The sequence below is a fragment of the Amblyomma americanum genome, chromosome 8 (assembly GCF_052857255.1).
Source record: "Amblyomma americanum isolate KBUSLIRL-KWMA chromosome 8, ASM5285725v1, whole genome shotgun sequence".
Classification (NCBI taxonomy): domain Eukaryota; kingdom Metazoa; phylum Arthropoda; class Arachnida; order Ixodida; family Ixodidae; genus Amblyomma; species Amblyomma americanum.
The window spans coordinates 10,919,444-11,063,622 of record NC_135504.1 but is presented as its reverse complement, the minus strand read 5'-3'; the positions used below and the strand labels follow the sequence as shown (position 1 = coordinate 11,063,622).

Below are 144,179 nucleotides of genomic sequence, written 5' to 3'. Positions count from 1 at the left end.
ATGAGAATCTTGGCAACTCAGATTGAACAAGGTGTGGCAGGAAAGCCTCAGTGCACAAGCCAACGTTTTGACAAGGGGACTTGTCTTCGTCAAATGAAGTGCGATTATCATCTGCAGGGGTTATATGTGCCTTCCACTCCGAGGAGGAAATTTTGTGCAGGGCAATTATCATTACGTTCCGATAAGGGGCCACGTCATTGATTACTCCTACGACGCTGCCCAGAGCACCGAGCCTGTTTGTCTGTCAAGCTCTGGCTGGTGCAATCATTTGCTGCTGGACTATGTGTACAGTGTGTGACACAAATTAATGAACGTTCAGTGCTGTGATGTCAAGCAAGAGCCGCTGGGAACCACTGGAGATCTGCTAAAGGCTATTTTTATCATCAATGTTTCATTTAATTTGCTACAACCTGCTTGTAATGCATTAGAATCAACTAACAGTAGGCAACGCAGTTTCATTTTCATAAACACGCAAAAATGCATCTTTAGGCTATTTATTTAAAATTTTTTGGCATGTACTGCAGCAATCCCCACCGGGGGTATAGCAGGTTGGGATACAGATAAGGGAACACAACGTTAATAACACAGGGAATGAACACATGAAAAAGTTAGATACTTTAACATTATTGTAAAGTAAGCGTAAACAACACATCTTTAAATACTAGAAACAAATGTCGACATAAATTATTTTGAAACATGGTCATTGGTTAGGAGATTCCATTGAATTACTGTTCGTAGAACGAACGAATACTTAAAACAGATATTATGCATTATGAATGGGGTTATTGTGCGTCTGTCAGCAGAGCGAGAAATACCTGGATCGCAAAGCAAAAAGGATTGCTCAGCATGTTGCCTCGCTTGCTGTTGCCATGCCCACTTTATTTAGCTGGCTAATTCTGCCTTTCATCAGTGGTCCGGTCTAGTTCTAAACGCAGCCTTGGCATTGCATGCAAGCTGAGCCCCTGCTCAAGCCTAGTTGCCACCTGCACATGTAGGGCTGCTTTGCTTTACTCCAAATAATAGGAGAAGGTTAAAGAGTTGCTTTCACACATGTTGAGAGAACTCAGAACTGTGAAAGTCGGTTCTACTGGTTAGGCACTACATGATGGTAAAAAACTCTGTGTTATTTAGCTCGGCTAAAATAACTAATACCCAACGTAGGCGCCTTGTTCACAACCATTGTGGGAACAAGGCTTCAGTGCGAGAGCCGAAACATCAGTTCCCTTCAACCGTGGTTCCCCATTTTGTTTGCGCGTTCTTCGTTTCGTAGAGATTTTCCTTTAAGAATGTAATCAGGGCCGTATGTAGAACATTGCATTTCAAATTGAGCATACGTCTATGTAAATGCCTGTTTAGAAAAAATAATTCAGGCCATATCTCATTCTCTTGCAAATGCTCGTTTGGTGCAACTCATCACATCGTGATACCAGCACTTAAGACTGGTCATTACTAGAGCCTTTGGGCTCTGGTTTAGTCATCATCTTCATCATCAGCCTGACTAAGCCCACTGCAAGGAAAATGCCTCTCTCTTGCCTCTCCAATTAATCCTCTCTTTTGCCAGCTCCGCCCTCCTTATGCCCGCAAACTTCTTAATCTCATCCGCACATCCAACTTTCTGCCGCCCCCTGCTACGCTTGCCATCTCTTGGAATCCACTCCGTTACCCTTAAGGACCAGCGGCTATCCTGTCTTCGCAGTACATGCCCTGCCCAAGCCCATTTCTTCCTCTTGGTTTCAATTAAGATGTGATTAACCCGCGTTTGTTCCCTCACCCAGTCTGCCCGCTTCTGGTCGCCTAACTTTGCAAATTTAATTTTTCTTCCCATAGCTTGTTGCATTGTCCCAGCTAACGCCTGCAAAGACTTTTCAGTTTTTTAGGGGCAGTATAAACACAACATGCACTCCAGCTTTTTGGCCAGTTTTTTTTAGGCGATGCAAAACGTTATGGATATGCAGTATTGCCACTATCGTCTTCCTTGCAGTTGTAAGTCAGCGCCTGTATCCTGTCCTGTCCCGTCGTGTTTGGGCTGTCTCATCCCAAATGAGCAACCAACATGCACAACCTGCTGTCCTGGCAGTCACCAAGGGTTGGTGAAAGATTTCTAGCTTTCACAATTGCTCAAACATACATATAGGTTCGCGTTCCATGCTTAATTCCATACGCAGAGTAAAGAAAGAGCGATGACCATTCTATCTTACTATTCCTCTTGGTACAATTTGATTCAATGGCTCTTTCTTGATATGTTGGTATTTCTCTGGCACGAAAAGGCAACCGCTGGAACACAACCTTATATTGATAAATTATCACGCCATCTCGTTTGAACTCGTAACATCATGAGCGAAAAGGACTCCATGATACCGTTTGAAAGTGAATGGCGGGGCAGCGTGGCCTCAAAGATGGGCGTAAAAAATTCCATTGACGCAACGCAGTTTGCTTGCAAAAAAGGCCGGCGATGGCGCTATTTGTATTTCTTTGTTAGTCTGTAAAGAAACCGTGTTCTGTTAATGTAGCACCTTTGTATTCTGGGATCGGTAACCAATCAATATAGACCAACTTTAATTTGTCGTCAGTGTTCCTTTAAGAGAAGACGCTTATTTGTGTGCGTATATGTGTGTGTGTGCGCGCGCGTGTGTGTGTACGTGAGTGTGCGTATGTTTCTGTGCACGCGCGTGCATGTGTGTGTGTGTGTGTGTGTGCGTGGATATTATTATACTCAGGGAACTTCATTGACATTAAGCACAGGAACACAAAGCCACCGAGAAAACTATTTATTACTACTTTCAAGAGCCGGAACATTTAGCTCGTTAATGTGCATCATGACTACGCGACATGACCTTATTACCTCAATAATCATGGCCTCCTGTATAACTAAAAACAGCATTACCGTTTGCATGCGTGAGATAAATGCTGTGAATGCACTATTTATTTATTTTTATTTATTTATACATGTACCTACATTCGCCCGCAGAGGCATTACAGTAGGGGGGGGGGGGGGGGCGGGGTGTACCAATGTATTGTTCATACATTAGCGCCAAGGAAACAAATGTATAAACAAGTAAAACAATAATACAGGATAATGCAAGCACTCCGTAGGACATCGCAAGAGCATGCGACAAAATATCAGCGTAAATGAACACTGTGAATTGATTGAATCGAAATAAAGCTTTAAAAAATTCAGCACCATGCAGAAGACTGAAGTTATAGACAGATTACAAAAGAAGCGTGGCACTTAGAACACAAAGCACTCTCACTAAGTTCGAGCTTGTATGTACACAAACGTTTGCTGCCTTCGAAGAAAAGTCACTTTGCTGTTCCCTCTGCCTCCAAGACCCCCATTCAGCTATTAAAGACAAGCCTGCCTTTTTCTTGGAAAAATTACCCAGCTCTAATTACCTGATGCACACACCCCCTCGCTTCAGGTAAGGAAAAACATCGCATATTACAAATGGGAAACTTAATGACTGCATTATATTTCTGACGCAGAACTCTTGCTAAGTAAACTTTGCGCATCGTCGCCCAGCTAACAGCGTTTCCAGCTTCAAACTTGCTCGCATAGCCTGAAGACTCTACGAAGAAGGTGGCTTTCTTTTGTTTCTGCTTGTCGCGGAAAAGTAAAAAAAAATCCAATTATGTCACGCAATATCAATGCTAAAAGTGTTCGGTGCAACCTTTTTTGGCTTAAGTACACAGAAACATGGCGACACTGCCGCCGCCATCAGAACACGCTGTCCTTTCGAGTCGCATCACGAGTGTCATAGTGGGCTTAATGCGGACGTTTAAAAGTCGATTGGCAAGCACCTGCTACGGCCTCTTTGTCGATGAAGGCCATTAAGGGGAAAAAGTTTGTCCTCTAACTTGTCGCGCCTTTCCGCGAGTTTAAGAGCTCCAGGCTACCGCACAATGCGTGCGCGCGGGTCTAGTCGATTTCGCCATTTCGGTTTGACCTTTGCCCTAAACAAAACGAGGTTTCTTCAAAGACGGTGACTTATAGCGTTTCAACACCGTTAAAGAAGAAGAACAAGCAAGAAGACTCTGATAAAAGTCCCCACTGAGTTTTCTCCGAGGTTCTTATGAAGCTTTGATTGCAAAGAAACGGCATTGCGTCGACATGTATCGACAGACAAACCCGTGACTGTCGAGAGCTCAGCGTACAGGCCGGTCCATTTTTAAAGCGAAAGGTTTACTGGCCGCGAACTTGCGATTTCGCCGTGGCGGTGCTCCGAGGAGGCACATGACGTCACAACGCGCGCCTCGCCGCGGATATTTCTCTTTCTTTCGCTCTCTAGTCACAACTGCGCATGCGCCACTAGTAGCACCAAGCCACAGGTGTTCCGCCGCCGCGCAGCGCCGCGCTTTTCCTCAAAATCCAACTTTCAACTTTCAGTTTTTTTAGAACGGGACAAGGTATGTTTAGAATGTTGTGTCTGTCGAAGGAGTTTGAAGGCGGGGAGGCCCTCAGGCTATAAAAGGAACGTGACTGAAAAAAAAACAAGAAAGAAATCTTTTTGAATGCGGCACTGTCCATCGAAACTTTCCAATTACGACTGGCGTTTATTGGCCAACTATAACGAGTTTGGATTAAGTTTTTGGGTGTTGGACAGCACACAAATTTCGCTTCTTCGAGCTTCTGCCTTCAGATTTTGGCGAAAAAAAGTGTCGAAAACAGGAAAGCAAAGCAAGCTCGCTTCCTAAGAGAAGAGCCTTTCAAAATGAGATGTGCGTACTGAACAGCAGACGTCGGTTCATGGAGTTGGGCCAAGCAGACTTAGCTTTGTGGCGGGGACGAAAACAAAACCGCAAGTTTGGTTAAGACCGCGCACCTAAGCTAGAGAGTTGAATGTATGAAATCTGATGCGGATGTGTGTGTGCACAAGAGTAAAAAAAGAGCATGCAGAGAGATAACCATGACGAGCGGCGGGCTAGAAATATGAGGAAAACAACATAGGCCCTTAATTCTTCAACTAAAACTGTTCATTTTTATTTATTTATGTATTTATACATAATACAATAGCGCCGTTAGGCATTACAGTAGCGAGTGATATATTACGAAGCAAGATATAATCATAAATGTAGCAAGTACCACAATGCCTCTTCACAATACACGACTGCATGGCTGCAGTACACTATTTTTCAACTCAAAACTCGGCGAACACAGGACAGCCATTGACCTTACAGGCTGCTTTAAAAGAAATAATAAAAGAAAGGGAACTGCAAGGGAAATAAAGCCCTATATACCCAACAATGCTAGACAAAATCATTTTTTTTATTCAAGACATTAATAGATCATTGTCTCTGAGGGCGTGACGTGGGGACGTGAATTAAACAGGAATGTGTTTATGAATGCAATTTTTTGTATATTGTAAGATTTCGTCATGACAATCAATATATCCCCTTATCTCTCGTCGGTGGGGTTGCATTTTTTTTGCTGTTAACGTTATAGCTATCGTCAAAAACATTTACCTTTTTTTTTGTTGCAGTCTTAACTGCTCGATACGAGCGATTGAGAAACTTTGAAAGAAAGATTTTGCTACTCATCTAAAGAGTAGACCATTGCCTGAATTGTTTTCATAGCACCACCTTAAAGTATCCCAATATTCAAAGATTTCACACGCGCCCACACACACACTCACAGACACACGCACCCACGTACACCCCTACCGCTCCCTTCAAAAGTTACTAGCATACTCAGCCTTAATGACGTCATCGGATGTTAGTAAATGTTGTGTGGGGTTTAACTTCTCAAAACTGTACATGGGCTGCCAGCGGCATTGGATAGGGAAGTCTTACTTATTAATTTTCACCACATAGAATTCTTTAATGTGTTCCGAATTCGCTCAGCACGATACACAGATATCCACAGATGACAACCAGTCGGCGATTTAGTTTTCTTTATGTCGACTCCCACCGAAAGAATGGCAGAGCAAACGGAGGCTGCTGCAGAAGAGGAGCTTTAGAAACGAAAACGTGATCTCCGAGTCCACAGCCGAAAACCTAGGCACGTGGCGGAAAGCGCATTCGCGAAGAAGTGGCCTCTGGCTCGCATTTCATATGTTTGTGCGGTTGGCGTCGGCCTTCCCAGAATAGTCGCTCGCAGCACGGAAGTGTGTGGTTTGCTAGGCTTTGTTTTGCGCTTTGTTCGATCAGTAAGTTCACGTTTCAAGAAGTGCACGGAATACATGTTAGTGCAGAAACCGGTGAATCAAACAATCGTGAGAGACACCCTGTTGGAGAAAAATGAAGAAAAAAAAAGTGGATCGTATGCAAATCAGCATCGCAAACAACAGGAAAGCAATAGAATTTGCCACGATTGACTCACACTGCAAAGTACAAAACGCGCATAGGAAAGAGGGAAGTACTAAAATGCAGGTATGCGCATGAGAATAAACACGCAGCAGCAGTAAGTACGAAAACAGTACTAGCGAACACATAAACAACCGACTGCTAAGATTGGTAGTGTAAGGAACTCATGTTGAGCAGTGTCAGACAAAGCAACAGCTTTTGATCGTGCCGCCAAATATGCTTTTCGAACAAAAAGAGATTCCGCGCTGTGCACTTGCAAGAACCACCGGAAACAACGCGGGCGAGGGTCTGTAACACGCTAGTTCCGCTCGACTCTGACGAAACAGTGGGCTTAGCTTGGCTCCGTTTGGCTTGGCAAGCGCCCCTCCGCCCGGGCCGGTCGCCCCTTGCGCGTTCCAGAAAGGCGGAAATTCGCTTACAGAGGCGGAATTTCCTGCCACGTGTCAGAGCCTAAAGTGCTGGACGATAGATGCGCTCAAGCGTATTTCGTCGGAATGCGGCAATAATAAAAATAAAAGAGAACGGGTCTCCTTTGTTTCGATTATTGAATCCCGCGATTTCACGATAGCTCAGAGCGGCTCGGGTAGAGGTGCGCCGCCAGTGGTTCATGGGTTACTATAGTGCGCAGATGAGCCTCCAACGTCAGCCAAGCGGACGTCAGAAGTGAGTGGTAGAACGGAAGACTAAAGCTTCTCGAAAAATCAATATTTTCCGAGGCAATCGCATTCGGAAAGAGGATTAGAATGCATGAGCAAGTGCGGGCAAAGCGGAGGTTGCGAAAGATTCCTATTTGGGGCGGCGTTGGGTTTTTACGATGGACCTTTTTGGAAGTCTCGCGGGTACTTTGACAGCTGGCGTTTGCGTTTTTCGCACCCGCCAACATTTTTGTTGCATTTCGCACAAGAGAATCTCCTCGAATTGAACTCTATTTCGGCTAAAGTTGCAATAACGCTGTTTGCTGAAGCAAAGCAGCACATTGAAGAAAGCAAGTCTGTACTTTCAAATGAGCTTTCACAATGGAAAAGCTCGTTTATTGGATCACCCGCTAGTGATCACCGCAAGGAAAGGGTGAAGGGAAAAGTAAATCGTGAAAGATATCTCTAGGAATTCATCAAATAGCGCACGCGTCTTCAGAGCTTGTCTTCATTTAATGGAGTGAACACAATTCACTCACACATTAGAAATATTTGGAGAACACTTCACTAAAGGAAACCCACGGAGAGAGATAGACAGGAGCGCTGACTCTATTGGTAAGAGGGGATCAAATGTATGTCTCTGTGAGTCATCTTTGGCCTGCAGCCGTTCGCTATTACTGGTCAAATGTTTAGGGGAATCCTCCAATGTGGAGCAGATTTGTAATAAGGGAGTTATTACTCATTGGCATCCACCCAAGCACAGCCATACGGCTACAAAAGAAAGCTATACAGCTTTCTCAGAAACTGCGCAGTTAAAGAAAAATTCGTCCTTGTCCGAGGTCCTGGTCCGGGGGCCAGGACGAATTTTTCTTTAACTGCGAAGTTTCTGAGAAAGCTGTATAGCTTTCTTTTGTAGCCGTATGGCTGCGCTTGGATCGATGCCAATGAGTAATTACTCCATTATTACGTTCGCTGTTACTCTATGAATATGTTCCATCTACAGTGCCAACTAGCCCGACCATAAACACTTTAGAAGGGGTCAATTCTGCTACATCGGAGAAAGTTTGACAGTGCACATAATAGGTGGCGCTCAGATCGGCTAGGGTGCCTCGACGGCAGCTCGAGCGGACATCTAGGCACCCTATAGTATCGGCTGTATTGACACTGGTAGAACACGCCCACCTCGGCTCCGCTCCGGCGGTGCCAGAGTCTGGGCTTCCGGACACTTCCTTTCCGTGATTAGACACCTTTAGCATACCGTGTCACCGTTACCTGCACCGGAGTACCGGGAGTCCGAGCGCAGCCAATGCGCATGTGCAAATCGCCTTGACGTCGCCAGATGGCGCCAGGTACCCGGCAGCTGCGCGTACGTCTGCAGCATCGGGGCCAATCAGCGCGTGCTCAGCGGCGGTGGGCGGGCTCCCGGTACTCCCGTAATGGTCACGCTGAAACGGTACACGATAAGCTAAAGGTGTCGATCATGCAAGAGTGCGTCGCTCCTGGTATGCGCCGCGGTCGCCGTCTGCGTGGTGGCGCTGCGCTAGCACGTCACCGCGTCTGCTGATCCGCTTATCCCGACAGCATTTCGTTTCGCGGCAGTGTCGATAGGCTACGCGTCGATGAGGCAGTTTCTAATAGGACAGGGAAAGGGGGAAAGCGTGCGCCAAACTAAAGCCCCTTTACGCCAAACCGCGTCGGCGGCGGTGGGAGCGACTACTGCGCCACGCTGAGCTCTGGAAAAGAGCTCAGATAGGTGTTCGTGCAGCAAAATCGCGCATTCAGAATACACTGCGGCAGTCCAGAGTCGGCGCTTCTGTCTATCTGAGTGCGCAGGTAAAACTAAAATAAAAACATTGAAAACGTTTCTCTGAGCCATGGAGTGAAGAGGTCTGTGCGATAGCTTTAGCTAGTTTGATCTATCCCCACAACAGCCTTACATATGCCTTTTTTATCTCTGTTTACTGCTCTGTCCGAATACAGAATTTATGTGATAGACTTTGTGCGACACCGCACGTTGATTCCGCACTGCTCTTTCATACCAAAAGTCAGTAAAATCTATGCGCATTAACGTGGTAGTTGGGAGGCGTTTCATTCCAACAAGGAAAAACTGCCCTGCTGTTACTGGAGTCCCTGGCGGAGAAGTGACAGTGAAAGCTCTGCATAACGAGCACTACTTTAACTTTATCGAAAAATGGATGGATGAATTGAGGCGTCGCCTGTCTGTCGGAGCGGTGGCAGACGCCACCTTGCCGGAGTTAACTTATGTTGTCGACTGTTTTTCAGCAGCGAGCTAATTTTGGCGTCATTTTTATTATTTATGCCCTATACGGCGGCTCGGTGGTTATGGCGCTCGGCTTCTAACCCGCAAGACATGGGTTCAATTCCGGCCGCGACGGTCGAATTTAGGTGGTCGAAATTTTCGATGCCCTTTACTACGGCGCGCCCCTCATAGCCTCAGTTGCCTTGGGACGTTAAACCGCGATAAACCAAACCATTTTTATAACTTCTATTTATTACGGCCGATTTGATTAAGCAATACGAACTAAGCTGTATTGAGATACTGGTTATCTTCTCAGTCTTTCTGCTTATTTTTCGTCAGTTCCATTGTCGCATTTAGCTGATTTTCACGGCTGCATAATTTCATTTTCCATTTACATAAACCCCTCAGCTTCAGGAAGTCCGACCTTTTCAATCCTCAAGTATCCGTCGAATAGTTTTGCATTCCGTTTAAATAGCCTCAATCGTTTCTGGTTCTTTTCTACGAACGTAACATACGTTGTCCTGCTGTGCATGTTCCTGTTTAGATGCTCTTCTTGTTAAGCAACCTGATCGGGCCTCAAATAGCAACGCACTCCCCAGAGTGCTTTCGTAGAACTCTTATCTAGTTTTTTCCTTTGCCAGCTCCACTCAAGCGAGTGTGTTGCTTTCATTCTGTCCACTCATTTAGATTTAGCTGTACCAGTTTCTTTTACCTTCTTTTAGAGATTCATAGCGCTTCCGCTTTGGCTCCCTTTGATTGTCTGTTTTGTGTACTGCATGTCTACGTTTTTCCTGTACATGTGAATAAGTACTCTCTTTACCCACCCTCTATCTTCGATCCTTCTAAACATTTTCATAAACAGTATTTTACTCTGTGCTTGTCTCACCTGAGTACCCCTCTATCCCGTACCTCCTTCTGCAGGTTGGTTCATACTTTTTGTACAGGCTCCCACAGATAGGTGGTCCACCGACCTCTAACTCCTTCATAGACCTGACTGAGTATCCCCGTACACACACAGTACATAGTTAGCAAAAATAAACACAATAAGTTATCACCTCTTTCAATATTTCGCGGAATATTTATTAATTGTTAAGATACAATAAAGCTTCGTGTTTTATTACTGCGGGATTATTTCTACCTTTTGCCTTGAGAAGCCCTTTATGCTTAAAGAGAGACAACGAAAAATCCGCCCATTCATGGTTAATTGGTAAAAAATGATTCTCTTGCTCTGTATACGCTTTGATGGATGAGAAAATTGAGTCTAAAAATTTCCCCTATTGATTCCAACTTCTGGTAGAAAACACTGGTTGCCTCTGTTTTGAAGTGAATGGCGCTGTAGCCTAGCCTCTGAGATCCGGGATGAAAAAATATGAGTCGACGCACGCTGTTTAATTGCGATATTGGCCCGTGATGGCGCCACCGTTCGTTTTGCGTTTGTTTTTTTTCTTTCCACTCTTACGAAATCTGTATATTGGGTGAAAACTGTCTTTCTTACTGTGCATGATGCATAGAATGCGATGTACACATTACACATGAACATGGAATAAATCACACGTCAAAATCAGACCACGATGTCTTGCACTGTCACTTGTTTCGTGTTCGTGCCATAAATTGTACCAACACGTCGTAAATATGATGTGATATCCCTCTTGCTCTGCTTCCTGGGCGTACGTATCTCATCTGGGGAAAGCCGTACGATGTATAGAATTTGCTTCGGAGCGAAGTTCACTTCTTTCTGGAAGAGATTTTGTTATAAGCCAAATATGGGGGAACAAAAACATGAACGGCTGTTTTGCACTGGGCCTCTATTATCAAAGAGGAGCACTCATTAGTGCAGTTGCTTTTTTTATGACTGCAGCTCGCTCTTTATCCTAGTTCAAAGCCTTACATCCCCTTAAGGGCGCCGCTATGATGGCTGCATTATTACATTCTTTAAAATAACCAGGAACCTTCTCCAGTCATCTCGTCACGCTCCGCCGCCTCGAGCGTAATCAGGCGTCCCATTCACCGGCCTGGTTCATTGTCCCTTAAAGGCTGGAGTGCGGAATTTCATTTGCGGCCAGAAGGAAGGCAGACAAAATCCGGGCTTTCGAAAGCCTCGCCGGGAGTAATTTTCTCAAGCGGCGCTGTACAGTCCCGGCTAAATGGGGCAAGCTGTAGTCTCGCAAAACACGGCCGCTTGCCACGGGACGGTGCGAGAGCGGCAGAGGTTGTTTCAAGCGAAACCTCTCACCCAACGCACGGTTAGGCTTAGCAGAAAAAGAGAAGATTACCAAAACAAAACAAGCAAAGCGAATGCAGGGGAAGATGTGGACAAGGACTGGAAGCAAATTAGTGCGGCTGCCAGGGGCTGAGAGACAGCGGTTGAGAGTTCGGGGCCGAGGTTCGCAGAACGGTTGAATTGAGCCCGCAGCGGCCGCGTGCCGGTGTTTGCCGCGATTAGACGGATTCAGTGGCTCTGCCATCATCGGCCGTACGCACTCATCTTACTCATAGGCCTAACAGAAGCAGCCGTAGACCAATTAGGTCGATGAGCGGAGCGGCGCGTCGACGGTTTGCTGAAGACCCGTCGAGACTGCGTTACTGGCTGCCGTGCGGGCGGTTTCTACGTTGCGTCATACTCTCCTGACATCGAAACTAGGTGAAAAGCTATGCCCGAGATCCCGTTATAATGGGATTTACTGCTTTCTGGAACAATGGGAATGCAATGCACGCCTCGCAATGCTTGCAAACGGTTCGTGTAGCAATTATTTCGACATAGGAGTATATCTGGTGATCGTCAGCCGATATAATTGCTGTGGGTTTTCTGCGTGCGTGCGTTTGTGTGTGTCTGTGTGTGCGTGCATGCGTAGGTGTGCGTGCATGCGTCCTCAAGAGTGGCATTGAAGCGGGTGCCGCCAGAGGTGTAGTCCTGAGCAGTCATTGCACGTCTTGATTTAACACTGTACATCTATGGAAATAATATAAAATGCTTTGTTCAACCAGCAGGGGTCACGGAGTTTGAAAATATATATATATATATATATATATATATATATATATATATATATATATATATATATATATATATATATATATATATATATATATGTGTGTGTGTGTGTGCGTGTGTGCGTGCGTGTGTGTGTGTGTGTGTGTGCGTGTGTGCGTGTGTGTGTGTGTGCGTGTGTGTGTGTGTGTAATTTCCAAAATACGGCGAACGATGTAACATCGAAAACCTGACAAAAGAAAACTGGCACAACACAAATTATCACGATAGGAAGAACCACTAAATACGAAAGGCGCTTGCTACAGGGCCGTTTAATCGAGAGCATTGACAGGACACAGAGGCAAGGTACAGAAATATTCTCATTGATCAGTCACAAAAAAAGGCATTGACTCGGGAAACTCCTTAACCTGTTCATTTTCGCCTCGAAACACGTGTTACTAGAGACACTTAATCGTAGAAATTCTCGCAACTGAAACTTATAACCAGTTAGGCGAAACAGTAGTTCGCACTGTGTTTATAATGTGCGTTCATAATGTAAGATGGGCGTAGCCTATCAGATCCCTCTGCCCTGCCGAAGAATATTCCCCACTTAGGATGTCTCGCACTGCCAGCCAAACTGCTAATTTATGTTTTCCCTTTTGCTTATGAACCCGGTTTGCCTTAACGTAAAGAATTCTTGTTAAGCTTATCAATATTTTTAAGGTCTTGTTAATGGAACGTTTTCTGAATTCACATTCTTCGTAATTTTCAACGTTCGTTGCGTAGTGTAACACACAACAATTTCAGTCGTTGTCGCGGTTAGGTTTCAATCCGAATTTTAGAAAGGTGCAGGATTGTCCCTTTTTAATTAATGCCGTCTTTTCTACCTAAATGAAAACCAATAAAGTCGGCAGGGAGAGGTAGGTATCACGCAAATTGAACGGCACGAAAAACTATGCAAATTTTCTTCCGCAGGAGTGGAAACTGCACCCGTGGGTGAAATTCTATCATCCTAATGCTAATGAATTCGAACATCTGCACGCGAGCTTCCATTGTGTTTGCATACGTGTTGATTTATTTATCTATTAGCGTTCGAACCTACAGGGCACTAATGCTGTACCTCGGCTATAAGAAGGAACGGAAAGAAGGGTTAAGCAATTCAAGATTACATATCCTTATAAAAAAACATGTTAACTCTGCCCTTCTGCCTGCTTGTGCAAAATGCTCCCGGAGGTTTGTCACAGCGGCGCCAGAGGTCTCCTATCCCATCATTTTCCCACATACCGGTTCAGCTTCATCTTTTCTTGATGTTGTACTTGCAGCATGCCTCAGTTTTCCCGCCTTAGATTCGTTGCACGCCTCCAAAGTGTGTCTCAGCATCGCCACGGGCGAAGAACTTCAACGAGGAAGAGCACGTGCTTCTAGTAGCCTCAGCCGCAGCCAGGTCTAATGACGGGACTTTGAACACAGCGCCACAAGCCACACTGGGAGAAACGGGTGAGGAGGGTCTAAGGTGCACGGAAGGTGTGCCGCAGTGTAGATAGAAAAAGGAGCGAAAGATAGAGAGGGAGACGAGAAAGAAGGCGACAAAAGCGCCAGGGAAAGAAGGGAGATATATGGAAGGGAGGGAGGCACAGCACGGTAGCAAGGCTGGACGCCCTCCCGAAAGGCCCGGGCGGACCGGGACCGGAGCTATTTTTAGCCTCTGAGCCGAGCCCTTGGCGAGACGCGCCGGCGGGTTTGGAACTGAGAAAGAGGGAGGGCAATAGGGAAAAGGGAGGAGGTTTAGGCGTGTCTGTGCTCACCCGGTGAGTGGTTCGGACCCGGGGCTGGGGACCCATCGATCCGACGACCAGCTGAGAACGAGGCGGGACGCAGCGCATGGAGGAGAAGAGGACGAAGGAAGAGGAGGCATACGCACGCGCCGCTGTCAGCATCCCCGCTCTGGTTCGGTCCTCTCAGCCCTGGTCGCTCTGTGCCACATCGCAGCTGGCCGGTGGAACGGAGAGAGAGCCTCGGTGCGATCAACATCGGGCAGGAATTCCTGACTGTTGCGGTAAGGTTAGGATGCAACAGATGGCCCTAAATTGCGAGCGACTTCTGAGGCTTTCTCAGGACATACGTAGAACCTGCGCCTATGAACTGAATCTTTCTAACCTAATTGCTGGGGCTGGTTTCAGTGTACAAGGGAACAGGCAAAGCAATATACAAGAGAACAATCATTGTTCTTCATGAACCAGATATATAACTTCTTCTTTACTAAGCCGGAAGAAGTAGTGAGGGGATTATAAGCTAAGAGGATACTGATCACCGTCGTCTCCTGCCGAACCGAGTCCACTGCAGAATTAAGGACCCACCCGGCGACCTCCTGTTGCTGCTGCTCTACTCAAGCTATGCTCTAATTGTGTCAGGAAAATTCCAGAGCTCGTCACCCTGATTCTCGGCCGTCTGAAGCTTGACGGGGAAGCACCCATGCTGAGAGTGAAGGGAAGGAGGAAAAAGAACTATGCCTTCGTAACGCGAATGCTTTAAAGCATCCGTGGCATTGCGCTGATAGAGTTCACCCCGCACCGCACTGATAAATAATACAGTTATGGACGGAACGACGTGTCGTGTCGTGTCGTGCCAGGGCGCTATGATATACGCCTGCAGGCGTTCTGTGTTTCCACGAGCTCTCCGAAGTGGGCATGACTCATATTTTGAACTTGAGCAGAAGAAAAAGTTTCCACGGTGAATAACTGTATATTTGAAATCCCTGTTGCATCAGCTCCCGTTGCAAAACAAAATGACATGCCAGAGACAGATGCACAAACAAACTTTATAACTCGAGCTGTCTACGCGGAAACCTTTCAACACAGTTTACATGTACTCATACGCGAAGAAAGCGACCATTATACGAAACGAAAACCCAACAGTACAAAAAATTTCATAGGTTTTGTTGCGCAGTCGGTACACTCACAAAAGACCCCATTTTATTCAGCGAGGCATAGAGAAGATCCGCTTTATAAAGGTGCCCACTTGCATAACGGCATTTCAAGTCGCATCCTCTTTCTCAGGTCAGTGGTAGCGGACTCGTGATGAAAGTAAAAGATGCTGCTAGAAGCGTTATGTATCGTTGACTATCGCGCAACGATTCTCGTACAATGTTGCAAACCATCCGAAAGCTTCGAGTGGGGACTTGGCGTTCGTTTTAAAAGGGCCCTGAGGTGCAGTTCAGGCTCACCGAATCTAACGTAAGCTATATTCTCCACTTCTTTAACCAGCCGCGGTGGCTCAGTGGTTAGGGCGCTCGGCTACTGATCCGGAGTTCCCGGGTTCGAACCCGACCGCGGCGGCTGCGTTCTTATGGAGGCAAAACGCTAAGGCGCCCATGTGCTGTGCGATATCAGTGCACGTTAAAGATCCTTAGGTGGTCGAAGTTATTCCGGAGCCCTCCACTACGTACGGCACCTCTTTCTTCCTTTCTTCTTTCACTCCTTCCTTTATCCCATCCCTTACGGCGCGATACAGGTGTCCGCCGATATATGAGACAGATACTACGTCATTTCCTTTCCCCAAAAACCAACCAACCACTTCTTTTTCCGACCTCACATGGAGGATCCCCTTCATTCATTTTCATCACTCAGTTCAGGTTTAACCTAGAGCACATAGTAAGACAGACGCGAGAATCGATTCAAGCCCGCCGCAATGCAATCAACACTCACCTTAAATGCCACCCGGAGGTCACGCACTTGGCGTTTCCCGGTGCTTTCCACCTCCGCTCCCTTTCGCTTGTGGACAATCCTTGGTGCACGCTTTCTCTTTTTCACCACCCACCTTCCAGATAAGCAGATCGATACATAATTATCAGCCTCCTTTTTGTATTGGGGTGGTGACAAGCGTCACCTAGCAATTAATTCCTAGCGTGTTCAGTACCTTCGGATTATTTGCCGATTTCCTTCCCGTTTCTAAACTACTCCCGACTAGGATTTTTTTTTGAATTGCCGTATTAACCTTCCAGTTGCTAATAATGTTTGAGGTAAAAGAGCTATTGCATATGCCACTGCTAAAATTTGGAAACAACTGCCTGCTAACTTCGAAATAGGTCAATTGTGAACCGCCGAAATAAAAAAAAAATTTCCGAAGACAGCAATATTCGACCCCACTATAAATCAGTGTTTTTCTTCGATGCTTTAATTCTTTCTTTGCTCTTCTAACTAATGCATAATTTCTTGACTGTTTCGCATTTCTTTGATGTAACTATCCCATAAATGTTGTACATGAATTCTGTGTATAACACTGAGTTGTCTCGCTATATTTACTTTTGCGTTCCTTGCATGGACCGAAGTCTAGCCGAGAAGGCGGAGAGCTCAGGTGATTCGCATGTATTTTTTACTAGCCATTGAATGAAACTGATTTGATTGATTTACCGTCTCCACTAGTCCACTAGTCCGTTTGTCGTGTTATACTTGTCTGTACTTTTTTGAAAACTAAGCATATCTTGGCTATTGTGAAACCGCAGTGCTTCTCGGTATCCTACTGCGGCATCGTACACTGCGGGTTTGAGGGGCTTACACTGAATTAGAATATGTTCAATCGTTTTGATGTCTTCTATGCAGCAACGGCAAACGTAATACGTGGTGCAAAATTTTGCCGGTAACACAATTGGGTGGATGCGCCACCTGTCGACGTTACTGCGAAATGAAATACATAAGAAAAGGCATCGCACTGGCCTCTGATCAATGTTTTCTTTTTGTATTTCGACATCCGCGGGCTTCAAATATAGACATTCATTTTCCGATATGCAGCCTTAACTGATTTTTACAGGCAACTATGATATGGGTTGTTAGCTGTATAGTGGAACAATTACGGCCCCTTAGTTCAAGTTTTGGCCACAAGCACTTTAATAGTGAAGACTGGGTTTCCCCTCTCCTTATGTGGAAACGAAGCTTTAGGGGAGGCGTAAGTGCTCATACCGCTTGGCTGATCAGTAATCACCGAGCTCTAAGACGTTATACGAAGGTGTACCTCCTTAAACCTGCAACTTTTGTTACATTTGACATAAATTGCACACTCTAGTCAAGTTGCAGTTCATTCCTAAGCATACTGTTAATGCGCAGAAGGTTCCAAATTAAGCAGTGAGGCATGCTGTTGTCGTCGCTGTGTTGTTCATGAGCCAGTGGCATAATAAAGGAATCAGCGAATGCCACGCTGAATGCGCGGGTTCGGCAATCATCCCTCCTGCACACGACGGTGACTGGTAACGTTATCTTTTAGCGTCCTTTTTTTTTTCTAGGCCATGCGTGGGACTAATAAGGAGATCGGTGAGCAGGATTAAGTACTGGGCGTAGGCGTTTACCTTCAGCAGCATAGCTAAGCAGGGGATTAAGGCCTGCAGGAGATTAAGTGTTCATGATGGTATCACCGAAGTTTAACGTTGCACTAGTGCTTAACGTGCGCTAGTGTTCAGATCATATTTTTCTTTTCGCTTCTTATCGAACTGGACCGCTTTCCCTAGATTGCAAAAACCTAAAACTCCTGAAATATTTTTTAAAGCTGTGGGTTGTACTTTTATTTTTCCTTCCATTGCGTTTGCATGACAGTGACAACGACACTTACTGTCCTCGCCTTGTTGCTCTTGGGTAGCTTTATGAAGGAACTTTGCACTTGCAGCGAATTTACGCCCTTTACGCACAGGTGAAGTCAAGTGGCAGAACAATAAACACTAACATACCCAGCAATTCTGGACCAAAGCATTTTTGAGCGGGAAACTGTTCACGAACGCAATTTTTTCATAGAATGTAAGATTTCACTATAACAATCAATATATCCGCAGATCATCCGACGGCGGTGTTGTATTTTTTTCTATTCACGCTTTTGCCATCGTCAAAAGCTTTCGTCATTTGTTCTTGAATGGCAGTCTTAACTGTTCCATGCGATCGCTGGAAACACTTTAAAACAAAGATTTTGCTTCATATCAGGATATTGTACCATTACCTACCATATTCTCATTACAGTGACTTACAATTTTGCAATTTTCATAATTTTTGCTCGAGAAAGCTGGACTTGTGTTGCACAGTGTCCTTATCACGTTAAACTAACACCGTTCAAAACAGCGCAATATTTTACGAAAATTCGCCCCCATTTGACGAGCCAAAAAGGAAGTGACGTATAGGGTGCACAATTTTCAAGTTTGTAAATGTTCGTTTTCTTTTAACGATTAAAACACTGAGGTTCAATCGCCCACGCACCCGCGAACGACTCCGCAATATTTATCAGATGCGAGCTCGGTGTACAAAATGTTCTTCGTTTATGCATACTGCTGAATTCGCACTATTTGCACACAAACGCTGGCCGTATATTGGTTTGGTTTATGGTTTATGGGGGTTTAACGTCCCAAAGCGACTCACACTATGAGGGACGCCGTAGTGAAGGGCTCCGGAAATTTCGACCACCTGGGGTTCTTTAACGTGCACTGACATCGCACAGTACACGGGCCTCTAGAATTTCGCCTCGATCGAAATTCGACCGCCGCGTCTGGGATCGAACCCGCGTCTTTCGGGCCAGGAGCCGAGCGCCATAACCACTCAACCACCGCGGCGGCTAAACTGGCCGTATATTGGGTTTTTACCTATGATCATGTACGCTGAGGCAAACTGCCCATTTGTGAAAACACTGGCGTGCGTCTTTTATAGTTACCAAACAAATACCACGTCTATTGATGTATTCAGAAATATACGAGCTCGAAAGTCCAGAAGCAAACGAGCAGAATAGCCTATAAATTTAAAAACCAGAAATCGTTCCATGTCTGAACTGCCAAGCAAAACATCACCTTTCAAGGCTCAATCTCTTTATCACAAGACTTTGGCTATAACGTCGCTTACACAAAGTTATTCTACACAATGCACTAGGGAAGCTTTCTCTCCATCTAGTCAAATCTAAGCGCTCCTGTTAACGCCAATAAGTGATAAAGCTTTTGGTGCTTCTAAATGGGAAGTAGATACATCCTGTGATCATAGCTGATACATTTGACGTCGGGGAAATGCCCAGTGCGATTTTAATAAAAATTTAAGAAACAAGAAAACGTGGAACATCGCATGAGAAATGATACGCAAGGGTTTCAAAGTAATTACATGTGACTGCGGCTGAGTGATGTACGCTGAATGCATCGCAAGATGAGAGTATCGGAAAACCCGTGGGCGCTTTCGCGCGAAGCATACTCCGGCAAAACTACTTATTGGGTATGGGGCTGAAAGGCTGAGAAGAGAGGAAAACATTCCAGACACGCCGAATCTTAGAGCTACTTTAATATGCAAAAAATACTAACCGGCGGAAGTACTCCTTCACCTCCCCCCCCCCCCCTCCTCCAAGAAGCCACGCACTCAGCCCAATATTTTAGCTCCCTAGTTTCCCAAACTACACAGTACTTCGTCCTGAGAAGGCGCTAAACACCGGGAAACGTCTGTGAAAGACAAACTTAAAAGAAGGGGTGCGCTAGCGTTCAAACAAAAGTAAAGAGAAAAATGCTCTTGCGAGCCTGTACAAACCCGCTGCGGTGGCTCAGTGGTTAGGGCGCTCGACTACTGATCCGGAGTTCCCGGGTTCGAACCCGACCGCGGCGGCTGCGTTTTTATGGAGGAAAAACGCTAAGGCCCCCGTGTGCTGTGCGATGTCAGTGCACGTTAAAGATCCCCAGGTGGTCGAAATTATTCCGGAGCCCTCCACTACGGCACCTCTCTCTTCCTTTCTTCTTTCACTCCCTCCTTTATCCCTTCCCTTGCGGCGCGGTTCAGGTGTCCAACGATATATGAGACAGATACCGCTCCATTTCCTTTCCCCCAAAAATCCAATTATTATTATTATTAGCCTGTACAAGAGTGGCACAAGAAAGGCACTTTTTATTAGCCTCTTTGATCTCGGCAAAAAAGAAGTGGTCCTTGAGGATACAGCTTGCATTACGACAAAACGTTCATGAACTGGTTCCCTCGGTTAGTGCTTCTGGATACCACTGCATTACAGTCCTCATTTTGGGCTCTCAGTTTTTTTTTTGGTTTACACCACAGAGATTTTAAGGGAGGTAGCCTGTATGCGAGTCGATACAAGTACTTCGACGGGTCTTCCAGCGTATGTTACCCAGTGCAGCTGTGTCGAAGTTTATGCTAGCCATTAGGCCATCATTTCCTGCTAGATCATACACTCTGGTTTGACTTGCATCGCCATATCTCGAAATGTCCTTATAGTGAGAGCAACTGTTCAGTTTTAATAAAAAGCACACGCACATACTTGTTACATACATACAAAACATACACAAAATTTACATGCGGTTTGGTTTAGGGTTTATGGGGGTTTAACATCGCGAAGCAATTCCGGCTACACATCCACTTAATTGTTGAAGACAGCTGCCTTCATCCTGCAGTATCTGTGGTAGTCGTGAAATCAAAAGGAGCCGCAAGAGTTCCGTCATATGGTGAAGTAGCAAACCAGGTCCTCAACAGACCTTTGACAAAGGGTGAACGTCACGTCTGCTGAGGAGAAAGGAGCCTGCGCGTGAACTCTCACGTCTCTTTGAGAACAGCTGTTTCAACAATTAGTTGTACAATTGCCACAACTACGCCTTTCGTCTCATTATATACGATGACGTTATTTAATAAGACCATTGGAAGGAGAAAACAAAAATAAATACTGGCAGCAGAAGTTTAACACCAATGAGGTGATCCGGTAGCGAGACCAGCTATATTCGACTTCTCGCTGTTGTTGCAGCGCTACATATGGCGACCACGCTTTTTGTGTCTTTATTTCTCCACCGTTTAAACGTATTTTTTTTACTAAAAACAAAACAAGTGTGCAGGTAGACTCGAGAAATACGCCGCCGCGGTTGCTGAGTGGTTATGGCGCTCGGCTGCTGGCCCGAAAGGCACGAGTTCGATCCCGGCCGCGGCAGTCGAATTTAGATGGAGGCGAAATTCTAGAGGCCCGTGTACTGTCAGTGCACGTTAAAGAACCCCAGGTGGTCGAAATTTCCGGAGCCCTTCACTATGGCGTCCCTCATAGCCTGAGTCGCTTTGGGACGTTAAACCCTCATAAACCAAAACCAAACCAAACCAGACTCGAGAAACAGGGGGGGGCACTGACCCCTTACTTACACTCTCACAGAGTATCCATAGAAGCTAAAGCTACTATCTTCTATCCTGGCCATCTCCTTATTACTATTCTACGGATGCTTCCTCTTCATCGTGCTATTCCTCCAAGTTCCACCTGACTAACGATAATAACCTGTCCTCCTTAACTACAAGGCAACGCAAGGTGTGTACGCTGCACGGGGTTACGTATAACAGTAGCGCAGATCACGCGGACCAGCCACAAACACGGTCAGTAATGTCGACGGGAAACAAGAAAAGTCCACAATAAAAAGAACGAATACTAAGAAAGAGAGAAACGCGCCGCATCCCGCCTGTCGTCTTCCATCATCTGGTATTTACGATTAACTTTCGTTCTCGATGTCACATAAATCTCTGTCCTATCTTTCTTTTCTGTTTTCATTTCTTTCTGTGTCTCAGTGTCAATGCTGCTTTCTCTTCTATCCATCGCTCAGGCAAACTTTGGTCCCGGACGTGTGGCTCTCCATAAGCTGGTCGCAGACTGCATCTCTTCCGGCCATTTTATCTCTCGTGAAGCCCTGGATTTCTCGAAGCATCCTTTACTCCGTTAGCCGCCCACGTATGACTCCGGAGTAGGCATGAGGACGTAGACCGCAAGACCGGAAGGAAAATGGCTATAAAGCCATAGAAACAAAATGATATACAGACACCCAAAGCTGACGAGATCACTGATCCTTCATTCCACCGAGACGTGTCTATCTCATCTCGTTGCTCCCAACTGAAGGAGGAGGAGTGTTAAGGGGGAGGGGGTGCAGAGCAAACAAAAAACCGCGCCTGTCAACATAGGTGGTCGTGCATTGACAACAAGCGTACAAGCGATGGGGGTGCCTGGATCGCGGAGCAAAGACCGACGCCCGAACTCAGCCATCTTTATTTACATTTTGTTCTGTACAATTTTGCGTGGAAGCAATGACCGGGGTTGACTGGGATGCGCCTACAGACGTGCCTTGAACCAAGAAAACAGAGAGCTCGCAGCCTCAATTCGGTCGTTTCGCGGACACGGACTTAGACACACACACACCTTCTCTTTCACACACATACACAGAGGAAAGAAGAAAAAGGCAAAAAAGAGTGAAATCGAAAGTTGCGAAGAGGCGGAGCTAAGTTTGATCACGCAGAATGCCGTGTTGTCAGAATTGGACGCTGGCGCTGTGATGGAGAAGGCGAGGCAAGTGAAACAACTCTCTCCGACCTTTAGCCCGTTGAGCGCAGGTTAATTACGGTCTTCGGTCTCCGCCGAAGATCGATTGAACAAACGACCCTTTCGGCAGGCGCAGAGGGCGAGCAAAAGAAATCGGGCGAGACTGAGAAAGAGAGAGAAAGGCCGTAGGAGAGCAAAGCGGAGAGAAGGACAGAGACGGGAAGGAGGGAAAGAAACGCTCGATGTTGCTGCAAAGCGGCTTTCGCTAAGCTCGGAGCGAACCGCGCGCACCAGTGCGAAGCTTCCAGAAGCGTACAGGTTTTCCTGCTCTCTGGGATGGAGGAGAATCATATATTGAAAGTTAATCGAGCTCTAGACTTCTGGGATACACCCGAGTACTCGGAAATCTTATTGTGGTGGTGATGAGCGACATAAGATGCTTTTCAAGAATTAATAACCACACTATGGAAGCAAGCAAAACAACTTAGTGCTATTTACACTTTTATTCGTTTACGTGTGATATCTGGACTATTGGCACTATGCGCTATGAACAAAAGGAAAATAGACTTCAGCCGCTTAATATGAGCTACCTATAGAGTCCATGCGTCGGGCCGGTTGTGCAGATAATACAGCGCTGTCGGTAATTCCTACAAAGAATTGTGGCTGTGGAAGGACAGGTTACACTTTATGTGCGTTCCTAGCAACATTGAATCTATTCGTTCACTGCAGCCTATTGAGAAAACAAGAAGGAAATTCTGAAAATACGCCCACGCACGCACGCACACACCACGAGGTGTAATGGAGGAAAAAGTGTATACGCGGAACTATAGCCCATTTGCTGGCCATGGCCGGCCCAATGTAGAATTTCTTCGTAATAACAACAGCATTGCTTCGAAACGCGGAAATAAATAAATACAATGTAGTAAAAGGTGGAACCACTCTCACAATTTAAAAATGGCAGATACATAACGTTGCTGCAGGATGTGTTTTCTTTCTTGGTTTCTTTTTGATTCAGAGAGCTTTCACCAACTACGAGTGAAGTCACTTAATTCAACCTGCCCAAAGTCTCTTTCGCTTCAAGCCCTCTTTTAAAGCTCTCAAGCAAGAAAATGAGACAAAGTAGATTTCACGAGTTAGTGACATGAGGCATACGCGACAAGAGGCTACGTGCCCTATAGGGCAGAAGGCTCTAGTCGGGTTGCTGTTGTTGTGCTCTATTGGAGTGGCACGTACCCACAGCGGGGGAGTGGCCAGGGTGCCTTGTACAGTCAAACAACTGTGAAACATCTACTCATTTAATGTAGTCGATGTTGAATTTCATGCTGAAAAAAAAAACAAAGCCTGAACGCCACCTCTTCCAGCCCCGTTCTTCACGGCGCTTTCCGTCAACGGAACTAAGGTCCCCAGTCAACAGACACCTTCAGCATACCGTGTACCGTGTAACCGTAACCATAATACCGGGAGCCCGCCCACTACCAGTGCACATGCGCTGAATGGTCCAGATGCGGCCGGCCCACCCGCCGCACGCGCAACTTCCGGGTACCTGGCGCCATCTGGCGTCGTCAAGGCTCTGCGCATGCGCACTGGCGACGCGCGGGCTCCCGTTATTCCGGTAATGCTAGCACGGTAGACGGTATTCGAAAGACGCCTAGCCTTCGGGAAGCCGACGAGGCGAGTCGCGGATCTCAGTCACAGCATTAATGCCTTCGGGTCATCAGTGCAGAGCTACTGCTGACGTGGCATGGACCCGGCGCGTTCTCTGCCCAGGACCTCTTTTCCGGCGCAAGCTTCCTCTCCCTCTTCTGCGAAGGGACGCAGTCATCGACACCGCGCTGGTCTGCCTTTTTGTTAGCGGCCATATGTAGGACTTTGGTTAAGCAACTCTTTCAGGACTAATTGGCCAAGATGTCGAAATGAATTTATTTCTATGTTTATATTTTGCAATTCTTGTACTGCGTGTTTTGAAACTATGCCCGTGCCTTGTTAAATTCCGTGATTCGCTGGAAGTTTATGCTTTCTCGAATGATGAACGTCCTTTCTCCTGGTAGTATTCTTATTGAGTTGAGACTGTGGGCTCCGATTTGAAGGCAATTCGGTGTGCAGACTAATAGGCATTGCTGAGATTTTTATCGGTCGGTCATCTATGACCCACTGTCCTTATTAGGCGCTGCACTAGCAAGCCTCGAGCGCCAGTAGTTGTGATCTATAAAATGTGGAGTACGATGAGACTTGTAACTCTGAGAAACAGGTGCGGTCATTACGGACGATTGATAACGCCACCGCTTATTTACAAGCCCTCGCAGCCAAGGCTTTGGTTGGTGACAAGCCACGGCAATGACTTCTTACTACAGTTAAATAACTGCAAAGGTGGGGAAGCAAACTATCAGTTGACTATTAGCAGCATAGTATTCAAAGTAGCAAGAAAATATAGATGTCTAAGGTAAATAATGGCAGCAGTTTAGGACAGTGAGAATTAAATTGCTAGGAAAATACGAATGGAGTGGAGCCCATTGTGCAGTTACTCTCAGGTCATGAATAGCCACCTACTTGTAGAGTTGTATCTTACCAGTACTCACCTATGGGGCAGAGTTATGGGGGATAACCATAAATTCACACATCATATCTCGTCGTCGGGAGTAGGTGTATGAAATACATTGCAGGAAAGGCGGGCAGTATTTTACGACGACCCATAAATACTGAGAGCCGCACACGAGCCTTTGGGAGCGCCCCTCATCAGCCACTTTGCTTTGGTGGTCGAAATTATGCCTGAGCCCTCCACTATGGCACCTCTTTCTTCCTTTGTTTTTTCACTCTCTCCTTTATACCTTTCCTTATGGTGCGATTCGGGTGTCCACTGATACATGCGAGGCAGTTACTACGTCATTTTCTTTCCTCAAAAACCAATTTTCATTTTTTCGTTTATTTCCTCAGCTGTTCTTCACTGAGAGCGACAACGCGTGCAGATTTCTTTACCACTTTTTATGTGCCGAAGAAGAGGGAATGGTGCCAGCATGTGCTGCACAGAACGCTTGGATATTCGCCACTGCAGAACTCTCCCGTCACCGCTTCCGGTGACCACCACGTCAAAGAAAAACAAATTTGAGCCGGCCGTGCTGATGGATGGCGCCACCGGACCAGAGGTTAACTGTAAGTTTCGCCAAACTTCCTTGCGGTTTATCTTCGGTCCCTCTCTCCGTCCTGGCTCCAATGTCACCTGCGGAAGCAGCGACAGCGGAAGCTAAAAGCACTTCTTGATTAAAAACTTGCGACTGAACTGTGAACACAGCGCAGCGATCTGTGTACAGGTTTATGATAACGTTAACGTGTAGAGTCAGGCAGTGAGTTGAGTGGGTCAGGCAATACACTCCAGCTTATGTCGTCCTATCCGAAATCAAGGAGAAATAGTCATAGAGAGAACATTTATATGCGAAGGCATGATAACCGACAGTCCAGGAAAGGTAACGAAACAGATTAAAACATAAACATAGCATGGGCGTACAAACTCAGGTGGAGAGATGAAATTGGGAAAACTGCAGGTGTAAGGTGGATGGCCTGGTGCTGCACAGGATAAGTGAATGGATGTTAAAGCCCTTTTACCTGCAGTTGACGCAAGTCGGCTGATGATCTTGATGCTTGTAAAACGCATTTATTCAGGTCTGCTAAGAAACGGCACGGTTCATTATTTTTTGTTCCTTTTTGCAAACCACTGCCTGTCGCCAGTCACTTTCCTCTGCAGTATTCCGACTAACTGTAATGCCATTAATCTAAATGATAGGCAAACAGGCAAAGAAACATGTAGTTTGAGCGTTTAGTTCCTGCGTTGTTATAAATTTACTATAATTCAGTTACATGATCGTCGTAATAGCAAGACGCGATTTCGGCACCTGTGGCATTAAATATTTGAATGTTTCGTCTTCGACAAGCTGGCTCTCAACTTCAGAAAACTTGCTAAAAATTCAGCACAAATTTCACTTCATGTTAGAAGCCAATTTAATTGGTGCTCTCCTCGGCTTAATAGGTACACCTAGCTATACAGTAATCTCCAGTAAAGGCACCTGTCAGCAAGCTGTTAAAAATTGAAAACATATTAGGGGCACGACATTTGCGATCCGAAGGTCACTTCTCGCTTTGCACTTCTTTTTCTATTGTCGCTGTGACATTTGTCGCCTTGACGTGCTGCATTCGGATCTGCCTGAGCCCTCCGTGAAAGGCGGCTTCACATTTTCAGAAGCCCAGCGGCCAATAGCACGCCCGCTTCTGCGTTTCTTATAGAGAATTCCTCCTTTGTTTGAACTGCTTCTTCTTTTACTTTTCTTCCCGAGCTCTCGTTTAACTATCGTATTCTCGCTTGTCGCCGCAATTGCCGTTCACAGCAGTTGCATTTTGACGGAGGCGAAATGCTAGAGGCCCGTGTATTGTGCAAATTCAGTGCTTGTTAAAGAACCCCAGGTGGTCGGAATTATCCGGAGCCCTCCAGTACGCCGTGCCTCATAGCTTCATAAGGACGTCAAACCCCATAAAACCAAACCAACATTTTCGCCAACTTGCATGCATTTAGTGGGATGTCGGTGATTTATTCCTGAAGTTGTGAACTCTTGTTCTCTCTGTAACAGATTCTTGCGCCTACTTACTATGTGCCTTTAATTAAAAGCTCTCGCGAGTTGCTGAATGTTCGTGAATTTACTCATCGGGGCAAGCTTTTCACGAGCTCCGGTTTCTTTAAAGAAACTGGAGGTACTCATGCTCACAGTGGTACTACGGTGAAATTTCTATAGCACATATCTCTCAGTCAGTCGCCCCTTGACTCTGGCATGACGAAAAAAAAAGAGCAAAAAGATTAACCATGCATTACACCTATTTTGCTAACCTACACATGAGAAGCGGATAAAAGGAGTATAGTGTGGTATATGGTGTTCAACGTCCCAAAGTGACATAAGCTATGAGGACGCCGTAATGGCGGGCTTCGAGTAATCAGAGTAATTTCAACTACATAAGCGGTTCTGTAACGTGCTCTCATACCGCATAGTACACGGGTGCCTTGCGTTTCGCCTCCATCGAAACGTGGCCACCGCGGCCGGTTTCAACCTGCTGCCTTGGGCTCACCAGTCGAATACGCTAATCACTGCTACAGTGTGGCGTGTCAATTTTAAAAGTAACGAAAGTAGAGATAAAAAAAAGGCTATCATATGGATATTCATGGAATGTGATCATGGACATTGCTTTAGTTCGGCGAAAGCAATACTCCAGACATACCAACCCCTAGCAAGGATCTTATCCTGTCTTGTGTGAAGCATCGAAACATCGAGGGTTATTTCGGATGAAAGTCTCCGCTCTTCTGACTTTTCCTGAAACGAAAGCTGCTTCGACGCCATCGTAAACGCAATGCTTCGGAACACTTTACTTGATGCTTTCAGGGTAGTTTGCGAAAGAGATTAACCGGTGACCTCGGTGTCACAACAATTTTCCAGTGCTCTGGTAGCTTACCTGGATCAAAGCTTCACCTTGTTGATGCGAGATCACGCTGAGGTTCTGCTGCAGAGCTTATGTTAGGCAACACTGGAACGAAACTAGGCCCGAACAAAACTTATACTACTCAAATTTGGAAAAATGTGGAGGGGTGGAGTACGGGCATTTTGAGGTAGTGGCTGTGAAGTATTTTCAGTTCTTTCATCCATATTATGCATCGATGTCATCCGTCGCTACCTGAGAGAGCCATTGAACTCTTTCCCAATTGAACTGAGTGTGCTAATAAATTCTGTACCAGGCATGAAAGCATTCATGGTCTCCAGCGGTTCGGTTTAATGCTTGTAGCATAATGATAATTTGCGCTGTCGTAAATGTTCAGTCACTGTGTCGTTTCTGCTATCCCAACTTCAAGATCAAGGCCTGCCTGCACACACCTTCAACCTATGCGCTGTAGGATATGCAACAAGTTGATACTATGGTAGAATGACTCTGATAGAAGTCAAGGAATAATAGGGGCATATTAAGTTCATCTCTGAGACTGTGTAATTTCTTTGTACTAAACAGCAGGGCACGCACCAGACATTGGCGACTCAATGCGAAGCTCCTTGCTACTGTACGTTTGCACAGAAAAGGGGACTTGAAAGAAAGGAGAAGAGAACGAAATGCTGGAAACATTGAGCTCATCAACAAGTTTGAAATTGTGATGTAAATTTTCAAAAATAGTATATCATGATCCTGGGAAGAATGCCACTACGATTTTCTGCAGTATTTTATACCGGCCTTGTGCCAGCCTTCCGTTCTTAGCAAAGGTTAAAAAATTTAAATCAATTGGTCTCGTAAAATTCAGTCTTCGAAAGTGAAATAAAAAACGAATGCAAATCTCCAAGCATTGTTAATGACTCTCCATCAATATATTGCAAAAATATTGCTTTGTAAATTATATTGTGATGGTTTTCTATGCATGTTCTCAATTTTTTTAGAGGGGATGTCTACAGATGTGCTGAACACTTCTCTAAACTGCACTGCACTCGTAATTTTTTGTACGTTTACTATTCTTGTGAAGATCGTACTTCTATAATATATTTATTTTTCATTTTTTTGACAAATAGCAATGTGTCGATGTGCGCGTGCTACCATTGCCTCGTACCGTGGGCACAGTCCCTGTCAAGCCACTGACTGGCTTTTTGACTGTGCCCTCCGTCATAAATGATGTTGAATTAAGTTGATTTGATTTGATTTGTAGGTTATGCCCGGAGGGCACCACAGCAAGGAACTCTCTTGCCGGTGTACACCGTCCAAGACATGAGGTTTCACAGTACGCAGCCAAATCACAACAACCTTTATTGGTGTCTTTTTGTACACACATTTTTTTTCTTTTTTCCGCGTTCACATTCTTCGACACAGAGTGCAATCACAAAAGTGTGGATGAAAGCTGCGCCACGACTCGGAGCTTAGACCTACTAGATTGAATCAACTGGCCATTTCTTGTCAGGCCTCGTATTAATGCTTTTAAGGTTAGCAGGAAGTCTGTCCTGGCACTCAGGGGAAACTCATCAAGGATATCCAACAATGGCTGCCACCAGTGAGAGGATTTTTGAAGCCCTAACAAATTACATGACCCACAATACGAACGTTACGTAACAGGGAATAGGTAATCAGTACATTTCTTTAAAAAACTTGCCTCAGTTTGCATTAGTTAAATGTATAACGAGCAGTCGTCTGCTCAAATGATATGCTAGTAAAACTGAACGTTAGGGCCAATAACCGTAGTTTCGGGAAGCGGCTCAAATATGCTGCAGTGTTAGTTTCAATGTACTATGTTTATTTATATTAAAGAAGCAATATCCGGCGATCTATTTTCGTTCTACGACATGTGAGCATCAAAAGTGCATCATTTCTTGTCGTAAGGAAATCATCTTTCTTGAAACTTGTGACCTTGAGAAGGGAAACAATTTTTTTGCTCGGCCAATGGCAGCAGCCTATTTTTCACTAAGGCATAACATTTTGTCAGTTCACTCTTTCCTGGATTTCCTTAATTAGACCGAAAGATTTTTGCCTTTCTCTACGAAGCGTAAATAATGCGAGAGGTAATGAAACATCGACACCTTCAAATCAGATACAAGCACAGAAAAGAGCACAGCCAAGAAGGAGCAGATTAAAGGAAACACTTTACCGCAACACGTACGGTACAGGTAACCTGGTAGAAATTAACAATTTACGCTCAGATATCAAGGTTCTTCTGCGCGGTCTTCGCGCGGGTGATTTTGTTTCGTGCCTCGGAGCAGTCAGCGAAGGGTGTCCGTGACCTCTAACGGCAGCCATAATGGTAGCCTCTGCCATTTGCCCGCTCACTTTAGAGAGTTGGGATGGCGCTGTTATTGACATCATACTTGATTCCACGCACCTTCGAGGAGCGGTAATAGCGCGAAGAAATAATGCAAGCCGGGTGGTGGAGAACATCCTCCTTTTCGGCCTTTTTTATTTCTTTCCTGCTCCTTTGGGGACCATATCGTTCTCCCTGTTACCCTTCGACTGATGCGAAGGCCACAACATTCCAAGGCTTAGAGCAAAATGGATATCGCTGGTGGCGCATTTATCAGAGGCTCTGGTCACAAACAAACAAATGTAGCGTTTCCTTTGAGAAGGGTAGCAACAAGGTCATGCGACGACGTAGGACGTTTGTTTGAAGCTAACCAAATCAACGTTTTGGTTTCAAGCACTTTAAGCTTCTTCTAAAGTTTGTTTCACAGTTCTGGCCCACGAAATGGTAGTAAACATTGCGAAGAATTGTCTTCTTGACGGCATAAGACTGTTATCTCATTATACACATATCTGGTCATGATTGGTCACAAGGCTCAACTGCGACCACTCAAACACCTGTCGTGCAAGCGGCTTGCACTCGTACCCATTGGCGCTATATAATACCTGACAGGCTTTCCCATGCTTTTATGAAGAAGCATCATTACATTATCAGAGTATAAAACAAAATTTATTTGCGCTAGTTGGCGGCAGAGCCTCTAATTTGCACAAAGTATCTCATTTGTTCATTGTCACCTGAGTTATTGCAGCGAATCATGGGGACACACATACTCAACTTATCTCACACCTCTGCTACGCTTACAGAAACGAGCACTAAGGATTACGACATTTTCTTCATTGCATCATCCAAGCAACAATCTGTTTGAAGAAATTCCAGTACTAAAATTTTCCGCTCTACGCGACTACAAAATCTCCTTTCTAGTAAATTGCATGTTAACAACTAACTCTCCACTCCCGATGAGCTTATTCACTTTGCCTGTTCGCAACACAAGACACGCTGCCAACGGTAATTTTAATCTTCCGATCCATCACAACACGTACGGTGAGATATTTAGTTCATTGGGACGAAAGTCTGGAACACATTGCCACTGGAAATCAAGCTTGCCAGAAATTTTAAACTCTCTCCGAAATTATATTTCTTGCATAATCAAGTAATGATGTGATATCTCTTTTGTGTTTCTGTGTTTGCATTTTGTCTGAATTCCCCGCGTATAGTTTGCTGAAATGCTGGTGTGCAGCTTCCTTATACCTTTGCACAAATGCGTTGTTTTGCATCCGATCGGACACTGGATGCTTTTGCTGTCTTATTTCTCTGTTTTAATTTTTTGCGGTTGCCTAAATGTCTTGTTTTGTATTGGACCGGACACTAGCCGTGTAGTCTATCGGTTCAAATATTTTGTACAAATTTGCCTTGAATTATGAAATAAAGCTTCTTTTGATTTGGTTTGATTAGAAAGGTTGCTGTTTGTACGCTTTCGCAAATTAATCCGTCCCAGTGCCTACACTTCTGTACTTCCCTTCGCTCAATGTTCACATGATTCGCTAAGTATCATTTACTGTTGTTTTCTTGTTCATTCCGTCATTTACAACATCAAGACGTAGATCAAGAGAGTTAGGTTTGCAAGAACAATGTGATTTTAATTGTTTCTCATATTACAACAAGCATCTAACTAAATAACCTGAGTACATGCTAAACGGAGGCGGAAGTCAGCTCCAGAAACCATGTGGAGGCTAGTTTACAAAGATACAGGTAGATCGCATAATATGCACTGGCTCTTTGAGGAAATAGGATCTAGAGCTGCCTTCGGGATGTCGTACGACGAATTAAGTGTGAAGTCTGTTTATTTTGCCACACAAACAAATCGCAAAGTGCAACTCAGAGATGCCCCTCACAATCAAGTTGAGCATAGCTGCCTATTCCCTACGTCATAGAGTATTTTCCAGGCAAAACTAACAACAAAGCACCCAAAAAAGAAATGTGCACAAAAAAGCGGAGTTGGTCAGAGCTCTGAATCGTGGCGACGCTCTCTCCCGGTAGATGTCGCTGAGGCTACGTTCTACAAGAGGGAGTGGAAACGACATTGGTGTTCCACTCTGGCTGAAGCGGTGTTTTCTTGGCGGACGGGCACGTTAAGAATTCAAAGAAATAAAACACAGATCGAGAGTGTACGTGTATGTGAAGGTTATTATTGTCTGAGTTGCATACGCATCCTCCTCGCTCCTTATCCCTGAATGGAATGGAAACGAGGGTTCACACATAGACGAGCTTGTTTACATATATGGAGTCGACACGACGCGACACGACGCGACAAGTCGTGTCGGCTCCGCTTACGCTGAGGCGAAAAACACGATATTTATTCAAGGAACGCTTGGACATAAAGGACAACCACGCGCGAAGGCCCCCGAAAGTCGAGTCATCAAGCTATGTATACGCAGGAATGGGCCAAACCCGTGAAATCAATGCCGTTTTTTCACCCGTATGTACACAGGGCACAAACGTTGGACACCTCCCAGGTGCCACCTTGCAGACACCCTAGAAAGGGAAGCCGGGACATTTGATACTATTTTACCATCGTCTTTTGAGCCTCCCTCGAGAATTCACTACGGCGATCGACGACTAGGAGGCGAGGTCCATCGCGCAGGACGTCGGGATTTCTTGAACGGAGCAGCTCCTACTGAAGGTTTGTGGGACGCGCGTGAAAAGGCCTGTGACGCAGTGCGGTGCTGGCAGAGATGCGAGGCTGCTATTGAGAAGCATCCGCTCATTGAAACGGAGGATGTGTCGATTAAAAGAACTGGAGCTTGAAGCAGCAGAGTGTAGATGGTTAGACTAGGTCTTGCTTTCTTAGGTTATCTTAAAATTACCGACTATAAGAATGGCCCGTTTGGTTGAGAAGCTTCGTAACTCCCTGGACATCTCGGTAACTGGTCGGCTATATAAACCTTAGCTTGCTCCGTAGTCCAATATGTCAACTTACCTAAAGTATACTGCTCACAGCTGGTACACCTTGTTTAATTTGATGAAACCTTACCTGACGCAAAGCAAACAGAAGCAACACACCACTCAACGAAAAAGTATGTTTGACTTATTGTGGTAAAAACGGTGTAAATACCAGCTGCAACATTTTCAAGATAAAAAAAAACAGAAACACAAAGACACTTTGGAGCTGAACGCAAACGTCAACTTGGGTGTCATTCGTTTAGCCATGAAAATTTTTTTACGGGCACGAAGTCGAACTTCGGCGTACAAAACATTTATATCAAGAAGCCATGAAGAGACGAATGAGAGAAAAGGTTTACGGCATGTTTTGCAAACTGTTTTCATATTACAGCACCCGCCCTGCCATCAGTGCAATCATGCTATGCAATGACAGACGGCATACATATTTCTGAAGCTCCTATCTATGCGACTGAGCAACGATCGATCTATGTACTACTGGTTGCTACAAGCACAACCAATGTAGACGCTGGATATTTTCGTATACCACGTCACTGCTGTGTATGTTTGCAGAGGCAGCTGTGACAGATGTGGAGTAGGCAGGAAAGATGAGAGTTTCATAGTCATCAGTTAGTGCTATACAAAGACCAAATACGTCGTTAGCCATGTTCGGACATCTTTTCATGATTATGTAAAACGTTCGCTTACCTAAATGTTTCAATACACTTCTCCTGCCGCATTTCAGCTCGTCTGAGAAACAGGCCTTGCACAGCAGTGCTTGAAAGGGTATTTTATCTTCGTAATCACATCCTTAATGTATTTTTAGCGCATGAGCATTGCACTGAGAAGCCCCGGTCGACCAAACCATAACGAAACCTCACCTATTATAGCATAAAGAATCACCCACACTTTTTTGCCCACTGCGCAACAAGAGCTATAAAAAAATTAATGTTAGCTCTTCTAATCAGCTCTATATGCATTGCTAGTTTTGTCATCGAGACAAAGATGCAAAAATTTTGGCTAGAATGCGTTAACAACAACAAACCTGTTTTTTTTTTACCATGCACCAAAGCTGGTGATATGCTGCCTAATATCGTGGAAATACTTCTTTTAAACAGCGCAAGAGACGCGAATGCAGAAGGGACCCACAGGAAACACACGTCCGCGTCTTTTGGGCTGTTTAAAAGTAGTATCAACCACCAACTGGGGGGGGGGGGGGAGGGGGGGGGCACGTCTACCCTTGTGCAAATATTGGCGACGGGAATAACTGCCGAGAAACATTCCTTCCGCGGTCATACTAAGAGCGTTAAGGGTCAGCTCTGCAGAACAGCGTTGCCTTAAAAGCGATTTCGCACATATTACGGTGTAGTCCGCTACTAGACACTCCAGAGCGTTGGTTTAAGTACTGAGATGTGTGCAGGAAGCACAGGCAACGAGTACATGTCTTTGTAGTCCAATAGCGCTACTATAATTAACCAAATCGCTGTAAAGGTTGCCTAAAAGATGTGACGAGTTCAGAGCCCGGCCGAAACAATGCAGTGAGCATGGCCTCTGAGGTGAGCGTGTTTTCCTATGTCGTCTTCCGAACTCTAAACTACTATTAACAGTTACACTACACCAGAAGTATGCTTAGCGTCCCTCCTCAATATGCGCACATAAAATGAGAATGGTTATGTGACGCTTCAGTAGCTTTCTACCAATACAACAGTTTCCTATAATTCTGTTGAAAAATATCGCAAAAAAAAGAACCTGAACCTTGAATAAGTTGAGCAGCGCACAAGCGGATCTTTACAGTAGCTTAGAAACTGCCCCGTAACCGCCCAATGAATAGTTTGTAACGCTACTTTCCCGAGTACAGTTTTCCTGTGCATTTGCGCCTGAAAATATGTGCACAACCAAAAAACCACATAGCATTGAACATACGAGAAATATGCGACGACAAAACGACGTAGTCTCGCGCTGAATAACTTCGTTTCGCCACATAGCATTCGCACCTTCAATTTAAACCGAAACACCGGAAATAAAGTTTCCCTGCGCCGTGAAATTCTTGCTCCTCTTACACGTACGAGATACCGTACGCGAACTGCTTTTATTTTGACAAAGATTATTATTGCAGTCTCGTGGTTTGAACAGGCGTAAATATGACAGCTATACTTCCTGAGTAACACCGAGAAAATTAAAGCGCTTCAGATTGTTGAAAATATTATTGTGAGCAACCTTAAATAACACCCGTATTCACGAATGAAAAGGACGATATGCCTTCACTACTTAAATTGAAAATGCCTGAGCAGTCTTCTCTCGAAAGGACACTTTTGAACATAAATTTAATTCGCTACAGGCCACCCTTGCGAGTACGACTGTACATATCAAATAAGAAGTATTTAAGAACCACCGCAACTTACACGGAATGAGAGAGAAATTTAGTATTAGCAGTGAAGTATCTGGGCTGTTTTTAATTCTTGAAAGAATTATTACGTTTATATTACGTTGTGATTTATTAATATACTCGTCATAAAAGCACCCTTGAGATCTCTGACTATTACGACAGCAAACCGTGCTTAATGAACGCCGGTTCTACACTACACACAGCAGAATACCTTGAGCACGCGAAACCGTACGAACTGCACCCAAAAAGGCCAGAATTCCTTTAAGTAATTAACCTTATAGAGGCGCACGTTGAAACTGGTAAATGTGTCAGTTGTGCACGAAAATGACGGTTACCTCTGAGCCATACAATAAGTAAGCGCGTAAACCACAATGCAATATACATATATTATCGCGGTGTGCGAACTATTTTTGCAACTCATTGAAAAAGCTGTGCTTATAACTTCTGATTAGTTGAACATATATGCTACAGTCTCTCTGCGGTGTACTAAGAAGTCAGCTTAGATTATCTTTGCTGCCCCGGTTTTAAATTGCACATTTTTGCAGGAGCAATAAATATCAGCAAGCGACACGAATTCTGTTCCGGCTTCTGTGTGCCGAGCATTTTCGGCAATGTACAAGCAAACAAAACCTGGCTCATAAGTTGGCTAACACACTGCTATTTACAATGCTTTTTCCTTCAGAGTGTTAAGACATTTTGAAGAAGCTAGTAGTTTCCAAAACCTGAATTCCGTTCAGCACCTAGGTGTTTGCATGAAAAGGCTTTGTCATTCCTGGAGCACCAGAATGGGGGAACGACTGCCGAAAAATCCCACGTCATAGTTGCAATTTTTGTGCAAATCAATAAAAAGCTTTCGAAGCCATATGCAGGTCAACTCCCAATTGCAGCGAGGGTGATTCCGCAGTGTTTATATTAGAAACAGAATCCCTTGTGCGTTCACAGGTGTATCTGCAGAACGTCGAAACTAGCAATGACATCGACTTGAGGAAAAAAAACAACAACAAGAAATCGTAGTTGTACAGCGCGCTCGCTAAATTTGAACAAAGAGACTTGCACACAGAAGTGGCAGCTGCCGTCGCAAGGACGCCAAGCTGAAGCAGAATATCGAAGTGAAAATGGAACGGTCGAAGAATTGGGGCCGGCGAGGAAAGGCGATATTCTCCCACGCATACACGATCACATACGCTCAGCCCCGGAAACGAGTTCTTCGTTCTTTCACCGGCTCATGTACCTGAACACTTTCTTTCTTCGATTAGACGGCGTCACCTTTCTGCGCTTTTCGTTCTATCTTGGCGAATGTTTACGCTGCTAATATGCTTTCCGCGTTCGCCGGGGTCCCGACTGATTTGCGTCGTGTCTTCCTCCCGTTGCTCCCGATACTGTCGACGTGGGTGCTTTTTTTCTTTTTTTTTTCCTTTCTTCATCCTTTCGATAAAATATTGTTTGTCACCTTGTCGGGTGCCCCATCGAACTGCCTAATGTCAGCGGAACGCCCTGTTTTTCTGCATCGACCTGGCTCTCACCTCCGTTCATTTCCGGTTCGAGAGTAATGCATGGCTGCGGGAAAAAGTCGGCTTTTATAAGACCACTGTCGCGAAGCCTGAACGCTATAAACAAATATTTTTTTTACGTCTTCACACAAGATTTTATGCACAACATTTTTCATGTTTTGCTCCTTCTTTTATACCTTACATATGTTTCAGCACGAAGTGTTATATACGGCGCCTGACACTTTTGTCAAAACTAACAATTTTTTGAAGTGTCTCCCTTTTTTCTTATTTCAACATCAGAGCAAGAGTCAACAACTATACGAAGTATTCGGCTTGTTTGTATTAATTATTCTGTTTAATAGCCAGCATCTTCAGTATCGCATTGCAGCCTAAATTAGGTTTGTACAATAGATTGAAGTCCTTAAGTCTGCACACATAAATAAGTTAGCTTTGTTGAATACCTGAAGGCTAGGTTGACGGTACCGCTTCATTCCAGACTAAAATAGAAAAGGAACGGGAAACCTAAAACAATTAGAACGCATTTTATATCTTTACTTGTGTCTCCCCTGTTTACATCGGTTTTGTTGCGTTTCACTGCCATCATGAAATTCTCAACTTTTAATGTCTCCCTGTGCGCATTCTCCTGTCTCTGTTGAGTACCTGAGTTTTCTCTCGTTGCTTGTTTAATTTGACATCGCAAGTTACTAAACCATGCTCCTTGAGACCATCACCAAGTACTTCACAGCTCTCTACGGCTTTTTGCTTCATAGCTTCTTTTTAATCCGGGAGAAAAACCGTTAAGTCTAGGGCGACATTCCCCGCTTCTCAGGCCCACTGGTCAGTTTTTGTCTAGAGTGCTTGCAAGACAGAGGACACGGTTTATGTACGTTAACGCCGGGAACATTTTCCCGAGGAACACCGAGCACGAGACATTTCCGGATTTCAGGGGCAATAAAGCAGAGCTGAGGTATCCTGGGTACAATCCAATTTTCCTTGAGCAAAGGGGCTTAGCCAGCAATCCTATTCTACCCATTTTTTTTGCCTGCTTTACCAGCCACTGCTGCTAGAAAGTTATCCTGAATTTTTTGCTTTTTGTTCGAATACTCGCGCGGCTCTTTTATTCACCGCCTTTTCTGGCTACTGTGTAGAATAATAGGCCGAACTGCTCCGTTTCAGCAATTCCTTTATCTTTCCTGATAGCTGGCTTACTGCGAAAGTTGTCGTTTTATGTCTTGCATGCAACCAGCATTCTGAGACAAAGTGGCACAATGCACCAGTCATCACGTAAAGCGCTGGAGTTAGATACTTAGCTCTTACGCCTTCGATGCTGAGTTCCCCAGCCGGTGAAGTCAGAGAAGCGAGGAGAATATAAATCTTATGGTGTCGCCCAGTAGTTTTCACCTACATCTGGTCTTCTGTAGTAGCGCAGAAACTCTATCTTGCGGGGGAAAAACGTGTAGGATAAGGCGGCTCATAAGACGCTGTTTACAGCAGGTAAGCTTCAGAAGCTGCACGAGTTAAGTTCTAAAAGTGGGCTCAGTACGCTGGCGGTCAAGAAAAAGGAGAAGAGCAGATACATGAGGTACGCCTAAACCCGCATCCATACGACAACAGTGAAAGCTGAGGATTCAGCACGGACTTCATCATCAGACGCAAAAAAAAAACCACGTCCGTCCTTATCGCTTGTTGTCGAGTGTGAGAGAGATTACGTAAAGGAAGGAGTTCCTCTCAAGCGAGGAATGCCTGTTCCAGGATGCCTTTTGGAAATTTAATCTGCAGTTGGGACGCAACTAATTCGATGGTTTGTCGCCTTAGCGTTTGCGGTAAGTAGAGGTATCGCACGGTAGGCTGTAAGGACAATGAGAAGTTCTTATCACGCCCAATGATGGGGGTACGCGCAATGTCATCCCATCTTTCCCAAAAGATTTGTCACGCGCTTTGCGATGACAAGCCAGAGCACACTAATTGCTCAGCACTCCGTTCCCTGCAGAACCACAGATAATTGCCATGTAGTTTGTGACGTGACAACTTCCGTGCCCCGAAACACCACCTGGTGAAGCCAAGGAGCGTTTCCTCATACTGGATGCAAGTAAGCGGCATCGCTGCAAAACGTCGGTGCCGACGTCACGTGGTCGTCCAGTCACTGGTTGGCGCTCGCTGAAAAGACGATTCGGCGGCGTTGACGGGAAGATGGGGAGGATGAGTAGCCAGACGCCGAGTGGGCGGGGGTCCTTCGCTCGTGGCTTAGGAGACTGCGCAGCTGGTCCTCTTCCGCGAGGCCTTGGACCTGAACACCGGGCTGAGCTGGTCTCGGCTGAAGCTGTTGACAGGAAGAGACATGCGGCGGTTCTGCGTCGCTTTGGCAACCTTGCTCTTGAAGTGCGCCTGAGCCAGCAGCTCCTGCGTTTGTACAAAAACAGTGGAAACGGTTTTCGTCGTATGCATAGTCGAATCTGCCTGATCCGAACAGCCCTAGCGGTTTCAAGGTTTATGCTATGTGGCACTTTACAACTGCAGCAAAAGTGAGTGGGTGAATGAGTTAGTTAGTTACTTAATTAGTTAGTTAGTTAGTTAGTTAGTTAGTTAGTTAGTTAGTTAGTTAGTTAGTTAGTTATTTAGTTAGTTAGTTATGACGGCCAAAGGTACCCGGGAAAAGACCTTCCCAATAACCAGAGTATTCTCACATTGATGTGTTCCGGGCTGAAGCAACACCAGCCTAGTCGGTCCGACACTTGTGCTAGTCACCATCTTCCTATTCAATTTGCTTACTTCAGAAGCAAGATAAGTTTTTCGAGTCTAGAGTTAAAGCCTCGTGAAGCAGACTGCCTGCTCCGCTAGGGTTCGTTGAAGGCTCTCGTATTTCACCGCTCATATTTGCCCCGCCCAGAAGGCCCCTAACAGCATTCGTGGCGCAACGTTCTGCCGTTAGTAAGAAACCGCAATGGTGGTCTGGAAAGCAGCCAGACAAAGGGGCAGAAACGAAATATTTCTCTGTAATCATTTAAGTGTGACTACACAAGAAATTGAGCTCACATGTTTCAAAATACTGAGGATTCGCTCAACACAGAAGGAGACGCCGCGTATTTACTCAAACACTAGTCCCGGTGTTACGGAGCCAGGGCTTCTCTGATTACTGCTCATGATTTCACGTCCCACCCTCATGCCTTCTTGGTTTGGGCTTCCGCACCAGCTTATCCGCACATACCAAGATGCCTACACCAAAAGTAAGTGAAAAGGAGGTCAAGGAATGTGAATCGATTCTGCTGCCTTTGCCATGCATCGTACACGAAAACCAAGGAATTCCACAAAGCCGAAGGCAGGCATTTGAGATTATCCGGCAGCACTGCGCATATCAGCGTCACTTGTGTGCGCTGGGTGCAGCAATTAATTTCAAAGAAAATGCATTCTCGCGCTGAAGCCGATGCCTAATGCATATTTCATTGCTCTCCCTAGCGTCCACGTCTAAAAAAAACTCTAAGTGTGAAAACACTTGCCTTCGACATTCTAGTCGAAGTGAATAACTTTGTTAGCTTTGAAGCAAAATTCTCCTGTATAGTGGCTGTTGTTTTCGCCTTTCGCGTTGAGTGAAATAAACTCGCAAGTTCAAGGATATTAAGCTTGCATGGCGTGAGTAACATACTTCTCCTGGTCAGCACTTTAGAGAATGGTTCGCGTGCTTTAAAATAAATTAGGTTCGTCCTTTCCATGAAATGTCGAACTTTTTCATAAACTGACTGCTCGTAGTATTCGCACTTCCTCGTAGTTGTCCGTCAATGAGTATCCAGCAAAGTTGTTAATTATTGTTAAAACGCTTTCACCTCACATCTGTACTGCACTTTTAGCTGTATATTTCTGTACTTTGTTCATTCGTGCACATTTTCTTCTTTAGGCAGTTTTCTTAAATGGAATGGCTCTCTAGTGAGTGTTGGCAGTACGAATTAGCAAATAAGCAATGTGTCAAGGTTAAACGGGTACACTGGGTAGCGGTACTTACCTGGAAGACCCTGGCGATGTTGGTGTTGTCCTTGGCTGAACACTCGACCCATCCGTGCTCCCAGTCGATGCAGACGAGCGGCTCCACCACCTGCGACTGCACCTGCCTCTGTGACTCGAGGTCCGTCTTGTTGCCCACGACCACGATAGGTGGCGCCTTGCGCGCTGCCAGCACGTCATCGCGTAGTTTGCGCACCAGCTCGAACGAGTCCCGGTCGTCGATGGCGTAGACCAGAAGGAAGGCGTCACCTGCAGTGGTGGATAGATGCAGTGAGCGAAGATGTCAACATGTCTTGTTTATTGGCCCTCGCACACGACTATAGTGCGGAAAGATTCAGTGTGTTGTGCGTTGGCGCATTTCTTGGTTGGAACTCAAGAAAGAAGCTGCAAATACCCCTTAAACGAGCCTCTCCAGCCAATGGCGTCTACCAATGCTCCACCTCTATCCCTTGACCGCTCTCCTTGGACCTTGAGATGTGCGCTTGAGATGTGTGAAATTAGCATATTCTGCAGGTGGCCTTTAAATAGCCAACTTGTGAATTGCCTGTCATCTTGGGAACTACACGGAAAATGTACAGACAAAATTGACTCTATTCTATACTGTCGTGCAACGACTATAACGGCTGATAATGTGTGTGTCCGGTTTCTTTACAGTGTAGGCGCAGTCATCAACAAAAGTAAGTTTACTGAAGTGTTAAAACGAAAATTCTTTCCCTTGATGCCTTGCTCCCCAGTCCGCTGGCAATGAATAAAGTCGATGAAGGAATGTGCCGTCATAATTTCAAGCTGCTTACGTGAACTAGTTTAACAGAGTGCCCATTAATTTTTTTTGCCAATCCGAATGTCATAAACTTTCATCAGTGACTGTACAACCCCCTTCAAAAATCTTCAGACCACAGCGTTCACTTGCCGTGGGATGAGCGTCGCTTAAATTCTCCATATAGCGGAGCAATCAAAGAACACGTCAGGCAGCAAGCCTCTCTACCGCGGGAAGAAACCTTCTTCTAGGGTTAAAGGCCGCTTGGTGCTTAATGGTGCCTTGATGGCTTCATTATACCTCTCAAAGAAAAAGCCTTTGGCCGAAAGACTTTTGACTAAGACTGTACATCTGATCTTGCTGTCACGCACGCTGACTCACCCGAGTCGATAGCAAGGCGCCGCATGGCGGGAAACTCGAAACTGCCGCCGGTGTCGAGGATGTCCAAAGCGACGGTGGCGCCACCGCCAATGTCGTACTCCCCGCGGTGAAACTCCTCAACGGTGGCGCTGTAGTCGTGCAGGAACCGATCGTGCAGGAATCGGTGCACGATGGCCGACTTGCCCACGCGGGGCCCGCCGAGAACCACAAGTCGGTACTTGTTGGTTGCCGCCGAGGCGTCGGGACTGACGCTAGCGCTAGAGCTGGTGTGGCCGTGCGAGCCGATGACGCTGAGGAAGGAACTGCTTCCGCTTCCGGTTCCGCGGCCACGCAGTGACCCGTGAGGGCTCATTCCTGCATGCGCGGGACGAGAATACATGCAAAGTGTCAAAAATGAAGCAGTCGCGGAGTGTTTGAGAAATTTAACCTTTTGACAGGCAATGTTGTGCAAGCAAGGCTGCACGGCGCGTCTCGCGCGGACACCGCCTACATGTGCGATGGTGACTGTGTGTAAGACCATATACCCACGCAGACAGGTGGCACCATCTCTTGAGGCTTAGAAAAACCATTTTGCTCTTGTTTCTCTCATACAACAAAAACCGAAATCAATTCTCGCCTTGTTCAGCGCTCCGAGGGGTTTACGACCCGGCGCTCTCGTAGTTATTTTTTTTTTTCTTGCGCCCGCGCGCTTCGTGTTCTCTTGTAGAAATGCACATGAGCTGGTTTTTTTCTTGGCTGGCACTTCGCTTGGTTTATTGCCGGTACCCACGGGTTGTTATCGCTTCCCACTTTGTTTACTTAGTTGATGCTGTTCAGTTCCGCGTGGTTGTTTCGGCGCGGCCGCACGCGTCTTTTACTGTCCTGGCGATGACAGTGAGAGCTGGATCCTCCTACGTAAAGTAGCTGTCAAGTACCGAACCTGAGTCCGAGGACGACAGCTAGTCATCGAACGAGGAATTGCACACAGTCAGTTCCGATTCCTAGCGCAACACACAAGCAACGTCTCGGAAGCGGGCGCAAAGCGATGACGCTCAACGAGAGACTGAAATACATCTGCCCCAATTTATGTGTAATTCTTGTGCCTAATTTATTCATTTTAATTTGCTTCCCCATTAAAAAAGGGACCCCAGAGGCAAGTTTTTTGGGGAAGAAATTACACCTTCGATGGGTTAAACAGCATGAAATTCACTATGGTTGTTTACTTGGTTGTGCCAATTGTGCCGGAGAACACGTTTCGAGTTGGTATACTGTACTGACCATGCCTAAATGCACCTAAAAGAACGCCAGGAGGTCGCAATTTCCGGAGCCCTTCACTATGGCATCCCTGATAGCCTGAGTCGCTTTGGGGCGTTAAACCCTCCCCAAACCATCAACCATTCAGCCTAACTTCCCTCTTCTATTTGTACAGACCACCGCAAGCCTTGAGCAAGCAGTACGCTCAACCCTGCGCACTTACGTTCGTGTAGCCCTCCTCACACGCTGCTCTTCTCCTGTATTCGTTTACTAAGGATATCATCCTGTTCACTGAATACCATGTCAGTGCCATTAGGTAGCATTCCAACTACAGCACGCCATCTGTACTCTCTTTTTCTCCGTTTTTTGTTTTAATTTTCAACGGAGCACTTTCTCTGTGCAGTCTCATTTCGTCCATCCAAATGCAGACAGACACCTCCTTGGATAAAAGTAAGGCCCACATCACTAGTAGTCTAGCTCTCAGTTCACATGGACGCCAGCAGAGACGCCATAGACGCACGCCACAAGAAAGACCTCAAGGACAGGAATATTCCAGGAAGATGGACTTGCGGCTAAAAGAGAGGAAGACCTCTCTATCTGGCTTACGGACAACAATGCGATTTGGAACCTGCCCAGGCTCCTGCATGTGAACGACCTCCATGGCCATCTATAAGCATATCGACAGCCCCAACTTATGCCTAAGGAAAGCACTAGAATTAAAAGAAAAAGCGTACTCTGGTTGCAAGGCCACGCAAAGTCTACACTGCCGAGGCGAAGGGCACATAGGTACGCAGCTATGTTATCAATGTCATCCAGGCGTCATTAGACAATAGAAGTTGTAAAGAAGAGGAAGGAAATTTAGACAGAAAGTAACCTCGATTTAACATAGACTTCTACGGGAACTCTCGTGTATGACACCTCATGTATCATATATCTCGTATCATGTATCTCGTGTATAACATCTCATGTATCGTTTTGCTTTGTGGTAAATAAACTTGAAACTTAAAACTTCAAAACAAGAGCAGAGGAAGGTGCTCTGGCTGTCGCGCGAAGCCCTTCGACTCAACCCGCTCCTTCTATTTTCTGACAACGCTCGAGGCTCAGTAGGCATGCATTTAGGCAGCAATCGAGTCCGGCCTTACAGCAGACATTGCAGCACATTCTTTACTCTTGCACACAAGTTTTGACACCATCTGCAGCTAAGTACGATAAGGGCAGATTTTCCAAAATGTTCATAAAAGATGTGGCATCAAAACAGCGGGGACCCAACCATCTTCTGCTGCTAATCCTCTTCTAGAAGACTAGGAGTACCATGGAAGAAACACCATTTAGTTTCCTCAAGCTGCGGAGGAATAAAACGAAGCTATGGTAGCTTTCACAGAAAGCTATGCGGTAGTATTTATTGAAAAAAAGAAAGCAATTTATAATTACTAAATGTTATGAATGAGACGAAGGCATGAAAATTGCTCCCTTATTTGCAGAGTAATCCGTGCTTTATTTTCTTCCTTAACATCCGCTGTCTAGAAGACACGTAAAACAGTGCAGCAGTTTTGTTAAGAAGTTTTGTGAGTAGTTCCGTTCATTTTATGTAATAGGAAATTCTTAACTGTACTACCAAACTTTGTAAACAAACTAGCATTTTGATGAAATGTTTCAGCCAGTACAAACTAGAAATAATAATAAGAAGAAGAAATCCCTACTTTTTAGTAGTGGCGCTGTGAGGCAGCAAATGTAAAAGGTATTTTTTTTCTGTAATTTTAGTGCTTCTGTATTTAAAGTGCTTGTTTTATGCGGACAACTAACCTTGCATTCATTACTAACAACAAAAGATCTCGCATATCCAACTTTTATTTTTCAGATTTACTTCATTTTTAGGGACCCTCCAATGCTGAAGCATTCCACGCGGTCGAAAATTATTACTTCCTTGCTGTTGCAATTCCGCTATCTCGTAGCTTCGAGGTATAAAAGTTCTGAAGCTTCCGCATTGAAGGAATCTTTCTAGAAGCAGCGAAGAATGAAAATTCTTTAGTTGCAGTACGTGCTACTGCATATTTCACAATTTTTTGCAGTCGGTTTTCAGGGAATGATACGTAGCTTTGAGGTGCTAAAGTTCTGAAGCTTCCGCATTGAAGGCATCTTTCTAGAAGCAGCGAAGAAAGGACATTTTTTAGTTGCAGTACGTGCTACTGCATATTTCACAATATTTTTGCAGTCGCTTTTCAGGGATCGAATTTTAGGTGTTGTCTATAGCGGTATTTCTAGTAAGTGCATGCTGAGGCAAGAGAAATGCTACTAAACGGCAGGGAGCATACATCTCAAGGCTTATGCGTGCCACAGTTTCAAGGCGCAAGTATGGATGTTGTGATGGCACCCAGGCTTTCAAGAGTGCTCCTTAAAAGGTGCACTGAATCATGTCATATCTCGCTGTGACAGACGTTTTGTAATGATAACTTTGATCTTGAACGAAAAGTTTGCTCCAATACAAGTTTCAATGGCCCATCATCATCCTCGGTGAGTGCAATGCTGTAAAAATGACTGCTAAGCTTTTTAGTTTTTGGTGAAAACGTCATTTGAAAGGAACTGGGTTGACACAGGCTCCGCGGTAGTGTCTGTATACCATGAAGAAAATTTTCCAGCTAGCCAGGCTACGACTCATCTTAAGCTCAATACTCCAGGAAACAACAAGAGCTCGAGGTTAAGATGCATTTGTTATCGAGTTAGGTAACCAGTTCAATCCGCGCCCGGTAGCTCTCGCAGCTACCCTGAAATTGCTCCTTTTTTTTTACGGGACATGTGTAGGATTGCCTGGGGGCTCCCTTGACAGAATTTCTGCGTGAGAGCTCTTAAAGCAATTCCGATTACTTCTCCGACTCACGGTCCCACAGGGCTCTTTAATCAAGTTATCGAACGAAGCGAGACCTCAGAAGATTTCAGCCTCTATGGCGGCTTTGAAAGGCCATTTCTTTCGACCGTGACAGCTGCGATTGGTTCCTTTTCAACCTAGAAGGCTTTCAGATTCAAGCGGGTTGGCTCGCCGAGTTCGAAAGTTCAAAGAATTAAAAAAAAAATTCTTTGACTGCTATCATGACGCCCTGGGAACGCAGCTTTCGGCATTTTCCTCGAAGGCACATAACGGTCTATCCAACGTAAGCACGCGGCTCTGTCTGGTTAAACGAGCGTAGAGCTCTTCAAAGCGCGCTAAACTTAAAAAATTAAAGATGGTTTATTCAGCTGTTGCACCAAAAACAATAATAACCGAGAAAAAAACAAGTGGTAAAGGAACATGCATACAAGAATAGAACATTATGGCGATGCTGGAATATAATTGCTAGAGCCCTATTATAAAGTAGGCATAATTGCCCCGAGCCCCGAACCCCCCAATGGTAAAAGCATTGACACCAAGTCTCCCGTAGATCGCGCAATCAGAGAGTAACAAAAAAATTACGTACAGGCTTTTAAAAGCGGTCGTTCAAGAACTGTGAGCAGGCGTAGGGACTGCCGGGAAGCAAACGCTTCGAATTTGGATTGACTAAAAAGTCAAGCGAAGACGTGGATTCTGTCATAACAACCCGATTTATCGAGAAACACCACGAAGAAGTGCTTTCCTAACTTCATTATTCGAGTGTGATAACAAACACTCACTAGCGATCAATTATTAAATAAGGAGAAAACTTACTAGCAAGATAATCTAATCTGTGCGAAGCGGAAAGCCAAAAAAAAAATGGACGGGACGCTTAAGCTCCGCATTCATTGTATGACGCGATAGCTTTAATATGCTATTGCCCATATATGAGGAATTGGCCATTGTGTACTTAACATTCATAGACCCATGGGAGTCCGCGTGCCACTACTGGTGCAGCGGTTAAGCGATGCGCCACTGCCCTGCTATGGCAGGTGCTGCAACCGGTGGGGCTTCTGCAACCAAGGTTGCTCTTCCCGAACAACCAATCCGCTCGTGACCAATCATTAATTTAACTGCCACCCGCCACGGTGGGCACTTTACTCAGGTTCCGGTTGGCAGGTTGAGATGACAACACCAGGGCACGTGGCCGACGACAGCGCCAGCTTTTCTGCGACACAGGCTCCTTGACGCTGTCGCGTTAAAAAAAAACTTTTACTGTGAGCAAAAGTTGGTGCGAGGCCCGCAGAGGGTAGAACATCGATGAACAGCTATGGTTCTGCAGCGAAATTCGCGCTTTAAGAAAAACGCCATGTAAGGTAAATGCGAAGCGCTCACTTGGCAGGATATTCGAGGTGGATGGAGGGCCCTGTGTGAGCGAGTGGCATGGACGCTGGCGCATGTTTTGTATTTTTAGAAACGCTGCGCCCACGTCACTACCGCCCAATTCTCGAATATGGCTACCATCTCGGTCGCCTGGATAAAGATCCCATTGGCCAAGAGGTGTACACCCGGATGTCCGTCTAGATATTTATTTAATAATTATTTATTTTATTAATCAATCCAATGACTCTCATTGAGCCGTATTCTACAACACACACCCTGCACAATCTTCTTAACTGTGGTTATAGCCATATAGTAAAGCCTCTCGACAGAAAAGAGTTGCTACGTGGGCAAAGTGCAGGGCATTCTAATCTGACAACCGCGTGTTGTAAGATCGGATGGTTTTGAATCTATGCCATGACGAGTGCTACGTTTGACATTTCTGCAGCTTCTTCATAAACAGCCTGCTTACGATTACGAAAATATTACCTCCTACCAGATGTCAACACTTTTTGATGTTTAGGGTGTGGCAGGTTTTGTGTCTCCTTGAATACAGTATGCGAACATTCTTGACAGTACCGGTAAGTCGACACTCATTCGTTAGGTTGGGGAAACCTAAAAAAAAATGAAATAAGTCGACCCACACGGAAAAGCAAAACCTTCTTTCTCTCTTCTCTTCACAGCCTTTAAACATTCTAGGCTGATGCCACTGCCAGTGTCGATTTCTTTTGCCAAGGAGATTATGCTCTTATATCTATCCGTGCACACAGTATAATATTCAAATCTCTAGCGGAGTACTGATAGAGAGCTCCGCTTTGACAAGCTCGATCTGCATACCAGCAGTAGTACAGGACGATGGAAAGTCAGTGGGAGGAGAAGTTATCAAGAAGCTGTGCGCAGCGTACCCCGCTCGCATAGCCAGCACTGTTGCTAACGGCTTTTCCGGCACCGACCTGATCTCAATATGCACATCTGTAATTCAGAAGCTCCTGCAGTGTTTAAAATGCAAGCCATTCAGGCCTCGGCTAGAAAGCATCCGTGACGGCACTGAGAATCTGAATAAACGATGAAGAGTGATGGTGAATGGCTAACTCCCATGTTCGCGAAAGTTCGAGTCATTCCGCTTAGTTTTAGTTAGACTTGGATCACTTTACACGCTCGCAAGCTGAAGAACATCAAACGGGTTCTTGTACGCTAGCCGAGCTCCGTCGTCTGTTTGTTGCTGCGAAGACATCTCAGATACATTCGTCTTTGTTCCAATACTTAAACCAATGATCCTTTCTGTACACGTCTCATTCTACTCTAATGATCGACGTCTTCAACATTCCGACTTCTACTTCCAGTGTCTCATAGCCTGCGAGCTGCGAATGCTCACGCTTTCATAGTGCCCATGATTAGACGGGGGGAAGACGTAAGCGCGTAGATTTGAATAGCGGACCTTTGTGAGATAAATGCAAGCTTCATTCGAAATGCAACGTCTTTTTTTTTTTCTTCTTCAGTCACTTCACTTTATCAAAGATGTCGGCGATGAGAGGCCTCGAAGCATGGCTTTAATGCCTTGCGCCTCGTTCTACTGAAATGGAAAGGAGCCAAGCAAAGCCGAAACGCTCGAAGAAGATGCGACGAGGGCATTGACGCTCGCTGGTTGAACGACTGACGGCTGTGCACGGAGTGCACGAGACACTCGCCACGTAAGACGAGTCTTCTCGGCGCAAAGTATGAGGTGTTCCCTCGGGCGTGCACTGCTGAAATTGACTTTTGATTGTTTTCGACCCACTGCCGAAGCATAATGGTTGTTTGAGAGTCGTATTCCCAGCCCTGTTGGATGTTGCAATCAAAGATTTCAGCTGCGGCGGTGCACAGCTTCTCTGAAAAAAATTGCAGGACGGTTACGACTACATAACGCGAGATTCAGCGATAGCTGTGCAGGCATTTAGTTTTGGCAGGCGGCTGTTCCAAACAGAGCCACCCGTAGACTTATGCGACTCAGGGTGGCCGGTACACGTAAAGTGACATCAGACGACGAGACGCAAACACAATGCCTTAACACATTCTACGTGGTGTCATACCAGATGATAACCATACCCGGGTTGCCGTGGTAGCTATGGTAACCGTGGTAACGCACCCACAGGCTACGCCGACAGCGACGACGAAGCGCAAGCCAGGGACGGGCGCCTACCGGCTATCGCTGTAGAACATGTATATCGCGCGTTATGGGAAGCTGTGCGTATTGTGTTCCGGGACTGCAGACTGTGCCGCAGCCAGTGTGACGTCATGTAGTCATGCTGCCTGAGCTGGTGCTACGAGTGCTCGACCAATATTGGCACGAGCTCCGACCAAATGCGCTATGTGACTATCGCTAAGATTTTCTGGTCGAACAATAATCAATATAAACGGTCATGTCAATCAGGGTGGTAACGAGTACTCTGTCTTGTGACATATTTCGCACAGAAAAGTTCCTTCTGTCAGCGGCATCAAAGTAATGGAAATAACTCCTCAGTGCAAAAAGTTCTAAAAGCCACCTGACATAAACGCTGCCTTGCGGAAGAGGCAAAAAAAATGGAAACGATGCAATAAACACAGTCAGAGAGTTATTTGTGTTTTTTTACCGTAGTGGAGAAGAGAAATGTATAATACATAATATAAATCATAGAATACCACAGACGGAACTTACTGCACTTAACTTCATAATAAATATTTTGTCTTCCCCTGCGCCAAATTTTTCAGAGAGGTGTTGTCCCAGCCGCCACGGTGGCTCAGTGGTTACGGCACTCGGCTCCTGACCCAAAAGACGCGGGTTCGATCCCGGTCGCGGCGGTCGAATTTTGATGGAGGCGAAATTCTAGAGGCCCGTGTACTGTGCGATGTCAGTGCACGTCAAATAATCCCAGGTGGTCGGAATTACTGGAGCCCTTCATTACGGCGTCTCTCATAGCCTGAGTCGCTTTGGGACGTTAAACCTCTATAAGCCAAACAATTAGAGTTGTTTTTCTTTAGTTCCTGCGTCTGTGTTGACCGATGATGCGTACTGGCATTTTTCGGTTTGTGCTTAGTATGCCTCTTGCCGGTGCGGTTCTTTTACAGGTTTCACTGTAACTGCCGCCTCGTGTCGAGGCAACAAAGTGCACACTCTCGATCACAGATGGCGCTCTCTCACAATTGAATGGGCACATTGAGCACATTGGATGTGGAAAATAAAGTAATTAATCTTTTAAAAGATATTTATAGAGGAAACAGAGTGCTCATAAAATGTGAAAAAAATGTATCAGGGCCTGTAGAGATACAGCGGGGGCATAGGCAAGGATGTCCTTTGTCCACTTTGTTGTTCATGTTGTACCTGCAAGGGTTGGAGACCAAGCTAGAGGGGAGCGGACTAGGCTTCAGCCTCTCTTTTTTCAAGCATGGGGAATTGATTAAACAGTCATTACCGGGACTAATATGCGCGGACGATATAGTGATAATGGCTGACAACAAGGAACACTTGCAGAAGTTGTTAGACATATGCAGTACAGAGGGAGATAGATTAGGCTTCAAGTATAGTAAGGAAAAATCTGCAGTCATGATATTTAATGAAGAGAGCGGCGAGCATAAAATACAGGAGTTCGTGCTAAAAGTAGTGAATGAGTACAAGTATATTGGGGTGTGGATAAATAACAGTGCTGAGTATCTGACAGAGCATGAAAAATATGTAATGAATAAGGCTAGTAGGAATGCAGCTGTCATGAAAAATAGGGCACTGTGGAATTACAATAGGTATGAAGCGGTAAGAGGGATCTGGAAAGGGGTGATGGTCCCTAGCCTGACCTTCGGCAATGTGGTCCAGTGTATGGGGCCAGATGTTCAAGCAAGGTTAGAAATTAAACAACGGGGAGTAGGGAGGTTAGCTTTGGGAGCACATGGCAATACACCAAATCAGGGGGTACAGGGTGATATGGGATGGGCGTCTTTCGAGTGCAGAGAGGCTAACAGTAAGATAGCATTTGAGGAACGATTGAGAAAAATGGAGGAAAAGCAGTAGGTTAGGAAAGTTTTCAGATACCTGTATATAAAGAATGTTGACATGAAATGAAGAAAGCGATCTAGAAAATTGACAAGCAAATATCTGGACAGCAGTAAGGGGGCAAATCAGCAATTATCGGTTAAGAAAAAGGTTAAAGAAACAGAGAGAGCTCTGTGGAAAACGGATGCTGAAGAAGTCGGCACTGGGAACATAAACAGGAAGCCTTTACCTTTACCGGACCTTTAAACAGGAAATTGCCAACGAAAATATCTTTGATAATTATAGGGGAAGCTCTTTGTTGTTTGAGGCCAGGACGGGAGTTTTGCGGACTGAGACATAGAGTCAGGTACCACGAGATAGACACGTTGTGCGTTGCGTGCGGAGAGGAGGAGGAAACGGCTGAGCACTTGATACTTTTCTGTAAAGGGCTTCACCCTACAGTGGAAGGCAGCGGGGCTGATTTATCCAAGGCATTGGGGTAAACGGACATGGAAGGTAAAGTAGATTTTAAGAGGGTAGAAGTAACCAAGCGAAGGTTATACGATTGGCGGCTAAAAGCAAGACAGGAGTAAAATTTCACAAGACATGGCTAGGTGGCTTGAGCCACCACCCGATTTAAAGGGTTCAGCCGTAATCATCCATCCATCCATCCATCCATGGCTCATTGGTGATCACTAGTCCTAAACCTTTATGGTGGTTCGACGAGAAGAGGAGTGCACGCAGCGATAACATTCAAGTGCGTTAGGCACTGTTTTGTCCGTAACAGCCTGCATCGCCAGACCAGAAGTAGAGTGCACTACGCTGCCGAAAAGTTACACTGGCAGGAAAAAACATTCACATCGCTTACCCGGCATGACGTCACCGCAGTCCACCGAGAAGGAATGCCGGCTCGAACGGCTGGGCGTCGAACTCCGGTTGGGAGAGAAGCGCGGCCTCACCTTCGGTGAGCTCCGGACCTGCGAGAGTAGGAATAGGAGGTCAGTGTAACGAACCAGACTTGCCGACTTTCCGGCACCTCTGTGACGCGAGCAACTACAAATGGGACCTATAAATGGTAGTTATGAATGGTACATTTTAAAAGAAATAAACAGTGCGAAGAGAGACGACGGACGACGAAGAGGCGCACAACAAAAGCGTTGTCTCGCAACTAAAATTTTATTCAGAAAAAAAAACATACATAAAAGCACCCCGAAAACTGCGCATGTCCAGCAATCACTTAAGGCAATCAACAGAAGGAACGAAATATCAAAACGCAAAAAAATTGTCCCGGACGTTCTTTGCTATGACTCAAGGCACATCAGGTGTTGTCCAAGAATCCAAAGAAGGCAAAAAAACGTCCCGTGCAATTTTTTGCGTTTGATTTTTTGTTTCCTGCGTTTATTGCCTCATGTGATTGCTGGACATGCTCAGTTTTCTAGGTCAGTTTATATACGCTTTTTCGTTGTGAATATAATTTTAGTTGCGAGACAACGGTTGTGTTGTGCACGTATTCTTCGTCTGTCGTCTCTGTTCACGATGTATATTTCTTTTAAAATGAACGTAGCCTGACTAGCCCAACATGAAATCTTACTACAGCACGTAGCCTAACGAGTGTGCAGATTCTCAAACCCATCATGATTACACGATAACGCACTTCACAATCTCCAAATTACGCACACTCAGCTCTTTCATTTCTCGTTTTATGCAAGGAAACATTTCATTGCAAGACCGTAGGTCGCTCGATCTGGCTACCCCTCAGCATTCAGCCCACACATCCCTTAAAGGTCTGACTCTACTTAAGTAATAGGACCAGTTATCAGCGCATTGACACTGGACGTTTTGCTCATGGACAACAGTGGCGATGCAGGCGCCATGTACCTCACAGAAATGGTCCTATACAATTCTTGCAGTAGACGAGCGCCCGGCCGGATACAAAAGCTTCAAAATTAATTTTTTTGCTCTTTAGTGCAGGAAACATTTGGCTCACCTAGATCACATGAGAGAATTTAGAACTGTCGAGGGTGTCAACCAGAGCTTACGGTTAGAGGTGATGTTAAATACTGTGAGAAATTGGCAGCCCTGCGGTTCTGGTTCACCCGCATCACATTTTTGGAGTTAAATCGGTGAACTAGAATGTTTTCGCTTGTGACTCAGTACGCGGACATGTACGAAACCAAAAAAAGGCTTAGGGCTACATGAACGATACCGTTGATCCTCTGTGACTGCCCTCTCGCAAAACCAAGAAAAACAACATAAAAGTGCAAAAGAACCCGTACGATATACGCTTGATCGGTCACAGACGTCTGGTAGTCCTGGTAGACCCAGAGGGACTAGCTGATGACCTTAGTAATTACCAACAGCGCCAACGTTTGGTTGAATCCCTCAAGATATTGTCGCGTCCTCTCACGTGATTCAAGAGAGCTGTCCCTTTAGCGAAAAAACTACGACAAAGCAACATATTGAGACAAATGCTGCAATAGCAACTTAACTGGAAAAAGAAATACAATATAAATAGAAAATTACGTTCTTAACCTCTAACCTTTGAGGACGTCCTTTATATAGCAACCGTTAAATAACAAAAGGCTTCTGGCAGTAGCTGTAACGACAAAGACCTTCGCCTATTTATCCAACAAAGAAACACGAAACACGCAGAAAAACGCCTGGGCCTTCATTAGGCTTCTCGACGACCCTCTCATCTTAACAGGATTCTTTTTTTTTACTTCTTGGCTTTTTGCTTCTCCCATTGGCCTCAACATTGAGCAAGGTCGTGGCGGCTAAACTCTCGGAAGAAGATGCTGTAAATAAATCCTGCAGACAGGGTAAAGCAAAACAAAACAGCGCTGGTAGTCTATATTTAACATCGTCTCCGAGAAGACAACACGGGGCTTTTAAATTTTCACGTGCGCGGCGGGCCAAGCTGCCGGTTCCGCAGACGGCCGAGAATTGCCGGAGCTCCCTGTTTTTCGGCGTTCGTGGACTCATGCGCGTCACGTAAGGCTGCCTACCGTTCGCGGAACTCATCCCCTTCCCAGAGTCAAGGTCGGGACGGCCATCACCTTCGCAGAAAGCGGGAATGGGCAGAAGGGCAAATCTGCCACAGGAGTGCTCGACCCTAAATTAAGCCCAGCGCCATGCTGTTTCGTTGAGCACTGCAAAGAGACCTTCACTGTGCAGTTATCTGGACCAGTTGTCTATGATTAAGAAGCCCGATAAGGCAACTTGAAAGTTTGTGCCGGCTAGCCTGAATCTCCCCTGCACCTGAATTCCACTATTACATGGCAATTCACTTAACAGCAAAAAAATAAATTAAGGGCCGCCTAATTGAATTACGCGTTTACAATGCATCATCATACGTATTTGTGTACTATGTAGATATTTGTGTAGCTGCGAAGTTGCTGGGCGGAATTTAATTGTTTGTTGGAGTTCAGCAACTCATTCTTACTCATTATGACTCATTACCCATATTAAAAATTTTTAATATTTTTTTTTGCGGGAGGGGGCGGCAGGTTCTTCCCGTGACAGGTACCTTCCGCATTCTCCTTCCTCCTGCCCTGCCAGTGGAGAGCGGATTACACTCTCTCCACTTTGCCACCAGCCAACCTTGGCAGGTGATTCTTCCGTATACATACACAACCTCACATACGCCCATTCTGGCGGGTGCTCAAAATGGGGCTTCTAACGCTATCGCGTTATTAAGCCGTACAGAGATTTCTTACTGTCCATAAACTTTTGTCTATAAACTCCAAAGTGTTTGTATCGGCAAGTCTTATACACTAGTTTATAGTCAATAGAAATTCTACACAAAGTCTATAGACAGTCTGTAGTTTGATGGCCATGCACTGTTAGTAGACTTTTTACTATAAGTTGTGCATTGCCTATCAATAGATAGAATGAAATATCTATAGGAAGGCAATAGGGTGTATACAAAGTTTATAGACAGTCTTTAGACCATTTTTGTAAGGAAAGAGCAGAAAATGCAGCCAAAATTAGCCCTCCAACCAGTTTCGTCGACCTATTGCTGCGAAGCGTTGTTTGTTTTTGCGCGTTCTTTCTTCGTATCGTTATCGCGCTCTTTGCACTTTGTGCTTGCTACGTGAAAAGTTTGGTCGCTCGCAAACTTTATTTTTTGACCAACTCTGATATTCGGTGCGGGCCGCAAAAATTGCAGAATAAAAAAAAAATAACCCAGAACTAAAATGGCTTCGTAGTATCGGCCGTACCATATTTGTGAAAATCTAAGAAAAGTTGCGTTTCTGCATGCTTTTATGTTGCAGAATAAGTAGTCTTACTCTCAGCGTAAGCCTTTCAGCGTATTGTTCCAGCTAGCGTGGCCCGGAATGACTTTCGTGCATTGTTCGCACGGCCCACCTGCACTTCGTGTGAATAAAGAAAGACTGTATTAGGCTCCATGCCATATCTCGACTCAGACTGTGTCCACAGAACAACATTAAGCATTGATAAAACTACATTTCAGCGTGCAAGCTCCGCAGTAGGGAGGAAACTGAAGGAAGACACTTTGTTTCTGAGAGCTAGAACTAAGAAATTTGGCAATTAAAAGGTCATTGATGCCCTTTAAAGTAGTCGCTGATTCCGATGAGAACGGCCCCCCCCCAAAAAAAAAAAACAAAAAAAACAGTGATGCAGCAAACGGAAAGCCTTCCTTCCTTCCACTCTCCCCAGCTTTCATGCTTAAACTTTAGTACTCATTCCCAGGAGGGAAATATATAAATATCTATCTATATATTTTATAAATATACATTGTATACATATTTTTAATATTATATGTATGAATGTATATATATACAACAAGCTCTATAAAAGTAGTATTGAATCCGCTGAAGTGAATGTTCGAACCATATTTAGAACCACTTAAGAGGCTTTCTTTCGCACATACGTGCTCTGATGTTTCTTGTATGTTTACGGACACGCATGGTACTTCCATCAGCGTCATTTTGAATTCTCATCGAAAGTCTGCTTCCTTAACCTTGTTTTTCAATTGTGTACCAATCCAAGTGTACGGTGCTGCTAGTTACCCGTCCGCTTCCAAGGAGTAAGGGAGAGGGATGGTGCTTGATGTGCGAATAAGTGCAGGAAATCAGATCTAACTACCAACTGCATAGCTGCGTGATCAGTACCCAGATGGAGCGCCCGTTTCCATGCGTACACAAGTGCCTGATGGCGATTTGCAATACAACAAAGTAATTAGAGAGCGCCCGATGCTAATTACAGCGTGAAAAAGAAATCGTTGCGTGCGTTATCCACTGAAAATATGCCGCAGAGAGTTGCTGGAAATCGACGCTCTTTTAAGCAGCTGAACCAGCTTTCAACGCGAGTAACGCGGGCTTCTGCAGAACTCCCTCGGCACCATATGATTCGCAGTGGGCTTGGAGAAAACAACAGCTTCACAGCACCCCTCCTAGTTCTGGTTAAAAAAAATGAAACGAAAATTCAATTTAGAAAACACAATAAGAGGCGAATGAAGAAACTCAGGTTTGTGTACTTATTCTTGTCGAGCATTTTGATGAGGGCACTGGGGGGAATGCTGGTTGGTATGCTATAGAGTACGCTTGCTGGCATGCAGCTAGAATGTTTGTAAACGCATCACTGACGTCACCGCTAGTGCATGTTTGTGACGTCATGCAGTGAAGAAGGTTTAGATTAACTAGCTATGTTCAACTTGTGCATACCAGTGAGAATTAGCGAAAGCGCGGACAAAGGGTGACGCGAAAGTGCCGTGGTTGAAGGAGGCACAAGTGACGAGATTATGAAATCACACTCAACGCCAGTATTTAGTTTGTTTACTTCTGTACGGAATCTGTCTGACATCATAGTCAGTGTTAAAGACCTAAACTACTGCTTTAAAAATAAAAGTATTCCTTGTTATTTATTTATTTATTTATTTATTTATTTATTTATTTATTGTACCGTCAGGGCCAAAGGCATTACAGAGGGGAGTGGGTTAATTACGATAAAGAGCAATTAATGTAATACAGTGAAAATAGATAGTACAAAATAAACTTTCTCCAGAATAAAACAAAAAAAACATCCAAAAACCTAAATAGGATAAAAAACAATGTATACAATACAGTCGAAATAGATATAACCCAAGATCAACCTCCTTCAGAATGAACAATGTTAGCTGCAGCGTCGTGGAAGCTTTTATTTTCTGCAATGGCTGCAATATTTGCTTGTACTCGAGGTCTTATCACTGTTTAAATGAAAATCAGGTGTTTCCTCTCCTCCTCCTGCGCATCTGCAGCGAACACGTGACGCATTCAAACACACGTGCGCGTTGAGCGCGAGCCACTACACAGACCTGCCGCCGTTAATTCGTTCGCCTTTGTCCTGCGCGTGGCAACTGTGATTTCTAAACGTGTTTCTGCCGACCCGCTGCAACAGTTTAAGGGAACAAGGAACCGCGGCTGTTACGTGTAGAAACGCAGCGAGAGTTGCGAGCGAATTGCTGCGCCCAAATGTCAAGCCGCGTCGCTGCCTGACTCACGCATGCGCAGTGCGCATCGCGGGCCTCGACACGCGACTAAGTCGACGAGGAAGCGGAAACATGTCGACACAGTCGCGCCGTCGCTACCAGCGTCGCCGACAACGACGAAATAATGGCGCGCGCTGACATTTGCACCCACTCACCACTCCTTTCCCTGCCTCCCCCCCTCTCCCCCACCCCCTGTCGCCCACATCCGTTATGACAGGCTCTCTTGCGTTCTGCTTTCGACGGTTTTCTGTCAGCGCTGGCGTTCTGCGTCATTAGCCCAACAGCTAGCCCCCTCCGCTGTCGGTTTCCGGACCTCTTGCTATCCTGGCGAGGCGGCCAAAATGAGAATGAGGTTCGCGTTTTTAATTTATTTCAATTTTTTCGATTCAACCCAGAAAATTCTGATTTTTTTTTTAGTTGTCAGCTTGACGCTCGATCTTTCGATAACTGCCCGCAGCGGTGTGTGAGACTGTGGAGTTTCGTGACTTTGGACTTGTTCGCAATTATTTGGCAATGACAGCGCTGAGAAAAGAACGAAATTTATTTCTTCATCGAAATAAATGGAAAAAAAGATATGAAAGAAGATTTGAGTTTAGATATCTCGCCAGTAACCGAAGGATTTTCTTTTTACAAAGCCTGCCACTCAAAGACTGAGAAGAAAATATTAAAATCATAGCTCAGCTTGCATTCCTTAAAAATTATTCTTAAAGATTGGTCCTACCGGCTTACAGTTTTAGTGAGCCATGGCTTTGATACCGAGGGTAGTTGATGCTACTGCTTTTTAAATAACAGGACCGACGTCAGAGGTGGCGTCTACTAGTAGCAATATCATCAAAAATCAATTGAAAAAAAAGCATGAGAAAAAAGTAGAATAGATGCAATTCCTAAATACCACACATCTCGATGGCGACACAGTCACAATCGATCTTACCAGTGAAGCAACATTAAAACCCGTTAGTGACATGCGCCAGAAATACGTTTAAGATCCACATCTTTTGATGAGAACTAGCTCTCCTACAAGGCGTGCCGAATTAATGAAGCTAAGGCTTTTTCTTTAATACTTCGAACTTCTCGAGCCGTAGCAAAATCAGTGGCATTCGAGCACACTACCTTCGTTTGAAAAAAGTTACTTCAAATCAACTCATCAGCTCTGCCTCCCTCAACACGTATGACAAAATAATACCAAAAGCACAGGCACATTCAAAAAACCAATCTCAAACAAGATGTTATTTATTCCTCCCATTTTGTGGCATGTTTCCTAAAAGCTTCTTCCTGATATGATACAAGCAGAGATCAACTATATAAAATGAATCACATTTTCTGATGGAAGCCGTTAAGAAGAAAAGTCCGTGAACTTAGTAGCATAAAAACGTATAAACTCTAAAAGCAGACCCAGCAGCATAGAACCATAAAGATAGCGTTTATACGGCAAACTGTACCAAAAGACATTTCCTGCTGCTCCAGAAAAGGGCGGAAATGTTGTCATTTGGAGGAAGGCCGCGGATTCGGAAAACTGCGACAGAGAATGGAGGAGGACGGAGATTGGATATGTTTGTTTTTTTATGTGTGTGAGAGAGAAGGAAACAAGCGGGCGAGTGGCGGATGCCAGGGATGGCTTCTCGTTCATTCAGTATGCCACTAAGGAGGATGAACTCGACAGCGTCTTCGTAATGAGTTGAGAACCGAAACCAGCCATTCTCGCGGCCCTTCTCGTTTCTGGTAATTTCTTCGCTTTCTGCGCTTGCAGGAAATGGATGCTTACTTAGGCGATGGCTGAGAAGATCAATGCGGGGCTTGTTTTCCTAGCGGGGCCAGTGATTTCTTGCTTGAGAAGAAAAAAAAGCTGGGTGTTGTTTTTGGTGTACGTGAGCTTCGTGTTTTCGGTTCTGGCGTTCTGAAAAAAGAAAAGAAACTGAACGATCGGGCTCCTAATTAAGACGCTGCAAAGTATTCCGATGACATTGCTACAGGCTATCTCGGCCTGACGCTAATAACTTCCAGCTCCACATTTTCGTGTCGCCGCTAAGGAAGCCAGATGTGGTAAGTACGATATGCGGTTGAACTTCATTTCCTCTGAGCTACGTTGCGGACGTGAGATTAGTCTTCACGAAGAAATAACGAAAATGCTCCCAGACTCTTCATCGTTAACAGCAGCTAAAGAGATGCTGAATCCCGCCCCCTTCAAAATAGCGCGCACTTGCAAGTCCCCGGGGATCACATTACGGTCAGATCAGATATCTACATACATACAAGTTTTATTCTCCACAAAGAAGTGGAAGGAGGTGGAGGGAAAACCCGTACATTTGCGGCTTGAAAAATCCTCCGCCCCCTTAGAGTGTATACAGCAGCAGAGTGGGGCAGTAGACAGTCACATTTTTTGTTGCAAAGAGAAAAGAAAAACAGCACTGTATCGCATCAGACAATAAAATAAGCCTTGATAACAGTTTCAATAAAGCACTGGATATGGACGCCTGGAATTTTTTTTTTCGAAAATGAAACAATGTAATGTAATTGAACATAAGGATAGACCTTTGCATTCATTCGCAAAAAAGAGTATGAGTAGCAAAATATCTGTACATATTTGGAAGAGACATATTGAATATATCAGCACCTTCTTTTTCTACAGCATTCAATAGTCGCGGAAGATTATACCGGAGTGTTGTCCATAGGCAGTGCGACATTTTGGAACTTTCCATCGTTCTGGAGTTCTGGTGCTGTAGGTGGGATAATTGGGTCTTAATTCTGCCATATCCGTAGGAACTGTACTCTCTCGTTGGACACTTAAACGATACTGCCTGCATAATTTGTATGCGTATATATTTCTTAGTGATGAACCCTTGGAGGGTGCAGATGTAGAGGGGGGAGTGAGTGGCTGCAGGCATATTTGCACGATTCATTCACCCGCCGCAGCTGTAAAGAGCACGTTTCCCGTTTATGCGGCGTCGTTACCGGTGTAACACACTGGGCCGAACGCAACACTTTGTTCGGTCTCATTGGAGGGACGTAACGAATGCCGTCATGATAACGCACCTCACTTATTTGCCAGAATAGAGTGACGTCATGCAGGACATCATGACAACGTGCTACTCTGATTGACCAGAAGGTCAATCGCAGATTTTTCGGAACACAATGACGCTTGTCGTGACGTATATCAGCTGCCTCTGAAATTAGTACTTCCAGAAGGATAAACTTCTAATCAATTCTCTTAAGCGTTCTTTGTCGAAGAGATTGGGGCCAGGGGCGTTTTTTCAAAGAAAATTTCTAGCCTGCAAGAGGACACCTACTTAGTAGGAGCCTGAGGCTGATGCCGCCCCCCCCCCCCCCCCCCTCCGCCACCACCACTTCTCCTCAACCAAAAATTTATCCTAGATCATGTTATTTATCGTAGATCAGAACATTATTCTTAGCCCTCAGTCTCCATCTCATGTGGACATCCTGTTCGAGGTCCACCTTTGTATCACTCTAAAAGAACAGGAAGTTAACTCAGGAGTTTTGGTATATATCCTGCTGCGCTCTTCAAAGCTCCCATTCTGTTTCGAACCTTAAAAGGTGCCTTAAAATGTTGCCAGTTGTGTCCATATGGTCTGCCACAACGGAGACGTTGACACTTTTTACCCGAAAGAAGACCCCCCCCCCCCCCCCCCCTCCGCTGCGTCTCAATATAAATATACCGTAGAAACTTGACATGCAGATATATGAGAATGCGGAGTTTCAGTCTAAAATAGTGCGGTAAGCCGCATGCTTTCCGCATATTTTCCCTGCGGTGCCCACGTGGCTTAAATATGGTTCCCGTATGGAGAGCGAGAAAAGAAAGAAATGCGCAGTAGTTTAACCAGAAGAAAGCCCTGTTTGCTACCCTCTAAATGAGGAGAGGGGAAGGATGCAGCAAAATAAAGAAAACAAAACGTCAAATTCGGAATGTGAGCGGTTTCCGAAAAATTATTATTTCTGTATAATATGCACGACGTCCAGGGATGTCTTGATGTATTAAGACCTTTCAGTATTCGTGCTGAGGGTAATGCATTCAGATTTTTCGTGTTCTTAATAAGCCCTACGGTAACATAGAAAATGAAATTCGCATGCCAGATTCGGAAAACATACGTGATGTGAGGGACATGATCCAACATTTTTGGACTATTTTCTAAGGGTATCACTATCAACATCTTCATCATCGTCAGCCTTACTACTCCCACTGCTCGGCAGAGGGATAAGTCCAACTGTCCAACGGTAAACATATGAAATGAAATTCGCGTGCCACACCCGGAAAACATACGTTATATGGGTATACGTGATATCAATGACGTGATAAACATTTTTGGATTAATTTCTAAAATTATCGGTATCATCATCTTCACCATCATCAACCTTACTACTCCCGCTGCTGAACAGATGCGTATCCCATAACTCTCCAATTAACCCTTTCTTGACCCAGCCACGGCCAATTTATCCCCGCAAACTTCTTAATCTTATCCACCCACCTAACTTTCTGCTGCCTCCTGCAACGCTTCTCTTGTGTTGGAATCGCTGTTAATAATAATAAAATCACGAGGTAGTAATAAAGAGTTTTAACTGTGAACCCCAAAGGGGTATCAATTAGGTACGCCGTGATGGAAGACAATCGGATCAATTTCTACCTCGTGGAATTCTTTAAAATTCACAAACTTCATCGCACAAGAGTTTCTGCATTTCGGCTGTATCGAAATGCGACCGCTGTAGCTTGGTTTGAATCCGCAAAGGGACTCCAAAGCAACTAAACTACAGTCGGCGAGTCTATTAACGCAATAAAAATGCACAAAAACACGGGTCTTTCAGCGCACCCCTCGAAATTCTAAAAAAAAAAATTACTCCCTTTCTCGTCGGTTCGGCAAAGCTTTCGAGACAGCGTCGCCGCATCATGATGGCATTTCGTCGCAATCAACCATCGCCTCGCGCACACCAGCGCCACCCGGCGCTAGCTCCGACGGCTCGTCGTTGGAGACGGGGCGTGGGTTTGATAGATGACAGCTCTCGCGTTCCGGCACGGCTCAGGCTTTGAGGAAGCGTACGAGGAGGCATGGCCGTAATGGATTGCGGACGGCGCCCTCCTTCCATTCACAGGTACAGCGTCAGCAGCGAGCAACTATAACGAGGAATCTCTAAAGCTCGCGCCGCGGTTCGCTGTAGGGAACTCCACAGTGCGCCACCGGCATGAAGGGCGTGCCGATCTCCTTTTGAAGCTCCTGCCGGTGTCTTCCCGCCCCGGGAAAAGGCGAGCAGATGAATAGAAGCGTAAAGGAAATGGACGACGCGCAAGGTTGTTTAAATTGGAAGAGAATGTAAAGAATAGGAAAAAGAAAGTTATGGATGCAGTGAGCGAACGGAAAGGTAAGACGGGAAACAAAGCAGGGAAGGAAGTAGTGGGAGAAGGGAGGGGGAGGGAGAATAAAGGTTGGACTACTGGTAGCAAATAAGGACGACAGCTTCGGAGGAAACACTTCAAGAACCCGGAACTACTAAATTGCAACGAGCGGGACACGAACACAGGAAAAAAGATTTCAGATTGCTAGCAAGTCTGCTGGGCTGCAGAAAAAGAATCTACACGAGTCTAAGCAGATTGAGAAAATTGAGTGCGAAGCATAAAATGCGAGCAATCTACAAACCCCGTAATAAAGTAACTCGATTCATAGAATGACTTTGCAGGGGTAGACAGAATAACGAAAATGCAAATACTGAGACAAGAAGATTAGCTAGGAACGTGCCTCGGCTTAGCCGAGAAAAACACCCAATTAGGTTCGCTCCCTACGAGACTTATCCGTAGAGAGTGAAGCGAGCAAGAGGAATCCCCTGGGGAGGCATAACGCTACAATGGCGGTGAATGGAAGATGTTTCTCTCCGTAACAGCAGTAACCGTAGCGATTCGTTCGAGTGTCCCGCCGCCCACGTGGTGGGACGAAAAACCTACGTCGATACTCGGCGACACTTCCGGGAGGAAGTGAAAGAGGGGAAAGAGGGAAAGGCGGAAGTAACAGAAAAGATCCGAATGGTCAAAACACACCCTTCTAAAAAAGAAAAAGGGAAGCGAAATGGACGTGAGAGTCTTCTGAGAGAGGGCGTTTGTCGCCCTCAACCTAAGCCCTACCTTTCTTTTTTCACTCTCCACCATCCCCAACATCCCCAACTAATACCATAATACCCGAACCCTCGGACGCGTCTTCCTTGCGTTCTGTGCCGAGGTGCTGTTTGCCTCGCCTCACGTCCAACAGCGGCTGTCGTGGTTTTGGAAATAACGAACACAGAGGCAACAAACAACACATGGTGTACAGATCACATCTGCGGTCTCCATGGAGGTGCGAAACTCAACGCAAAGACGCCAAACAAGGAGCAAGAAAAAAGAGGCGCCGAGGAAAGCTTCGTACTATGGCGGCTCTTCCCAAGCAGGTCGTGTGTGGGCGTCTGAAGCAGAGGAACAGAGACTGAAGAGGCAAGGCGTGGGGATTGGTCGATATGAGGAGCGAGCTGTGTCATTTTTCACATCTTGAACTTGGCTCGCTTGCGGTATTGTTGTGATCCAGCAGCATTGTCAGGAACGGCGAAAAAGGCTGGTGTGTTTCGCACGTGCTCATGTGAACACTCGCATCGTGGAGTTTCTCAGAAGTTCCTAGAGGGAAGAAAGGCGCCACCGTCAAGGCGAGTTTCTTAAAGAGCGTTTCATCCACCGCATAAACTGCAGGAGGATGACGTTTTGTAGTTGACATGGTCAGTATTGAGTGCGAAACGTGGATTCTGTCGCGGAATCATCACAGCGCCTTGAAGCGGTGGGCGGCTACATCTAGCCACCGTAGTCATCATCATCATCAGTCTGACTACGCCCACTGCAGAGCAAAGGCATCTGCCATGTCTCTCCAACTAACCCTGTCCTTTGGCAGCTTCAGGCATCGTGTCCTCGCAAACTTCGTAATATGATCCGCCCACCTAAGTTTCTGCCACCACTCAGTGCTGTTTACTTAATTTTGTTTGTTTTATTACCCAGCATAGTAGTGTGGTTTACTTATTTTACAAGTTTAACGTAACTGAATGCGTGCTAGTGGCAATGACGAAAGCATTGCGTTGAGTTTTGTCCAAAAAAAGATAAATATGTATTGTTCATTTGTAAACACGTTTTAACGACAACACTAGCCAAGCCAAATACGAAACATCTTCGCGGAATTCCCGTGTTGGGTGAAGTTCCGCGCCGCCAATTATCTTTCGTGGTGGCGCTATATAAGCAGCTCTGTGACTTGGACCTTATGACCTCGTACGACTCAAGGTCTATCCAGAGTGCCTTGTCAGCCTAGATCGCGGTCTCTTAATGATGAGGCCGACGTCACTGTTCTAGAGCCACAGACGAGCGCGGTAATTTGTGGTTGCAGCACATTACGACGCTGACGCCGATATATCAACTATTTGCCCTGTAAATGTGTCCGAAATCATATATTCTTGTTAAAAAAAATTAAATCCACTGATATGGCCGTTCTATAAGACGAAGCTGCCACAACGATAAATTTTACGCAGTCCTCAGTGAAGGATTCAAATTTTGTGGACCTTATAATTGCATAATTGCAAGTGCATGAGCGAAGTTCGAAAGCTCAGAATTCTTGGCACATCTTCATCCCATGTGTCCCGATCTCAGAGTAAGATAAAAGGAAGCAGCGACTGTAGCCCGGCACAATGCATTCCACACAATGTGCTCATGAAACGTTCATGTGACGAGTTTCGTGCTTCCTGTCCTGCTCCCCTTATTTCTCAGCGATGAGCCTTAGTGCAAACTTTCTCGCCCTTGTCTCTTTCTCTTCGCTCCCTTACCGCTCTTTGCTAGACGTACCACCTGTTGAGCATGCTGCGAAAAGAAGTAATGGTGTAACACAATCGAGAAGGCGGGAGTGTCCGGCCAGGGCATTTGATAACGTCGCGAAGGCATGTAACGCATTCGCCAGGAAGCACCCTACAACGAAGTTCCACTGCCGTGCTCTCCACAGCAGAATCCGTGCTGCCGTCCAGTTTTACCGGGGGCCAGGCCCACTTTGATAATTTTTTTATTGTCCAGAAGGTAAGCACACTGGACAGTTTTGAATGAGAACTTGTTATCACAGCGGTGCCACCAACCAAAAAATAAGTCTCCTTCAGAGATAAAACTGTGAAAAAAACAACTAAAAACCTAAAATACAATCAACCATCGCCTGAAACCAGCGCTACATTGCGAACAGCTCAACGGGACTGCCAACCATTTAGACCCCAACTGTGTGAGATACGCTGCGGGCAAAAACAGAAAAATAACGCATGCTTCTCTGCGTATGAAGGCAGCATACATCTGCGGAAACGCATCAGTAGGACGTTGATTTTTTTTGGTGGGCTAGAGTCCAACGCAGTCTCCTCTAATGTGTCTTAGTAAATAGCTTTCATCGCAATCGAAAGCCCCGTGCAAAGAACGAAAAGAAGCAGAGATCAATGGCTGAAGTCTAAAGGAACGAAAAGGGTGAAGAATCCTTTTAAGTCGTCGTTCCTGGTAACTTCCATCGAAAGCATCCCAAGAAAATGTACAGTTCTCCACGTACCGAAGCCAGAAATGTGAAGAAGAAAAATCATGAGCCTAAACGTGGAAAATAATGAAAAGGCGATCTCTCACTGTAAAAGAGCCAAATTAAAGAACCCTGCTATTTCGCTGTCGTAACTCGGACGGTCTGCGCTGTAGTCGATAACGATCGCCGCTACGAAGCTTATCGATGCGCAAACAAAAAATTTCGGTCTTTCCTCTATTCCAGGGTTATTGTTGGATTTTCTGAGAATGAGTGGACCGATCGCATGTGCGATAAAACCGCTTCGCAGTGAATCGTTGCGCTTCTAATTCGCTAGAATTTATCGCCGTTCATCACGAACACTGCGTGGGTTCTGTTGAATGGTTGCAACCATTCATACCCTTTGTCCGAACAGAAGCACTATTCTTTTTGCTGGCAGTCTCAGAGCTGATTTTGTGAAAAACTTGAACTATATTTACATTAATACTTTACCGTGGTAGCTGCTGGTAAGGTTCGGCATTTCTCTTCAGTAGTGCACCGGGTACACCCCTTTCTCATTTGCCGGCTCATTTAACGCCATGACGACACATATGGTTCAAGCATCCAAGCATTTATTTTGTTCACTTGTTTGTGCCAGGAGCGGTTCATGTGGTGAGCATAAAATTCCGACTTTCAAACAAGACAAATGGTCACCCTTTATTAAATAAATCAAATAGGCATACGACGCTCTTTTTTTTCCTTTCACATTTGGAGACCTTACCTTGAGCAGTTTCTCTGCAAATGCTTTCTTTGAAACTCACTCACCGGCGCTTGTAATGTGCCAATGCATCACTGCGAAAGGCATGGTGTCTGAAACAGTATGTGCGTTATCCTTGCTCTGTTCAGAAAGGTTTCTTATTCTTTCCAGTCATCTCAGAAAAAGCTTTCGCTTACGACAGCACTCGATCACAGACGGACTCTGCGCCATATACTTTTTACCTTGTTCCTCTGACATCAAAACGACTTCGAAAGACGTCCAAAGACGTCTGTGTGAAAACGACATCCTCCTCCGGCTCCGGCACTCTCTTAGTTTCCAGCTCTTCGAGAGTTCGTGATCGTTCGATCTGGCTTTCGAATCTGGGATTGCGTCGTTCAGCCCCTTCCTCGCTCTGAGTCGCTTCGTTCTCAAAGACGTCACCTGGTGGGCCACTACGGATCAGCGTCACCGCTCCGTTTCCGACAGTCATCTATTGCTGGGCAGCGTCGTCGCATTTCTAGATCAATGACAGCACTGGTCCAGGACCAACGCCAAGAAAATGAGACATATGGGAGAAAGAAGTCCAAGTACTTATAGCGAAATACAGTACCCCCTCATTTCCAGAACGCACGCGCGAACACGAGCATAAAATCAGTCTCAAATGAAATGCTGAAAGAAAGACTGGGATTCAAACACAAATATGCACTTTTACCTGCTAGGTGGGCAATAAAGGCGGGGTTCAATAAAAGTTACAGTTAAGGGTTACCATGCCCCTCAAATGGTAATGATAATCGTGCCCCTGAAATGATCTACGGAAACCGGTATTTAGCCCCTGTTAGCTCAGATAAGCTCGTTTTTTCTGTTCGCGTTTCACGTGTGCTGCTCGCGTTTCATAAACCGTTGATGGTACGCCTGTAAAGCCTTCGGCAGTTTATCGCCTTTGCTTCTGGGCCCTGTATGTGCGGCCTGTCTTGTTCCCCAGCGGTCCATGCATCTCTAAAAAGAGAATGTGGGAAAGACAGATGTCTTCACCGCTTCCAGAGCTGATGTCTTTCTCGGTTGCTTCAAGGATGGCACTACATGGCTGCGGACCAAGGGTTGTTGGCTGTGAAATTTCAGCGGCGGGTATAGACGCGCTAATACATACGTACAGGTAGGATCACAATAAAAAACATACCTGCAAACCCTTATATTTTCCTAAGTAATCGCATTTGGTTCTTATTTTGTACAGCGCTTGTAAGAGCAATAATTATATCGTAAATCTATCTGTGTTCCTCGTAAGAGTTCCTCGTCCTCATTGTTTGGGGGAGAAATCATTGGCTACACGCTAATAAATTGTTCCTTTTCATACCGCTCCAACCCGCACGTGCCCACCTGCATATGGGGAGAGGGAAAGTCACTGGGTATGAATGAATTGAATTCCTTTTTCTTTGTGCTGTACGTTTCGCTTACGCAGCTACGAAAACAGCCTGAATCGATTTCATGCACGACTAAAATATAAAAGCCAACCTGTAAAGCTAGCTCTGCTGCTTAGCTGCAGAGCTACTTGGCGAAGCCTTGCAAGAACAGCCTGGGGCAGTAGTGGAGGCGGAAAGCAGAGGTAGCGGGTGGAGGAAACGGCTTCCAAGATCTGCTGAACGGCAGGAACGTTGGTACGTGCGCGCAGAGGAGAAGGGGGTGGCACGGAGACGGAGTTGGCGGGAGAGAAGGATGTCAGCGATGCGAGCAGAGAAGGAGAGGACGAAGGGGAAAGAAAAGAGGACTCGGAGTCAGAAGGGGGACCGACGAGTCACCTCCGACCTTTTTACGGCCTTGGCCGTGCTGACCTTACTTCTTCCACTCCGGTTTATCTCTCTCGGTGTCTCTCAGTATCTGGATTTTCTTCTTTCGAACGTTTTTCTTTTTGAACTGTGGCTCAATAGCTTCTATTTTTCCTACTCTACCTCCTTTTCTTCCTACACCACTCTCTCTTTCTCCCTTATTCATTCTCTCATTTGTAGTTTATAGCATCTCACTTTTGCAGTTCGTCTTGCTTTGCCAGGGACCAGTCGGGAAGGATTTCTTAAGCGGCCTGCCTTGTGTATGACTTTTTTTTTGTTCATGTTCTCCCCTCATCTGGCCCTGCAAGGTAGGGAGGTGGTGCCTGTTGCTGACTGCGAGTCATTTTTATTTTTCGCTTCTCTCGTCGCCCTTACCTGCTTGCCTTAGAGGGTAGGCCGGGTATTGAGTATTCGTCGTTATCTGTGAACCGTGCGCCGTGAAAACCCATTTCCAGTCGTGGTACAATACTACATTTTTTTTTTTTTGCTAAGAGTTCATTTCAATTGCAGACCATTCTGATTCGTGTCAAAAGCACGCACGTTGATGTTTCTTCCGCTCCAGAAATTGCACAAAAACAAGCTTGCTTCGGCGCGATGGCGTTATCGTTAGAAAAGTAGTAGACTTCCACTGCCACTGCCCCCCGCCAACACACCACTATTTCAGGCCATCGTTATAGCTGGTTGCCTGCGCTCTGTGCTAAAGCGCAAACGCAACTAAGGTCATCTTGCTTGGAATAAATTACTCTCAAGTTAACCTCAACTACAGTTTCTTCATTACTGGCTCTTGAAAGATTAGTGATTGAGGTTACAAGCCCCCACAGTTGATTTTACTCATATAATTTCTCGAAACGGGAGATACCAAGAAGATACAAGAATGTCGCGTGATTCTTGCGTCACGGAGTGTCGCGATTTGATGGACATCACTTTGCTCTCACCACAGCCGCGCGGGACTCGAATGGCGCAAGAAAAAAACCCAAATTTGTTGGGATACAGCGGCGAGGGTAATCGCGTTGTGGAGATTTTAAAAACTGACATGGCTATTACTAATGACCTGGTACAAGTCGCTAATTTCAGTCAGGCACCTGTCGGTAATAGAGTTAAATCTTAAAAAATTGTTAAGCACTTTACTAGTTGACATCATTCGTCTTTTTAGTGACGTCCGCGAACAGTGGTATTATTACTAGGCTGCAGAAAGCTTCTCTTCACCTGAAAAACCAATTTTTAAATAACAGTGGCGAACTTCTCTGAAACACCTCGTACGGCGTAAGTAAACGTGGAACGCGTTTTTTTATATTATATCTACCACTATTATCGATCCAATGCAATACCGCGCACTTTCAGCCATGGCGACGTAACAGGAAATACAAGTCAGCTGTCGTCACGCTGACGTCACTTCCGCTTATGGGGCTCTTGCTAATTTGCGCGGGCCAAAGTGGGCATGTACACTTAGAGGGCACTTCCAGAATACAAGCCCTGAACTCAAAAGTTTTGTAAAGAACATTCAGCGCTTAAATTCGGTGCACGATTTCATCTAATATGGCGGCTCAGGTTTAATGTCCCACGGCTCGGCACACGGGGACACGATCGAAACAAAATTCTTTCAAGCCAAAATGTTAACCAGCCCGAAAACTGGCTTTTTGTTTGTTTGTTTTTGTTCTTTCAGCGCATGCAATTCTTTCCGCCTTGGAACTAACCATCGCAGCAAGGTGAAGTGGGTCCTGCCACATGGAGCGCTTGCTTGGCTTCGAATGCCTAGATTACCAGCTGCGCCTGGTCAGATAGGTTCAACGCAATGTCATCGACAATTGAGTAATGTCTTCTTAAATCGAAGTCCCTCTCCTCCGAATTTATCGCTACCTCCGAAGCTGCTTTAAGGTGAGTTTACTGTAGGCAACAAAGGACTTTTTTATTATTTGCGAAGCGAGTAATATATATAAAATTTGAAATCCACAACTTTTACAAAAAGAAAAGGTCTGCTGTCTAACACAATTTTTATCGTGCAGTGGAAAGACTCCAAATAAATGACAGTGCAGCGTGGGTAGGTGTCATTTTTCAATCTAGGTTCTTATCTTTTCTGTAGCGAGCACGGCATAGAAAGTGCGCCCACGCTGATAACGAGTCGCCATGGCAACGGTCGACGACATTTCCCTTAAAGCACATGATGAGTATATTATGCGGTCGCGTTGCGTATTCCTAAAGCTTCTTTTAACGTTTATTACATTCTCAGGTAACAACAGTTCGTACACTTTCATCGAAGTACGACGCTTGTGGGACGATGAACCTTGTTTACATCAATGGAGGCAAAAATAGTAATGAGGTTTTACAAGCCTAGTGACGTAAAACTAGTGTTCCAATAATTGAAGGGGTAATTGATGAACAGGCGCCAGAAGTGCAGAAACTATTGTATTCTTGCTTTCAGCTTGCACTCGTGGTAATTATTTGTCATGACAAATAATTTAACTAACGACAACTTCACGGCTGGCGCGGTAATTTGTCTCCAGCTTTCACCTTTTATATCTATTCACTTCACCTCGGCTTTCCACGTATGTATTTTATTATAACAATATTATAACAAGGATACCATGATATATTTAAAGTTCTATCCTATCAGTGCCGATGCGAGATCACGGAAGCACCGCTTCATAACGTAAAAAGCAGTGCTGGCGCCTTTGTTGACGTGCTCAAGATTATAGTACAATGACTAGAAGCTACCCACGGTTGCTTCTGCTATAAACTTTCGTACAAATATTTTCCAGAGGGCAGTATGGTTTTGGAACCGTTCCGCAACCCTGGAAATTATTAAACTTATATGTGTACATTGTTGTAGGCTCCTTAGAACGCCCCTCTAGTTTTCTTACTTTTTTATCGTTTGGTACTATTTTTCCTAAGGCTACAGGGTTGAATAAGTTGAATTCTTTCGGCGCGACAAAATGCAGCCGAGAAAATACGCCGCTATTTTGGCCTTTGCTACACCTCTGGTTCGGCAACGCCAGCCCAAGTTCTCTAGTTGCGTTGGATACATTATCTCGGAGGTTTGCGCAAATCAATCAATCAATCAATCAATCAATCAATCAATCAATCACTCAATCAATCAATCAATCAACCATATAATCAATCAATCAATGTATCAGTGAACGGACGAACTAAGAAACGAATTAACAATTTGTAATGTAATTGGAAGCAGCCACCGCAGTGATAGCCGGCGTATAAACACGATTTAGTCGGGAAGTGAAAAAATAAAATGTATGTTGTACTGCATGCTTTGACTTTTATGGCACACAAGCACCTAGGGGCTATGATGTGCCATAATGACAAGCAATTAAAACGAATGTGTGTCCCTGACGCCCTTATTGTGGGTAAAATTTAACAATGTCACGCCTAAAAACATCGATCAGAAAACAGCATGCCCCAAAGATTTGATCACGCACATCTAAAAATTTGATGCAAATTAAAAACTCCCCGTACCATGCGATAGCAATCAGAAAAGCAAGAAAAATTACGCGTTGCAGGGAGGACCCATGAAACACCAAGAAAACGAAGCCGCTCTTATCTCAGCAAGTATCGGAGCAGATATCGTCACGAGTTATTGCTAGGCCTGCGGATGCGAAAATATCTGTGCCTGTCCTCAGTTTACCCAAATTATTGCTCGTACAAAGCAGAATAGAAGCTATAACGGAAGAGCAGCAGCTTTCAGCGAAATAGCTGTAACGAGGTTCAAGTTATAATGAATGTGTCGGCATCCCTTTTGAATCCTAAGATAACAGCACACAATGCCAATGGGTGCGCTTTGTTTGTTTGTTTCGAACAGCAGATTTCTGACGGATTCGCTATTCCATGTCTTACGCCTCCGGCGGGTGACGAATTGCGTGACGCATAGTGATATTTCGCTTGCCACTAACAAGGAGCGACGAGATCTTTTTAGAACGCGGTGCTTTTTGAAAGTAATGGATTAGCGCGGCCGGTCCTTCATCACGAGATGAGCGGCTCCATCCTCCGTTTTGAAGGTTTTTTTTTTAACGAACACTCTGGGGGCCAACTTTCTTCTGTGTCTGATCTCGTCACTTTCCATTGCTTGGAAACGCTCTATCACATTACTGCTTCTTCGCCATTGTTCACAGCAAGTTTCCACCAATACCAACACATTCCTTCGGACGTGAAGATTGCACTGCAGTTTCTATCGTAGGACAATATTCGTGGCAAAAAAATAAATAATAAATATTTCGGGCTCGTTTTGTGTTCGGACGTCTCTGACAGCCACTATCATTTTCCCATCAATCATTTCCTCTCTTCTTTCAGAAGAGTCATAAATCATTCCGTCCTCTAAGTTATCCACTTTATTTTAAAATAGAAACCTAGAAATGACCGAGGTCGTCAAGCCGGACAGTTTCGCCAATGCGTAAAAGGAAACAAAATAATAAACAGTTCTAGCAACTGGGCAAGATATCCGGGGAGGGGGGGGGGGGGGGGGGGCTGGTTTATTTGAACCTCCTGGTAAAGAGGTTATGGGCAGTGAAGTACAAAACGTTGGCGCTCCGACGTTAAAAAAAGAAAGAAGAAATCTAGAGGAGGTAGTAGCATTGAATGAAAGAATAATGCAGTGGCTGACCCTTGGCTCCCAGACAATCCTTCAACGCTCTGCTAGCCGTGACAGGAGCCTTGACACAGTGAACGGGATGAAAAAAAAAATCGCGAACGCACCGAGATGACCAGCAAAGAGAGAAAACAAAGAAACAAGGCGTTTAGCGAGACTGCAATTGCGAACCCTGATAGCAACGTTGCATAATATGATTAACTGTTCTGTCCAGCGCTGCGAAGTGCAGTTCCCCGTGGAGGGTGAGTTTTGCTGAATGAAACTGGAAGGCAGGGTGAGTCGATTACATTTTTATTCTTCCTGTCTCGCACCGCACTAAATAAAAACAGGATGATCTGATGTTTCTTCTTTTTTGCTTAGTGTGCCTCTCAGTCTGGTTCCGGCTTTCCTTCACAAGTTTTCTTTTTTTTTTGGCCCAGCAGACTTGAGGTTTCATCAAGGTCGTGTGAATGATATACTAGTGCATGTGGATGATGTACTAGACAGTAGTGGTAGTGGTAGTCGTAGTAGTAAGTCGTAGTCATCGGTGTAATCGGTGGGTACGTTGCAGTGGGAGTCAGTCGAAAAGTTATACTGTCAGATGATTGCTGTAATAGTAGTTGCCGAAGTAGTAGTTGCTGTAGCAGTTATTGTAGTAGTTGTTCTGTTAGTTGTAGTAGTATTAGTAGTTGTAGTACTTGTAGCTTTAGTAGCAATTGTAGTGACAGATGTAGTACTAGTAGTAGTAGTAGTAGTAGTAGTAGTTGCTGTAGGAGCTGTAGTAGTTGATTTAGGATTTGTTATAATAGTACGAGTATTAGTTGTAGTCCTTGTAGATTTAGTAGTAGTTGTAGTAACAAATGTAGTAGTAGTAGTTATTGTTGTTTGAGTAGTAGTTTCAGTAGTAGTAGTGGTTGCTGTAGCAGTTGTTGCAGTAGCATTAGTTTTAGCAGCAGTTGCAGTAGTAGTAATAGTAGTAGTTGTCTGAGAAGTAGTTTCAGCAGTATTGGTGGTTGCTGTAGTACTTGTTGCAGTTGCATTAGTTGTAGTAATAGTAATTCCAGTAGTAGTTGTTGTTTGAGTAGTAGCTTCAGAAGTAGTAGTGGTTGCTGCAGTAATTGTCGCAGTAGCATTAGTAGTAGTGTATTGAGCAGTAGTATTCGCTGTAGTAGTTGTGGGGCAGTTGTAGTAGTAGTATATTTAGTAGTAGTAGTCGCAGTAGTAGTAGTCAGTCGTAATCGGCATAACCGGTAGGTACGTTGCCATCAGACCTAAGGGTGGGTGGTTAGCGTGGAAAGAGAAGGGTGAGCATGTCGGGGACGGAGGAATGTAACGCTATCCTGGTGCCGCAGAACGCGTTGCCCGAATAGAGGATCATCTGTGGTGCCGTTGGCCTAGACCAGCGGACCGGGTAGGAAAGTTATTTGGAAAGCGGTTATGTGTGGAAAACTAAAAGGAGCTAACGCTATACAGATATGGAGCTGACCTCACATTCTTTACCTTGACATATTTTAAAATATAATGACCTTATCAGCTGTCGCTGAATTACTCGTTATACGGTGGTAACTGTCCGGTCCATCTTTAAGCTTCGATTTAGAGCAAAAGCAATCATTCAGGTAAAATTATTAACCTTATCGTCGAGTATAAATGCAGCCGCTTTCGAAGAATTGTCGCACCAGATGCCTGATCGTTCAGTATTTTTTTATAATATAAACAGTGCTCCATAGGCGGAGCAGTCGCCAACGTCATCAATGAAAAGGTCACCCTGCCAGCTCCTTAACGGAAGCAACAGCAAACCAATCAAGTCATGTAACCTGCGCCCCATTTTTGTGACTTAGGAGTCCTTCGGGGCTACAATGATAAGCGCCCAGAAAAGTCACTAACTCCTGTCAGTAATTGCTTAGTGTAGAGTCATGAAGGTACTTTGGAAGAAGGCCGGAGGCCTCTCTCTAGCACGCGGTTGACCCAGGAGAAAGCAGTGTCTTGCAGAGACCCAAGTCGCGGTCGTGTCCTCTTAGACAATGGTGTAAATCACTCAACTCTATATGCGATGAACTCAGTGAGGATGGTACGAGTGTTGTCTCATGCGTCCACACTAAACTCCGGGCTGAACTCACGTGAATGCGGCATAGTAGCGTGGCGGCTACCCACATTAGCGTGTTGCTCAAACAGGGTTCTTTGAGCGGACACCACATAAACCAGGAATCTCTTGCCACTTGAATTTAGGTATAGCAGACAGTATTTCAAAGACATGGCTGCCAGCGACCTCTTTTTCCAGGAAGCCAGTATGCGACAGCATCTTTTAGTGAACGTACCGAAAATCCCCTCCTGTGCAATTGTGCACGAAATGCAGATAAGTGTGGCGCAGCGTTCCGAAGGAAACCGTACTCTAGTTGTAGAAGTGCACGCTTTCATTTAATCAGTAAAACCACAGGTTGAGCCTGGAGACAGCTACGTTTTTGTTAGGCCGCCTCGAGGAAAAAATTTTCGGGAGTTGTGGCGGCCTTAATTCCAGTAAGGCGGGTAGACTAGACAGAATTGAAAAATGGCATGTGACAGGCCGCGACAGACCCCCGCAAATCTTTTCCACAAAGTCATCAATAAAACGTTGAGATTATCTGTATATCCGCTATGCAACAACTGTAGAAAATAATAAAAGGGGGCGCCGGGAGCAATGATGATGCGTATGGCAATAACACCTCTTTTTGGGCTAGTTGGTGCATACTTGAATTAGAGAAAACCTAGCGCCAAAACCATGCAAACCACAAGGACGAACGACGACTTGACACAAGCTCTATTCGTCGTCGTTCGTCCTCGTGGTTTGCATGGTTTCGGCGCCAGGTTTTTTTTTCTAATTCAAGATGATGCGTATCCCACGCATGCCTGGACTGCCTAATTGTGCCCGTAGCTTCCACTGAAACTGTGAAAACTTTGTCAGGCGGTGTATGGTGTTGATCTGCAGTCTGATCATGGCATACACTACGGCTACCAATGCGCAACCACAGAGTATCACTTTAACAGCTGCACTCACTAACCAAACGACCACATTTAGAATTCTCAACGTTAATCTTTACTATGGACAAGACTTGGAGGCCCAGGGTTTATGGCATTTTACAGGTTGAGGCCAAGGTCTGGAGATCAAACCTCGTCCGCGGCGACCACCTTTCGATGGACGCATATTTCCAGCGTTATTACAGTGCCGTTGTGCCTTAGGCGCTGCCGGATGGATTACTTTTATTTTGTCTTTCTTTGGCTGCCAAGCATCTAACTAAAGTGGAGGTTAAAGAATGCAAGATAAGGAACACTAATCGGGAGCCGTCGATTTCGTCGTCCTTCAAAGCCGATATGCAGCCTTTGGACAGTGAAACCCGATTTTCCACAAACGGGTTCGTTATCCCATTGTCTTATCTCAAACATTTGCCGCTTATCACATCACGGGAACAACACAAGCGGGTAGGTTTCGATCTTCCCATCGCATGCGCTGAGAGCCAGCCACACGCGCCGGAAATCCTCAGCACCATCAAACTCCCGCATGTCCCGCGTTTCCCGCCAGTCACACCCGCGTCCCGTCGCCGTCTTTCCTACCTTCGCTCGTTCTTCCCGCTTTCGTTAATCCCTCTTTTCTTATTCCTGCTTTAACCTGCATCCAAGGGTACTCCAGCCGTTTCCCCAGCGCTCAGGGGGGTCGATACTGTTTGTAGGCAAAGCCTTTTTTTCTATCTCTTTTGTTCTCTTCCCCCGAGTCTCCCCTCAGCCCTTGTTCCTTCTTGTTCATTCAACGAACCGTTAGAGGACGAGTTCTGCTTAAAGCCCGCACCAGACGCAGAACCCGCCTGGGAGGACATGTGGGCCCTGCGCACGCGCTTTCTTCCCCTTTCCATTCCCTCTCTCTTCTTTCTTCTCTTTCCCGCCGGTCGTCGAAGACGTGGCGTGGGCGCCGGGTACAAGGGCGCAGGCGCCATCGACCACCTGTGACTCGATGATTCGACGCCAGGCAGTCTCGTCGCTCTTTTCCTTCCCCCAAGGCTACCTGTGCCTTTTCTTTCCCCTCTCCCATTCCGCGGGATCTTTCCTTGTGCCCGCTCATCGTCGCTGCCTCCTCTCTCTTTCGCTCTCTCTCCCTACATCCCGACGCTCTTCCCGCTCCTCGGGACAAGAAGAAAGTGTTGTCGATGCCCTCCTCCTCCCGCGCTTTCCCACTGTCTTCCCTTTTCTCTCCCCTCTTTTCTTCTATCACATCACCTTTGTGCTTCCCTTCATTGATCCCGTCCGCGGTCGATCGGCTCGCTCGGAGAAGAGGCTCGGTGCTTGAGGGCAAGGCTCAACGTAGGCGTCCTGCTCAGCGCCAACATTGTGCGAGATGTGTTGACAAACAACGGTGACAAGGAAAGAAAGGAATAGTCGACGAAAATACCTGACCATATTTCTTAGAAATTTCATCGCAGAGTTCTTATAGCAAGACGTATTGTCTCACAGTGGGTGCATTCTGGTTGCAGTGGTGTTGATGCAACACTGTACCGCGTTACGGGATACGCACCGGGGCTTTTTCGCACTCCTGTGCTTGTGCTTCCAGTTTCCGAGGGAACAACAAAGCGTACAACGTACTTGAATGGTTGCGTCATGAAAATAGAAGAGCACTAATATACGACGAACAAGTTATCGCTTATAAAAAGGCTCTATAGCCTGTGTATTCTTTATACAGACCCTGTATATACTGTGTGTATATATATATATATATATATATATATATATATATATATATATATATATATATATATATATATATATATATATATATATATATATATATATATATATATATATAGTATATTGCATTCGTATAGATGTTTCTTTTTGTCTATTCATAGTCTACAGCATGTCTATAGAAAAAAATTACTAAAAGTGCATGGCCATAAATCTATAGATTTTGTGGACTCTCTGTAGGATTTTTATGGCGCATGGACTAGTCTGTAGGGTATGTCTACAGAAAGTCTATAAACCCTAGAGACAGAAGTCTATAGACAGTCGGTAGACTGTTTAAATAATTTTACCAAGGAATCCCGCCGAGGGGCTCAACGTTATTACGGTTTTGGTTTTACGGAAGCAAAGCAATTTGTTTGCGGTTTTTACCTTTATCAAACACTGTTCTTCCCAACTTAGGCCGCCATTTTGATTGACATGGCTTAAAAAAGACCGGTTGTTCATGAGCGTAGTTATCAGTCGGCACTTAGAATTCCTCTCATTCGCGGTATTATTGCGTGTTTTATTTATGTGCTTCTAGCCGCTTCCTCCCCAGCTGGTGAGGGAAATATTCAAGAACGCATTCAAGAACATGTCTTTATTACTATTTTCCGCCATTATCATTCGAGAATAGCTTAGCTTCTTAATTCGACCTCCACGTAGTTCGAGCCGATTCTCGGTCCTCTTTGAACCAGATTTGTCAATATGATGCCACAGGCGCGTTTATTTTTGTTTTTATAATTATCTGTCTATTTCATTAACAATTGAATGCTATCTGCAGCAAGATGAAAATTATTTTGAATCGTATATATAGAACAGAAGCTCTGCTATTCTCCGGTTTGAAGTATCGCCCTGATCAAATAAACACACCTTTATTGAGTAAATGTCTTCGTGAGACAGCTTAGAGAAAATTGTTATATTAATCACTGGAAACGACAAATACTACTGCCTCAGAGCAAGCGTCGGTAAAAAGCAATGAAAAGAGTGCCGAACAATCACGCAGACTATCCTGATCACAACGGGCAACTTAGGGCAATAAGAGAGTGTTGGTCATATGCATTCAAATTAGAACAAGAACCAATATAATCTTCGTTTCTACATACTGCCACAAAAACCACACGGATCTTAGTTCTGCGCACTTCACTGATGGTGGGTGAAAGACCGCGTGCTTGAGTTATTATCCGGGAGTGTGGCTGGCACCTGTGCCGGCGCTGCTGAAGAGTGTTGTATGCGGATGAACGCAAATGTTTTTACAGACTTCTGAGCAGGTTCTTGTTTCGATTACTCGGACTGCACTGTGCGGAAGGTGCGGGGTTCGATCCTATTACCACCGGATACCGACCGTCTTTCCAATGGGGGCAAACTTTCTCTTGACCTGATTCTCGGGCTCTACGGTGTGAAATGCAGTGAGAGAATCAGGTCTTTGGCCCCAAATCATTCAGAAAAATAACTTTACTCATAACGACCTTAGACCAGAGAGCCTTTGCCATTAAGTTTGTCGTTAAAATCTGATCATAGTCATTTCTTTTTTTGTGCCCGTTCAGGTAAGGCAAGGGTGGCCTACAGAAGTGACTTCGGTTTCTTGGTGAAGAGCCATTATATAAATACCTTGCGAGAAATCTGGCCTTAGAAAAGCCTACTTTCAAATCAAATCAAACCTTTACACAGTATCATCTTTCTCCTACAAGCTGGAGGAAGAAAGAAAATACTAGGGGTCGGGAACAAAAAAAAAAGGGGGCGGGGGTTACAGGCATAGTAGCTTGGCGGGGCTCCTGCCCCTTTCATGACGTAGGTGGCGAACGGACCAGCGTGGAACACTACATTCCCAGAAGGTAACAGGTACACAGCTAATATAGGCTTTACAATTATGATAATTATTTAAGCAAAGGACTCAAACGTAACAAATGTCGAGAGTTATGGACATTCATATACACATTCTCCTATTGCGCTTAGCAAAAACGCATGTAGTTTTCACACATGTGAATATAAACACATGTACGAAGCTGTTTCGAAGCATACACGCACTGAACACAATTTGTTCGTTGACGTACCAGTGCACATACTTACGCTATCAGCGAACGAGATCAAAATCGAGTACAGATGATTACAGCACACATTTTTTCGCGACATACTTTAATTTATATCTAAATTCATAATGAAAATCGCGAAGTAATGTGTTTTCGGCAATAAGGTACTCCTTCCAGCTTTTGTTAGACATGTTATTTATGCTGATATGTTCAGTGTTACAAGAAATTTAAGTAGTTCGGCATGTGGTGCTGCAACCTGTGTAAGCCTTAATTGGTATGCGAAAAAGAGATGGACCACAGTTCTCTTTTACTGATAGAGTAAGGTGTTTGCAAAGTTTTCCTCTGATTACACCGGTTCAAAAAAAGTGTTGCTGTTGTATCTTAGACTTTGTTTATATTTAATGACGATGTTATATTTGTGAAGTACATAAACAAAGCTACTAAATCCTGTGTGTGCACGTCGTAGGTGGCATTTGCTATACGGCGAATAGCTTTTTCTGTAAAAGACGTAGTTTATTGATATTTGTCTGAGATGTGTCTGTCCGTACTAAGGCTGCAGTAATCTCTAGCGCCACTGGGCAGCACCATTTCTTTCTTTTCTTTTTGCACTGACTTGGCTCTTTCAAGTAGCTTGAGGTATACACTGAGCGACCGTCGAATGATACCCCCGGTATTCGCTTCAGCGATTTTGTCTGGCAGCTTGAAGAATCGGTACCTATGATGTACGTGGGCGATAAACGTCGTTGCAGAAACCTATTAAGTATATAAGAGAATAGTAGAGGAGGAAAAAAAGGAGATAAAATAGTAGAAGAAACCCGAAAGGGCCTCTCTTTCTCTCTTCACCTGCCCATTGGAACGTGCTTTCGTGGACTCAATATGGCTTCGGATTAACACTTCCACTTTTCTTCATTAACTGAGCTTTGTTCATCAGGTGCTATAGCTTACAGTACCACTCACTTTTCGAGCCCTCACGTGCGGCATAGGTCCATCCCATTCCGTGCGTTGCCCTTTGAGCTGCCTGACGTACACTGCTCCCCAAAGTTCCTTCCACTCCCCCGCATTCTTTTTCCATCATTATTTTTTCCACCTTCAGGGTGTAAACCTCATGCTCTTGCTTCATTTATTGACCCGCAACGCGCTCTTCTAAATCACCAAAACATGTGGAATCGATAACTGGAGAGGAAAACACAACAGACAAGAAAAAAAAACGCGCTCTTTATGGCTTTTTCCCGCCAAAATTGGGAGCCCGCGCCGACGCGACGTGCCCCAGTTTCCGCCTGGCTCGACTCCGGGCGGCGAGTGATGGCTATATTTAGAAACCAAAGCTCTCGTTTCCGCTGCTTCCTCTTTTTTTTTTCTTTCATCTGTCTCCTCTCTGTGCAGCTCCACTGAACCTCTCCGGTTTTGCCGACACTAATCCAGTTTTCTTGTTTCTCAATTTTGACGTATCTATTTTCGTTTTCTGCGTCTTTGGTTACCTGGATTTCTGCTCAGAGGAGGAGCGAGTTGTGTTGCAGACTCGTTTACCTCTATTTTTTTTTTGCCCTTCATGTTGTTGTGTCTCCTGCAAACGCAGTCATTGCTAAATACAGGTGCACCTCTAATCGTAATGCGCTTTCCGCAAAACATTGTGTAGAAAAGCGGATTTTCTCGTCTGACGAAACCTTCTGCTTTCAATACTGCGACTGAGTAAAATCGTGCACTGTAGCGCAGGCTACGCAGCCGTCTGGTGTACAGTATTAGCCGATAGACTATTTCGCAAGACACAGGCGTCAGAATTGGACGTAACAGTACGGTGTCGGTGGATTTTCACGCTCGGGTGTCTATCTTCAGCATCAGACTAGGGAATCAGAATAGGGTGTTAAAAGTGTCGTAATTAAGCGTCAGATAAGGGCGTCGGACTAGGGATTCTGATCAGATCTTCAGGATAGGGTATCGGACTAGCGCATGATGCTAATCGCCCGGTGTTAGCCAACTATGGCAGGGCTGGTCTGATGAATTAAGATTTTTTTTTGTTGCCCCGCGTTCGTACTCTGGTCGTCACAGAATTCAAATATATGCGACATAAGCCATGTAGAACTGTCACAAATTATTTCTTTTAGCGACACCGCGTATTTCTGTTTGCAGCTTCTAACTGGCTCAGTCAATGTGGACTGTGCACAACACTCTCTATTTACAACCACGCAGCACAGCTCTTCTTTACATGAATGTCCGTCATGGATTGCTCCAGTTTTGTGTGTATGTGTTTGTTACGTAAACAAAACCATCGCGTCAAGTTTTCTTTCTGTGCCTATCTCCCGATTACGCACATATATTTTTATACAAGCAGAGAAACAGCGGAAACAAAACAAAAGTCTCAGTCCCAATCGCACAAAGCCGTCTGAAAAATCCGTGTACTTCGAGCTTTTTTCGGCAGACCTGGCGCAGGCCTCAGTTCTGCTTTTCCTTTACTTTAGAGAAATAGCTTTAAGGCTTCAGGGCTTTCGAAGTTTTCCACCGATCTAAAGGCGCCCGCGTGAACACTTCCGGTTAGTTCCATTTCGTTTCACCCAAGAGATATATATTGTCGACGTGAGTTCATTTGACCGTGAACTGCTGAAGCGGCGTCGGCCATACACTGTTCATTTCTCACGATTGCATTCCCTATATTTTTTTTACAGAATTCAGGACGTGGTTCGGAAGAGGGAAAGGCGCTGCCTTGTTTTCATTTCTCCAGAAGTAATATGAATTACCGTCCAGCGAACTACAGCAACGTGGAGCGTGATAAGTTAAAGTATACTAGAACAAAAATCATATTAACTGCGTTGTTCCTAAAGTTTGTTTTTATGTTGCCTCTAAAAGCAAGAAAAAGTACTTCCTCTGTTCCACACTTTGCGACAGAAAAAAAAAACAAGCACATAAAGGCAATGAAATATGACCGCCTGGCGATCGAGAGGCGGATTTATGGGGAACTTTTTGAGAGAGCGTAAAAAAGAGGGCGCTATTTTCATCCACACCATGCATTTTTAAACTTTATTCGAGAAAAACAAGAGCCGTAAGTGTGGTTCTTGAATAGAACATTGCTCCGCCACATCTCTAAATCCGTCCCTCGGCCTTATTCCTGTAGCGCGCATCCCACATATGTGAGATGAAAGTTTGATGCCTTGCATTTGCTGTGTCCTCGTATAGAACGCAAATGCGAAAGCAACTTGCAAAGCGGTTTGGGCCCACTTTTCTGCATTTCACGGCGGCGTGAGGTAGACGAGGACGAAAATGGGTTGACCTGCCATCCCAGGTACTGTGGAGCCATGGATTCGACTGCAAGTGTTGACACGCAGAAATTTTTCGTCTACTGCTTGTTTATAGAAAGTTTATCGCGTAGACCGGGATAAATCGTGTTGAAACCTTTCGAGCCTTTTGTGACAAACCTTAAGCCTCAGCTTCTCCTTCCACGAGTTATGCCCCCCCCCCCCCCCACACACACACACGCACTCAAAACGAGGGGCCTCTTGTGAGAGTAGCCGCGTTTACATGAATGCGACAGAAGTTGACTCCAGGCCCCATTTTGAGAAAATGTGCTAAAAACTTCGAGGAAAAGAGTAGAGAACGAGCCTAGCCTTTCCTTCTCAAACTTGCTCTTTCCCTCAAAAAGGGGACTGGAGTCGACCTCTGTCGCATTCATGTAAACGCGGCTAGTATTTCACGCTGTACTGTAAGCAAAGATTATTGGCTTTTTTTTTCGTTTCAGCCTTTGTGTAATGCAGCGTGATATATCGCGAATCGATGTTTGGCTTCCTGTCATGGGCACTGACGCAGAAACTTATATCATTGTTCCATTTATTGTTCTTCCTTTTCGCATAGATCTCGCATGTTTCAACAAACACCTGCCTATTTTTGTAGCGGTGTTTGAATCATAGTCTTATTTAAACTTAGCTGTATAAAATATTGCAGCTCCTTTGGCTTGTAACCTTTCAAGCTCGTGTAATCCGTACGTTTCTCGTGAACTATAAAATGGAGGAAAGCCGTAGTTTTTAGAGTAGTTTTTGTGATCGTTAACGCTGTAAATTAATAGCACGGCGAAAGTCGCCTAGCTCTTTGAGAGTCATTAGGCCTGCCGGAGTCAAAACCCAAAACTGAACTTTATACCCGTCTAACCGGACTGAAGTCAAGAGTCAGGTTGACAACTTTAAAAAAAAATCCTACTCAAGGTTCTCTTTTTTTTTTTACAGTGCTTTGTAGAAAGAGACGCGGGTGCTTTGCGCTCACTGAGAGATCCAGTGTTCGATTTCAATGCTTCAATGTCCAGACAAACGTAGATTCCAACTATCGATTTGACCTCGTGGTTGGAAGCAGAGGTAAGCTACCGTCATAATGCGGCATTATGCTCGCAGACGAACTGATGCTAACGATGTCTGGAAGAAACGAACAAACAAATCCGCCTCTTCTGGTCTCGCCCCCAGTAACTCACAAAAGAAACGCCACATACAAACATCGTTATCTGCGCGATTTTCTCTCAACAATACACCCGTCGAAGCAGGAAACACTCTGAGAGCCAGGGATCATCTTTCCTTACCGGTCGACCCGTCTTACTTTAGTCGCCTAAGAATGACTCCATGTACGTCGATGTTTTTTCCAGACCCTGACATGGGCCAGCTTTTCTTCCTGCGCAGTCTTTCGCCGAAAACATGTTTTTCGTGTCCTTGTGTTTGTAGTGGTGCGTATACAGAGCACAGCGACATGAGACTCCATTCTCTCACAGGAACTATTAAACACAGATCGCAGGTACGACTGCAGGAGCTACGGGGCTATTCGCGAAGCAAGAGTCAAATTTTGCGGTCGTTCTCCTTACTTCTTTCTTCTTTCACTCTGCTCTTTCTCTTTGCGCTTGTTTTCCTTTTTAACCACTTGGGAGTTGTTTAGCTATCGGGGCCTGACTCGACATTACCGTGACCTTAGACAACGTGCCTCTAAATCGGGGCACGTAAGTCAGAGTTTTCCGCGGGGCGCTCGCACCGACGTGCCATTTCAGGAGCTACAGGCTCTGTATGCCGCCATCGAATATTAGATTTTGTCAATGCTGAACGTAATTTTCTTAATGAAGTCTATGTTCATAGGTGGCAGAGAGTGAAGGAAGCATGTGCATCTAATGAAGACAATCATTGTGCGGTAGTTGCCTCTGCCTGTTTTCCTAGCCTTCTTTTGCCCTAAACATGCATGCTCTAACGCCGTGTATATATGTCAACAAGCTCGAAATTTTTTTTAATTCTAAGTACAGTTGAACCTCGTTTCAACAAGTTTCAAAGGACCCTGTGATCAATTCGTTATAGCCGTATCTTCATTATAGCCGATGTTGACCGAGTTTCCAAGGGGAAGCGTCATTTTTTCGTTATGCACATTGTTTTGTTATAAACCGTTTCGTTATAACGAGTTCCGACTGTATACCGTGAACCGCTCCTCAACCTTAGCCCTTTTCGTGCTTCATTCATTCGAACAAGAGCTGGAGGCAGCGCATTGGCTATAATTTCGCCCTTGAAATTTCAACGAACATTACGCAGGCGTCTCCTAACCGTGCTTCACCTTTGTTAACCGAGACCTATGCTCTGCTTTACAGCAGTCGTGATTGAGCCGTGCATATTGAAAGTAATGTCTCATTCTACACTGAGCCGCCGTGGTGGCTCAGAGGTTATGGCACTCGGCTGCTCGCCCGAAAGATGTGGGTTCGATCCCGGCCGCTGCGGTCGAATTTCGATGGAGGCGAAATTATAGACGCCCTTGTACTGTGCCATATGTCAGTGCACGTTAAAGAACCCCAGGTGGTATAAATTTTCGGAGCCCTTCACTACGGCTTCCCTCATAGTCTGAGTCGCTTTGGGACGTTAAGCCCCCATAAACCATCATGCTACGCTGCCTTCGTTAAATTTATTAGTCGTTAATGCTCTATAGACGCCACCAGGGGAAATACGCAATAATCGCTGAGGTCGAGGGCAAGTCGCGGCACTTAGCAGCCGTCAGTGTCCTTTCGGGAACTTGACATTCGCCACGACTAGCTCCATATTTTGCTATGAGTAGTGATGAAAGCTAATGAAGGCTCACCTCCTTCGCAAAGTGACGTCCGGTGTTGTAGTAAAGTCCGGTGACTTCTGCTACAACAACGGTTTTGCGAGGGACGGATAACGCTGCAAAACAAGACTGCTGTCTGCTGCAGAGTGAACTCTCGAGGTGTTTTCGTCCGTGATATTTCAAACGCGCCGCTCCGAATAAGACAGGCATAAACGTTGCTGAAGTTGAAAAAAAAAACATTGCATATCAAAAAAGAAGGCCATGTTGTGGTTGTACTGTGTGTCAGGTTGTACTGTAGTGTACTGTATGTCGGGTAGTGCAGCGTGTGGAGCTGCTACCTCTGCGGGAATGAGGATTGACAAGTTACTGCAGCAGCTTTCCCCCTCACCTTCTCCATCGCTCATTAATATAAGTAAAAAAATAGCATGAGGTTACAAAAATAAAGAAGAGAGGAGAGTAGCAATTCTGCATAGCTGTATTTCAGAAAACCGATAATATAGAAAAAGCAGTATGTTAACTAAGAACACGGCTCAATCAAGAGACTACATCAACTACGGTTAGTGTCATTGTGTGCTCTCTATATTATATTGAACCAAAATTACCTCCTGCGGCTATTACTGAACTCATGCGAGCACAACTACTCTACGTGAATATCACTGCAGAAAAGGAGCCTCCTTTAAATCTCAGCCGAAGGGGGCATCTGCAATATTAATTATAGTTCTGCGTACTTCGTCGCGAGTACTCCGTATGAAGGTATTCTGATTGTGGAGCTCCGTCGCGGCGATTCATGCGAGTCATATGCAAGCTGCGTCACATCACGGCACTAGCGGTGTTTAACCCTGGAACCTGCTAATACTTGTCAACTGGATGAGGATATGCGATGGAAAACTTTCATTCTAAAATGCTTACCTTAATTTGCTCGTTAACGCACGTAACGCTGATGAAATGTCAGTGCTTCGACGTCACGCATGAGGAAAGTGTACATATCTCGTATCAATTTGTCATGCCAATGGCGGTGAACAGAGCGAAGGACAGGGACAGGGGAGACACAACAGGACCGGCACCGACTCACTACTGAAAGTTTATTAGGTGAAAAAGAATCAAAGAAACAAATAACATTTTTTCCACGCATACCCAGGCGTCATACACGCACACACACGCGAGAACACACACCCACGCGTGTGAATGACACAACTGGAGTGATATGCCGGCAACGATACGTGATTTCCTTTTCGTGCAGCAAAATAGAAGGCTAGTCCGCGTTTTTGGCGCTAACTACATCAAGAAAGAAAGAAAGGAAGAAAGAAGGAAAGAACGAAAAAAAGAAAGAAAGGAAGAAAGAAAGGAAGAAAGAAAGAAAGAAAGGAAGAAAAGAAAAAAGAAAGGAAGAAAGAAAGAAAGAAAGAAAGAAAGAAAGAAAGGAAGAAAGAAAGAAGGAAAGAAAGAAAGAAAAAGAAAGAAAGATTTAGGTTTTTGGTTTAGGTTTTTGGGGGTTTAACTTCCCAAAGCAACTGAGGCTATGAGAGACGCCGTAGTGGAGGGCTCCGGAAATTTCGACCACCTGGGGTTCTTGTTTAACGTGCACTAATATCGCACAGCACACGGGCCTCTAGAATTTTACCTCCATCGAAATTCGAAAGAAAGAAAGAAAGAAGGAAAGAAGGAAAGAAGGAAAAAAGAAAGAAAGAAAGAAAGAAAGAAAGAAAGAAAGAAAGAAAGAAAGAAAGAAAGAAAGAAAGAAAGAAAGAAAGAAAGAAAGAAAGAAAGAAAGAAAGAAAGAAAGAAAGAAAGAAAGAAAGAAAGAAAGAAAGAAAGAAAGAAAGAAAGAAAGAAAGAAAGAAGGCAACTTTGCAGCGCAGACAGACTACAAAGATGACTTTTTTTCGGCTGTTCCGCGACTGCGCTGCGAGATACTTTCAACCAACCACTGATGTGCCCAAGAAGGCATTCTGCTAAACCTCAGATGTCTGCAGATGTCTCTTCTGCGGTCTCAAGAAAACTTTGAAATCAAACCCGGGTCAACGATGCAGAGCGCGGGTTGCACCCAGTTTCAAAATCATCATTGCGTTACTCTAGCGAGCAGACAAGGACTCCTTTTTCTCCTGAAAACCAATCATTTCGAAAGTGCAGGCCTCAGCATCACTTTCCTTCCTTCCACGCGCACCGCATTCTTGGGTTATCTTTGCTGCAACGCAAATGATATCTTGCCAGTGGTGACGCAATGGCTGCAGCCTGTGTCCGTGCTGTGTGCAAGAAAAGGAAGACCCACAGACGGTTTCGAGCGGTTAATGGCCTTACGCACATTTTAGCATGCCTGCTATTGCGTACATGACACTGTTCATAAGATATGCGTTATCTTATTTACGAACTTCGCGAAGAACGCGCTAGGCACAATGACTTTCGTGGAAGGGAAAACGATGAATAAAAGGCGTTCTCTATCTATTTTTTGCGCTATTTGTTCATTTGTTTACTTGTTAAATGCTTTAACGGTGTATTATTTGGTTGCGTTAAATATTAGGTGAATTGCTCAAGACGATGTCAGAAATTTGACAGACTCAGTAGAGACTTTAGAAGGAAGATTTATTGCATGACCGAATATATGCAATCTATTTTTCGGTAAGTGTTTACGAAACGATTACAAGACTACCCCTTTTTTTCCAACATTAAACATTTTTGTGGCAGTTAAGAACAGAAAGATGCAAGATGAAGTGAAGTATTTGCAGATCTAGAGGATATAGCCCGAAATGCCATGTTCTCATGCTTAAATCTCTTGGATCTTTGCGCCAGTATTAGTCGTGGAAAAAAAGTGTCACGGCGGACGGCCACGCTTGAGTAACGTGAGGTTCAGGGACGGCTGTTCGTTATGGTGTATCTAATATTGTTTATTCATTATTATATTTCATTCAATGCAGGACTGTATTCTATGGCTACATTTTCACCTCCCTTGTTCTAAAATTTTTCTTCGTCCGGTTAACGTCCGTCCACATCCCTGCAAAATTAACTAAAATAAAATACGTAGAAGAAAATTAGGTTTCAGGAGGTTTCAAGCCTACGGCTTTTGGGAACTAGGCTGGAATCCTAAACATTGGGCTACTGCTGCAATGTTTCTCTTTATTGCATGGACGTACAACACTCACGAACTTCTAACCTTACTTAACCAGGCCGCATCCCGCGAACCGGTCATACATAGTTGCACCAGCATCTTGCTATCGCTCTGCCAGCACATCAAAATTCCAGGATACAAACACAGGCATTGAGTAAAAGCAGCCATGCAGGGGATTGACCTTGCGCAGCATATGCCATGCAGCAAAGCACACTTCTCTTTGAACAAAAGACTTCGATGAACGCGGCGACCTATCCTGAAGCTTTTCTACAAATCAAACAGCCCCATGAGCGCAAAAACATCGCATGTCACAATAGAACATACCTATTGTAGGCAAAAATCTTTAGTATAGAGTGTGATCTCGATATTTTTTTTTGAGAGTCCGTTGAAGATTGTCCCAAAAGAACACATCATCACTCGAAAACGCAAAGCAGGGATGTATAGTTTGTGTCTGCTGACACAAGCGGCAGTTCGCTGACTATGGCACAAACGTGCCCTTTGCATGAAGTCACCTTTTCGCAGGTAAGATCGACATGTGATGTTTAAAAAGTAAATACATTGCGGCTGATTGAACACGTGCCTTGCACAAGCTCCAATGCACTGTTGTCTAGAAAGGCGAGGTAAGTTTGCCAGTACATCGGTGCAGGAAATAGCGCCTAAATCAGAACTTGTGCCATCTGTTTTCTGTAGATACAACGGAGGTGCTCTGAGAAAAACACACGTACTCTAAGGCCACTGTGAACCGTTCACAGGACAATCTGAAGTCACCCTAAAACTGTAGAGCCGTCCTAAGGCAGCTCTAAAAACACTGTGCGGGTATCGTAAGGCCACTATAAAGCCATCCTAAGGCCACCTTATGGCCAGCTCAAAGTCGCTATGCAGACATGCTAAGGCCGTTATTAAGCCACTCTACACGTACTGTAAGGACGCACTAGGTCCACTCTCAAGTCACTCTGCAGCCATTGTAAGGCCATTACAAAAGGCAACTGTAAAGTGGCACAGATCTACATGAATGGCATGACCGGGCTGGGTACACTTTGTACACCACGTGCGCTGTGAGCTCGCCTGAACAACATTTTCATTTCCCCTTCAGGTGAACGCGAGAGTGACGCTAACGGTGGTCACGATGGAACAAAAACACTTCAATAAACGTATGATTATTAAAACCAAGTATAGCACAAGCATCTGCTCCACACACTCACCTTCAGAGAATCCTATGCCAGTGCGGGAGTGATCGACTTTAGAAAACAGCGGCCAGAGCTTCTTTCAACGATTTCGCTTAGGGCTTTGTTCATTGAAGCAACAAAGAAGGCCAGTGGTAGTTACATATTTCATTCTAGCTGCCGGAATGGTGATAATATCTAGCAGTGTTTCCAAAGATACACTAAATGAGTTTCGCAGGCTTGTACGTGCTGTTTGAATTTCTTGGGACTCAAAAGCCGTGATAGTAATCAGATCGCACATCGCAATATACGAAACAGCAGAATACTTTCTTACTTGCCTCGGTCGAAATGCAGTGCACAGCCTTTCATGAGACAGATATTATAGTTTTTTTTTTCGCGTGTCATCTGGATATTTTTAATTTCTCCGGTCGGACACGCCAAAGCTTGTTTGACTGGAGACCTTGACCCGATCCCTGAGGCCGCCTAAACTTGCCCCCAATATCGACCTCATTCGTTGTTTCCTGTCATATCTTTTCCTGCTGCGAGCGCTGATTATACGGCTCGCTAACTGCGTTCAGTTCTCTGTCATGGAAATCCTTGAGAATAAATAGCCTTCCTATTCAAATTTATCAACACTAAAAAATAAGTACCAGCTATAATATGCTTTATCGTTCCATTGTCATGGTGCCTTTGTTCTCCATATAGAACAGTTCACAGAGAACTCACTCGCCAGCCGCAGATTACTGTCGTCCCTAATGATACCATTAAGGCAGTGTCCCAAAGTTTCGTTTTCTCCCAAGCTCCCTTCCCCATCAACTAAAAAAAAAATATCTTCCCCCTCCCCCCCCTCCTCACAAATGACAGGATCACCCACGGCACGCCGGCCGGCTGTCGCAAAAAGTTTTCCCCTTGTATCCACCCGTAATGACTTTCTAAAGCAGTGGGCATCTAGATAAGGGATAGAAAGAGAAAGATATAAAGACATAATCGGAGGAGCAGTTGAGCCGGCCGCTTCGGTTTGAACCCTTGACCTTTGTTTGTATGTAAAGTCTGCCTTAGTGCCCGCGCAGCTATTGCGGACCGTGAAATCGACCCTGTCGGCCCCGCCACTGCCGCGTACTGTTCGCTCGGTGCATTTTATTGCCTCGCCAAGCAGCTAAAGCTGGGAACTTCGGCTCAGCTTCTTTCTCCTTTCGTGCTTTCGCTCGCTTTGCTTTTTGCTTTTACGCTTGTTTCTAGATTTACTTTGTTTTTCAGAGTCACTAGACCGAATAGCACGCGTTAGCATTTGCAGTTGGAAACGCGGGAGATTTACTCTTGTGTAAAATGAATTCGCTGCTTTCGTTAGAGTGGTCTGCTTGCTTTTTCTTTGCGCGAGAATTGCCTGTCTTGCTTTCTTCTTTCGCCTTGCACTCATTCACTCCGGTAGTGAGGCCGCCGATGCATGCCATCCTCTTTCGTCGACTAATCCATTCTTTCACTTATTCCCTGAAGGGGTGTGAGGCTATAAAAAACTCTAGCAACATGCAGTTGTCGGAAAACAATTTCTCTCTCTCGCTCTCTCGTTTTATTGCTTGTATTATACTCACTTCTTCTCTCCTCATCATTTCAAAACCACTGTATGGCAATACATGCAATAATTTATATTTATGTCAGATTCAGGAGTTCCCGCTCGATAATTCATACACTTACTCATTCACTGCAGGAGTACGATGGTGCGTAAAAACATGCTTCGTATATACAGTGTTGTTCTGAAGAAAAATGAAGCAGCTTGTTTTTATAGGTTTCATTGCCCCTATTTATTTCTACGTCTTTTCTTGTGGAAATAAAAGTTATTCAATCAATCAATCAATCAATCAATCAATCAATCAATCAATCAATCAATCAATCAATCAATCAATCAATCAATCAATCAATCAATCAATCAATCAACCGATTGATCGATCGATCGATCGATCGATCAATCGATCAATCTACGGTACCCCAGAAACGACTCTTTCCTATTTTAAGCAACAATTCGTTCATATCTGTTTTAAATAATCTGTTCTGTACCTGTGCTGTAAGAAAAAGGCGTTTTCAAATATTTGTAGGCCCATTTGTGTTTTCTGCCAAAGCGGAGGGGTGCTTTCTGGGAAATAACTCCAACAGGATGCAATACGTTTTGTATGTCACTCGCATAAGCATTGCTTGTGCCTGTTCATTTCAGAGAGCTGTTCTCTACTTACCGTTAGACCTAAAAGCTGTAATTCATTGAGGAGTTTTACGGCTGAAAATTAAGCCGCGACAATGCTCTCCGCACTGCGTAAGTTGGAGGTCATTTTATTAAACGAATCAGTCACGCTGATGTTAAACATGACAACTAGAAAAGCGAATTTTTACCAATTTTAATACACATATCACCTGTACTACCGCAATAAAATAAACTACCAACAGTTAACAAACAGGTAAACAGCAAGGCTTGTAGTCGGATAAAAGTTAAGAACAGCATAGTAAGGCAATAATGAAGCTTAACTAGCGCCACTATGTATTAATCCACCAGGTATTCACCAATGTTTAAAAACACAGAAAAATTTTTCTTTCGAAGAGCAGCGCTTCCTGTGCCTTTTCAATTACTTTTGCAGTTTGACACCTCACCAAACGTGCGTTTATAACATGCGAATAAACTACTGGTGATTATCACCAGCTGTTTTCCAGAGTCAGCGGAAAAGAGGACCATATTGCTAGAGTCTTCGAACCGACGGCCTGCGGCTTTTATAGCTGTTCTTGTAGCCCTCCCAGGATGATGCGGTATAACCATTTGTTGGATTGATGTTCGACACCCTTCCAATTTAAGAGAGTAGTAGTGGCACATTTTAAAGATATTTTCACCTTCATTTATACATATTTACTTTGCTGATTTACTTGGCCGCTGGTAAAGCTCACGCATGATGACGATATCAACGAGGGGCTGAAAACGCGTGGCACCTAATGCGTTGCTGGGAAAAAGTTCTTCAACAAATAGTTGCCGTTATCAGAAAAAGGCTGTTCGTTCTCAATTGAACTTTAGTTTATCATATTTTTTACGAACAGTATCAGAAAATGAAAGTCCAATTTGAGTCGCGACATTTAAACGGTCAGGCGCAGAACGCCCGGCAAAAGGATGGCCATCCCCCTTATGCGGCCCTTTATGTACCCTCTTTATGCGGCCTCTTTATGTGGCCTGGTTATGTGGGTCCGTTATGTGGCTCACATAATGTGCGTCACGTTATGCGCTTTGTCTTATGGTTCCCCACCGTCGGAACGTTGACTCCTCTCCAAGACCAGTGTCCCAAAGGCGAAAAAAAAGGACATGTCTGAGTGCATTTTTGACTGCAAGGAACGCTATAGCCATTCATGGAATTGCAGAGCATATCGCCGGGGGCTCTGAAACGAGCTCTCCAGCTATGGCATCATTGACCAAGTCATCAGAAACCGGAAGGCGTGGGCGAGGTTCTTCGCATATATGTTCCGTGGATGGGCCTTATTTGTCTCTTCTTCATTACATCTAGTATTAGAAGTAAAAAAACTTAATGCATTATTCTTTCTATATGACATTTGCTGGCGAGCACACGCCTGCTCGCGTTATCTACGCCGAGTAAGTGTTATGTCGTGGAGGAATTATTCACGAAAAACTCCTCCGAGAAAGCACGAGTCTAAACTAAGCCTGCTAGACGTGCTTCGTCGCATACGGAGAAAATTCAAAGCTTCAGAGTGGCGCATACGTTCGCATACTCTGTTAGCTCTGTACAAGCCTCAAGTGCCCTAAAGCTTTCCGAGCTTAATGCTAACGATCTGAGATTCAAGCTACACGCAGTTAAGGAACATATAGCTGTGGGTTCGTCTTCAGTAATCCGGGCACTTCGCCTGTATGGCGTGTCTGGTGCAATTGAGTGTGAGTGCCACAACTAGGGATTTAGCGCTGAGCAGCCACTTGGGTTTATTAGTCGCCCCCCCCCCCCCCCGCAGAAAAAAAAATAGGCGTCCTTCTCAATAAAGGCCACTGTCCGGCTTTCTTATGTGTGTGTGCACGCGTGTGTCCCGCGGAGAGATTAGCTACAGCGTCATTCGTGAACTTGAGCAAAGATCACGCACTTGTCGCGAGTCGAGAAGCACGCTATTCATTTGGAGCTCTCTGGTGCGAGCCTACGGCGTTCTGGCTGTGGCTTGCCCTACATGTGTAAGCTCCAGAACGGCGTGATTCCTGTGCGTGAGCCAAGAGTGCGTGTGTGAGCTTTTTTTTATGGTAAGCTGTTCTTGCTTATATTCTAGCTCTCGTGCTATAAAGTAGATTTACTCAATTATAATAAATTTTCACATGCGCCTATTTAAACTATAGCCATGTGAGGCGGATATACACCAACTGTTGTGGGACTTCCCGGCGCTGAAGCCGACGAGAATTCGGCACCTGGCGGCAGTGGGACTCTAACCGGACAATCCGGATGGCTATTTTGCCTGGACACAGGGTCCATCCATATCATCGTTCACTTCTTGATGTCATCAAATCAGCCCACCTTTTTGTTTTTCATTTATTTAAGCATCTTACTCATCTCTCACTTCATAGTTTTTATACCCTGAGGCAATGAACATCGCTTCAAAAAAAAAAAAAACATAGCCTGACGGCGAAGAAAGAAATTTTCATCAGGCAAACCAGAATGAATACATTGAGCACAGTTTTTTTTACTGTCATTTCTGCGGCTTTTTTAGACAGAGTGGCTCAACTGCGTTCTCTATGTGTTCAATTTCTGGCCCAAACTACGAATCAAGAGTGTATAGCAACTACAGCCCCAAAAATGTGCAGTCGACTTGCAGACAGGTTTCAAAAAAGACATTCGTCATAATTAAAACAATAGGACAATCTGGTGTAAGATTTTCTAGTTTCGAGTACACATTTACAGCATTAGCGAATGCGACTTATAGGGTAACCGCTACCGCGTCCTAGCTGTGGACATCCTGCGGTAGTGAACGCGGGAGAAGCATTTTCTTTGGTCATAAATAGTGCTCCCACAAACCAGAATGATTATCTCGCGCTCGTTCGTTTCGCTGTAAACCGTTTAAAGGAACACGACTCCTTTAAACTCTTTTTTGAGCAACGGCTCTTATAAGCATAAACGGCTTTGTAATTAGAAAACACCCCCCCCCCCCCCCCCCCTCTGCAAAAGTACATTGTTCATATACGGCAGCCTCCGAAACACACCCCACAAGAGGTGTCCGTAAACCCGCCTACGGCCAGCAGCAGAATAACAAGATTAAGCGGCAGGCAGTTTCCTCGACAGCGGGAATCAGCCACGGCCGACACCATTTTTCTTCTTCACGGTTCTCCATGAGTCGGCTCTTCTCAGACATAGCCGGTTGTTTAATGGCGCGGAAAAAGTTGTGTTGTCCCATTTATGCTTGTCGTCACAATGGGCTGATTCCCATCATTGATATAAATTGCCATCGCTCGCCCATCCACCGACGTTCGCCATCGCAACAGCAACGCGTCCAAGCTTCCCACAGGAATTCGTGCGCAAGGTCCTTCCGACGACGTCGAAGAGGGGCACACTAAAAACAAAAACAAATCGAACACCACAGTGTGCGAAAAGAACAAATGTGCTCATTACCGGGTGCCGTGTTTGGACGAAAGCGGCTCTCCGGTTATCTTTGCGCACTACGTCATTTTTACGTTCTTTCTTGCCTCTCCATGACGGCCCTCCGCTCACGCTCACAGGCTGGCTGTCTTTTTTTTTTTCTTCGGCACGTCTATCGAACGAAATCTTTTGCTTCTAGTTGCTGTGGTTTTTTGTGAGGCAAGGAAAGAGTTGGGCGAGATCTTGTTTCCTGTTTCCCCAACGGCTTCCTTTGTGACCCTTTCTTTCACAGGCCAGCCTCTTGTCCGGCTGTCTGCTCTCTCCACGCCATCCTGGAGTAGAGGCGAAGACTTCTTCGCATACTGAGTAGCTCGTCTCTTTCTTCTTTGCTGCTTCTTTGTTTTACTCGAAGAACCCCTTTCTGGCTGCTTTTCCTGTTTTTCCCCTAAACACTCGCCTATACATGTCTCAGCGGAGTGCCTGTCCCAATCTTCCTGCCGATTTATTGGGTCCCTCCCTGCGGGGTCCTCTGGAAGCGCTTGGAGAAGCTCCTTCCCGAGGGGCGACGAGACAAAAACAAATCTGCCGCCTTTTATTCGACCCTTCCTCCGGTTTACCTCGAGTGTACTCCTTTATGCATCGAGTCAGCAATTTTGGGCAGTACTGAAGCAGGTGTGCCAATGGGTGGTCCGTTTAGAACGACGGAAGGAAGGCGACACGTTTAACAAAATTAATTCGGCTCAGCTGTTTGGGATCCTCATTTTGCGGGCTCGTATTGGGACCACCTTATGGCGAAGCCTATTTTCAGAAATTCACAGTTATCGCTTCTTGACTAGCCAGAAACGAATACAAGTTTAGGTGCAACACACGGAACAGTGGGTTCTAATACTGCAAAAATTCCATTTCCCAGATTACCAATAGAAACGCTTGTATTACATCGAGTCCACCTCCTACAACATTTCGACTACTTGTCCCTCTTCTTCCCCTTTCTCTTCTACAGAGGTCATCTGGGCAAAGTGGATAATCTACTCTCATATTACGTCTCCATGTACAGTGTACACATGTAAAGACATGTGTGGTCTTTACTTATGTGCAAATCAGCTCGTTTTTGGATTTCTTTCTAGTTCAGGTGCATTAAACACATAAAAGCAAAAATATTCAGGCTTTTAGCCATTTTTCAGGGTTGAAGCGATAGCCTAATTTTGCTAACGTTCGTCAAAACCTCTTTCAACATTCAGGTACATACTCGCACCCTCATTTTTATTCTTCTTTTGCTCAAGGCTACCGTTCACTTGGAATGCTTCAGTACTGAAAAAATTGTTCCCAGCCACAAATAAAAAAATCATTCAAGAGACTGTAAAAAGCATTCTGAGGAAAATGAACTTCACTGGATAGTGTTTTGGTAACACTTACAACCCCGTAATTTATCAAGTAGAAGCAATAAATGTCTGTCTCAAGTGAGCGTCAAGGGTGTGTTCAAAAGTTTTGTTAAAAACTTCAAATCGGCACATAATATCAGCCGTTGAAAGAATGTCTGAGTACCCCATTATACATACTTACGTCGCCTATATTTCCTGAAGATTCCTAAAATGTTCGAAGGTATTTAAATTGTTATCAAATGACATGCCTTACCTCTTGGAGAAAGTAGGGGGCAGATGTCCGCGCGTATTCCTTTCTTATGGAGGTAGTCGCGGACACGCTACCAATTTCTACTTAGCATGCACTCAGTGGGAACCTCTCAACCACTCGGACAGGTCTGCCCGTGTCTTGCATCGGTAATCAGTTGGACGTCGAAGACGGCTGACGCAGCTCGAGGACGTGCCTAGGATTCCAAAGGCATGTCTACGCTGCTCTTCTCGGTGAGAGTTTGGAAGAAAGCTTTTCTAAATGATGTGAACTTCGTGTCCCAAAGATTGAATTTAGCGTACCCTGTGAAAAAAAGTACCATTTGAATATGTTACTGAGGCAGTGAGGCGAAGACAAAAATGATTTTATGGAAATTGTTAAACAGAAAGGAATTTGTTGCTATGTCATAAAGAAAGGAATTTAGTCGGCTCGCATTTTGTATGACTGCCTCTCAGTTAAGTTCGACATGAGCTTGCCGGATGGCGTAAAGCCTCATTTTACCAGAAAGGCAAGACACACACACACATCCTCACTCCTTGAATTCGATTTTCGCGAGAACAAATGCTTTTAAACACAGTTTTTTCCCCGAAAGTATCAGGTATGGAATTCCTAGCCTTCGCATACTTTCGCTGCAAGCGACATTGTCAAAGAAATGGCGTGTCAGTTCTTGTATTGCTGACTGTATTTCGCTCGCCATGAAATTTCCTGTCTTTTTTCTCTTCCTTTTCATTGACTTATATCAGTTTCTTTTTATGCATCCATATGATTGCTATGTATTAATTCACATTTTGTCACAGATGCCCCTCCTGCCTGGACCATTTCTATTAACGGTCTGTGGTATCTGCAAATAAAAATAAAGAAGTAAAGCAACAACCGCTTTCAGGCACGAAAAACAACATAATGAAACTGCTCGTATTTCATTCAATGTTCTTACATTCTTAATTAGAATCTCCTACACGAGTGCAAGATCAATGAATTTTAATTACGAGTGCTCTCGCTGTTCTTTAAAGATATTCTTGCTAGCTGTGCTTCGGAGCAGAGTATTTCCTCTCTTTTTGAAAACACTTTTGAACAGTTGACCTCCAGTTTTACGTTACAACCGCTGTTTGTCGTTTGTGTGGAAGGAATCCAGCTTAATCTCTTATCGTTTCACCTCCCGGCCAACTGAAGTTCATCGCAGTGCTTCGTTCACGAAATCACAGATGGCGCACCACTTTCCTCTTGCTGAAGCATCGAAAGGATAATGACCACCCGTGAAAACAACGCTTACGTTTTATCGTGGATTCGCGACCAGCTTCCAGAAAGGGTAAATTTACCATGCGCACTCTTATAATAAGTTATCACTGCCGTACAAGGAATCATGCAAGTTATTTCATCACAGTGCAGTGTATTCAAGGATCGCGCAAAAAAGCACATTTAGATCTATGGCCCTTCAGTCACGACCGCCGCATCGTTACAATCTTTGTGCACATGCCGCAATGTCCCAATATTCAATCTCTTTAAGAACAGAGACGCACTAACGTGATATCCGCCAAATGGACGTCAAGCTATCTACAAAGTGCGTCTGTGGCAAGCTGAAGCCACAGCAAAAAAAAAACATTCTTTTTGCTAGTCAACATAGAAAAGTGGCACTAGCTATATATCTGCCTTAAAGGAGTACAAACACGAAATTTTTGCTTCCTTGTACGTTCCTTCTTTAAAATGCATCGTCAGACGTTACTACACCTGAATCCTCCCACGATATTCCCCTATGTCCGCTAAATAATTATTAATTAAATTTCTTCTTAATGCTCTTTCGCGTTTAACGATCGAACAATGGCTGTGACATGCAAGGTGAGTTTAAGTCACGCGAGCCGCAAAAAATAAAGCCTACAGTATAATCGCTGATACATAGTTTTAATTTACTGCAACCCTTAAGCTAGCCTACTCAAAGACCTGTAATTAACAATGAACTGCGTATCAGTGGTTATATTGCAGTTTCTTTATTTGTCCCTGACGTGACCTAAACACAGCGAACACGTCACAGCTATTGTTCGGTTGCTGAAACCGTAACCGTAACAGAATAAGAAAAGAAATGAAATAAAAATTACATGATGGTCGCGGGTGAGCACCCCGCACTGGAACATTTATTGTTTTCTTATGCATCATTACAGAGCCGATAACATGCTTCTAAAAGGAAGCGTCTACGGTCCTTTCTAAGTTTAATGTACCATGTAACTATCCAAACTTTCCATAGTGAAAGAAAGTCGGTTCTCTAACACGATGAAAAAACTAGAAAAAGCAAAAAGAAAGAGTCAAATGGTGTCGAGGACAGCTGCGCGTGTAATAAATTATTCATACTCCATACTTGCATTGAGCTTTTTCGCAAAATTGCCAACGCAGTACTGATGTAAATCTGATTATCAATATGTTGCTTATTATACTTTTCACTCCTGTTTCTGCTCTGCAAGGCCAATGCGTTCAGGCGAATTCATTGCATTAATAGCAGAAAAATGAGACAAGTGCTAAGACTGTTCGTTGACTCTCAAGACTTCATCATCGAGTTTTGAGAAAAGTGCAAGGGTTATACAAACCGTGAGGCAATCGTTGCTTGCGATAAGCTCCTCTTGAACTGGGCCGAAGAAGCGGGCGAGACGGAGAGTGGGTGGGTGGGTGGGGGGGGGGGGTGCCACGTAAGGGGCACGAAGGCAGATACCTCTAGGGTGAAAATCCTGAAGTTCAATTTAAATACCTGCGAACTCTTCAAGCAAACTACGCCTTGTTCATCCTCACTTCTTGGAACCCCGGCGTTGAATCTTATTTCATGGCAGGAACAGTTCAATCTCTTCCTCCCCATTCCTTCGAGACGTTTTAAAATTGTTTTTTTTTTGTATTGCTCACAAACTCTCTTTACTGACGTGTAAGGTTTTAAACTTTTTTTTTTCCTCCTGACTATTAGCGCGAAGATCAACAGAAGTCTGTTTCTAACGAAATGCCTTTTTCTTCACGAGTTATGTCAACTATGGTAATATTCGGTCTTGGAATTTACAAGCACGTATCCTTGAATAAATAAACGGTCAAGTTTTTCAGTACAGGTGCTCAGGTGTTCGGGTTACAATATTATTCCGCGCTCTCATTGAGTATTCCCGTTCTTAAAAGTTTTCCGAAGTTTCAATCAATTGTCGAAGCTTAAACATTCGGCATTTTCAGGCTGCACTGCTTTCAGTAGTCTTTCGATGAAATGCGGTTGAAGCAATCGCTTTCTACATGGATTTTTTTTCGCTCCTCTGAAGTATACGGAGTATTGTAAAGAGCGGCGCTCTATTTTTATTTTTTTTATTACTTCCTCTGCAACCTTTGCTGTCAATGTTTTTCTCAATATTCAGGATTTTGTTTAATACTCCCTATGTCCTTCGGCTGGTTTTCATTTTCTCTCGGTATCCATCACAAGAGAAACCCCATCACCTGCCGGGGCTACCTGTAATTTACGTAACCTGTGATGAACCGTATTTGCCAAAAGTAACGCCAGGCGACGCGGTTGTTTCTTATCTCTGTGGCGGAGCACCCATGGCAGTTCTTAGTCTCTCAATATGTGTACGGTAAGGCGAAGTTTTGTCCACACGTTCCGAGACCTTCTAGTGCGGTAGCACTACTAGACGCATTCTCCTATTTCGGGCATACGCAGTGCGTCCCTGAAGCCTGCTTTGTGGCTTCAACGTAAATGCTTTCAGGGTAAATGCCTTTAGGCTGAATACCTTTAGATGAAAGCCTTTAGGGTCAAGGCCTTATGGCAAATGCCTTCATTGTAGACGCCTTCCGGGTAGAAGTCTTTGGATAGAAAGAAGGCCTTTATGGTGAGGGCCTTCAGGTAAGATGCCTTTAACACGTAAGGACCTTAATCGCCCGCCGTAAGTAGTGTTACTGCACGATATTCTGAGCTTAGCCACGCTAAACTGTCTGCTATTGTTTTTTGCTTAGTAGTGATTAAAGGCTACAATATACAGCCGCGGCATCAACCGCGTTGCCTCGGCACTTTACATATATATATGGTGAGGACTAAGTAAATAAACAGATAAACAAATAAAATCTTTCTCTCGCACAGCCCTAACTACTTCTCCATCCTACTTTTGATATTATCGACATCTTTCGGGAACTTAGTTTCAAGGTCTCTATGGAACAGCCAACGGTGGCAGCCGACCATCTCCGGTTTCTGATGGCTCTTGCTTCAGTATCTGGTCTATTGTACGGTCTTCAGAACATTCAATCTAACTCTTATTTAGGTTTTCTTATTGTTGTTTCGAGGTAGCCTAATAGCGCGAAACCTTATCTCTCTTCCCTAACCAAGCCGTTAAGGACTGTCCTTTTCTTTCGCTTGCGTCGCCCAAATGGCGTCCACTTCTCCCTGGCCTCGATATCGTCTCCTTAATCTCATCTCTCACTGCACTCAGAACGCAAAAACACGCGCACATACGCCTGCCCCATTTGGGGCCAATGGTCCATGTAATCTGGCACCCAGCTCTGTATTTCCCGACAACGTTGTTGTGATTATATGAGCACGAACTTTTTTTGCCGTTATTTTTTTTTACCCTGTACCACGATCCCCATACGCGAGGCATACTGCCACCATTTTGTCTCTCTTCGCTGTCAACGCCACACAGCCCAGCGTACTTAGCGGCTAACGCGCAAGGCTTCGCTGATGACAACATTTTCCCCTAGGGCGATAAAACCCCATCAGCCCAAGCACACACAAACACAATGAGCCAGTCTGAAGGTCTTTTGATATTTTTCTCCCCCCCCCCCCCTCCCCCCCCCACCAACCGCTCTATTTAGCCGGGTTGCCCTTTGCTCGCGAAAGTAAGCTTTCTTCGCGAGCGTCAGCGGCTCATTTAGCTTCCCTTCCGTGCTGCTCTCAGAGCCAACCGTTTTTTCCATCTCTCATTTCTAAGCTTCTCTACCATTTCGCGGCACAGTTACCAGTGCGACACGCTGTTACCAGCCAACACGGCCCCGGTGGCTCAGTGGCATATGGGGCTCTGCTATAGAGCACGAGGCTATGGGTTCGATTCCTAGCCACGGCGCGGTCGCATTTAAGTCGAGTCCGAGTACAACAACGCTCATGTACCGAGATGATATGCTGTACGCCTCAATTCTATGCGTAAATAAGGACTAATAATTATTCTGATATCGGCCCAAACTCAACGACTCCAGGCGGTAAAAGTGATTCCGGAAGCCTCCACTGCGGCATGGCTCACCAAGTCTAGAAAATAGTGACCAACGCTTTCAAATGTTCATATTGCCAGGACAGTTCGTCAATGTGGCAACCGCCAACCGCGAGGCGGTGAACATCCAAAATAACTGCGGAAATTGTCAAGTTTTTATTCATCTCATTCGTTATCCATGGCCGCCAGAAATGATCGGCGCGAGCTCAGCAAACATTTTACGAGGTAGATTACTTGCCACGTAAGAACGGTATATCATAGCTATCAAACTGTCCACGAACCGTCTCGTCGCACTTAACTGATTGCTCTCAATTACGAAAGAAGTTATTACTATCAAGTTCCGCGGTGTTCGCTGCTTGGAGCCACCATAACATGCTAGTTGAAGTTGTTGTTGCCTCAGATATGATGGCACATACCCACGGTGGGGGATGGCGCCGTCTAAGAACAGGGCGTTGAACTTCATTCCCTTTCAAGCTATGTCTTTTTCTTCTGCTGAGTAATTGGAGCGGACAGGCCTATTAGGTGCCCACCCGTTGCGAAGGGTGTAGAAGAGACACCATCCTCGCTTGTGAAAATTGAAGTCAACTATTTGAGCAATCGTAACATTTTAAAACATCCAGTTCTATTGTGGTCTTAGCAATCTTTTTAGTGGCATTATTGAGGGCAATATGCATCGTAGTAGTGGTTTATTTAAAATAATATTAAAAAGGAAGGAAAATAATTTTGCAAGCCCCGGAATCTGCCATCGCTACGGGAAGCGCCTGAACTGGGGCAGAGGAAATAAAGGGATAGCAGGCAGACTGGGGAAATGAAATGAAAGAGGTGAGGGGACAGGCAGAAAGGATAAGGGGGAGAGAGGTACTATATACAAGTATTCTATTTACGCACTGACATGTGTACAGGTTGGGCGCGTGCGATGTCCATAATCAAAGAGGAAGGAGTAATATGCATAGTCCGCGGTGATAACAAAATGTCGTTTGCTACAACGTATAACGTAACGCACTTCATGAACAACACACGCATGATATGACTTCACGATCTTAGCTTGCCGCAGATGTCACTTTCCGCCTTCATACTACATAATGAGTGAAGCCGTCCCAAAGACCGCGCTTCAGCCTCCGATTTTGTAACGTTATCTCTCGAGACTTGCATACCAAGCAGCCTTTTCCGTCGACCCACTGTCCCCTTTCATTTGACGTTTTTACCAAAAACGTGTCCAACCTCGTCGTTCCTTCCTTCTTTTTTTTGTTCACTTGTACTTCGAAAGCGTCGTTCCTTTAATTCGTTTTCAGGGCACTCGCTTTTGAAAGTCTAGACGTGTTCAGACATCTGAGAATTCGGGCTCAGCTAAAAATAACGTCCCGGAAACGTTTCTCGTTCCCTAAAGGGCCCGAGATGAAGGAATAAAAGGAAAGAGAGAGAGAGAGAGAGAGAGCAGCTTGATTTGTACAAGACTCAGTTATACGGTAGTGAAAGTCAGAAATAGCGCAGCCCAATCCCACGACGCTCTCCATTCGAAAAAATATAAATAAACAAGTAGAACCATGAGGGTTTCGTTCTAACCATATTTTTTTATGCGAGTATCGTGTCTGCGCGTGCCCTGTATTTTTTTGTTTGTTTTCAGCGCCTCCCAGTTTCCGTGTTTTCCTTCCGATCGACAGCACAACCTCCGGCCGGAGTGCGCCGTCGCGTGATTGTGGGGAGGCGGGGGCGGTCTGCGTCCCGAAATGGAATCTCTGTCGCGGAATTCAAAGTGAGGAGACAGGTCACATGGTGCTGTTCCGATGCTGAAGCTGCTTAATTCCGTGCAGTTTACTTGGCAGATGTTGCTAGCCTTGGTGTCCCAACTCGACTATAGTGGAACCAGCTGCACATTTGATGGAGTATGTAACACGATGTGCACACTATAGAACAGGACTGTAGTAACACAGTCTGCATACTTGGGCAATATTGTGGTAGCATCAGCTACACATTTGGCCTCGAATGTTTTAGCACCTTCTGCGCACCATAACTCGAGTTGGTAGCACCATCTCCACAGCAGAACGGGATCTGCACAACACAAATCTACTTTACTAATGACAAAAGGCTGAAACTGAACTAGTTTGCCCACAGACATCACCTTTCTTACAGCCGGAAGGGAACTATAGCGCAGAAAGGAATAAGTTGCATCAGCTGTGCCCCTGAACACGACTGTAGCAGGACCAGCTGCAGCTTAAATGCGGGCTGCTTATTGGGACCAAGCCCACCAGTGAGCAGTACAACCTCTAAATCGCTTTATCTCTGGACACGTTGCCACATAGGAAGAGCTATTCCCGAGATTTTCACGTTTTCAAATGGGGACTAGAACGACGGAAAGCGGTTACCATTCGATTACCAAGTGGTCAGACCTGATAGGCTGAAACTGGTAATCGTTTATGAGTGGTTACGAGCGCCGTCATGAGTAACTTTTCGAGGCGTAAATGGTGTCGCCATCTGGGTATTATGTCGGACCTTAAATCTTTCATGCTCATCTGCGAACAAGTGGGAATGTCTTTCGAGTTGGTTCCAGTGCTTGTTTACAGATCCTAGCTCGTAAAGCGCGTGGCTACGACGTAACCAACAGCTGCAACGTGGCAACTGAACCCATTTGCGGCACGTGCAGCACGAGAGCTGCTTTCTGCGGGCTGAACTTTCAATGCTTCATACTTATCAGTTATTCTTGTTTTGCATAAAATACTGTGATGCTAAGTTCCTATTAGGGCATTTCAAAGTTTTTCTTTACTTCTTATTTATGTTTGGTACGCACTCTTTAGGAAATGTTTAGCCAAGTACCGCACCGCATACGACTTACAAATACGCATCCAGAATAAGGGGCGCCCTTGAGACTATGTAACCTTATGTCATATACTATAGTTGGGCCTGAGTGCGGGAGCGCATAAGCCCGAAGTAATATAATACAGCAATCACTTCTCCCCAATGGAAGCTGAATTTAGAAACTCTGATTATACTTATATGCTGGGCATTAAAGCACATTACTCATAAGTTGGCAAATAAACATTTTTCACCCTACGATTCCAAAGACCTTGACACTAGCGGAAACAACACTGAATTCGCGCTTGAGGCGACCGCTTCCTTTATGATTTGTTGTTTTGAAGCTGAGAAACGACTGAATAAATGCTTCATATGCGAACGCGACCATATATCACGTACGCTGCATGCGAGAAACGGTCACATTCGAAACGCATTTGGCGTTGCAGTTTATACATCAAAGCAACAACGTTGAAGGCACTGACTGGCTCAAACGAGCAATGCGCATGCTGTTTTGCTAGTCTCAAGGTCTGCAGAGTGGTAGATTGAAAAACGCTTTTTTATCCGTAATTCTTTGGTAGTGCATGCGTATATGCTCAACATTATATCTTCTGTTAGTGGCCTTTCTTGTACCTTGGCATCTTCGACCGCCTACAGAGAAAGCTATTTCTATCACGGAGGCAACAGAAGGCATTCCGTATTGCTTTCCGTTGCGGCACTTCAGACAAAAAAAAAAAGCCTGTTTTCGCGCTAATGTCACTCCCACGCGAGAATAACCGCGTCTGAGGGACACAAGAGTAGCAGGGCCGAGACGTTGCCTAGAAACTGGTGCTCAGTATACACCGCTTAGCAAGAGGCCCGCTGGCTCGCTTTCCTTGGAGCCGCCCGCATTGCACACAATTATTGGGAGACAAAGTTGGGCTGTCTTGTATCTGGAAGGAAAGCTCGGCTCCGTGTCAAGCGGAGCGGTAATAAACAAAACGGCCTGCGAGAGGCGGCGCCTTTCTCGAAGGAACATGTTCGCCGGCTTGAAATAAGGATGCCGGAAGGCGTATAAGTAATGGCTTCGGTTACACGGCTGCAGGATAGAGGGGAAAAAATAAAAGGGAGGGAAACAGGAAAGGAATAAGGGGAACAGAGGAAAAAGGAAGACGAGAATAATGTCTTTGCCTGTATATTCTTACGACGCTCAGGTTGACTTAGCGCGACGTATAAAATTCAATCCATGCTTTTTTTTTATACGTGCTGTAGCAAGGCAAACCCTATGAGGTGGCACTGTTTTGAAGAGAAGAAAATGAAAAAAAAAATGAATAGGAGAAATATAGAAGAAATGAAATATAACGTAGTTAAAAAAATACAGTGTGTGAAGAAAGTAAACTGGTTTTGAGAATAACACGGCAAACAAAGAGAGCAAAAAGAAGAGACTGCAGTGTAGGGTAAAGAAGCCAAAGAAAAGAAATAAAAGATATTCGAGACGCAAAAATATGAGAAATTGAAGGACAAAAAAAAAGACGCAAAGTAATGATGAGGAAAAGAGGTGCAAGGAATGCGTGCAACTTGTTTTCATCGGTGACGGGGGGAGGGGGGGGGGGACACAGAAAATAAAAGCTACGCCTGAAAAGACATCAACCTGACCCCAGCCCGAAGTTTTCTTTAAACGCTAGTAGAAAAACATTATTTGAGGAAACAGCGAGTCAGGTTAAAGCACAGGCCGAAGGTTTTAATTTTTATTCATTTTGTAAGTAATTTAACACATAATATCACCAGATCCGGAAACTGGAGCAGTGTGTATGTCAATGCCAATTTATTATGTGAATTTAAATGAGTTGGTACGCAGTGTACAACTCTCCGTCGGGAAGACGGTAAGATAGTAGAGGTTTTCCTCTTTATTTTATTTTTAATTTTTTTAAAGCTAATCTCTTGATATTTTTCTTCGAATAATCTCTAGATATTTTTCTTTCGCTTGTTAGGAGCCCGTTATACTCGACCCACAGGCCGGAGCTTTTTATTTTGAGGTTTCCTCCCGCCCGCAACATAGCATTTGTTTGTGTGTCACTAACAGTGGCTAAGAATGTGAATTTGACCATGACTACGACTCCGGCTACGACTATTGCTGTGGCTGTGACGGCGACTGTGACTGAGACTGTGACTGGGACTCGGAATAAGACAGAGAATGGGATTGCGGCTGCAAATGGGAATCCAAATGCGCGCCATTTTGACGTCCAGCAATGTCGCCGGAAAAAGAGCCGGTCGGATTGGAAGAGAACATTTTCTCAGAATCAATAGGCCGCCTTTGACGAGAAAACTAGCGCTAGGAATGTTATGTCTGCGGTGGTTTGTACGGTCGTCTCATCGAACTTTTGATTTAAACCCTTTCATGCTGTTTCAGCAGTGTAAAAGCCGGTTGATTCAATTTACCTAATATTAAAAAGAAAACATGATTAAAATTATACTTTTATAAACGACATTCCAGGAAATTGCTTCAATATTCTCAAATGAAGAGTAGCGTCTTTAAGCTTGTTGCGGACGTTACTTTGTATTCTTTGCAATTCTTAAACGACACAATGTAACCGGGATTTTTTACTTGCAAAATATTTTTAAGGTTAGTCAAGATTTATTGACTCTTGAATCTAAGGAATCAATAACACACCTGCATTCCGGCCCTAAACTTAAAGAAGGCAAACAATTCTTGCCAGTGTTCGAGCGCTGTGATTAGAGGGTCTATAATGAAGTTGCGATATGCCTGGGATCCTAAAGGACGCCACTTCACGAATTCCTCAAGCAAGAGTTTTTTAATGTACTTTGTAGAAGCAGAGTTATCTGCAATCAAAATTTGAATTTCAGCGCCTTTGCGTCTTTCCTTTCCTCTGGTCAATTTTTGCATGCTGAAAAGTCGGTGCTCCTCCGCCGGCCCCACCGCCGAGGACGAAGCTTCCTGACCCACCAGAGCTACACGGCTTACTGGCAGCGGCCATATGTAGCTGCCTGACGCCTGGAAGGATCTAATACCAATAGCCATTTCTGAAGCGGTATATGCAGTAGCCTGCGACGAAGGGTGTGACCATGAAGTCGCTGGAAAGAGATCTCCAAATTTAACGCTTGATTGTGGTTATCTTCTGCGTTTGAAGGGTATCACTTGGCTCAGGTGTTCATGACAACCCAATGCAGTGAATGATCGAGTTGATGTGCTCTCCTGGGGAGGTGTTTCAGAGCCCCTTTAAGCAAAGTTGAAGACACTCGTGGCGTTGCCTTGGGCCTGGCTTTGCCGGCGCAAAATGGAGACTGTTCACGCTACGAACCTGAAAATGCCGATAAAGGGTCAGCCATTAAGTACTTGCTGGTATAGGTCTCAGATTACAACATGTCTTCCGATCATTTACTCGGATTTATTTTCTTTTTTCTTTGCTTGCGTGTGTATCCCCTCAAGTCTGTAGACTGGCGATGTCCAGGCTTTCGCAATGGAGAGCGTATTGCTAAGAAATAAGAAAAGGGGAAAAAAGACAAAAATAAAAGAAGTAAAGAACGGAAGAATGAAAATAGGGACGAAAAAGAAAGAAAGGGGGCAGCCTTCCTACGCGCCGTTATTAAGAATTATCTGTTCTTCTCGCTCTTAGGCCAAGAGCCACACCCTGACACAATGTCCTCAACACCGTTAGTTACCCAACGTTCTGGTGGTGAAAGGTGGGAGGAGGCATACAACGTGCCCGAACTATATGGCACCGGAGGCACAGGTTATGCCTAACGGCATCTTGTTATGCTAACAGTAACCCGAAGCACCGATCTTAGTTCGGTCATGCGGGTTCTCGTTTAGAAGAACAATGTTTCAGGGGTATTACACAACGGGCGTGGCTGCAACGAAGACAACGGCCTTCATTGGTTTTTGGAGTAGGGTGAGCTCGGCTAGGGCGTGCGAACCTTTAAGGGCAACTAATAACACCGACACGATGGGTAAGGTTGCATGAAAAAACCTCCTAGAACACTGTACGTGCGGGTAAAGAGCATTTCACTTTTATGGGTGACGCGCCGTACATAGGAATATGAATATAATAATGTCTCTAATGTATTTGTAAGGTGATGCTCATTTCGGGACCTAGACCGCACTAGAGCATTTTACTACAGCTCAAATAACAAATTTACATTTACATTAAAACTCTAGTCTTTTTATTTGTTGCTTAAATGAAGCTTCATAAAAAGTAGCGCTTCGTTTCACCGCTGCCGTACAGTACTCTTCAACTGGAATTTTCTGTTCGTTGGCATGGCTTCACCAGTGCCGACCGCGGTTGTTTAGGACAATAGGAGTGATTGCAATGACGCGGTTTAGTATTAGGTGTGGCTCCTCACCAATTAGCGCTTTTAACTGTGCCGGGTGAGACATTGCGCTTATTGGCTTCAATATAAGTTCCTCACCATCACTGCCAACATATAAGCGCTGTAAAACTTAGCAGTCCAAATATTTCTTCCTGCAGGACAAATATCTTCATCCAAGCGAAGCACGAAGAGTCCAAGATACCCCAGCTTTAAAAGATTAAAATTTTTAGTGAGTTCAGACACTTTCAGCTTATCCTGTACATTACGGCCTGCAATTGAACTGATAACTCTGAGGAATAAAACCTATTGGTGAGTGTTACCAGGAGACAATGGCTTTCAAACTGATGGTAGGCGTGATGAAATGGGGTGTCGAAAGGGAAGTTGCGAAATCTGTTGTCTTCTTGATCAGAACTTCTCAGAGAAAGAAATGTACGCATCAAAATAAAAAGGCGCATTAGGGACAAACTCCCCCCGACAGTTTGATAACGATCTGACAGCGCCAAGTGATGGCCTAAGCTGCGCCAAATACAACTAAATAAGTAGTGACATTACTGCTTGGGCCACAGCGTCTCATGAATGGGCCAAAGTTCACGGCGAAGAAAAACAACTAGACGGCGGCAAAATGGGGGAACACAAAACGGCGTTGCAAGCTGTGAAAGAATAAAAATTGAGAAAATTCAAAATAAAAACTTCAGTACATGACTTTATAAAATGACGCCATCGATGCGCACGTAATATATCGGCACGGTAACTGCTGGGGCAGCAGTTTCTGGAACGACAAATCAATAGTTCTGACCTCCGTGGCTCTCTTCTGAGATCCCCGGCAATGCGTTGCTGTATTACCAGCCGCGGTCCATGGGATTGAGACCAGGGGTGCCCAAGCATAGCTGGCTATAGCACGATACATGAGCGTAATAGTAAAGACGCTTTTATGACCATTATGCATACCGTGGGGTGAGTACTTGTTTGCCAAGGAACGCATAACACCTCCTTTTCATGAACAGGTTAGTGGCTCACATACTATTCGCTTCTACTTCGCTATTAATAATAATAATAATAATAATAATAATAATAATAATAATAATAATAATAATAATAATAATAATAATAATAATAATAATAATAATAATAATAATAATAATAATAATAATAATAATAATAATAATAATCATAATAATAATAATAATAATAATAATAATAATAATCCTTATTTTTCGGTGCCCAGGAACAACCCAAAGGTCTTGGTGCTGGTACACCATTCACACGCACAAAATGTAAATTTGTCTTCCACAAAGGAAGACACTCAGGGGAGGTAATGCAGCAGTCAAGGCGATAGAAAAAGACATATAAACTAGGCGTGACAGCAAGCATGAAGCAAAAAAGTGAAAACAAGAAAACAGCGAGAACAGCGGTAAATGAAAGCAGCTAGAACAGGCAACAGACATATAAACAACTAATGAAACACTAAACAATAATAATAATAATAATAATAATAATAATAATAATAATAATAATAATAATAATAATAATAATAATAATAATAATAATAATTGGTTTTTAGGAAAGGAAATGGCGCAGTATCTGTCTCATATATCGTTGGACACCTGAACCGCGCCATAAGGGAAGGGATAAAGGAGGGAGTGAAAGAAGAAAGGAAGAAAGAGGTGCCGTAGTGGAGGGCTCCGGAATAATTTCGACCACCTGGGGATCTTTAACGCGCACTGACATCACACAGCACACGGGCGCCTTAGCGTTTTGCCTCCATAGAAACTAAGCCGCCGTGGTCGGGTTCGAGCCCGGGAGCTCCGGATCAGTAGCCGAGCACACTAACCACTGAGCCACCGCGGCGGGTTGCTTCTACATCGCTAAGTACTGAGTCTAGCGGGGCTGTCGTAAGGGTGCTAGTTACTTATTTAAAGTGTACATCGAGCCTTATACTAGTCGCCGTAGGTAGGGGAGGAATATATTAAAATCTGAAGAGAACAAGAAATAGTGGAGAGAAAAAAATCTTAAGAGCGGAAGGAACGAAAAAAGGGCCTCGAGTTGGGACCCTCCAACCGCCTCCCCACCCCAAAAAAAAGTGACAGCAGAAGTCATTCAAGGCAAACAGAATGAGGTGGCAGACGCCAGCTGCATTTTGATGGACCACTGCTGTTGGGTGGCGCCGCAATCGCAGAGTCTTTCGTGACGTGACGCCCTTACATCCTCCAAAGTAGGTCGCTCTCTCCTTTAGATGTGACGTGTTCCGCGACAGCATCTACAAGAAACAAACTTCCGGCACGTACACCCTGCCAAGCCTGTGGAGGATTTCCGGACGACAAACACACTTATTCAAAATAGCCTATGATCCCTCAGTTCCCCGATTTCACTTTAAATCCCCTTCATATTCCTCCACCGTTTCCCCGCCAACTTTCACTAGGCGTGGTGGCGCTTGCTGCATCGCCCCCGAAACTGAAAATCAGTCTGTGGCCGGACTATTTGCCCACCTCGATGGCATCAAGTGATTCGTAGGTGAGTTGCAAACCAATGCAGTTTTCTGTGCGTCTCATTTGGTTCGAAATGCGGAACTATGAAAAACACTTTACTTCTATTTCCGTGGTCCGTTCATGATCATTTATATCTGCTCTTCGCAAAATAATTAACAATTAGCTCGTCCAACTTTCAGTGCTAATGTAATGAGGCCGACTATCTACGACTAGGTTATATCATATGGCTATTTCTTTATCTTGCCGCTAAGCAAGGCAACCGACCTGATTTTAAGCTATGCCATTATTAGAGCAAACATTATATATATTGCCTATAGACTTTCTATAGAAAGTTTATAGACTCTATTGCATTAGTATAAATATTTCCTTCGTCTATTCACTCTATAGACTTTCTATAGACAAAAGTCTACTAAATGTGTATGGCCATAAATCTACAGATTGTCTATAGACTGTCTATGGGATTTGTTTTTCTTCATATAGTAGTGTATAGGATTTCGCTATAGAAAGTCTACATACTTCACAGACAAACTTCTATGGACAGTCTATAGACTGAAAAAATTTTATAACGGAACAGCACGTTTATGGATTTGAGGGTACACTGTGCAATTCGCATACTTGGAATTGCGAGGCGCATACCTATCCCTCTCTCTACGCAACGATGGCGATAAAATTAATATTTGTTTTCGTCCCTACTGGCCTGCATAAATTTTTGACTGACGATGTAGCGCAAATTTAAGGTGAGTGAAAAGCACTAAGAGAGAAGAAGAGGTGCACATCATTTGAAGAAGTCTTGAACGCCAACGAGCAGGCTAAGCTAGACTTCGGATCGCCTATTTAAACAAACATATAGAAAACAACGATTACACAAGTGGACGTCAGGTCATGTTTGAGGCAATCGTTACCTTGCGTCATGCCTGCGCCCTCAGGCACTGACTGGCGCCTTCTGTCCTCGAACAAGAGGCAGAAAGAACACGTCGGGTGTGTGACAAAGGAAGCTACGTCTTCCCGAAGAAAATGGGGAAAAGGAGATGCGAGGGGGGTGAGGAGAGAGATATGAGGAGGTAGAAACCGTTATTATATATCGCTCCTCGGGACATAACGCGAGGTGGTCCGGGCCACGGGCACAACACAAATTGCGGTCATACCCGAAGGCAGCGGGGACTTATTGAGAGGATTGAGGTCGACGACACCCGAGGGACCTCTTCGGGGGCTGTCCTGTGATGGCAGCGGCGATAAATTGCGCCGAAGCCAAGCCCGGTAGGTTCCGTGTCCACGCGGCGGCGTTCTCGAGCGGCGGCGCATGTGGACGGGGTCTGACTCGTGCCGTGTGTGGCGCTGCGATCGATATGCGGACTTGTGGGCTGATGACAACGCTGCGGCTCTCTTGTCGGTGTTTGCCGCAGGCAGCCGTTGTGTAGGGAAAAGGTCGCCGATCGATGCGTGCGTTGCTACATCGAACGCTGAGAAACGTCCTCAAGACGGTGAAGACTCCGGGAAAAAAAATTAAAACGGGTGATAGTAGATCGCGGCAGATCTGTCGCAATGGTTGAAGGTGCTGTCCTTTATTGAAACGCAACCACAAGAAGGAACAAATATGTGGGAGCAGTTACACACTGCTTAGATGATATGACGCAAGACCAAGAGCGCTAAATGCAACTGAGTGGTAAGTCAGCGCTTGTGTCCGGTTAGAGCGCTGCGCTTCCAAAAGAAGGAGACGAACGCCCTCCCATAGAAAGAAGGTTTACGGACAGAACTGCAGATGAATTGTGGCTATGACGCAGTTTGTTGATTGATTACCGATTGCAAAGGTGAAGAAGATCGGTAGAGAGTGAGGAATCAGATTGTTAACACGGCGGCCAGTTGCTCCGCTTGTGTCGTGTGTCGCGTGTCATTTTGTCCCCTTCTGTTTCTAAGCAACGCATACGTTTACTAATAGGAAGGAATGAAACAACCCAAGCAGCACAGATAATTGGCCTAATATTAGAAAGTGATGGTTTCACATTGATCCTTTGTATAGCCAGCCTTTGCCAATATATTTCCGATATTGGGCCAATGACTTGTGCTGCTTGGAAAGGAGATCGATTAGTCGATTGTTGTTACATCGCGGATGTTGCGGATCGATTACAAACTAGTTTTCTGGCAGTGTGCCTGGAGGACCCAACAGAGGGCACGGTACACAACATATTGAAGCGTCCTGGCGTGTGTCCAAAGAAGGCGGCACAATACCGAATGAAAGCTTCGACAGGCATCGTCCGGTGCTGCCTGTATCGTTACGAATGTGTGGAAGGAGGAAGGGGGGGGGGGGGGGAATGGGAGGCTGACTCCTTGCACTGTTGCATAACTGCCAGCAGTCGCTGACCTGCTTTTGCTTCGCAATCCCAGTCGCCTTGTTGTTGCGTCACTGTCCACCGTCCCGACGAGCACCTCCTGATAAATCCATGAAGACGGACGACCTCTTTTTTATTGTTTTCATTTTAGTGCCTGTTTTTTACTAAGTTCTCTTTTCTTCAGGATTTGGCTTCTGTACAGGCTGCAACGCCTTTGACCTCAACTGCTCCCTTACGTTGAGAGGCTTTACGCGGCTTCTTTCTTGGAGATGTTTTGGCGTTAAGACGTTAATCGCTGTTTGCAGTTGCAGTGAGCATTGCTTTATTCATTACCGCTTATGTCCGGCTTCTTTCGGCGTTGCTTGTGAATGGCTGCTTATTCTTTCTAAGCTCACAAGTAGAATCTTAGAAAGTCATTGAATTCTTCGTTAGCGCAAGCATTCAAGCTCTGATGCTCATTATTAGTGGAAAGTGATAGAACTGCCAACATCAGAAATTGTAATGCAAGTAGTTTGACCTGCTCTTAAAGAAAAATCGTACACCCTCAAAGAAAATCACATCCACATTCATAATTTGCAACTTCGCCCATATATTGCGATATTCATTGTTATATATTGTTATATATTTCTAGAGCACTTTGGACCCTCACTTGTCTGTGACCAGTGTTTTGTCGTGTTGTGTTGTATGTAATGGTAAATGCGCAGCTAAAGCCATGAAGCGTGAGACGCGAAAGTGTTTGACTAGTGTTTGCAAATGTATACTAGCACACTCAAGGAACTTAATAATAAAGTAACAAAAATAGTACGAAATCAGAACTTTCAGCAGTACAATAGGCGCTTGCGAAAAAAAGGAATATTGCTACCCATCGACGTATTTAACAGCTCCAATGCAGGTTAGAAATGAAGGTAGTTCGGCCTGATCTGTTATTTTACATACATAGCAGAAGAGAATACATAAAACAAGGTTAGTTTCAGCATCTTGCAAGTGTTGCTCTTTTCGTGTGTCTGCTTCTGTTGTACCGCGTTGGGGAACCGTGGGCAGCAGTACTTCAGATTTCTACTGAATTCACTGGAAAACTGCGGGCGTTTGAGCAAGAACGTAAAGCAACTCTGCTTCATATTAACCACCATACACCTGTCGAAGACTGCCGCAAGGAAAGGTATGGTCGATATAAAAATAATAATAATAATAATAATAATAATAATAATAATAATAATAATAATAATAATAATAATAATAATAATAATAATAATAATAATAATAATATAATAATAATTGTTTTTTGGGGAAAGGAAATGGCGCAGTGTCTGTCTCATATATCGTTGGACACCTGAACCGCGCCGGAAGGGAAGGGATAAAGGAGGGAGTGAAAGAAAAAAGGAAGAATAGGTGCCGTAGTGGGGGGCTCCGGAATTATTTCGACCACCAGGGGATCTTTAACGTGGATGCACGTACAGAAGCAGCTCCTAAAGCGGCAGTGTTTTGGTCAGTTAGTTTTGCGAATCTCAAAAGCGCTCAAAAGACGAAGACTCAGAAAGCAGTACATAGATCAACAAGAATATATGGCACAAAATCCCTCGGGAGAATGGAGAAAAAGTAACAGCAGCATTATCGCCGTATACTTTGTAGCCAGTGTCCTTCGCTTTTTTACTCTTCCATTCAACACAACGTTTTCAGGGAAGTCGGTACTTTAAAGCGCCCACGTAGCACGCAGTCGTTATCACCGCGGCCTCAGGGGACACTGGTTTAGCTATCGTAAATTAAGACCGGCGTGCGCACCGCCGGAGGCCGCGGCGCATTAAGATTTTTGTTGTGCTTTAGTGAATGTTGCAGTTACTAACCGACTTTTATTTCTCCTGCCCTATTTATCCGCGTCTCACCGTTTCCAGGTGATATCACGCTATCCCACTGTTTCGTTCTCGATCCAGTACGTGCCTAACTCACGCCAACAACAAAGCAGTCATACTGTCATGGGCTCCCCGGGCTACAAAAGACATAATGCGGCGGCTTGGGGAACTAGAAAAAATCTTATGGGGTAAGCGCTTGCGCCTCTGCTCTATAAACATCGGGTGTCTGCTTCAGCGGCCTGTGAAATGGCACACAAAAACACCTACGCCAGGTGTAGGCATATTACTGCCAACGCAGGGTGTGTAATGTCGAGGACAACGGGGTAAGTGTAGAGTTGCTTCGATGTTTTCGCTGTTATGGATGGGTAGTTACCTTTCCGTCAACACAGGTTAATTGCAACAGGATTTTACGGAGGTCATGGAATGCAGGCATTTATAACAACTACAGTTGTTGTAAACTACAAACACGCTTGAACGTGGTATCCATCTGGCCAGATAACCGAACCTCAAAACTAGTGCTAGGTGGATATGACACAATCAAAATAATAATTCGACGGGACACTTAAGCTCTGCCTTAATGGTTTAAAGCTACAGCGAAGTGGGTTAATGTCCATATAAGCAAAAGGTCATTCGCTGCTTTACATTCATAGATCCCTGGGGGTACTCCTACCCCCCCCCCCCCCCTCCTGGCGCAGTGGTGCAGTCGTTAAGCGATGTTCCACTGCCCTGCGATGGCAGGTGCTCCCAACGGTGGGCCTTGTGCGGCACAGGTTGCTCTTCTGGAGCGACCAATCATTAATTTAACCGCCACCTTCCACGACGGGCAGTTTGCTCACAATCCACTGGGCAGGTTGTGATGACTCCAGAAGATCGCGTGACTTAGGTGGCTCGCGTGCCTCCTGGGTTGTTCTCTGGGGACCACCTGCCGGAGTCATGCTCGGGGTTTTTCGTTCACAACGCCGACATCACTGACGCCGGATTTTTTTTTTTTTTTGGAAAACGAGGCCTTTAATTCTATCGCGCAAAAATTGACGGGAAGATCTTGAAGCATGATACCAGAACACTGCGACAGTAGTTGGATTTACCCGCAGTATTTACTTTGATGCTTTTATGCTAGTGAATGCTTTTATCCGAAGCCGAGCCTTCACAGACAAGGCAGAATTTTTCTGGACGGTGAGGGTTGACGGAGGTGGGTGGATGGTTGGCGGGGACATGGGTAGTGGGTGGCGCTTCTTGATTGTGGAAGTGTTGAGTGGGAGGCTGCTGCTGGGCGGTGCTTCTTGTGGGCAGCCGGCTTTTATACTGCCTCACTGAATTTAAGTTCGCCACCGCTTTAGGCTCCGCTCCTGCATGAGCATATGAGTGGCCTTCTGTAGGTTGCAGGTAGGTGGACTGGTGTTGGGTGACGCTTCAGGAGGGTGGAGGCTTCACTTGTCAAGGCTTTGCACAGAGACGGCGGTGAAAATTTTGCCAAGTGGCACTGCTCCTGCTGTCTCAATAAAAGGAAACAAAATCAGTATTAAGTATAACGTCATACCCTGTATATTAACCCACTTTCCAATCTGTTGTTGTCGTTGTGCCCTTTAACTCTCCAGCCGAATTCGTCGAGCCAGGCGCGTCATAGCCCAACTGCCATTTCTGTCTCCTGACGAGTCCAGATTCTCGTGTATTTTCTGGCGCTCCCTGTCTGGTTTAAGGTCAGTAAGGCTCGTCCTAAGCACTTTTTTGCTTTGCTAACACACGGCAGCACGATTGTGAAACGACCATTTTGGTACTGTTCCCGAAAAAAAAGGTATCAGTTGCGTGGTTGCAACGCATGTCAGTCGGGATCGTTTAACCCACGGTGGCCCATTTTCTAAACCGCACATGACTCGTATGGCCGGCAATTTTCTTACGTTTAAAATTTCTTTCGGTAGAAGGTTTTCTTTTGTTTGTGAGGAAAGAAAATGACGCAGAAACTGTTTCACATATGTCGATGGACACCCGAACCACGCCGTAAGGAATGAATGAAGGAAGGAGTGAAATAATAAAGGCAGAAAGAGGGGCCGTAGAGGAGGCCTCCGGAATAATTTCGACCGGCAGGGAACTTTAACGTGCACTTACATCACAAAGCACATGGGCGCCATTTTCTTTTCGCCTCCATCGAAACTCTGCCGCCGCGGTCGGGTTCGAACCCGAGTACTCCGGATCAGTAGACGAGCGCCTTAACCACTCAGCCACTGCGGCGGGTTCGGTAGAAAGTCCAACGCCCAATATTTAGTTTAGGACATACTACGACTGCGGTTCCGCTTACTGCAGAGGATGTTTCGAGTAAAGCTTCCGATGGAGAGATAAATTTGGGCTCATCGCATTTGGATGCAGAGAGTGCCGCATACGCATCAATTTCAGCCATGGATGCTATTACGCCCGCCGCTCTGTTATTGAAATCACGGCATGGTTCCAACGCCCAAAGGAAGAACGCTGACACGGCGCTTAGGAAAATCTTCCCGTGGGCGGGTTTTTTTACGCCGTTTCAGCAGAACGACACTCCGCGCTCAGCGTCATTGCTATCGCCAGCGCAATCAGGAGAACGGCACGTTACGGCGGGTTTTAGGAGGCTATAAGGGACGCCGTTAGTGGAGCGGTGCCGTTTAATAATTGACTGTCTGCAGTTTTTTTAACGTCCACTGGAGTCACACAGCACGCCTGCTTTCCCGGATAACGCCCAATCGCAATGCGGGTCTCTTCACGGCCTTCTGGGTGAGATCAGTCAGGAGAGATTACGCATTGTAACGTTACGTCACTCCGCCCATAACCCGCATCACTGACTGGCACTTGTTCGCCTCTGCAGTGCTCTTAAAATGCAAAGGAGTTCGCTAACCCACGCGAAAACGCCATAGCGCAATAGGGGTACTCAAAATTCCGCAAGTGTCCTTTCCCACATAACAATGTTGCCCGAGACAAGATGGCTGACCATGCGTTTCTGGCTGAAACAAAACAAGAAGTAATAGTTTTTTTTTATTCTTCCAAAATACGTTTCTTAGAGTCTATCCACACCCTTTGTGTCTGTTCTGTAGCCCTCCCAGGTTTTTGACCCGCCACGGTGGCTCAGTAGTTAGGGCGCTCGACTACTGATCCGGAGTTCCCGGGTTCGAACCCGACCGCGGCGGCTGCGTTTTTATGGAGGAAAAACGCTAAGGCGCCCGTGTGCTGTGCGATGTCAGTGCACGTTAAAGAACCCCAGGTGGTCGAAATTATTCCGGAGCCCACCACTACGGCACCCCTTTCTTCCTTTCTTCTTTCACTCCCTCCCTTATCCCTTCCCTTACGGCGCGATTCAGGTGCAAAAAAAATAGATAATTGTTTTTTTGGGGGGAAAGAAAATGGCGCAGTATCTGTCTCATACGTCGTTGGACACCTGAATCATTTCCTTTCCCCCAGAAACCAATTTTCCATTTTTTTAGGAATAGGTGCTCCACTACGGCACCTATTCCTAAAAAAAATGGAAAATTGGTTTTTAGGGTAAAGGAAATGACGCAGTATCTGCCTCAGATATCGGCGGACACCTGAACCGCGCCCTAAGAGAAGGGATAAAGGAGGGAGTGAAAGAAGAAAAGAAGAAAGAGGTGCCGTAGTGGAGGTCTCCGGTAATAATTTCGACCACCTGGGGTTCTTTTAACGAGCACTGACATCGCAGAGGACACGGGCGCCTTTTGCGTTTCGCCTCCATCGAAACGCTGCCGCCGCGGTCGGGTTCGAACCAGGGTGCTTCGGATCAGTAGCCGAGCGCTCTAACCACAGAGAAGTTGATCATCTTGTGTTTGGCAGCATAGTTGTGTGGGAAAGCGCGCTTGCGGAATTTTGAATATCCCGAAATGTGTTATCAGCGACGAGTGCACAGTTGCTGACATGTTATGATGCCTTTTTACTGTAGTTTATTTTAACGTGATAGGGGCAAGGGTCCCGTGTCGAAAAAAGGACGTGGCCCATCTGGTACCGAAGCTGGTGGCAACGTGCCCACCAGTTTATCAGCGAAGTGTCTTCGCGGCAGGTGGCAGTAAATTTGATTACTGGCCCCGAGAGGTTGCTCAGCAAACGCCACTTGGGTCTCAGAAGCCCAACTGGTGGCTGTGTTTGAAACAGCCACGTGCCAGGGCAGTGTCGCATCGCATAATCGCTTAACCACTGCGCCAGTATTGGTATGAGACTCCCAGGGATCTGTGAATGCAGAGAATCACCATTTCCGCGTATACGGCCACGTAGGCGGAAACTAGCAAGGGGGTAATTACTCATTGGCATCCACCCAAGCACAGCCATATGGCCACAAAGGAAAGCCGCAGTTTGGTTTTAGAAACTGCGCTGGCGATACGTGCAATTCTGTTTTAGTGCAGTAGCTCTATTAGGCGAAATTTCCGATTTCGGATATACGTATGTACGTCCCTGAGGCCAGCTTTGTGGCAAGCGGCCCACCTGGCCAATGAGTTGTGAGAAACCTTCCAGTACATCTGAGAGAAGGCCTTCGAGGTAAATGCCTTCAGGGTAAGTGCCTTTATTAGGTCAAAGACCTCTAGGTCAAATGCCGTACGGTAAAGGTATTTAGTGTGAAGGCCTTCGGGGTAAATGCCTTCTGGGTAACGGACTTTAGGTATACGGCCCTTAGGCCAAAGACTTTTTTGGTAAATGCCTTCAGGTAAAAAGCCGTTAGCACGTAATGACCTTAAGTGCCCATCGTAACTTGTGTTACTGCACGATATTCCGTGCTTAGTCATGCTAAACTGTCTGCTTTTTTTCTTTTTCTGGCTTGCAATTTTAACTGAACGTAGCGTAATAGTCGTCACAACGAGGTAATCAATAGATACAGGTTGACTAGAATTTGCCCTCAGAGCCGCTTTAAGGCGAACAAATGACAGTGGTTGTGATTATGAAAAATTAACTCTTTCGCCAAGGCAAGGCACCTGAATCGCGCTTTGAGGGAAGGGATGGAGGGCGGGAAAGGAGGGATAAGTGGAAAGTGGCCATAAATGTGTCGTTGATTCGCGAAAAGGGGAAGACGAAGAACCGCTTGAGGCGGCAATTCGACGCTCGGTGAAATGGGGTTAGAGAAAGGGGAGCGAAATAGAGAAGTCTTTAGCATCCATTATGCAAGACTCCCCAGCCTGGCCCCCGGAGAAAGCACTGTGCCTCTATCTACAACGCTGGATCTGCTGTGAGCAGCGAAGACTTCGTTACGATGCTATTCTTGCAGAATGTTCCCTTCAAACCACCTTCAAAACCCTATTTAACTCCTATATCTTCGTCGTCCGTCGAAAAAAGGAGGAAAAATCACTTTGGGAGCGAAGTGAGAATTTTCGGCTGTTATTTTTGTTTCCGAAGCCGTTCGACGACGTCAGCGAAGCCGAGAAAACTGTGCTTGAAACGCTTAGTATATAAGGGCGCTCGGATCTTCGTACACGCAAGTAAATTAACCGTGGAAAATTGCTCCGGTTTAAGCCAGGTCGTTATTACTTCTTTCTTCTTGTCTCGGTGGTAATTTTTCGGGCACTGACATTCACTTGACGCCTTTCTGAGGCATGTAGATGTGCTGCTAAACGGTTTACGGTTCGCTGACGCTGTCATTCCTCCGGCAGGGAGCGGTTTGGGGAGTTAAGCGGGTTAGGCTTGTTGAGACATCCGAAATTTCGCTATTACACACTCATCTGGTTTAACGACCTCAGGTCTTGCCAATCTCGTGTTCATGAATCTGCCCCCCGCCTGAACGCTTTTACGGTTCACGTGCCCAACTCGGTGCGATGAGTGGCAAATGAATGCGCAGAGGTTGAGGTTGACGCTGATGCCAACTAGCAGCGCGACTAGCATTACGGTAAGTGCTGGTAATACCTTCTGTGAAACGACACTGAACAAGAAACGAATGAAATATTGATAGTTCAGTCACTTAAGATGACACAGTTTTAATATAAGACGTCGCGGACGGCGCGTGATAATCTCGTGACCAAGTCATATTAGCTTCTCACGTGCTCATGCCGTGACTTCATGCGAACCACGTGATCTCGGCTCAACCAGGATCTCACTGCTGACGCTGTAAAAACCATACCACTAATTGCCGCTCACAGGTCTTTGACTTAAAAAACCACATCGAAGCGACTGCGACTTGGTCTACCGCTTTAAACACGAATACGCATGGGAGTAAAAAGAGGGTAAGCTGTCCTCTAGAGCACTCTTTTTTTTACAACAAAGAGTGCGCTGAAGGAGAGTTTACTTCGTTTTTACTCCCTTCTGGTCAGGATGCACAAAGTGTACTGCACAACCAAGTCATTTAAATATTTGCAGAATGCAGATCAGTGCCAATCACAACCTTCGCGAATGCTGGCACTGACGTTGTATATACAACAGCGGTTGACTCTTCTAAGACTCAACCATTCCGCAGAGTCAGCTCAGAGTTTATCTGAGGTGGCTAACAGCCATACAAGTGATCGGCTTGAAAAATAAATTGTATAAACGCCCCCATGCTTTATCGCGACCACGTTGACTACCACTCAGTGTACAACTCGTCTGAATGGCCAAGCTTCGTATAATGGCCCTCCCAAGCAACACGAATGATGGGCCTGATATTGAAAATGTATTGGCAAATGCTGGTCCTAAAGCGGACCAGTGTGAGACCACCTTTTAGAATGTTGGGCCAAATATCTGTGCTGCTTGGGCTACTTCACTTTGAGAGCCAGGTGAGCAAAGAATATAATTCCAGTAAGATTAAATTCTTGCCGCGTTTCAGCACACCATAATTCAGTTTTGTTCTCTTACGTAACGGCTGGTGTACACGTAGGAAGATCAGGAGAAAATAAACATTATTGTGTGCATTTTAAGGCAAAAGATGCTTCCCGGCAGTAGCCCATAGTTAAAAGCCGACTAGGTCATAACTAAAATTCGACAAGCAATCCATTATTGCTGTCAGGACTAACTGGGGCTTTTTCGGTGTACCACATTGTTTTTATTGCACGCAAGAAATGATTCCACAAAGCCGTTCTGCTTTATAAAGGTGCCCCCCTTTCGTCTCGCTCACAGTTCCAGTCTTCTCACATGATTTTCCCTAATCCCTACAAAGCTGTACGTGACTAAAAACTGTGAAAAAAAAGGGTTTCAAACAAATGAAAGAAACATCGTACTCTCGAGTATCTAGGCAGAATAAATCAATCTTTTCACCCCACCCAGCTAAATCTCATCTCAAATCGACCATCAATGCAAAGTTGAAGTGCCAACTTGCCGAAATAATTCGTGCCATTCTTCCTTTTTGCCAAGAACAGCTACCGAATGCGACCGCGGTCACGCCTCCACAGTCCTTATTTGTGATGCCATTCACTTCAAGTTCGCGGTTGAAAATGCCTTACAGTATTTCTTTCTTTTTGTTTTGTTCTGCAACTAATGTAACGATCTCATCACTACTTTCCGTAGTGCCTATAACAAATAAAACACAAATAAACAATAAATAAATAAACTGCTCCGTGTCAGCTCTTTCTGACTCCAGGCATGGACACAGTGAGCCTCTGCTCTGTAATTACTCCGCACGAGGCAAATAAGCTGTCTGACGCCGACGGTAGGTTCCTGGCTGAACGGCGTTGGAGTCCGACGCGAATATCACATGCGCGCACTATTTAAATAGCTGAATGCTGTTAATGAAAGTTCAAAGAAAGCTGCATTGGTGAAGGCAGCGCACTCTATGTGCGACTCCCACGCGCCGCCCACGAACGGACAGCCGGTGTTTTTCAATCAAGTTCGAAACATGAGGTGGCATTGTCAGAGCAAGTGTGGGCGCGCAGAGACAGAACTGCTTAGCGCAGCGCTTCGGAATCTTTCAAACGCAGATGCTTTCTGCCAGTGCTTAACAACAGCCCAGCTATGCCATCTTGTCTAGAATTTAGCAAGTGGAATCTGGTTGGGCACCATTTTATGCCAGCGAGAAAATGGTGGCATTCCGTCGTGGGTGTAATCGCTAGGCTAGAAAACATTCTTTTCTTTCATCTGTTCTCAATTATTTATTTTCTTTGTATCTGCATCTTTTTGGTGAAGCGTCTACCATTCCCATGCAGTATCGTCGGCAGAGAGAGAATGCTACCTGCCATGCTCAAAATATCAAAGGTTGCCAACTTAAGGCGAGCTCAAACAAAAAAAAAACTTACAAAATCGTTGAGCACTTCTCTTGCTAAATTATCGCCTGCAACATTCTCCTGATCCTGTTAAACAAGCGGATAGAGAATATAATTCATCTTGTCATTAAGATTTCTTTCTTGTCATTGCGATCTTGTTTGTGTGTGCATTGATGTTTGCTTCATTCACCAACGCGTGTCTTGAGGTGGCTGCTCTTTATGTAATTACTTTCCCATTCACATATTTTCTTCCTCAGCATACTGTATCGGCTACGCCGCGGTGGCTCAATGGTAATAGTGCTCAGCTGCTGGCACTAAGGGCGCTTGTTCGACCGCGGCCTCGACGGTCGCATTTTGGTGGTCAAAACGCCAGAGACCCATGTACTAGCTGTGCAGTGTCAGTGCATGTTGAAGAACCCCGCGTGGCGAAAATTGTTCAGAAGCCTCCACTACGGCAACGCTCATAACCTGAGTCGCTTTGGGATGTTAAAACACCGTAACTCTAAATATAATTCACTATGCTTAGCACCGAGCTCTTCTACAATTGGTGCCCAATTCTGGCGAAAATTTATAAAAATTCAGAGAGAAATTTCAACACTGTGGCCTATCTTCAGCGCTACTGCACAAGTGCCCTAAGCTTTATTTAGCTAGAACATCTTTATTGGTTAGTTGGCGTAAGCTTGGCTGTAGTGGTTAACTCAACAAAAAAAAAAAACACAGGCAACATAACGAAGAGGATGGAACACAGCACCAGTAACAACTCTGACTTTTACTGGAATATCACTTACTTTTATAATTCAACTGCTCTTTTACAACAACCAGAAAAGACGCGACTTAAAGGCATGTAATACCTCCTACTTCCGCTCCTGTCAAAAAATAGAGCCGCCGATCATTATGATAGTCAATAACCCGAATATGGAACAGTGAGAGGGTATGCTGACCAGCACACACCTGGAGACTCAAAAGGGTCTGATAAACAGAGTGCGAGGCGCAGCCATACTCGGTGGAGCCTTGACTAGGGCCCCAACCCTGTAACAAGATGGAGTGTCAACCGAAGACGGAAGACACCATCTGAAGCCATCAAAAACGAATCTGAGAGGTCAATAAATTTTCTTTCCTCCCCTCCTGCCTATTGCGTCGATAACTGGAGAAACCGGGTCCTATTGCTACGTCGAAGTTAGTAACGTAGCGAGAAGTTCTGAAGAAGCACATTTGTGTTCATAAACAATCTCCCGTTGAAAAATGTGGTTGGTTGGTTGGTTTTTGGGGAAAGGAAATGGCGCAGTATGTCTCACATATCAGCGGACACCTGAACCGCGCCGTAAGGGAAGGTAAAATGGAGGCAGTCAAAGAATAAAGGAAAAAAGAGGTGCCGTAGTGGAGGGCTCCAGAATAATTTCGACCACCTGGGGATCTTTAACGTGCATTGACATCGCACAGCACACGGGCGCCTTAGCGTTTCGCATCCATCGAAACGCAGCCGCCGAGGTCGAAACGCTAAGGCGCCCGTGGGCTGTGCTATGTCAGTGCACGTTAAAGACCCAGGTGGTCGAAATTATCCCGGAGTCATTCCTCATAATCCAACTTTCAATTTTCAGTTTTCTCTTTCTTCTTTCTCACCCTCCTTTATTCCTTTCTTTATGGAACGGTTCGGGTGTCTACCGAGATATGTGAGACGCTTACTGTGCCATTTCCTTTCTTTAAAAAGCAAACAAAACAAGTGAGCCGACGGCGTTCATAGAGTTCATTGGCGTTGACAACTTTGCAAAGACCGTTCATTTTCACGAAAGGAAAGGCGCACAACCGGCTTCGTGGTTCAGTGGAGACCTCAATCTTGCTTTCATGTACGTGGCGTTGGTGGCCAACAGAAAAACGTGCTTTTATTGCATTCCGCACACTGGATAGGCAGCGCGCCCTCCCTGCCACCCTGGGAGGTGGCATGCAGTTAATGGTTGATCGTGAAAGATTGATCACCAAATGAACGCTGCGGCCTAGCTACTGCTGCAGTGCCGCATGCCAGCCACAACGCGGTCAGCGCTAATGCATTCAGGCCGCATCTCTCTTTGACCACAGCCACATGTACCAAAGCACGAATGAGGCGTCCGCATATCCAGGGAGCCAGTTATGCGCCCTTCCTTTCCTCAAAGCCATCGCCACCTAGAGCATTGTCAACGCCAGCGCCAATGAGCGCAGTCAACGCCGACATCTTTCGCTTTGTATATCCTGGTTTAGCTGGGCTTATCCACATTAATTTTTTTTTTCTTGGAAGGCTGAATGTAATGCTTCGGGGGGTGTCTAAAACAACTGTAATATTTCAGCGGCCGAGAATAAATGTTTTTTTTTCTTTAAGGAATGTGAATGTCACATAGGCATGTTAAATTACTTGATCGTGCTGTTTCGTACACAGCTTGTCCGCCAACCTATGAAGCGCTTCGTGGTAGCACGCAACACTTCAAAACTTAACTCACTGTTGTTGCGTCATCCTGACGATAAAAACGCAAGCCTTCCGGTTCTATCCTGATCCTCGGCCATAATACGCAAGTGAATCGCTCCTGGAATAGGTTGAGTTATAACGGTTTGTGCGTGTGCTTGAAATTTCCTCTGTCCGGAAAGCAGTAGTGGGAAATAGATTTCACAGCAGCTTACAAAACCACCCGGAGCAACTTATCTGTCTTCCTGCGCAAGCACCGAGTAGTCTAAAAGTGAGGTCCCGTACGTTTTCTTGAATTCTAAAGAGTAGCGTACTGAAGCTCGTGGTTTCAGTTCTGGGCTTCTGTCTTCTTTTTGCTTTTTTTCACTGCTGTCTTTGTGCGCATGTGTGGAGTGCGCGTTAGTTACATGATGAGGGAAGGAGCCGGTCGCCAAGTCTACGCTAAGCATAAGATCTTAAATATTTTCTCGAATCCCGAAGAGCAACGCAGGAAATTAAAGAACTCCTTTTCGGCACCAAATTTTAGCCTTCTCTTGTATGTTTCCTTCTTTTGTGTGAGGGGCGAGTTCAATACACAAAAAGAGAAGTGTGCTTCCCTCAAGAAGCCGCAAAGGTTTCAAGTGTTCTGTAATTCTTAAATGGAAGAAACCGGAGAGCGCTGTTTCTGTTCGAAGGTAAATCTTTCCTTTTCTTCTTCTTTTATTCTCGACTGCATAACAAAGAAAGTTGTAGGCGGCTTCTGTGCAGTAAACCTACGTCACGGCAACGCGCATCCCATAAAAAAAAAGTTAAAGAAGTGATATCAAGTGTAGCGGCATACATCTCGGTTTCAATTCTTCGTATCTTATGCCTAAAGCGGAACCGTCAGGAGCAGACGACGCCTTGCGTCGTCTGTTTTAGTGCACTTTCTACGCAGTCGTCTGCTATACTTAAATGCGGAGCCAGAAAAAAGTCCTCGCTTTCGCAAGAAAGATTCCTCGAGTAATAAAACACTCGACCACTGGTTTGTGGACTTAAGGGTCAAGATGGAGGGTTTTAAAGCACGGGTGAAGGACGGCAGAGTATCGTCATAGTCCAGAAAAGTCTGTCCGCTACAAAGTGGTGTGCCTTTTCGCTGTTTCTGCATATCGCTGCGGGCAGCTGGCAGACGGTCAGCGAACGGCGAAGCCTATTTCGGCGAACGCATTGCGTCATCGTACATCCCTTGACGGCAGCTCGGCTAGCTACACTCATACTGCTAAGAGATCACCTTTCGCGAAACATAAAAAGAAAACGAAGAACCTTTTACGTTTGGCCATCCGCTTAAACGTAGCGTCTGCCGCTGCGCTTGACTTATACTGCCTCAGTGAAGTGTGCACACAAAAAAGAAACGCTTTGTGGGGCTCGCCTGTTTATGCCATTTTTACATTCTCTCTGCATTCCGGTGCCTTTTTGCGAGTTGCCAAAGAGTCGGTCCGGGTTGGCGCAACGTTTGTAAGCGTAAACACATCTGCCAGGGACAGGCGGGTGTAAATAACAGGGAAAAAATTTGGGAATTTCGCCAGTCTCTGGTGTTTTGTACAGTACACTTTTCGTTGCCAGGATTATATGTATGGATATAATCAGCCACGCTTCATGCGAGGGAGCCACGCGACGAGAAATATATACCTTTGCACAACTTGGCAGCCTGAAATAGCGGCGAGGCTGTACCATGTGCTTTACATATGAAGATTTGTTCACAAGGAGAGGATGTCACTGTGACGCGTGCCTTTGTTATTATGAAATCTGATTTTTTTTTCTTTTCTCGGGTAGTAGAAAGATTTCGCGGAAGTTTTCAAAAAGCAGATGGATAGATTGGTGTATAAATGAAAGGGCATTGGGTAGTCTATTGAGCGCTACTACCGACACTACTACTGCTTTTGCTGTTACTGTTATGGCTGGAGCATGTTTGCTACTAGTAGCTAACTGCGATCGGTACCACAGAAAAGACCTATAAGAGCGATCGTAAAGTTTGTTTTTGTTTTTTACAAGGAAACTGGTGGGACAATATGGCACAAAGATTCGTGCGAACAACTCATGCGATAAGGGAAACGATGCAGTTAAGCACGCACCATGGACTAGTTCGCAGCGCTTCCGCAGTGTGCCGTCGATTTAGTTAATTTCGCCTTTTTCTCACGCCAGGTGAGGTCAGTTTAGCACGATGCAGTATAGAAGTAAACAAGAAAAGGGATCAACATGTGTGCAGCCGGTTTGAGCAGTGTAGAGAACAATAAGTATTTTCTGTTAAACTGTAAGTCTACGCATCTCAGTACACAATGAGGGCGCGGTAAGGTCTTGGAGTTAGGTATAGTTAAAACAAAATTAACATATTAGCAGTAGAAACTAGCAAGGAAAGATTAAAGTACTCCTGGCACAAACGCAGATGAAAAATTGCTCGAAGAGTTGCAGATATGCATTCAATATAGTATATAACATACGGAAAAAATAGATTAGAATGGCAATGAACCAGAACATCATTAAATGTTTGAAATAAGTACGAAGAAATCAAGATGGCTACTTTAATTTACTAGGCAAGGTGGCGCTCGCCGCCAACCCAGTTGAAAGTGGATGCCAATCAGATCTGTTTATGTATCGATGGTCAATAGAAACATTTCCTGTCATTGAAGGCATTGAAGTTTGCGAAGGAAGGCCAGGCTCGCCAGAAGAAAAAAGAACACTCAAAGGCTTTACGCGTATTGCGTCTGGCGTTTACATTATTATGAATTAAACTGCCGAATGAGGCCCTCTTCTCTGGCTGCGGAACGGAATACAAATGAAATGAAAAAAAATGGCCCATTGGAGTGGGCCATCACTCGCGACTATATTGCCGCGTCTTCAAAACTGCGGATAACAAAAACAAAAAGCGAACAAAAACCGTTCTTTGGATAACTTATAATACACCACTGCAAAAACGGCTCTTTAACGCTTAAAATGTGAAAAAAAAATCGAACCATCTGTCCTTGTAAATTTTGCAGACGAAATGCGCACATCTAAACGTCTTACTTTTTAAACGTAATCTTGGAAGCCTAGCAACTGTAAGACACACATAGTTGTTCATTGCACTCTGTCACTTCGAAGCTCAAGCGAGGTTACTACGTCTTAGTGACTGTATTAGGAACACAAGTGTCACGAAAGTGTGATGGTACAAGAGACAGTACCAGTAACGGTATTTTAGGAAGTATCATGACGTCGCTTACAATACCACGCAAGGCTTGGTGCGGTGGTACTCTGAAGCCTTAACGGATGCTCTTTGATGGACACTAGAAGAGAATTGAAAGTTAAAGCGTACAGGCCGCGCTGCATACACACAAAAATCAAATTTATCGTAAACTATTCTAGAATAAATCACACTATTAAAAATTTGTCCCAATACTGCTTATCTGCAGTCGCTGAATGAGAGAAAATTGGAAAAACTTTTTGTTGAACGTCCAAGAGTTTATTGATGAATTTGTTCCAGTATCGAATTTTTTTCTGCGCTCTGCATCTTCCTTTCAAGAACAGTCATTAAAAAGAGGAAGTGAACGACTAGGCCCTCTTTTTTGCGGAAGCAATGTTTTTCCTGCAAATATAAACCGCAATTTCTTGGTCGGAACTCTATCTGGCACCGATATTAGAGCATTCAGCGTCCATGTTATTCTCCTAGCCCTTATGTTGAATCGTTCGGGAGCGCGCTCGAAATAATGGTTTCTAGTACTGGAGGGACTAAGGGCTCCAACATCAAATTTTATAATAGCATTCGACGACAGTAACAAACCAAGAGCCAAGGTCGTACAGACCTTACGGCTAACCTGGGCCGTACCACGCTTCGCAGGCTGTGAACATTATCCGGCGTCGAGTTTACTTAACTCAGCGAATAGCACCGCAAGCAAAAAAACAACAAGCCTAAGGAGCTAAACGACTGTTATAGAGCACACAGATGACTGAAATGATAACTATGAAGATAGTGCCTATGGACTGAATCGGTCAGCAATTAATGCCGGAGAGATACTTGGGATTGAAGATACTTTTGACTCTAAACATGTCAATCTCAAACGAAGAATTTTTATTCCAAAGTTACATTTTTTTTACAGAAAGCGGAGGCACAACGCCAGTTGTTCTCTTGTATATTATATGATCGCGTGAGAATACGCTCGATCAAATTATGTTATGTGCAATTAACTGTTTTGATTTTAGAGAGCGATACAACAGCGATGGTGACCTAAAACAACAAAAATGTGTTCTAATTTTGCTACAAATTTTTGGTTCCAGTGAAACGACACAAATATGAAGGAAATCATATGTGCAGGTAGCCGCCATTGGCATCCGTTGATAAGAAAACTGTGCTGAAAAATTTCCTGAAATACATGTTAAGCAGAAAGTTTACCCGGACGCCTGAAATCTTCATAATACCCGTTAGTGCCCCATTTCACGCCACTGCCGTCTTCGAAAATGCAGCTCTAAATCTTCGCCACAAATTCCCTTCCAGTGCAAGGAACCCTGGAACGTTTCGGTCGTTGGCCGCTGCAGCAGAACGTTATGTGCGCCATACGACTTTCAGAGTTTTCAGTCGGCCGCTTTCGTGAAGGACGATAAGCGTACGTCAAGGGAGAATCACCTAGACAGAGCTGAACAGGAAAGTGAACTCGCCCAGCACGCGAGAGCAATGTATATAAGTAAACGAGGACAAAGCAATAAAAAAGTATCAAAGCAAAGATACCCAACGTGCTGCAGGATCGCTTGCTTGCTTGCTTGCTTGCTTGCTTGCTTGCTTGCTTGCTTGCTTCCTTGCTTGCTTGCTTGTCTATTTTAGACGTCGCCAAGGTGGCGGCAGTGTAGTGCCTTAAGCTGCAGCAGGTGCCTCACTGCGCCATCAACGGCCAAAGTTTGCCAGCGCTACTGGGAAATTCGTGTATATTCCCCGGCTGACACGCGTCGCCTGGGCTCTTGGGTTTCACCATCAGTGTCGCTGTGTGCTCTAGGCTTTAGGGAGAAAGCGGTGGCCGCGAAAGTATCGGTTTGCAAGTCCCGCGAGCCGCAGAAACTGCGCAGTTGAGTAAGTCGAGCTGGGGAGTACATACTTCAATCCCTACCCTCTTCTACCGAGCCCTGCACAACATCACAGCTGAGATCCACATCACTGTTTTCGCTAGAAAGAATGTCTTTCGAGGCTAACGTCCTTGCTTTTTTTCTTCCTTTATTCCTTTCTTCTTTTCTCTTTCATTCCCCGCGTGTATACCTTCTGTCACTCTTTATCACCTCTACTGCGGTGTCACCTTTTCTCGGGGCTACGTCGCAGGAGCCTTCGAAAATGTGTCGGGCTAAACATGAGCAAGGAATTTGTTTTCTCCCTCATATCACGAAGCGCTCGTCAAGTTGTCAGTGTAGCGTTACATGTTATGGTGGCTGGCGAGGTTATCACGTGTCGTGAGGCGCAACGCCAGCGCATAGGGTTTCAAGATTAATTGAAGTAGTGTGTTCCTCACTTATTTACCTTTCCACTTTACTTCGGCTTCAGCCGTCTCGTCTTGCTGCTTTGTTAGCAAGAGCTAGGCGGATCAGAGAACGCAGCTCAAAGGCCGGAAAAGAGCGTTTTATGAAGTGTTTGCCGAGAGCTTACTTCACGACAAGACTCGACTGGGTAAACAAGGGCATTTTTGTGGTTGTTGTTGTTTTCCCCTCGTTCACTCTTGTTCTCTAAAAACAATGAGACCTTAGCGCCCGTATGTGGAGGCTGCTGTCGGCCTTTTTTTTTTGCGTTTGAAGAAAGCATTCTGGCCGAGTTGACATTAATACGATGCAGTAAAGAACAAGCGAGGGTTGGGTTTTTGCAATTTACTAAACCTTACGGGAGCTCCAACAATACACTGAAAAACTGGCGCTCCACCTTCAATGGCATTACAGTCAACTTCAAATTAAATAAAATTAAGCAAATTTCTTGGCCTTCTCTTAATGAAGAAGGTGGGCGAAGGAAAAGAGCTGCCCAAAAGCAGCTTGAGTGAGCCCGGCTGAATTCAGTACAGTTAGGCAGAATTAAATACATAAAAAAACACTCAAACGGGATCAAGTCTACCACAGAAATTACACATCCTAATAGAGATTGCAATGTCAGTGTTTCACACAAGAGCAGCTAGTCGTTAACGGAATACAGAGTACAGGAAAGAACACTTAACACTGCAAATCATCCTAGAGAGTTCAATTGAACAACAAAATCAAGCGAATAGGGCTATGCTATAGCGTCTTTAATCAGAATTTGCCCCAAGACAGACGTCTGCCAATCAACTTTTGCGAAAACTGAAGGTGTAAATTCTGTGTAGTCATCCACACAAACGCGAATAATAGCGCTGGGGAGGCTTGCGATGCGCAACGACAAGGATTCATTTCTGTAAGTTTCGTAAGCAGAAGCGTTTGACACATGGGCTGTTTTCTATGATGTTATCCACACCACTGCGAGTGGAAAACCCTCTGTTGTTTTTCAACTAGAACAAACTAGCAAAACTGGGACTTTGATCCTCAGGCTTATAGCTGTTGTCAACGAAGCTACTAGCCGAAAAAAAAACATAAAACGGTGTTCTGCTTTGCTTCCCGATGTTTGAACGAGGCGTCAGAAAGTTCATTTTCCAAGGAATCTGCGTCCTAGGACGCCGCTGTAGTGTCATCGATGCTTTAGTCATTTAATATTCCCGACAACCATGAACGGCAGAAGTCATAATTTCTAACTAGAAGACGTTATGCTAGGCTTTTAATAAAATCAAGTAACCGAATTGGTCAGCCATATTAAAATTGTGAGCTTCAATGCGTAAACCGAAAGGTGTTGTAGCTTCTTTGCTGTCCTCTTTGTTTTTGTTTCCGAACTACCCCTTTCGATACAAAAGATTACTGACTGGCTGTCACCACTCTTATCTGTCGCAGGGCATAACGCGCAGAGAGAAAAAAATAATCAACTCATAATCCAAGAATATGTAAAAAATACTTTGAGCTTAGCGGCCTTTTTATCGATGCTTTAATTCATTTTCGTCCGACCGAAGAAACCAACGCTAACGCTAACATGACAGGTTTCCTGGCTAGCTGGCAGCAAAATAATGCCTCACGATGTTTAGGCAATGGGTGTTCACGCTGTGTAGGCGGCGTGCATTGTTGGCGCGAAAAGAGCACGTTGGGATGCAAATCCGGTTAATATGCAAAACTGGGTTTCAGCAAAACTTTCTTAATGTTTTTTTTTTACATTTTTTCCTCGTTGTCTCACTGGACATCAGTCCTTCGGCTCGAGTTAAGCAGCGGTCGTCTAAAGGTCGCGATTGTTGGAGCGGGATGCAGCGCAGCGCAAAATTTATGGCGCCTAGTGAGGATTTGTTCGCGGAATTTATTATTCTTTCTATTTCTTACTTTCCTTTCCTCATAAGCTTCCGCATATAAAATAAGCCGCCGCATTTATAATAAGTGCGGCTCCCACCATAGCGCCCACAATGGGGCCGGTAGCAGGATCCAGGGGTGGAAAGAAAACTTTCCGTAATAACTAAAATGAACAAAAAGAACTTTTGGTGACACCTAACTTTTCCAATAAACCAACAATCACAACTAAATGTTGGTATGTTCTGCATTTTATGCTCAGCAGGAAAAAAGAGTACCCTCAAGCGTTCATCAGGATATTCCTAGAAAACTAAATACTGTTTTTTTGGGGGGGAGGGGGGGGGGCGAAGCATTGGCGCAGTATCTGTCTCACATCTCGGTGGACACCTGTACCGCACCGTAAAGGAAGAGATAAAGGATGGACTAAGAGAAGAAAGGATAGAAAGAGGTGCCATAATGGAGGGCTCCGGAGTAATTTCGACCATCTGGGGATTTTTAACGTGCACTGACATCGCGCCGCACACGGCCGCCTTAGCGTTTCGCCTCCATCCAAACGTGGCCGCCGCGGTCGGGTTCGAACCCGGATACTCCAGATCAGTAGCCGAGCGCCCTAACCACTGAGCCAAAATCAATAATGCATTTCTCGTATTTATAACGGCTTGTGCTTCCAAAACTGCAGTAGGGTTGCCGATACAAGTATTTTTTCTTCTTTTATTTCGGTAAACACGAGATCACCGTCGCTGTTCTGACTGCGTGAAACAGCCACATCTTTGTAAGAGTAAGCATGCTAAGTAAGTCTTAACCTACGATTGATGACTCCTAAGGTTGCAAAACAGAACCAAGGGCTCGTTGCGTAAACGTCGTAACTCGTTTCGTCGCAACTCGGGCCAAGCGAAATCGGGTCGACGACGGCACACCACTTACGCCATCGCGTACGTATTTAACTATGCTTGAGCGGCACTGCCGTGAAACTAAGTCACTGTCCTTGCGCAGAGCATGAAGGGAAGGGAAATTCACCCTGTTTTAATTGGCCCCACCGCCACGTGCCTTTTCTTGTTTCAAATGACTTTGATTCCACAGCAAACTTATGCAGAGTATGAAAAGAGCGCCGGTTTCGCAAAACCCTGTCCTGTTACCTCTGCGTCCAGTGTGGCTTTTCGCTATTTCACTTTTGGGTTGAGCATTTGATTATTTCGTCTTTATTGATTGCATCGATCACCGGATGCAAACTATATATGTGTCAGGCTGACTGCCTTACCCACAGAAATAGTGCTATTCATGTATTACTTGTGAATGGCCTCGTAAAGAGCCCGGATTGCGCGAAAATAGTAAATTATGTAAAAATGTGAGTAACGCTCTAAGAATTCAAAGTTCCATAAGAGCAAAGTTTGTTTTTTGTATTTTTAATTACGACAAATGAATATGTTTTGCGAGATGGTTCGCTCGACATAATCTCAAAGCAAAAAAAGGTCTTTTTCGAATTACGTTGGCCAAGAGCTCCGGTATAGCAGGCTTTTCCAAACAATGAGTTTTCAAACTTCTCATCAAAGGTATTGAAAGCAACCACATATTTTAAAACAATCTAGCCAGATGCGTCACAGCCAAAGTGAAATTACCGCACGACGGCTAGATTTTTTCTTCTCGCGCGATTTCGGTCGCATCCTTAAACGCCGGTGTAATACAGGGCAACAAACAGAGTTTCACCTTCGGCAGTGAAGGGGATAAGAAGTCAAGAAACAGAAAAGAGCAATCTTTGAAAAACTTGTGCGTTGATACACCCGTGAGCAACTCAGAGCAGTTCCCATTTATTTTCATTTTCCAGACCGTTCCCCGAAACAGTTCTCGGATAGAAATCTGCGCTAAATTTTTCAAACTGGCGTATAAAATTGAAACCTCAGTGTTTTTTGCGAGCCCATTTTTACAGCATCACTCCTTCTAGCATGAGCCCGTATCTAGCGGGAACTGCTTCGGCTTGAAGCAAATAACGGAAAATACGCAAAAGTGTTGTCATAAGATGCAAGTGAAAAAAAACGTTATTCTCATTAACGCAGTGCCGCGGAAAACACTTTTAATGCCGGAAATCTAAACAGCCTCAAGAGTACCGTGGTGCCATGCTCAGCACCTTTCCTTTTTACGCTTTACGGTAGCCGGGATAAGCTCATGAAAATTAATTTTTAAAAAACTTGCGGGTACACACTACACACGCTTGGAAGAACTGCAGCAGAAAATGACTCTCACTGACTTCCCTCCGCAGGCAGTGAATATAAGTGACGCCAGCTTTGTTATTCTTCTTTCTTTCCTGCCAAGCTCACTTGTGTAAAGCGGGCAGTCTATCCTATTAGCTAGGAGTTTATGTTTGCAGTGCACGCGACACGCTAGCATATATGCACCGTACGGTTTTAAATACACGGCTGGCTTGAATTCTTACGCAGGTCTCTTTCTGTCAGAATTCTTATTGAAGTGAGCTCTTCAGGTCGGACACAAGTGTTTTGCTGCAGACTACGAACGGCAAGAACGGTAAAAAAAAAGAAAAGACAACAATGCCGTACACCACTCACCGATTCTGCCTTCCCATTCTGCACCGGCTGAACTGGACACGTGACCAGGTTGAGCGCGGCTGTCGCCGCAGTCGCAGTGGCATGATGGCCCCTGTTGGCCATCCACGAAGCGACCTTGTTCTCAGATCCCGAACTTGACGAAGTAGTTGAGCTCTGCTCGCTTCCTTTGTTAGTTGCCCCTCCTGCCGACGAAGACGAAGACTGCGAAGACGGTGACGACGTGGAACTGCTGGGCTGCAGGTGGAGGCGCCAGCTGGGAGCCTTCGTGGGCGACCCGTCTGACCAGGCGTGTGTTTCCGTCTTGGGGCGACACAGGCTGCTGCGTCTGCTGTCATGAAACAGGACCCCCGTGGTCCTGACCTCGGGGACAACTCCTCCGGTAGAAGCGCTCGCCTGTGCGCCTGAAGGGTGTTCCCCGGGCTTACCCGTTAGGGACGCCACGCAACTCCGTCTTCTGGCATGAAGGTCTGCGGATGCCATGATGTCCCAGTTTCCGGACCAGGGACGTCACAAGACACCGAAGGCCAAGGATTGTCTTCGCAGATAGGTGGCAAATGACGTGTCTTGAACACCTGTGCCCTTCTGCGAGAGACGAGTAGAGGCGCTGACCTCCTTTTTCTTCGATGTGCGTAATGACGACGCGGCGATCTCTTCTTCTTCCTGTACCCAAGATTGCTACGGCGCTTCGGCCAATGCGCGAATTTTACTGAGTGAACAGCTAAAAAGGTGCAGCGAACCGAAGCAGACTTCAATTGTTAGTGATGGAAACAACTCTGCGGCCATCAACGGCTTTGCGACAGAAAAATTGGGCTCCAAAGATGCACAAGACCGCATCCACTCTAACTTTGGGTGTTGAGAAACCGGCCATTTCTGGGGTTAACCATCTCGAGGAAGGCTTCAGTTCTGAAAAAATAGCATCAGTTAAACTGGAACAACTGGAATAATTATTTCGCGCTTATTTCACTTAAGCGGAAAGGTTATCAGGCGCAGCTGGTCGGGAGAGTTTAAAGGTGCACGATCGCTTATTTAGGGAAGCATCGCTTATGAAATAAATTGCAGGAATGATGTTATAACGCATAACGTTAGAAGTGACAAAACTCTCGAAGTCTAACCTGCGTAATCGGGAGGTAAGAGTCAAAGGAATAGTTATGAAGTCACGTCAATCACTTGCCCTCTACTCGGCACAGTTGCGATGAACTTTTTGGACACACAGAAGTAAACCACTTTTCTACACGATCGTCACAGAGCTTCCGTCAACGAGTACCGGCGAATGTTCGTCAAAGGTCGATGTCCAACGTTATGAAAGCACTGATCACAAAGTTACTTAAGCTTGGCGTCTTCGTTAAACTCTGGCTGACTGGTCTTGCGCCAGCGCACCCAAATCGTGACTGCTTGAAATTGATGGCTTCCTGCAGGTGACAAGTGCAATGTCCTCATTGCTGCCGTTTGCATCCAGGGAGCAGTTGGAACGTCGGCACTCGCACTCACTGTGATTGTTCTGTATCGTCGCCTTTACAGAAAAAACTGATTTCCTGACTTGAAAGTCGGCTGTGCAGATAAATGCACCTCTTCCGGTGTCGTTTGCGCTCTGCGTGGAATTATTTCTGCAGATGAAACTCGTCGAATAGTCACCCTCTTGCAACACTGCGTCGAAAGCAGACGGCAATCAAATGTAGATGAAGCAAAAAGCAGGATCTTACACCGTTGTGGACTTCCCCGTGCACGGCACGTTAAATCCCGTAGCGGCGGAAATGGGCACAGGAAATAAAATTTAGAGAGAAAAAGAATAAACGCGAGAGCGAGTCTCGTCTAGCGGGGTGCGAGAAGGCTGGGCGGCAAAGTCGTTGCGCCTCTGCGGCGACGGAGCGCAAGTGGTTTCGCGGCCGCGAGGCGGTACAAGCAGCGCTCTGCTCTGAAAAGGGGCGCTCGTTGGCGACTGGGTCTTCGATCTGGTCTCGGGCCAGTGTTACCGTCGCAAGTGCCACGCGCTTCGGGGCGCCGCCGCGCTGCGGCGCTGGGAACCTGATCTCTCGCGCGGCCGCCTTTCCGCACCACGTCTCCTCTTCCTCTCGCATAGTTCTTTTTTTTTTCCCTTCTCACTGACTTTGAGATAAGTATATCGTCAAAGGCTTGGAAAAGGAAGGTGAAGTTGAGGGAAGGGCCAACGAGCAGGTTTCTTTCGAATACTGGACAGACCTCTTCTGATTCTTCCTTTCTTTTTTCCTCTCGCTTTTTAATTCTTCCTTTTTTACCTTCTTTCTTTCTCTCTTTCTTTCTTTCTTTCTTTCACCAATTCTCTTTTCTTCATTTAGCCGCCGCGGTGGATCAATGGTTATGGCGCTCGGCTGCTGGCCCAAAAGACGCGGGTTCGATCCCGGTCGCGGCGGTCGAATTTCGATGGAGGCGAAATTCTAGAGGCCCGTGTGCTGTGCGATGTCAGTGCACGATAAAGAACCCCAGGTGGTCGAAATTTCCGGAGCCCTCCACTATGGCGTCTCTCATAGCCTGAGTCTCTTTGGGACGTTAAACCCCCATTAACCATAAACCATCTTTTCTTCATTTCTTTATTTTATCATTCTTTACGTTTGATTTTTCCATTTCTCTCTATCCCTTATTCTTTTCACCTTCTGTTTTTCTTTGCTCTTTTCTATCTTCATTTCGTCTGATTTATTTTTTCGTGACTTTCTAGCACCTCTCCTTCCTTCCTTCCTTCCTTCCTTCCTTCCTTCCTTCCTTCCTTCCTTCCTTCCTTCCTTCCTTCCTTCCTTCCTTCCTTCCTTCCTTTCTTTCTTCCTCTCTTTCTTTCCTTCTTTCTTTCTTTCCTTCTTTCTATGTTTTCTTACCCTCTTGTCTGTCTTTCCTTCTGCATTTTTCCATTCTTTCATTCCACTGTTTACTTCTTTCTTATTTACATCGTCTTTCCTCTCTTTTGTTCCTTGCTATATTCTGTCCTTCCCATTTTCCTTATTTTTTTTCCTATCTTTCCTTGCATCACACCTTTCTTCCTTACTTTCTCCCTTTTCCCTTCCTGCCTCCACACCTCTTTTCTCTATTCCCTCCCACGGATCCCCATCTACTCCCTTCTTTTTTTCCTTTCTTCCTTGCTTTTCTCCTTCCTTTTCTCTTTCATCCTTTCTTCATTTCCTCCTTTCTTATCAACTGTTTGTCTCTCTGCTTCCTTCCTTACTTTCCCTTCTCTCCTTCCTTTCTTCCTCCTTCCTCTCTCTCTTTTACTTTCTTCGTTCTTTTCCTTCGTTTCTCTTCCTTCTGGCTTTCTTCTTTCACTGCGTTTTTCTTTTTCTCTCACTTTCTTTTCTTTGATATTTTCTAGTTCAGTTCTCTTTTCCTTTCCGCTTTCTTCGCTTTTTCTCTCTTTCTTTTCCCCGTTCTTTTTCTTTTTTTAAGGAGCTGCCTGGAACTGCAGGTTAAAATCACTTGAAACAGTAATAAATACAAGGTGCACCTATTATTCGTTTAGTGCTTTGAAACTACCCGCCCCCCTAACAATAAAAAAGTGAAAAGTTGCTCTGTGGATACCAGAGCTCTTTTCTGCTGTCGCTTTGCGCGGTTCTTAATCAAAAGTAAACACTCTTCTCTATTTGCTCGTTTCTTGTTTACTCCTGCCACAGTTCGCATTCTTGGCGAACGGCTTTCCATCCCATTTAAGGTCCCCCCGCCTAGATTCCTTGTGTTTTTCTTTTTTTTTGCGCTTGCGTTTCCTTAGTAAATACTGTCATCACCTCTTGTTCGTAATTTTCATTCGTGTTCTGGCGTATGAAACCATGCCAAGAATGCATTCTCGTAAGAGCAACGGTTCGGCATACTTTAAGGAATTTTTGGCGCTAGAAATAAAAGTGTTTTTCCACGTTCACCAGCATGCTGCGGATGCCACGATGTTGACATTCTGGTTACGAGGAATTCCATCGGCGTAAAAATTCATAGCAGGCTTAATAGCAAGGCAGTACCAGCAGTAAAGGAGCAAAGAAGTTCTCTATGGAACGCTGAAGCAATCTCATGAAGCGATGGGCGAAAAGAACTGTCTCCTAAAGAGCAATCACAACTTATCGTCTATTGACTTTTCACAACCAAGTACTATTTCGTACTTTCCAATTATGGTGCAGCAACAGAATCTAGCATCAGACAGTCTCATATCTTTATAGGGTAACCTTTTTGCCCATCTCGCTTACTCTCGCTCCTATAACGTTGGAAATGTATCGTTCCTTATTAACAATTTAATTAGCTCCGAGACGGAATTGCAAACTAACACCCAAGATGTTTTTTTTTTATTTCTGGGCGGGACAAACGGTGAGACAGAGATAAATGTCGTGAAGAGAGCAACTTGAATCAGTGACATCCGAATGAAAATAAAGAAAGGAAATAGACTTCGAAGAAACCAGTAAGGAAGACAGCATATATCCGATTGCTTGTTAGGCTAGCATAGTGCCTTCCGAGGGACAGAAAGCATCGTAGGCGGGCGGCATAGAGTCAGGTAGGAATATGAGGTTAGGAGATTTTCGGATATAGAGTAGTCGCAGTTAGCGCAGAGGGGAAGGGGGGGGGGGGGTAATTGGATACCCACGGGAGATGCATTTGGCTCACAGTGGAGGCTACCTTTGCTTGATGATGGCGTGTAGATCTTGCTACTGCCTCCCGTCACCCATGGATCAGCTAATGCGATTCCTCTAAGGAAAGGTCATCATCATTTCGGTTCCTAAGCTTATTTCTTCATATGTATTATTTTTCACTGCTGGCTTTCATTTGTGGCGTCTTTTTCTGCTTCGATTATGACGCGAACTTCATCGCTGAAACGAGCTCCTCGTATCTTGCTTTGTTTCATTACGTAAAGCTGCTTTTTCTGCACAATGACCATTACTGAGGCAAAGCAAACCACTTGAGAACCAGGACGAAAGATATTGAGAAGAAGCAGTGGTCTTCGATGGCCTTGTAAAGCAAAACTTTACGTCCAGTCCAAGGTCATTGTTTGGGACGCTGAACTGGGTGTAGCAAACAAGTGGAGGGTGAACGGTTAATAGACGGTGGTCTAGACGGACTCGTGTTGAAACACGGGGCCATTGGCTAAACATTGGGGAGATTGGATGGCTACGGGGAATGTGGGAATCTCTAACGGCGCCGATTATTTTTCGTACCAACATGGCATTTTTACTACCTACAAAAATATTGTCGGCGGTTTCATCTACGCGACCCATCTTTTTTTATTGCGCTAGCACTAAAGTCCACAATCACGGCAAAAGCCAGTTGCCATTCTGGTCCTCCGGTTGACAGGTGTCTTCCACCTACCACGGTGGTCAGGTTGTGATGACGTCACAAGGTCACGGGACCTAGGAGTCAAGCGGACCACCTTCTTTTCTGCCCACAGAGCTACCGACGAAGAAGGCGGAGTTAGATTTTCTGCATAACGGGAGCGTGACTGATATGCTTGCATAAAACGAATGCAATAAACATTGTGTCATATATCTACAGTGCTTGGTCTATGCCACGAAAATACATAGAACACGCTTGAAATACTACTCTAACCACATAGCAATGTAATGAACAAGAAAGCACAACCACGATAAACAATGCAAAACCAAGATAAGCAATGCAAAACATTAGCCACACAGCGCTATCGCACCTAATTCGCATTTGGTCTAACTACACAAATTGACGGTCTTTTTATTTGCTTTTGCCTGTTTATAACATAACATTGCTGAGTAGCATGACGAGTAGAAAAGTAGCATAGCGTTTATTGACAAGCACCAAAAAATTGTTAACTACCTTTTTCAAAGAATCATAAGTCTTTTTGATCGAACTGCGGTGAAGTTTATAGGCTTCGCTTTCTGCTCTTTGTTTAGAGACGTGTTATATTTTTTGCGGTCTTTTCTTGCTCACAAAATCAGAAAAAAAACGTGTGCAGTGACGGTATTCACATACGTTATGCAGATCAATTTCAAAAAAAAAAGTTTACCTCGAATCCTGCCTTGAGATATTTGAGATAAAGGCGGAGTGATATGAGGAGAGAATATCTTATTCACTCTTATTAATAAGATATCATTAGATGTTTATGTTGACACCGGAAGTGTCCGCAAAATATGTCGCCGGAAGTTGGTCCCCTGTGATGTCTCAGGGGTCCTCGTTGACCAATTCTGATAGCGACAGTAATAGTTGGTGATAGCGGCTATGATGTTAAGGATGATGATAGTGATAGTTGGTATAGCGATGATAATGATAGCGATGATGATGATCGTGGTGATGTCAGTGGCAATGACAATGATGATGATGATAGCGACAGCAAAAAGGTCGTGGATTTGAATACTGTGAAGTTAGTAGTTTCAAGTCAACGCAAAGGTCTTGAGTTCGAGGCCCGTGATGTTCAAGTGAAATGGAAAAGAGAGGGAGAAAGAGACGAAAGGGAAAGGCTTTTGCATTTCCGCCCTTAAGCAGACTTAAGTGCAATCCTGTAGTTTTTGTATTTCTTCTTTCACTCCCTCCTTTATACCTACCCTTACGGCGCGGTTCAGGTGTCCAATGATATATGAGACAGATACTGCGCCACTTCCTTTCCTCCCAAAACCAATTATTATTATTATTATTATTATTATTATTATTATTATTATTATTATTATTATTATTATAATTTATCCTGAATGGCCTGACTAAGAAAACGCATGCACTAAGGGGTTTGCTTCGAGCGCACACATCGCATTGTTAATCGGCGCGAATACCGCCTAGGGCATCTTAGCA

The 144,179-nt window shown here is 45.0% G+C and overlaps 1 protein-coding gene across 1 annotated transcript; it reads right to left on the bottom strand.

Moving 5' to 3' along the window:
• Positions 1-36,971: 36,971 nt before the first annotated feature.
• Positions 36,972-139,389, bottom strand: LOC144100909 (uncharacterized). Its single transcript, XM_077633824.1, has 5 exons — positions 137,439-139,389; positions 52,474-52,582; positions 42,172-42,525; positions 41,035-41,282; positions 36,972-39,440 (listed from the first exon to the last, which is right to left on the bottom strand). The coding sequence occupies exons 1-5, from the start codon at positions 137,916-137,918 to the stop codon at positions 39,285-39,287; spliced, it is 1,347 nt and encodes a 448-aa protein (XP_077489950.1). The 5' UTR covers positions 137,919-139,389; the 3' UTR covers positions 36,972-39,284.
• Between the last annotated feature and the right edge of the window lie 4,790 nt (positions 139,390-144,179).

Excerpts from the sequence above, each read along its gene's own strand:
- LOC144100909 (XM_077633824.1), bottom strand. The coding sequence starts at position 137,918 with ATGGCATCCGCAGACCTTCATGCCAGAAGACGGAGTTGCGTGGCGTCC. Across the intron at positions 42,526-52,473 it reads CTGCGGTGACGTCATGCCGG|GAATGAGCCCTCACGGGTCA; the intron begins GTAAGCGATGTG and ends CCGCGCATGCAG. Across the intron at positions 41,283-42,171 it reads GCGCCTTGCTATCGACTCGG|GTGACGCCTTCCTTCTGGTC; the intron begins GTGAGTCAGCGT and ends CCACCACTGCAG.